Consider the following 125,604-nt stretch of genomic DNA (forward strand, 5'->3'; position numbering starts at 1 on the left):
CCAAGCAGGATGGTTCTTTGCTCGTTTGGCTGTACTTTCCACGCGACGGAAGGAGAAAAACGGCACACGAGCAGCTCGGTGTGTCACACGAGAGTAACACACCGCGGAGGCGCAGCACACTAGATCAAGAAGCTAAGCAGTGTGTAGTGGCCGGAGTACGTGGTACGCGGCACGGAACAAGAAAGACTATACGCGACTATACGTAAGAAAGAGAGAGAGGTAGAGAGAGAAAGAGAGCGGGCACAACACACCCAGAGTGGGACAGGAAAGAGAAAACTGTCCAGTACACACAAACACACACACACACGGAGGTTTGTATGTGTGCAGCGAGGAGATAATTAAAATAATCCGAACTACTTCCAGGAGGTCCTCAAGACTCATTTTCCGCCCGTTTTTATGCGATAGCCATCCACAGCGGAACGGTTTTTGACCAGAAGACAAAGAAGACGCTCTTAATAATAATAAAAACTGCCCTCCTCGCAATATAACCCTCACTACCACTTCCTCCACCAACACTTGGGTGGACGGAATTAGTATCTTCTTTCATTTTTTTGGATATTACGTTCCCAGTTTGTCCCAGTCCTTTCATTCAGCATCAAGCATGCACACACCAGTGTAGACACACTGCGTTGCGACACTACATTACAAACACACACACAAACAGGCATAGACACATACAAGCACTCGTATGTAAATACACGGAATTATGCGCGATACTAAAAAAACAACACACCAGCACGAAACTTCTGCATGAAGAAGACAAGAACGATCGACTGAGAGAGAGAGAGAGAGAGAGAGAGAGAGAGAGAGAGAGAGAGAGAGAGAGAGAGAGAGAAACAGAGCGCACGACGCAAGAGAGATAGAGTCCAAAACTTCGGTTCTGAAGCTGTGCAGAAGCTTCTGATTCTAGCTGGCAGCACTGCCCGCACGATGTACACTCACACACACTCACACACTCAGAGAGAGATATTTTCAACCACAAACACATGTAGGAAGAAAGCCGAACACGAGCACTGTCCTTTTTTTGCCGACGAAGCGCATCACGCTGCATTAACGAAGCGAGATGGCACCAGAGAGGAGTACCCAGTTCTGCAAACTCCAACAATGTATTCTCATGTCACATGGTTTCTTGAGGTTTCACCCCTGCCCCTCCTCTCTCTCTCACACACACACACGCGCACGACGATCAATCGCGTAAATCCTTGTGATTGTCTGAGGATTTCCATCCATTCCCCGTTAGCTTTATTACTTGTTTCGCAGGTACTTTCGGCAACCGGAATCTCGGGGGCTCTTGACGAGGCGCTTTTCAGGACGCGGCAACTTCGACACTCTGCGAACTGTAAACTGTGACTGTGTGCTTGCCTTCAATGGACGTCTCTGTCACAGCCTGCTGTTTGAAATGGTTGTGGGGCGCTCTGATGGGGCGCTTCGCACACGGCAGTACACACAGGTCGAGTTTACCCGTTCGAGAGAATCGAGAGTCGGGGGTTTGATGCGTTGCCAACAGTTTTACATACCGAAAGGCTGTCTCGCTTGCTTTTTTCCCTTTCTTTTTTAGTCAGAGGTGTTTTCCCCCCCACGACGCCGTCCCACTAAATCGTTTTGCTAGAATATATCACTCTGTCTGTAACGGGTAGAAAACTTGGCCAACCCTTGGTAGGTGTCTTGGCACCTCTTGGTATCTCTGCGTCGCTTGGACGGCCAAACACGTCTTCATCGTTCAAACACCCAGACGACCCCCATACACACACACACAAGGCGACTTGTTTGACCAACGTACACGAAACCCCCCCACCCAAACGATTTATAATGCTGCAGAGCATATCCTTCCCCATACACAGACACACACCCCCCCCCTCGCCGTCTCTTAGTTTATGACCTTACTGCACCACATGTAAAGCATGATTACAATATGTTGCTGTCGTTTTCCAACACACAGCGATCCCCTACCCCCCAGATTCATAACTAAAAACTAAACAAAACGATAAACCTTATGAACTCCACGTGTGTGTGTGTGGGTGGGAGCGAATTGGGGGGGAGTGGAGCAACAAAAAAGCCGCGCCGCGATAACGTAACCTGACACGCGTTCTGCGCTGTGCCGTGGGATGGAAGCGGCAACACACACACACACACACACACACACACACACACACACACACACACACACACAACATGTCGAGAATTATAATTATTGATCCCCGGCGTGGGGCAATTGCCGACGACGACAGCGACAACAGCGACAAGCAACTTAATCCACACACACAACAAAAAAACTGTCGTCATCGTCAATGTATCGTCCTCCCGTGTGTATGCGCTGCTGCTGACGAGCGATAATATTTTTGGAACCCGAAAGGTTTCCCTCCCATCCGCGCCCCCGCGGTGCAACTGACCCCAACCGGTTTTGGGCTGACGGTGTTTGCTGCTGCTGTCGTTGCCGCGTTGCACCATTTCCCAACCGGGCGGACGGTTGGACGGTGGGTTTTGCTTATTTTAGTACCACCATTTCCCCCTCTTGTGTGATTCCCGTTGCGTCCCCTGCAAAGAGGACGACCACAACGCAGCTAATAAACCAGTGGACACCTTATTCGTAGTAGTTTTTTTGCGTTTGTTTGTTTGCTGCCCTGCGATACCAGGCGCCTCCATCCATCCATCCGTGGACGGCGCCACAACAATGCCATCTTGAAGCCATGCATTGGCCACGTACGCGACCAGGCCAGAGAAGCGTTCCCTTCCTTTGTCGAGGGCTTGCCGAGCGGGGTCGGAGTAAACGGAAGCTATGGCCCCCAAACGATTGACGCCGATTTGGATTTCCTCACAAGTGTATTGGTTCATTGGTCCCCCCCCCAGTTTGGAGGGGTTGAGTTGTTTACCCTAGCCCAACGACTACCCCTTCGACTTACGCGTCACCTCTTTCCCTTGTAACTACCAGAAACAACAACAAAACAATAAATACAGCAGCGGATGTTGTTGAAAACGGCAGCAGCAGTAAGGTTGCCTAACGATCGTTGCATTCCCCCCGTCCCCATTCGCAGTTTGGGGTCCTTCGCGCTGAAGTAGTAGTACCAATTGCACCGGATGATGAATGTTTACACTGCACTTTCCCCCCTCCCCCTTCCGTCTTCCCTCTCCCCTCTCCTTCCTCCAAAGTAGTTTGGAATGTGTGAGACAGCCAGCTCACGGGTCAACACAGCTACTTCTGAGGCTGCTGCTGCTGCTGCTGCTGCGGTTAACTCGACGACTCTGCCGCACTGCACAAACTGTGGGGGGAAAAAGGGAACACCAGAGAGGTGGTGTGGTGTGTGTGTGTGGTGTTTAATAAAGTACTGCAGCTGCTGATTCGCGCCAAGTAAAAAAGGGGAACCAAGATTGTGATGTATATTTCCAACCGCGCGCGACACTGGTGTGGTCTGTGGCCCAGACATTGGTGCGGGGTGGGTTTGTTTGTGGTACAGTAATAGTGAGTGAGTGTGTCCTGTCGTCCGATTAGAGTAGGGATCACTACTCGCACGGTCTCAGTGGTACAACGCTACCACATATATAAAAATAATAACGCTAGCCTGCAACAGCAGCAGAAGAAGGAGCGAATCGTCGGGCGGTTGTGCCTCTGCATAATCGCTCGGTCCCCCCACCCCTGCCCCGCATCTTTTTTTTTTATTAGCGCATCTTGTATGTGTCGAACGGGGTATGTGGGTGTTTTTTTCATCCCACCCATTGCAAGCTGCAAGGCAGATGACCCGGGCAGCTCGGGCACCGTAGCACGACGCTGAGCGCTGTGCCCGAGTAGAGAGTACGGGTTTGGAATTAATATCATAATGCCATTGCACCAAAACTGTGCAACTGTGGGGAGGGGCGAAGAGGGGGTGTAAAGAGGCAGCCCGGTGGGAGACAAGTGAGGGGTTCGTGTCTCGGTGCGCTCTTCGCCAAAAGAATGAATTATCCGACGACATGGCTTCGCCAAAGTGCCCACGTTTTATGCACCGACAAACACACACATACACACACACACACGCACACAGTGACAACTGCACCGTATCCGGTACAACTAAGTCATACATACACACATACACACGAACAAGCATGACATCGTTCGCTCCTTCTCCTTCTGCCCAGTCTATAATGCTTTCTTTTTCAAACACACACAAGCACACAGAAAGACAGCAGAACCGGATCAGAGAAGAGTAGCAAGAGTATATCCTTTTTGCTGCTTTGCTTCATCCTGGGGAGGGGGGGGACAAATTCTGGCTACCCGCAGGACACACAACCGTCCCATCACAGTAGGCAGGGAGACACACGGCACGGTTTGAATTTGTTTGGTTATGTTGTCTTTGCGAGGAATAACACTCACTCACACACACGGACACACAGACACACATACACTGTTCGATTGGAATTGGACGTTCTATCGATGGCCTCCTGCAATTGGGAATGCTGGTGTGTGTGTGTTGATGATGTGCAATCGATCGAAGTACACGGTGGCACAGGAAGAGATAAAAATCCAATGCAGTGACCTCTATCACACACTCGCACACACTTTCAAGCAAGTTTCTTCAGCCTAGATTAATTAATTCATAGTCACAACAGTCACTTACTCACAGACAGACAACACACCGGAACGAAGGAAAGGAAGGAAAACGCAACCAGCCGAACAGAACAGAACAGAACAGAACAAAAAAATGGCACACGCAAAAACCCAACAAGTTAACGGTGATGCGCCCCGTTTCTTCTGCTTTCTTCCTGCCCTCCCCCTGTGACGGCACTTAGAGAGATTCCATTCGGAACTTGGTTCCGACTAGGACTGGGCCCGCTTACAGACTGTTTTGGCTGACGGCAGCGCAGCTCAACCCCAACCCAACCACGCAGACACGCAGGGGGAATGGTGAACGTGATACGACGACCTGTGCACACACACTGAAGAGATGCCCCGCAGCATCTTCTAATGCTGTGCGCTCTCGCTTTCGCTCTCTAAAGCGCGCGCTCTCTCCCTCTCTCTCTCTCTCACTCGTTTTCACACGCGCCCAAGCCAAAAAGGTGTACCACCAAAGAGGGGGAGCAGATGAGCAGTAAGCCGTGGTGAACGGTTTTGCCTCGGACATGTGGAGTAAATCCGCGGCGTTACGTGGTCCCTCCTAGACGTCCCCCTTCCCGTTTCCCTTCCAACGTAACACGCACCCGAAAAAAAAGTGTTTCCACTCAAATTCCACTTCAATCCGGGACCGTCGTGATTCCGACCACTTGCCTCCAAGCCCCTAGCAGCAGCAGCAGCAGCCGTAGCAGGCGTTGGAAAATTGTTTAGTCTTCCTTTGGACGTTGGCGGCGCGCTGTGCGTGTAAACTATTCCGCGGCCGTTTCTCAACGGAAAGAAGGAAGAAGAAGAAGAAGCAGGGCAGATCATCCCGACATCTCACGCACGGAACGCAGAAGGAAAACACATTGCGTTGGCGTCTGTGTGTGTGCTCCAAATTAAAACACAGCCCCGTCAGTTTAGATGCGCCACCCATCCTCCTACACACATAGAGATGGCCAATAAAATCATAAGCATGTTTTGAGATGTTTACATCTTCTCCGTGTGGAGGGGCAAGCAAGTTCCTTTGGAGCGAAGGCGGGCGAAGGTTCTGGTCACCTCGGACCCCCTCGCTGCCGCCCACGTCATGCATCGGGGTTCTTTGTCGGTTTCGGGTGCTAACTGAAGCTATCCAGAGCAACGCTGGACATGAAGCAGATGGTCCCCTACACTACTACTACTACTAGTACTACTACACACCGGCCCTGTCTATTACTATCCTCCCAAGCCGGGGCGTAGGTTATAGCCCTTAGCGTAACCTTTTTTGCCGGTAACGAGACTCCCGGGGGGTTGTATTTTGTTACAGGAGAAAACCCGTACCGTGTCTTTAACGTCTTTAAGGCGCGCACATTGTTAACACACATCCCCAGAGGGTCAGCGGAAATGCAGCTTCACAGGTTCGCTCACAAAACCAACAACAGCCTGAATGTTCTAACGATTACTTTTAATAGTTCTTGTTCGCGCTTTCCTTCTCTCTTTCTCTCTCTATCTCTCTCCCATCACAACGACCGGTTAGGCATAACGGAACGGAAAACAAACCGAAAAAAGGGAAAGATAAACAATAACAACAACACGCGATCGTCACAAACGGAGAAGAAACGGAGATTGGCTGGCTCGCTGGCTGGCTGACTGACTGACTGACTGACTGACTGACCGACCGACCGACCGCCTGATCCCAACCAACTGACTGACCGTCGCACGCCGACATCGATGGAAAATCCCTTCACCGTTCTCTTGCTGTCTGTCCCCTTCACCACTGCACGAGAATGAAATTATCGGCGCGGGTTCACGAGTTCCCCAGGCGCAATATCCGCGTAGTTCCGCACACCGAACCGCATCCGCATTGGACACACGAACGGCCTCGGTCCGCTCTCCTTTCCTGGTCCTCAGTACACCCACCTACACACACACACTAAGAGGAAGAGAGAGAAAGACAGGCTGGCCTTCCTCTTTCACGCCAAGGTTGTTGCGGTGTGAGGCTGCGACGAGTGAACGGCGAAACAGCGAAACACTCCGTCTCGTTCCTTCGTTCCATCTCTGCTCGAGCGGTGAGTGCAGCGTACGCGTCACTCCATAAGAGCGTAAGAGAGCAGGGTGGGAGAGAGGGAGAAGGGAATTTCCATCTTCCTCCTCATTAGCGCCGATGTTCGCCGAGAGCCGCAGCTTTGCCGCGCCGAATTTGAATCAAATGACCCTCGCCGCGAAACGAACGCCACCGCGGCCCAGCGCTACACAGCCATAGCAGCCAGGGATATTGGGTTGACGGCAAAGTGTTTGTGTTTTTGTAAGTGTAGTTTGGATCTTAATGACGTCATTGAAAGAGGCAAAAACATAAAAATAAAATCAGAATAAATTGATTTCACATCAAAAAGTGACTTTTTCTCGCCTTCACCCAACTTTTCGATCAACCTCATAGCCTCCCCACACACACAAGCACACTTTTGCAAGTGAAGCGACTCGACACGAACAGCAGCAAATGTCAATCCCTCTGACACTACACTCCCCCTTCCTGACCTTCCCCCGCGGCCAGCCCTTTCGACCATCGTCACACCACAAACGATTTTCCCGTTAAGTGCCCGCTTTACGACGGCTTTTCCACGGCTGGTTTTTCCGCTCCCAGGCACGTTTTGTACTGATGCGCTTCATCCCCTCCCTCCCCACCCCATCCCACCCACTTTCCACAGGAACGAGGAAGTGGGGGAGAGTGGGGTTTGTTCGCCACTAGCGTATCGATTTCCATCATTATACGGCATGCTGTTTTCCTTTTCTGGAGCGTGTCGTGTCGGTGTGGCAAAAAGCAGCGCGGATGGGCGAGAGAGGAGCTCGCACTCACTCTCTCTCTCTCTCTCGCTAGCGTCTGCCTTATCTCTCTCACATACACACACACAGCACGTCGTGTGCGCTGCTTCCCCGGCAGGTCCTTTTGCATGGGTAAATATTTTCCCACGTTTTATATTGCAAAAAAAGGCATAACAGACACACACACACACACACATGGCAAGGGGAGCTTTTTTGTGTGTGCCTAGCACACCGCACAAAATGGTTTTATTTCCCTATCCTTGCTTCTTCGTAATGGGACGGCGGGACGGCTCTTCGCCTACTATTTAGAGACACACAACTGATCGCATTTAATAGGCAGGCGCTGCTTGCCAGCACACTCTTCTTCTTCTCCTTCTTCCCTTTCTCTCCCCTGATGCACATTGTGTCATTCCCGTCCCTGCCCTGTCGCTATCGCTTCCCATCTAGTGTGCCGTGTCTTAAAGATGTAACGGCAACGGACGCCCTCTTTCAGACGAACTCGCAGGGCACACACACGGGCACTTTAAGTGATAAGACGCTTTTTGTACGTGTGTCAGCGTGTGTGTGTGTGTGTTTGGGTGGATGTGGGATGGAAACTTCATAAAAAGAGTCTCCATTTTCCCCCTCGCTCCACTTCCACTTTCCACTTCCCCGTCCCAGTGAGTTGAAAATGAAGTTCACATTGCAATAGGGAAGTTAGTAAGCTTCGTCCTTCTTGTTGTTTTTTTTTATCTTCCTTCCTTTCCTTTTTGCCCTCTGCCAATGCTCTGTCATTTCCGTCGGTTCGTTCGTCGCTTCATGTCCCTCTCTTTTCCCCTCACGACGTCTTTGAAACTCTTGGTACGCACTAGAAAGAGAAAAAAAGTGCAAAACTTCTTCTAAAAAGCCTCCAAAAGAAAAAAAACACTTCTTGTCGGCGGATTCTTCCCATTTCTACACGCGACCATCGACCGCCCGACTGTCGACCGTGATCTGCATCACGGGGTTTTTGCCATCATTTCACGGGATGGATGATTAATTTAGTCAAAAAAAGAGAGAGCGAGAGCAAGAAAATGAGTGAGTGAGAAGGAGAAAGAATAAAAACGATTGTTTGCGGAAGGATGCAGCGTCATCTTCCATCGCGAGCGCGCACGCCTGCTTTGTGCCGTTCCGTTCCGAAAGCTTTAATGCTGTTTGGCGGGTTTGGGGTGGATGTGGGGGGTGGGCTTTGGAATGGGTAGTAACTCATGTGTAATATCAACAGCACTTTACACATGCAGCCCGCAGTCCTATCATTTGCTGACGAAAGCGGAAAATTTTAAACGCCGCTTGGTGCTTGGCGCTCGCTGTTTTATGTTCGCTCTCTTTTTTGTGCATTATTTAAATCTCATTTTATTTGCCGCCTTTGAAGCTGTGTGGTAATCGGTGGTAAGCTAATAAAGCTGTTGTTAGACCAGCACTTCCATCAAACGGCAATAGCAACCAACGACACACATTCAACTGACTGCACGTGTGTACAACAGTAAGTAATTATTGCCTCCCGGGGATGGTTGACTTCAAAACGGTCCTCGGACTGTCGAATGGACCTCGCCAGGACTGGCGTGTTTTTTTTCTTCTTTTTTTTGCTTTCGTTCCCGTCCCAAAACTGTACTCATTTACCGTATGTAAAACAGCAGCACCGCGCGTAAAATGTGGTAAAAGAAGCCGGCGAGCGCATAACGGCGGTACGGAACGATTATTAAACGCTGTTTGATGTTGCTGTGCTCCGGTACGACAGGATTACGACCTGACCCCTTCCCCACTGCCCTCCCCCCCCCCCCTACTCCACCATATCGGATAACGTGAAACCTCGTACGATGAAGCATAGAAGAACAAAAAAACAACAACCACGAGAAAGAGTGCCGGGGAAGGAGTGTACCGAAATGGAGCACCGGGCCGGGACTGTCGTCGCTCGGTGTTGGTCGTTGTCGAAGCAAAAGCTAAACAATAACAACAACGAAAAAAAGAGGGAAAGTGGCATGAGGGAGCGACACCATTGCGCCACATGCACACACATCTTTTGCCAGCCCCTCGGAGGAAAACGTCAACGAACAAAAACGCACTTTTTTCGGGGAAAAACGAAATTTAAAACCTCCAAAATCCAAACCGGCCCATCAGTGAGGCCTGTGTGTGTGTGTGTGTCTGTCTTTGCCCGAATTCATCGATATGTTTGCCTTTCGTTTGACCTAAACAAAGCCCTCAACCCGGTTTTTGTCTCCCCCCCTTTTCGCTCAGCTCAGCCCAAGCAAATGATCTTTTCACCTTCACCGGGACAAACAAAACCGCTCGCCTCGGATGTTGCAAAACAAGAAACCATAGCCCTTATCCCAGGTCACCATACAGCCAACCCCACCTCCCTTCCCCCCCCCCTCCCCCCTTCCCTTGATCCGATTTGGAGCGATCTGGTGTATGCAAATGCCGCCCGAAATGAGCCCCGACAACACACTTCGCGGAGATGGGACAGATAGACGTACATGTGTGTGTCGGTCCATGTACATGTACACGCGGGCCATGCGGGTGGAAAGGCTCAAAAACCCGGACCTCGAGGCCAGAACGAATTTTCCCGTCGATGTTGTTTTTCCCATCACCTGCTGTACCTGTCTCTTTGTGTGTGTTTGTGTGTGTGTGTTGCATCGCTTTCCTTCTTCCACAAAGGCCCATGTGGTTGCTGGCTGCGGGTTTTAAAATCTCGTTTTATCTCGACACATGAACGGGCCCTACCACCTTACTCCCCCCCCCCCCACCCCCCTCTCCCACTCACCAGTAGAAGAAATTTACGCTCATACCTTGTTGTTTTGCCCGCGCGCGTCAGCGCGGATTTTCGGTGCTTTGTTTGCTTGCCCTTCTTTCTTTCTTTCTTTCGATTTTTTGGCTGCATACGGTCGGTTAATAACAATTTTTCTCAGCTACATGGGGCTGCCCGGCTGCAGTGTGTATGAGAGAGAGAGAGAGAGAGAGAGAGAGAGAGAGAGAGAGAGAGAAAGGGAGAAAACGGAAGCTCACAAATGATTGCCCGGCTCGCGTAATGCTACTTACCTTGCTTGCTTACCTTTCTTCGGCATGGCCTGCTGCTCGGTGCTGCTGCTCCATCACGTGAGATTGATATTTTCGCCCGCCGCTCACTCGCTCACTCACCACCGTGTGGCTGTGTTCACAAAATGCTCACATATGTGTGTGTGCGCTGTGTATCATAATTGTTAAACAATTACTAAAATTAAGGCCATCGACGCGCTGTGGGGCAGGCGGGGGTGAAGAAATTGTGCCATGCCATGCAGGTTGTGGATCAAAGCAGCAAAGCCGATTCGCAGAAGCGTGAGAAATTAGACTACGAACCAATACGTTCGACACAGCGCTCGAAGCGGTACGATTAAACCAGGTATTGCCACATTTTACTATTTAAATGTAGCTTTCCTGCACAAAAAGGGGGGTTTTCCCGCTATAGTTTCCAATATTAATGTCTGTTACGTGTTTGCAAATTGCAATTCCACGGCCTTTGTGGTACAGCTCTAGCGCCAGCAGCAGGAGAAAGCTTGCATTGCTCTTGACTTGGCTTTAACTAATTTGCATGACAATTGCATCTTCTTCGGGGGAAAGCAATTTTATTTCACTCTCAATTAATTTCAATATCGCAATTCGACTCCGGCGCTTTTCCTCTCGCACATTACCAACACACACACCGACGCATCTCACTGAGCGTCATTGTTGTTGACGTCATCAAGCACGTTTACAGTACATGACCCCCACGGCACCAAAAGTGCATTCGCAAATCCGAGGAAATTGCTGTTTTTATCCTCCTCCCGGTCTTTCCCATTACACAAAGGGGCGGGGGGGGGGGGGGAGAAATAGAAAAAGTGGCACAAAATGTACATTAACGATAGCGTTTTCCCGCTTCCGAAAAAAAAACACACACAACTCGGAGCTCGAGCTTTGCACATTTCCTGTTCTTTTGAAGGGTAAAGATGAAATAAAGCGAAAGCGGGGAATGATTTTTCGCTTACGCTTACTTATGTACACACAAGCGCCCGCACACACACACACACACACACACACACACACACACACACACACACACACACATACGCTTATTGTTGTTGTTGTTGCTGGTAGCCTTACAACACGGCCACAACCCGGCCTCGGTCGGCACACACTAGTCCCTGCAGTAGGCACCAGATGGCGCTTCATTACTTACGTTTCTCTTTCGCCGACTGAACTGCAATTCATGTGTGTGCCAGCCTACTACGGAAGCAGCATGGCAACCGAAAACAAAGCCACGTATGTGTGTGTGTGTGTTTGTGTAAAGAGCGAAAAGCACCCCTCCTCTTCCCATGTGGTTAAGTGCTTCTTTGCGTGGAACTTTGGCGAGATGGGTGAGCCAACAAAAAAAGCTCTTATTCATCCTTCCTTTTTTTCTCCCATCCCGGATGCAGTGTGGATTTCTTTTTCCCTTTAAGAAGGCAGAGCGGGAAGGAGGGGGTCATTGTGGCGGGATTTACTACGCATAACGTACGACGGAGCGTTAAACCTCTTCATCGGGGCTCGCGCAGACGGTCATAGAGAAAGGCGAACAGCAGCAAGACGAAAAGCGAAAGAAAAGGGCAGCAGAGTGCAGCGGTGGGAAGCTCATTAGACGCTACTTTTGCTGCTGCTGCTGCTGCTGGACCTCCACAACGACACAAACGCATCGGCATGCGCATTTTCCACAGGCATGCCGCCGCCGCCGGTTGCGAACTCAGCCAAAAAAAAGGGGGGAAAAGCGTCCCGTCCCCCGAAGGATTTGCTTGCGTCTGTTTATTTAAAACTTTCCCCCCTTTCTCCCCCTTGTTCCTCTTGCCTTATGTGTGTGTTATCACAAGCTGCTCGCTCGGGAAAGTTTTGTTTTCCGTGCTGCTGCAGGGGGCTCGATCCCCAAAAACCCTCAACCCAATGACGTGTGTGCGTGCGTGCGGATGAGTCCTCCCCCATTTCAATGCAAATGTGCGTACGCTACCCACCCAACTATGTGCTACGAAAACAAACGAAACGTGAAGAGAATCGACCTTAGCGAAATTACCGACAAAAAAGGGACACAAAAGGGACGGAAGTGTATTAAAACCGGGGAGGTGGGTGGGTGGGTTTGGATGGGTTGTGTGTAGGTGTGTGTGTGTGTGTGTAAAAGAGGGTGGATGTGCACCCGGAAGCGTACTGCAGGATATTAGCAAGACCACAGGACTGACTGTTCACAAGCAATTCCAAAGAGGTTGGGTGGGTGGTAGATAGGAAGGAAGGAGGAAGGGAAGAGGAAGGGATAAAAGCGGCTCAAATCCTCCCTCCTCCCAAAAAAAAAGGACAAAAACCCGACGTTGAGCGTTGGGGTTTATTTTAAAAATCAAAGCAAAAAAAGGGTCGCGACGCTTGCCTGTGGAAACGAGGCCAGAAGAAGGAAAACTTTACTTTCTTTTTAAGTGTGTGCGTGCGTGTGGGGGTTTTTTGTTGTTGTTGTTGTTGTTGGAAAGATAGTAACTTTAACGATTGAAATAATTTGCGTTTTCTTTAGCTCCCCCATTCTTTCTCCCTTCTTTCGCTTATCCTTTGCCGTTTTTTTTTTGTTGTGCTTTTAACGAAACATCAAACGAAAACGACACTCCTCGCCAAACTGTGTGCAAAGTAAGTATCGATTGGGATGGTGAAGGAGGAGCGAAAAGGAGGAAAAGAGATTCGTGGTCGTGACCATTCTCAAGACCACGTTAACTTTGTCGTTTCGCTTCTTCGCTTTTTTTTCTTTCTTCATTTCCCTTTTTGCTTTGTTTTCCCACACCCCCCACAGGAAGGGTGGTTTTATTTTGATTAATTTTATCACACTTTTTTGCGGTGCCGATGCTTTCTTTTACTTTTACGCCCCTTTGGAATGTACTTTAAGCTGTGCTTATATCCTGGGTACAATTTAGCGAAATTACAACTCCCACTTTCAGTTCCACTTTAAAGCCAGGGGAAAGAAAAAGAATCCACAGACAACAGGAAAGTGATTGTGGGAGAGTTGTTTTCTTTTTTTGGGTACGTTTTCTCGATTCTTGTGGCCTACAAAGAACACAGTTTCAAGTGTTTTTAGTTTGTTTTTGTTTTTTTTTTGCGTGAATGTGGCTCGCAAGCATCTGTTGTCGAGCGTTGAATGTGAAAGTGAAAACTAACTCCCTCTTACGCTTCCCACTGAGCCACCCTTCCCTCTTACGCTCAGCTCCAGCTACGATGATTCAGCTTCGTGGTGAAACTGTGCAACCCTGTGGAAAGACGATGATGCTACCTCGGTGCAATAATTCATTTCTGTTTTTCCCCAGCCCAGACCGCTTTTGGGGCCTCCCCCGGCAGCAAAATAATAGGCCAGCAGAAGAAAACAGATCGCCCACCTGTTTTTATTCCGAGATGGAGTTTTGCTGTTAAAGGTGGACCCCATATTTTGTCCCTGCTCGCACCATGCCTGATGACGTGTTAGGTGCCCGCCGGCCAGCGGCCAGGCCAGCGTGGAACACGCATTTATTAACGACCATTGTTTATGAATACCAGCTGCTTAAAGGTGTGTGTGTGTGAGAAAAGGAATGGAATGGAATGGAATGGGGGAGAATTTGTTTTTCTAATGTGCCAACGAGCTATTTCAAATTCAATTCGTCGTCGTCGTTGGCGTCTTCGTCGAGTGAAATAAATTGGACCCTCGAGAGGTCGCGCTCTTAATGTGTGCTCGGCTTGGGATGGGTCGTGTGTTTACATCTTTTCGCTCACTTTTGCCCCTTATTCCCTTATCCCCCCCCCCCCCTCAGAACCAGAAGCTCTTTAGCGTGGGAAATGATTTCTATCAAACTTTTTAACAACACACCGTGGGAGGGAAATTACTAAAAGATCAGCATCCAGCAGCAGGGGATGAGTTTCAACCATCCACCGTCAACAGGGCCGACCGTCTTTTTATCGTCACTCATCTCCCCACCCTCCCCTTCCCCCCTACTTTCAACTTCCAAAAAGACATCTAGAGGCAGCCCTTGACCCAGCTTCTTTCCCTTTAAAAACCACCGTTTGAGTTTGACTGGTTTGAGCTGAACCCCCCCACTCTTCTACGGCTAACCTTCCATCAATCTGTGCTACCATTATGTGTGTGTGTCCCTGATGGGAAAAAGGCCCCCCGTCCCCCAGGAGACCGCGCACACTGTCACCGCCACACGCGCAACAGAGCATTCTGCTCCCCATCTTGGCGTAAATCATTCCCTAATGCCCATGAACGCGCACAACAGCACCGAGAGCCGAGCGAGTTCGATCGTAAATAGAATCATTTCTAAAAATTGTTTCCATTTCAGCGCTCTCTTGATGTGCGCGGAGCGTGAGATGAATCGAACCATGGAGCGGGTCCGGGGGGGGGGGGGTCCGCTTACGCGATGACAGAAAGGCAGGCAGGCAGCCAGGCGAAGGTTAAATACATCGAGAAGATTAGATGAATTCAATACAACCTACCACTCCTTCCCCTCCCCCCCCCCCCACCCCTCCGGTGCCTAATGGCCGCGACCTTTTCCCCTTCGGCTCATACCGCCGCCCTCACGCACGTGCAACGTTGAGACAGACCATGCGTCTCCATCGCGCATACGAGCTGCCAGGCGCCTCCATTAGCTTTCCTTGGGCGCGCGAATTGAGATCGCTCTTTCATCGCCGCTCCCGTCACGTACGGGAATTGGGAGAGGGGGGAGGGGAAAGAGGGACATGAATGGATGATTTGTGGTTTACAAGGGAGTAAACGGGGGGAATAAGGGGGAGACTTTTGCGCTACTTTTGCGCTACTGCCGTTCCGTTATCTTCCCGAACGCCGCTCCCCCCCCCCCAAAGACACGGCATCATGATTGATGAAAATCGGGTGTCAAGAAAACATCACTGGCTGTAACTGTCTCATCACAGATTAAGATGCTGATTTTGTGTACCCACACACACACACACACACGCGGTTCGCCATGTCTCGGCAGATAATCCAATCGAAAAGCTGCCGCTGAAACATTTTCCAGCTCCGTATCGCTTTTAAAGGTGGGAAAGCGAGCAGGGTCACCAGCACTTAAAAATGATTTGATAAATAAATAATCTAATTCAATGCATTCTCTATTGCTCTCTCTTTCTCTCTCGCTCACTCATCTCCTCCCTTTATGATGTACGGAAGGTTTTATTTTTTATTGATCTTCATCAAAACTGATCGCCACGCACGGAGGGGCCGGATTGAATTTATCACCGTGTAATCAAATAAACATCTGTATAATGCATCCCCACCTTGCCTTGCCATTTGCCCCAAACCCTCTTCGTCTCGTGGAAGGGAAAGACACTCAAAGACAGAGCAAAAGTGTGAGTGAAAGATGGTTCAATAAATTTAAATTCAACATGAATATTAAACCTCGGCGAGTCGGTCCCAGCGCCCGAAATGAATGATTCGTTCGCGCGTGATTCTCCTTCAACTCCCCCCCCCCCCCCCCAGCGGGCGTCTGATTTATCTTTCTTACGGAAGGTGCGTTTGCAAACATTTACATGCAACTTGTCCTCTGACTCCCCAGCTTTATCCATAATTGTGCTGCTTTATTGCCATTGCCACAGTTTAGCAAAGCAGACCCAACGTGGAATGAGAATAACCTTCATAAACATTTTTATTTCACCTTGTACGCACACCTTTAAAAACCCTCCAGTGTGTGTGTTTTTTTCTTCTTCCCCAGCCATCACAATTGATATCATAAAACATAAAAATTCCAACGCACGGGATTTTATTCATTGGCCGGGATGACGGCTTTTGACCCACAAAACGGAGGAAAAAAAAACAGAGGAAAGAGATTTAAGTTATTATGCGCCTCATGAAAATTTATCTAAACAACCGGGCTTGGCGGGTGAAGGGGCAGGAGCAAGAAGAAGGGAAAAAAGGTCAAGTCCTCCACATTCGCATTAAGGCACACTTGAGGCACTGCTTGAGAGCGTGATTTATTCCTTCGGGATGGCTGGCTGGTCAGCCGCGGAAGGGCCCGGACGCAACGGAAATGTAAAATAAAAATCAAAACCATCTTTCTCGCATCTTAAAACCGACCGACACAATCCCAAGGAACAGGGAACAGCGGGCAGAGACTGTTGTTATCCGAGTCGGACAACAACGGCCGAAAGCGAAAAAAAGCGCGGACCACACACAAACAGAAATAAAACACGAGGCAACAACAGCTCGGTCGGTCGGTCGGGCCATTAAATGTCGAGAAGAAAAGAAAGGGGGGGGGGGAAACGTGCCCCTTCCCCCGGTGGCACCCGAACTGAACCGAAACTAAACAACAGTCAGATCAATAAACGTTTCTCGCTGCTCTGTTGGACAGGGAAACGGGGAAGCTCAGCAGCAGCAACAAAAAGGTAACAAGATGAAACCGGCCTGAGTATCATCACCGAGCACGACGAGCACTTAAACGGTCATCTGGTCCGCTCCCCTGGACCCCCTCCTCCCCCCAAACCACGTGTGTGTGTGTCGGTGTGGAAACGAGGCAAATCGAGTAAGAATTTCTACTTCTGCTTGTAACACACCGCGGCCGCCTTGTGTATGAGTGGCAGCCAAGTGGCAGCGTCCCCACCGGCAGGCAGCCAAACCAAAGAAAGAGAAGAGCAAAAAAAAAGGCACACCAGTGTTGGGGGGGTTTTGTGTGTAAACGCGTTTTTGCAGACCAAACAACCACCAAACGGCCACCGGTGATGGTAAAACTTAAAATGAAATAACGAAGCCCCTTTTGCGGGGTTTCTTCTCGCGCGGGTTTTGCGCCCCATTTCCCATTTCCGCGCGCAAGCAAAGCGCCAGAACAAAGGCACCAGAGTTCCACACACACACACACAGTGAGAGAAAACGGGGGCCAAGGGGAAAGCACACAAAAAAAGTTCCTCCACTGCCAGCAAGCACCAGCATATTGTCGTGTGTTGTCGCGCGAAAGAAAGCATGAAATTAGCTACGAAACACAATTGCCACTTGTCTCGGTGGTTTCGTGTTACCCACCAAGAGGTAGCACTGTGTGTGTGTGTGTGTGTTTCGGTTACCAGCCGTCCTTTTGTTGTACTGGGGCTCGGGGCATACCACCACCACCACCGTCACTTGATGTGCAAAGTGACGCAAAGAAACCGCGAAGCGCAGTGTTATTTCCACCTCCCCTTCTCCTCTCCCCTTCCTTTGCAGGCCGACTTCCGGTTTCACAGGACAGAGCAGCATCCCACAGCGTGAACCCACTTCACGCTAGACCGACGACACCCTGCATTTTTCTCCCCCTTTTTCCGGCCACACTGCCACGGGGGGCGGCAATCGACGCGCCAAGAAGAGGGCCATAATCGACACGAAGAAGTGGGCACCACTGATGTGATGTCGCCCAGCCCAGGCACTCTCCCATCCCCCTTCTACTGTTTTGTTCTTGGTAAATTCATTCCATCCTTCCGCCCATTCGGTGTGATAGCTTCCGGGTGGTGAAATGTGTCACACAAGCTGGAGGAGCGGGAACTTGACGCGGGAGAGCGAGCGAGTGAAAGCGCGTGACGTAAAGATGATATTCCTGTGTGGCCCTTCCCGCCGATCCCGACCCCGGACGAAAAGTGTGTGTGTGTGGGCATATTTTTCATCCCATCCATGTGCCCATTTTGTCAAGCACCGTGACGTACCTTTTGTACGTACAACGATTTCCACACGCAGTTGCTCAACCCGAAACACCTGAGGACAAAACCCGGCACAACAACAATGGACGGATTTTCAAACCGATGGGTTTTCGAGAGCAACACTAATATCCTTGCCCCCCTCCCGTTTCCTACACAATGACCCCGCGCGCTACCAGGAATCAGGAAAAAAGGCCGGACCGTTTTTCTCCGTACCGGTTGTTTCCTATTTTCCCTTTTTTTCCCTTTTCAACACTCAACCGGAAACACGCAATTTCATACCAGTGCGCTAAATTGACTCTTGACTGTGCTGTGTGTAACGAAAAGGGGGAGCCCGCCGCCAACGCCGGGAGTTTTCATCCACTCGACAGTACAATAATAAACAAACAATTGAGCATTAGCCGGGCTGAAGTACACACTAGTGATGGCGAAAAATGAAGTTTTCCTCGGAATTGATTCTGATTAGCTCCGAAGTTTTCTGGAATCGATTCCGGAGAGTAGGTTCAGCTTTGGAATCAGCTCCAGAATCTGATTCGGCTCCGGAATTAGTTCCAAAATTGCTTCCAGAATCGTGATCGGTTCCAGAATTGGAATTGATTCTAGAATCGGAATCGGCTCCAGAATCGGATTCGGCTCTAGAAGTAGTTCCGGAATCGATTCCATAATCGGATTGGTTCCTAAATCGGGTCCGAAATGGGAATCAGCTCCGGAATTGGCTCCGGAATCATAATAGGTTCCGAAATCGAAATCTGCTCTGGAATCGGAATTGGCAACGAAATCAGAATCAGCTTGGAAATCGAAGTCGGTTTCGACATCTCCATAAGAAGAGACGTTTGGATCCAATGATGCTACGTATTGATAGCTGCAAAGAATATAATTGTAAATGATCCATTCTCATGAAGATTCCCGGACTAATTTCCCTTCCGAAACTTCTTATTTCAATTCAAGAACTGATTCTCATTCCGGAGCTAATTCCAATTGTGGAGTCAATTCTGATTCTGTTACCGCAACAAATTGCGATTCTCAGGTCGATTCCGATTCCGAAGCCGATTCTGATTCCGGAACCTATTCCGATTCCAAACCAATTCCGATTTCGAATTCAACTCCGGAATCGGCTCCGGAGTCAATTCCGAAATCGGCCCAGAAATTGGTTCTAGAAACAGAATCGGGTAGGTCCGATTCCGAGCTCCCATCACTACCACACCCCCCCCCCCCTCCCCTCTCTCTCTCACGCTTTCTTTCGGTAAAAGCTTACTGGGAAGCCTTTCGCTGCCATCTTGCCAGTCTAAATGCGAAGCGATGAGAGTCGTTCATTTTAGGAATAAATGTTGTTGCGTTGCCTCAAAAGCTCTTTAAACTTTGTATCTAATTATAGTCGTATTGACCCCGTTTTTAAACTTTTGGTACTGCTGCGATCGATCGGTCGAGCTGAAGTTGTGTAATTGTTGTAGTGGGAAGAATCCAAAAATTAACTCCCTCCAATGGGGTTGGGGAGCCCTCGTCGTTGTACAAATCAAACTGGTAAAACTTCTTGGACATTTTCCTCGACATCTTTCCCCTCCCACACGCTGTGGGCGTGGAGGGGGGGGGGGGGGTACCACCATCCTGCTCGCCATTATTTTAAACAATTTATTACCAAATTTCAAATTTGGTGCTTCGTTTGGTAGATTTTGTCGCAATCATCTATCTTCCGGCGCGTTCCACGTTCGCCAATAAAACTGTCCATTTTATTAGCCCCCCTCCCGTCCCATCGGTGGAAAGGGGAAACGAACGCTTCGCTCGAACGTAGACTGCAGAGCACGGTGTTGTACACGAGATAGCGCGTTTCAACAGCTAAAACAATAAACAATCAGTTAGTAGTGGACCGACGATTAAAGCTACTTTCTCGATATATCTCTATCACCCACGACGACCGGTTCTTCGGAGTTCTTTTTGCAATAGCATACGTGAGAGTTTTATTTAAGCAAAAAAAACCACTATCTCCAAAATCCAAAGGCACTGATAGAGAAGAGTAGAACGAGCCTGTGTGTGTGTGTGTTGGCCCGCGTTGTTTTACCGTAATTTCACGCTTGTGCTGCACGCAACTACACAGCGACCGTCATCATCATCCCGTCGTCTCGTGCGTCTCCAACTTTGCGCTGTTTGTTTTGTTTTTGCCTTTATCTTACAATGATTGTCTTGTGTGTTCTGGCTGTCGTTTAAATATTACTATAAAATGCGTTCGTTTGTGCTCTCTGTGGGGCGGGTGTGTGTGTGTGTACATCGTGTGTGCACACAAGACTTCTACTACGTTTTAGTGTATAAAATGGTTCTCTCGTTCAAAATACAGTTTTTCAGTAAAATATGATTATCAAAAATAGCTAGACCTTTTGCGCTGTTTTGTAAAATATGTGTGCCTAGCATTTAAAAGCGCCCTACTAACACTACTCGCGAGATGAGGGGAGACAAGATGATGGCATCGTTCTGTGTATTACCATATATATTATGTGTGTATGTTGTCTTTCATCTAATCTTCTCTACAACACTCTGTACGCTCGGTGTGTATAAGGATATACGAGAGTTAATATCGTTGAATGTTTAAAAAAAATCAATGTTGTGCTTCTGTTCTACACGGTGCGTCCTCTCTCTCTCTCTCTATTTCTCTGAGAGTGCCTACTGGAATGATGAAAGCAGATTGCAGCGAACGGCACGATTGGGCCCTGGATCGTCCGTAATCAGCTGCACGCATGTAACTTCCCTTGGATAGACTCGGATAGTCGATTGACTGGAATTGGAAGGATTGTTTGCTGCGCCCGGGGGGGTGCAGCAATATTTTACCGATTACATTTGTCACACGTTTGCCGAAAATTGTTACAATATTATACTATATACGCTAATCGAGTTTTGTTTTCCCCGTTTGTAGCACACTACTAAACGATTTTGGACGCACCGCACTAGTATGATATGAAAGGAAAGCGCTTTCACATCGTCAATCCTTCCTTCGCTCGTTAAGAATAAGTGGAATAGCGTAGCGTGGTTTTCCAGAAAGAAGGGGAGAAAATTTTCAGCAGGAAGAAGGGGGAATTGGCAGGAAAACACTTCCTGCCCTATTACATTCTATAATTTATACGTTTATCACAAGAAACTCTCTATTATCTCGCACTTCTTTTTCTCGCTCTCTTTCTCGTCACGCGTTCTTATCAATTTAGCTCCTCGAAATAGCTTCTCTCTCTCTGTCCTTCTCTGTCGCACAAAAACTATGATCATACCAAAGAACGTTCTTGGCTTGTTACTGGTACTCAGAACGTAAAAATTTAGAATTCGATAGTGTAATAAATGCTGAATTTACGTTTTAGGATGTCTTTTTCTTTTGTTTCGTGGCAAGCACAACCATTTGGCAGTGCTTCCTCTCTCTCTCTTTCTCCTATCAAATATTTCGGGCCAAAATCGGGCACACTTTGCTCGTATACGCGTGTAGCAGTAGTAGTAGTTTAGTAGTAGTAGTACGCAGTGCATACAGCTCAACTCAAATACACGTGTACGACATATAAATAAAAGATCCACACTCAATGAATCAATCTCGCCAAACATCGATCGGTTGCGATCAATTCGAGTGTAGGATCGTGTTAAAAGTCACACTGTATTAAAAAAAAAGAGAAAAACACACCATACAATTCCATGACGATCATGCACGGTTAAAAGAACACGCGTTTTCATTATCCTACACACGCACCTTACAATATTATTCAATGCATTTTAAAATGGCGTTTAACACTGTCACAAAGGGACCCATCGTGATCGTCACTGTTGCCGCCGTCGTCGAGTCGGCGGATTTAAACGGAAATTTTGACATCCTGCTTCCCTATGGCATCACGACATCGTAGGAGCAAACCAAAAATTATGCCGGCTACATGCACACAAATAGACACACCTACACATTGTTTGCTTGCTTCTACACTTGCTTTTGTGTAAAGCCGAGTACGTACCAAAATCGGAAATCGAAAATCGCATCAATACGATTTCACGCATGGTGCTAGAGATTGCGTTTGTCTTGTGTTTGTGTTTTGCGTGCTAAAACCTACCACTAACGAGTGTGTCTCTATGCATATTGTGCCCCTATTGTATTGCCTCTTATTGTTTTGCTTTAAAAAAGAACTGCCGCTCTCTCTCTCTCTCTCGATTCGCTACCCTGTACTATTTATCATCATCGCGTTTTTACTTACACACTAAAAAGTAGACCTATCGGGAAAAGCCTAGAGCGTCAATCTAAATGTATGTATGCGGGGGGGTATTGTGTGTTGTAAAATTGTAGTAAAAAATCTATCAAAAAAAGAATCATCGAAATCGAATTATGAAGATCGTTCATTAGGCAAACAGAAGTTCTATCATCATCATCGTTACCAGCAGTCTATCTATATTGCGGTTTCTGTTTCTAGGAATGTGTTTCTTTTTTTTCTTCTTCTTTTCATACAGCGCACTGTAATCGTACTTGCGTAAAAAAATGGCTTTTACCTTGGGCGAGTTATCTGTTCTCACATAATTGGCTGCGGCACTCACTTATTGTCTTCGAAGCTTCGGAACCTTTCGTTATCTTGACTTTGCGTGTCTGTTACTACTTTGCTTCTTTTTAGGATTCGAGTTTTTTAACGATTGTCTTCGGACGCTTCTCTCTATCTCTTCTACTGCCCTGGGCTCATGCTTCTTCTGGTGTAAATCTATGCAAAAATTATCATCATTCGCTTGTGTTCGTATGCAGGATTAACAGCCCTCCTCTACTTTGTCTATTTCAGCGGCACACTAAAACAAGACAAAACAGAAAACCGTTACTATATCCTTTCCGCAGGCAAACATCGCTTCTTGCATTCAAAGACGGATGATGAACATCGAACGATTCCGGTTCCATCGAGACGACAGTCAAGCCATTAATCCTGCACTATCGGACGACGCTGAGTCTCTCGCTCTGGGTTGAAGTGCATTCCGGGAATAGGAAGCACCTGACTCTGTTTGTAGAGTTGCGTTTGAATGCGTTTCTGCGTCGGATAGATAATCTGCAAGAATGAATGAAGAAAAAAACAGATATGTAAATGGCAAAGAATTTATCAAACGGCAACACATAACACACGATAAGATAACATATTTTTGCTGAATTTTTGCACTGTCTATGCGGAAGTTTTGTTTATGGTGGTAGTGCTTATCATTCCATCCATGGGACGATCGTCTTGCGGGGTGGATTGATATATATATATACAAAAAAATGCCACCCGTCTGCCAACATGACTCATGCTGTGCACCTTTTTAATTAAATAACTTCTTGGAACGTGCTGGCGCAAGTCAAACGCTTCACACGTTAGTCATGGAGGAGGAAACATGAGGCAGCAACGCCAACCGGAAAGTGCTGATGGTACAACAAAGTCCAGCGCGAGCACTGCTGCGGGGGGCGGCTGGAGCGTTGTAGTTTCGCACGTAGAGCAATAAAACACTGACACGGGAAGCATTATCACAAAGCGGGGAAGGTTACCACAAATCTGCTATAGCTATAGATATACAGATTAGATAACCTATGGGGGGTTAGCGTTGCAACGCCGGCCCTGTCTGTCACCGCTGTTCCGATCGGAACGATGACGACAACGTGATTAAATGTCTACGATCACTTCTTACCGCAACGGTCCGACCGACTGATAAGGCGGTGGTGGATTGTGCGCGAGAGAAGAGTACGAAGAGCAATTCGATCCGATGCGCCTCTGCTAGCTAAGTCGAGGAAGTCGAAGTAAGCAAAACTGCTGATTACAAAGTACGTGCCACTTTGCGCGTCTCGTGATACGGATCAAGCCCGGTGGTGTTGGTGGTATGTTGGGTGGTACGGTACAAAAACATAAGCTGTGCAAATAAATAGAACGTTTATCAACAAACACGTGTCACTATTTCGCCGTTCACCGGTCGCAAGAAGTGGCAGTAGCACTAGCCACCGCGCCACAGCTCAAACGACGATGGCACGATCGTGTCTCCTAGACGCGCTCGCCTGGTGGAATTCCTTTTATGATAACGAACCATCTATTTGCTCAATATTTACAAACCGTTTCTGCCGCACATGATAAACAAAGCGTCACGGCGGTGGTTCGGGCCATTTTTTTTTATCGACACCCCGTACCCCGTACCCCGTCGCACCCAAAACCCATTATCTTGCCCCCATCACGGCTCTGTATCACGGCTGATTGATGTGCTGTGACATCTGATACTTGCTAATGTTTATTTAAAAACCCACTTCTCGAAGAAACAAACAAAGCATCACATGGAGAAGTGTTTATAGAGAGAGAGAGAGAGGAGAAAGGAGAGACAGAGAGAGAGGGAAATTAGAACAAAATAAAACAATACACGGTCACATTTCATAAGCAAGCATATGTTGGTGCAAGTAAAACAACCTTTTGCTTTTGTTGTTACCAGGGGGAAGAGTTGGGTGAGTTCCTCTCTCTCTCGTTTGCTGATGATAAAGAATTTTGCCCATGCTTCTTCTTCTCATCCATCTCGCAGATAGACCGAGGGCTTGACACCATCGTATATTTTTTCTCTGTTTGACACTTGTGGCGCATTAATTGCGATCGCTCGTGATTACAGATTAACCGTTTGGAGGCAATAATGATGCTGCCTGCTTGTGGCACGCGTTACTCTCTTCCCACAGCTGGCCGCCTAAGGCCAGTCCAAGGGTATTCCCTCCAGCAGGGGTCTCCTCACCACAGAACCGTTGTGTTGATGTGGTTGATGGATTGGAAAAAAGTAAATAATTGATAACTTCCCATATGACCTCCCTTCGGTCCGGGACGGAACGCACCAACCAGCAGCACATGCGCGCGCGCAAACGTTGGCATGAGAGATGCGACAACGGTGGGCGCAAACGGTAAGGTCTGTAGGCGTCAATTAAGACACGCTGGTGTGCTGGTTTGCTGACTGCTGGTACTGCCGAGCGAGTTCCGATGGAATTGGGTGGCAGGCAGGCAGAGTTTTGTCCACATCGTTATGCTGCTCTCAACTGGGTCACCAGCAAACGCACACAGAGACGCACGCCAGCACCACCCGATCAGTGTTTGTGTGTGCGTATTGGTGGAAGTTGTCCATATTCTCGAAACCGGGCACTCGAATGGGAACGATTCACACTCCATTCCCCTCTATCGTCGTTCCGCTCTCTCTCTCTCTTCCTCCTCACCACCATCATCCTTCGCTAAACGCAATCGAAGGTCTCTTTGTTTGCCCTTCGCCGTGCGGGGTTGAGGAGAAATCTTTTAATCGTAACAAATCATACCCAAGCGGCTGCGCTGCGACACAAAATGTTTGTAAACGCCACGCGGCCCGTGGTGGAGAATACATGCTAGTTGGGAATTGCTGGAACGTGAAGGCAGAGAACGAGAACGAATCGAACGTGTTGCGCAACTCGCAGTTTGGCCGATTTGCAAACAGCAAACGGTTTCGTTAATTACGCTTGATAAATCGTCCGGCTTTTGTACGAGAACGAATGAAGATATATGTAGGTACGCGACCTGGGCATGTTAATTAAAATGACATCTCGCTGGACTCGCAGTTGGCTCCATTTAAAGGTGATCACGTGTACGGTACATTGAAGAGGTGATCACTTGAAGGAGTTTTATGTATTTATTTAAATAAATTCCACCATCCGCTCGCGTCCACTATAACAGCAAATCATGCAAAATAATGGCAAGCATCTTTGCACTCAAAACCAGCGCTTAAAGGTAGCTACAAACGAGCCATGGACACGGACCACTCTTTGCCCTTTATCCTCTCCCCCTGACAGTGAGCTAACACCGCTACCCACATAAAAGAGATCAAGGGGCTACCACCACTTTCTCTTGCACATATTTCATTATCTCTCAGTACGAAGAGGAAGAAGAAGAAGAAGACGAATGACACGACACAGTGTCATAAAAGCTTGCGACACATGACGCAAAAACACACACACATACCGCGGCGATCGGCATATGCCATTTAAAAAACCAGTTTCAACCTAACCAACCATCGCTGGACCGCAAAATACAGCAAGGAAAAGGGAGACGGGAAAAGTGCAACCAAAACCCCAAAAAAGGCCACAAAATTGACCATTCGCGCATCGGATCGGAAGGAATTCTTCTCGCTGCAGCATCAAAACCAAAGATAGCGTACCAAAAAAAAACGATACTCAAGAAAATGGCGATCGGCGATCGATCAAACGATCGTAAAACATGTTCATCGCGGCTACCACGGACGTGAGGACGCCGCAGCCTCCGCACTCTCCGCCCAATCTCTGTATGCTGCCCCAGCCCAGCCCAGCCCAACCCAACGGAGGCTTAAACGGCCAGTAGCGGAGGCAAATTTATCGACTCTCTGTCGCTCCCCAAAAGCGGTAAAATAATCGACCCCCAGGGTTACACACCGAGCTGGTGGAGGTGGAGAAGAAAAAAGCAGGTCGTCGTTGCAGTACGTGTGTATGCAGATGGAGAAGCGAGTAGGGGGGAGGGGTCGCTTTGGACCACAAGAATCAGGTTTAAACTGGTCTCCCAGCCTCCACTGGACAACTGGTTGTGTGAGAGAGAGATAGAGCGATCTTGTAGCATCGACAGGGCTTCAGGAGCTTTATTCGCAAACCCCCTCTTGATTGACCATATTTTTTATGCAACGGTATGTGTGTGAGTACGTGAGAGACATGTATGCATATACACTTACACATGATCTTGTGCAAAGGTACGGGCGAACGCTTCAACCGAGCGATCGATTATTCAATTTGCCATCATGCATGCGATGCTGTGATGCCCTTCGGAATGGTCCCTACTTTTTTAAACGGCCGCTTAGCAACCGAGTTATTTGCTTTCCATATTAGCAGACGGACAGACAACGGCACACAGACACAGCGAACCAGATGCGAATTGGACGTATTAATTATATGTATCGAACAGCGGCAGCAGCAGATCGTAGCCGAACAACTTGAGCTACCCATCAAGTGACGAACCCAGCCACCCAGCTGTTATTGTTTAGAAGCCAATCTGGGGTGATTTATTTCGGAGATGAGAAACACAGGACAGGACAAAACACATGGTGGCAGCAGCAGTACGGTAGCGCATCGCCACAACAACGCCGCCGCCGCAGTAGCTTAGAGAAGAGCAAGTAATTGACTGGATCCGAATTTAAACCAATCCCAATTCTCTGCGTCTCGCTGCTGCTGCTGCTGCTGCTGCTGCTGCTACTGCCGGCCACAACAAGCGACCTCAGCCCGGACGGGAGCTGTGAAACAGAGAGTGGATACATAAATTCCTCCCAACAAACTGGGCAGCGCAAACGGAGTGGAGACCTAACAAGCGAACGACGAAACCCACGACGACGACGACTACGACCACGACGACGACGATGACCGAAGGGTCAATTCAATGTTAACCCATCTTCTCCATCTACCCGTGTGAGGGAGGGACGGGACCCTCCTACCCTATTATTTCATTCGATTGTTGCCGCTCAAACAGTGGTCTAGAACACCACCACACGGTCACACGGAGGGGGGGACATGGGGCAGAGAGGAAGCAGTCATTACGCGCGGTAAAACATAATAAGCCGCGACGGATTGGCACAATTGTGGACAGTTTAGAGCGAATGGCATCGACGTAACACACGCGGCCGCGTTTGCACGTGAGCCACGCGGCTCCGGCTCAAAATGAACGGGGGCTCAACATATAAGTGCACACACATACAGAGAGAGAGAGAGAGCGGGAGAGAAAAACGGCCACACCATGGGAAGTCACATTCCAAACCGATGACTTTCAAACTTCATGCCCAACAACACCCGTACACCATACACTTGACAGCGGCAGCCACGGACGACGACTCTCGTCCCCCTTTCCCTTCTCACACGCGCTTCAACAAAAATGCTCAAATGCTGGCCGTTCGAGGTAAGCCAATGCGGTTACTCTTGTCACGCCAGTCGGTACACACAGGTCGCGCCGGCAAGAGAAGCATAAAAACGGTGCGCGATCGCGCGCGCACTCACACACACACACACACACTGAAGCGCGTGTTTTAAAAAGCATGATCGATATGCGCTGCACAAATCTCACCAAAAAGAAGCAGGGAACCAAGCAAGCAGCAAGAAAATCGGAACACCAAGAAGCAGTGGAGTAGAAGAGAAAGACAACGATGACGGGAACTGGAGTTTGAGTCAACAAACGCACCAACACCGGCGGCGGCGGCACGAACACGATCGCGCGGGGGTACGAAGCGAACGAAGAAGCAACTGCGTCTAAATAAAAGAAAACGCATAAACCCCCACCAGCCCCGAAAAAGATTCCGGCCAGAGTTCTTTGCTCACCTCGCCAGTGGTAACGTACTCTTTCTCTTCGCCGCCTTCCTCCCCACATCTCATCCCGTCCCCGAAAAAACAACATACACATCATGTATCGATCGCTGTGTGATGCACACACACACACACCTCGCACCGTCCAAGATCCATGGGAACGAGCTGAGGTGGTTTTTCTTTTTTTTTTTTTTGTTCGTCGGTTCTCTCCACTCTTGCTTTTCTCTTCCCGGACTCGGGACCCGGTGCGGACGCGTTCGTGGCGATCGACAAGCCAGCGCCGATCGTTCGTGGCTCTTTTGTGATCCAGTTGCAGTGGCGGTCGTCTTCCTCTCTCTCTCTCTCTCTCTCTCTCTCTCTCTGTCCATACAGGTTCGCACCTTCCCAAACCCTTTCCCTGTTCCACCCCCCTCCGCAACACACAACCCCGCAACACACAACCCCGTGGAGTGTGCACGAGAAGGAAGGAAAAACGAACATAACAAGCTTGTATGGGCAATAATATGCCCCAGCCGTGAAGCGCACCAAACCAACGGCCACACTGCCCTCTGCTGCTGCTGCTGTTGCTGCCGGGCCCGGGGCCTATGCTCTCGGGAACGGGACGGGAAATGACGGCAACAGCGCATGCAAGATGAGCGCGCGTTCGTTGCGTCGTGAGCAGCGGCGGCGGTGGCGCAGACAGCCAGGCAGGGCATGAAGATCGTTTCGCTCTCCGAAAGGCTTTGGGCTGGCGGCTTTGGGGGGGTCGCACAGCAGGCACAAAAAAAAGCAGGCTGCCCCAGCGACATGAAATGCATCTTAACATCGGTCGTCGTCGTCGTCGTGGTCGTGGTTGTCGTTGTTGTCTCAGAAACAGGTTAAGGAGATGCGGCAAAACGGCGACAAACTCTGTCACTGTCTTTCGCTGTACTGTGGCAGGCGCAGCAGAGCAGTGTGTGTCCTCTGTTTTGCCCGTTCCCTTATCTTATCCCTTTTATTCGCTTCAAGTGATCGATTATCCACGTCCAGCGCTTCTTTCGCTATAGGGGTGTCTTCTCCAAATAGGTGCAAGGGATGCCATTATGCTTGCACTTCTCGGTCGATTGATTTGCTTTGCTTCTCTGTCCCCTCTTCCCCTCTTCTGTCGATATCTTATCGTTCCATTGAAGGATTACCTTCGATGCGATCGAGGCCCACTTGTACACGGCGATTAGACGATTTATTGCTGACAATTATCTACCTCCCACAGCACCAATCACCGCTTCGAGACGGTACCAAATGTCACGAGAAAGAATGTCGCCTCCGCTTCTCCTTGGCCAAATGGACACCAACAAAAAATGTGGACACGTTTGTATGATTCATTTCGTGCTTAAATTCCCCACGCCAAACATAATGAATCATGAATTCGGGACCTCACCATCGCCGTCGTCGTCGTCGTCGTCGCCGTGCTGCTTATGCATATTCAAAAACAAAACCGACTATCGAGCGGCGATCATCGTGCCGCGATGATCAACCGCGATCGAACGGACGGTGGCAGCAGTGTGGACCGGGGGGAAATGCGTTCAAAATTCGGCCCACCACTTCACCACCTGGGTCACGTCCGTGCCACCACGGAACACCGACCTGAGTTCGACGGATAGTGGGTGAAAAAGGAAATGCCAATAATTTAACCTCTCCATATCGTTTGCCGCACGGTGGGAAGCGCTTTCGGGAACTCGAAGTGCGCTTTCGCTTGCAGATATATACATAGGTATAAACGGTGCGGTTGCTTCACCCAGAACCATTTCCTGCATCTTGCCTTCCCGGCAAACAGCATCAGCAACAGCCTCAGATCAGAAGAGGCTTCAAAAAGGGGATGTGAGTGTGTGTGTGTGTGTGTTGTGTTAGTGGCTTTTGGTTCTTACCTGAATTCTGAGCTCTATCCTGGCACTGGCGGTAGCGTCGGGCAGCGGGGTCGAAGAGATCGAGAAAGACGATGGAACGGACAAAACGGCAGAAGATGTAGCGTGCGTGAGGTTCTTGTACGTGGTTCTTCCTTCTCCTTCTTCTCATGCTCTTCTCCGTCTCCGTCTTTCCGCTCCGTTGTGCTGGTGTTGAGGGATGCGGCGATGTGTTCGTTGCCGAGACGTCCGTTGCTGGTTACGAAGGAACCTGGGCGCGCGCGGGGGTGAATATCTTCGACACATCTTTTCATCCTCGCGAAATTGTACCCAGAGAGTGTGGTGCCTTCTTGTTGAGACTCTTGCGTTGTTGTTGTTGCTGTTGCTGTTGGTGGTGGTGCTTGATGATGTTCTCGGTTACCTTCCCGGATGGGGCTAGTATGACGATGATGCAGATATACGCTGCAGAGCAGGCTTAAGTTCAATGATTCATTCGGCATTTTTTCGCTCCTCTCCTTTATTCTACCTCACAAACCGTGGGTCGTTGCCGTGGTGGGGAGAGGCGCTAGCACGTGCAGCGTGGTGGTGGTGGAGAGGGAAAAGGGAAAAGGAAGTTTTAGCAAGGGGAGGAAAGGAAGCTTTGAATCTCTACCCAAAAGAAGCCTGGTTTTTTTTTGTGTAGATGATTCACGATCATCCAGTACCGGAGGCTTCTTCCGGAAGGTTTCGTCCGCCTGCGCTTAGACAATCTCCTTGCCCTCCACCTTTTGGGCGAGATCGCAGATAATCTCCTTGTAGATCAGCGGATCGATGTTCTTGCCGAGCTGGTACAGAATGAACCAATCGCCCATCTGGCACCGGGAAGCGATCAGCTCCACCTCGTCGTGCGCCGACAGCCGGGAGCGGGCGCGCAGCATCAGCAGCCGCAGTCTCGGCAGCATAATCACCGCAAAGCGGTACATCAGCGAGATGCCAGTCAGGATGGTGAGCAGGATGAACCAGAACCACAGGAACACGTAGATCTTCTCGTTCACGATGTTGAGCGGCAGCACGCACAGACCGTCGAACTTCTGCACACTGCCGGACGGACCGTACTTGTGGAAGGTGCACTTGGTCACCTTGGGGAAGACGCGCGCCATCGGGTCGCCGCGCTCCTCCGGCTCCATCTCGGTGAAGCGCACCACATCGCTACCGTACGTGGAGAACTCGCCGTCGAGGAAAAAGTCCATAAAGTAGATCTGGCCGAGCACGTTGACAAAGTTCAGCACCTCGCAGAAGAAGAACCGCATCGCGTAAAAGTTGTGCCCCTTGATGTTGTCCGCGAAGTAGTCGACCAGGATCTTCTTGCGCTCCTTCGCCTCCTCGTTCATGATCGGCATGTTGAGGTCGAGCACCAGCATCTTGATGCGGCCGCCCTCCCACGTCTTCCACAGGTAGCGGGGCACGTAGAACAGCATCGCCTGGAAGAACAGCACGAAGCAGACCCACTGGTAGTACTTGTGGTACTTCACCTCGTCGTGCCCGTCGACGTGGCTGGCCACACCCGGCTGCACGATGTCCTTCCCGGCGATGCCCGTCAGACGGTTCGGGATGGTGAACGTCGAGTAGATCCAGCAGTACGTGTCCATCACGTTCAGCGGGATCTCGTCCACGATGCAGTCGATCGGATCGCCGATGTACTGCCGCGAGGTGACCAGCAGCGAGAACGCGATCAGTATGATCACGGTCGCTTTGTAGTGCAGCCGGAAGATGTTGTTGTCGATGCACACCTGGTCTAGCTTCAGCAGACCCTTCACGGATCCGAACACATCAAACATGGTGCTGCTGTTTTACACACGCGTTTAGTTTACAAAATGTGAATCAAATCCGAAACACCACACAGCGCCCCAGCCAGCCACACTTTCTCGTCCGCAATCAGCAAATACGCGAAATCAGCGTAAACGACGACGACAACGACGCGACGCTTACGCTTTGCAAACACCACGCAGCACACACACAGACACACGCACACACACAGACACAGCCACGCGCACGCACTGGTGGAAAGTTCTTCGCGCTGGGCAAGCGAAGGGAATGGAATGGGGGTACGCTTTACGGCGAAGGTACGCTACCCTCTAACACACAATAGATCACAGCGTGCCCCTCGTGACACGCATCAAACAGCTATTTCCGCACACATACACACACATACACTCTCTCTCTTTCTCGTCCGTCGTTTGGTGCCGACGCTGAGCACTGTAAATAATCGCAGAGAAAAAAGAAAGAAAGAAACCAAAATCAACACACAAAGATGATGAAATAAATAACGCGTTGTTGCCAATGGTGACGACGACGACGCGTTAGACGGCTGATGGTGGTAGGTAGCAAGGCAACGAACTCTCTACGCCACTTTGCACTGTTACCACCGAACGAGGCAAATATCTTCGTTCAGCTACCTTCGAAGCACAAAAAGTGCTAAAACAAGCGAAAACGCAGAGTTCTTCACTGCAACAGTGTCCCCGTTTCTGTGAGGAGCACGCACAGCGACGCCTCTTACCTCTTCCGATGTCGTATAAAAAATGTCGTTAGGAATTCTCCAGCTGTCACTCCAGACCTGCTCTCGGGGCCCGTTGAACAAGGCGAGGGTTTTTGACGTTCGAATATTGCTGCATCTCGCTCATTTTCTCTACTGGTTCTTTGTAAGCCTCCCTTCCTGGCTTCATCTGATCAAACAACTAGTGGTGAGAACTCGGAATCGGACTTACCCGATTCCGATTCCATGTTTGGAATCAATTCCGAAGCCGATTCTGATGATCGAAACGATTCCGATTTCGGGGTCGATTCCGGAGTTGACGAAATCAGTCCGGGAATCTCAATGAGAAAGGATCTATTACAAGTAAATTTTGATTTTTTGCGGTTATCAATACTTAGCATCATTGGGCCCAAACGCCTATTATGGCGATGCCGAAACTGACTCCGTTTTGGTAGCCGATTCGATTTTTGGAGCCAATTCCGATCCGAGAGCCGATTTCGATTCCGGATCCGAGGCGAACGCACTTTTGAAGTCATCCCACAATTCACCCATCTTGGGTCAAAGGTCAGCAACGTCAATAGCATGGTAGCTGAGCTACGCGCAAGGATCCCTACCCGCAAATTTCCGTTAAATGCCTTCTAATCACCTTGTAATCGCCGGCGAATTGAAGGCGATCAGCAGTGCATTTAGCAGTAATTAAATGCCTTTGAAATATGTCAAAGAAAAATTTCGCTTTTAATTTGAAATTTGAAATTGCAACTGTCAAAAGAAAACCTTACAAGCGTCTTCAGCACTGCGCTGTTGTAGTGTTCCCAGATATGTGCGTGAGATTCGATAGCACGATTTACGTGTTATGTTCTCTTGCGTTAAGCTCTGAGCTATTTCACTTTATTAAATATGGTCTGCATTATTCGGTTGTTAAAGACCAACCCGTTGAAAGGTATTAATATATCAAACTTATTTCGATAACTCTTGTAAAAGGAGAATTGAGATACATATTTCTCCCATCCTGATTATGAAGGCATAGTCATTATTATGTTTTTAAAAAGGTGTTTTAAAAATTTCGCTTCACATAAATTTGGTTTGTTCTAATTATAGCAAGAAAATATTATTTTAAAAAGAAATAAACACAGAAAAAAGATAATAAAAATAAGGATTCGAACACACGCTTTCTCGGTTTGGAACCAAAAGCGTTGTCACTGCTCTATTTTATAAACAAGCTAAGATGGCACCAAGTTATCTGTTCTCGTTGAATCAAAAAGTTGAAAGATTTCGAAGAGATCCCGTTTCAGCCGTGAAAGTTTCGATTGAAATCTTTATTCGCCTTCTAAGGCGACTAAGGCCTTAAATGCCTTCTGAATGCCTTCAAAGCCGTTTAATGCTGGTAGGGATGCTGGCTGCCAACCGGTCATTCTACAGCCTGAAAAATCAGTTCACCTCAAAGAATCTGTAGCGACGGACGAAGCTGTGACTATATCGCACCTATATAGTACCGGTACTCATATACGCCACTGAGATATGGACACTGTCCAAATCTGACGAAACACTCTTAGCCGCGTTCGAAAGTTACCGTGGAGTTAACGAGGGGGATGGGGGAGCCGGATGTTTTTGGCCACCAATACACACGTACACCAGGCGAGCTTTTTCAGTCGCAAAACCGTCACAAGTATTTAAAAAAGATGTCGCCGGCGTTCGAAATTCGCAACGATTTGGAGGCGTTGGCGACGGTCATGAAACGTCAAACGCGATGCCATTCCAACCGTCAAAAAGGGGTGCGCTACTGTCAGATGGCTTTAAGCGGCAGTGCGTCAGGCGGCGATGAATGGCCCTACCTGCCCAACTGGCACATTTTGCCTTTGAATCGTCACTGTGGGATGACAACAAAAAAACTTCCTCCGGTACAAATCAGAATTCACGGAATTTGCAACGTACAGAACACAATTTACCGCAGCAATCATGGACGTTAGCCAGCTGGAACATTTGATGCGTAATTTAGCGATTAAGGAGACGCGCACCAACAGCCTGGATCTGCTGGAAAGCAAGCTATCCGATGTAAATCAGGACATCTACGAGACAATGCTCTGCTCGGAGAGCCTCTTCAAGTTCCTGGCCGAGGCAGATGCGTAAGTTTGATCACCGTGAAATAATTCCACAAAGAATAACACATTCTTTTCCTACCTCGGCAGTGACCAGCACACAACAGCATCCCGTATCATCTACGACAAAGCGCTCGAGTTCTTCCCCAACGGGTCGGCCTCGGTCATCGATCGGTTTTTTGAGCGCTGCCTGACCCATCCAAAGAACTCGGTGAAGCAGTTTGGGTTGCGCGGTGCGGCCGCCATGGTTTACCATTCGGCCACCATCACACCGAACACGGTGGAGCTCATCATTCAACACTGTCTCCCGATGAAGGAGGTGTACGTGGACACGCTGCTGAACGTGCTGGTGAAATGCTTGCCACCGATCTTCACGGAACCGACCGTGCAGAACAAGCTGGTGTCGGTGTTGCAGTTCGACGAAACGGTTCGATGCCGCGTGTACGAGGTCGTGTGCACAGTGCTTGAGCAGCATCCGGCTTACATGCAGATCGCCAGTCCGGTCCTCGAGAGTGCACTGGCCGATCTGGACAAGGATGACGTGCTGCTGCAGTCGAGCGTGCTGCAGATTCTGACGCAGCTGCTGACCACCAAGGAAGGGTTTGACTATATCGAGGGGATCGATCTGTTCCGGAAGGTGTACGTGAACTTCGTTTCGGTTAAGGTCACTCCGTTCGTGCGCTTCGTGCTGCCAAATGCGCTCAAGTTTTACGCCAGTGCGGCACTCATCCAGCCGTCACTGTTTCTGCAGCGCCACCCGGCCACGGTGGACTTTATTTTCGATCAAATCACGCCGGAAGATCCAATGCTGATGGCAATCGCGTACGACTGTTTGGGTAGGTTACGCTGGCTTGCTGCGATGCTTTTTGCAACATTTGTAACACTTCGCTTCGTTTCCAGGCATGGTTGGCTCTACAAACGAGGGGAAAATATTCCTCAGCGATAATCAGAAGCTAAAGATGGAGCAGTTCTTGAAAGAGTTCCCGGGCATACTGCACTCAACGACCGACGTGTACAAGGTTCGCTTCATCGAGTGCATCACGTGTCTAATGTCGGGTGGGGGCAGCGAATCGATCGACAATCGAGTCACGTAAATAGTCAACCTGACTGGAAGGTGCTTCCGCTCATGAATTTGACCTCCAATTTCCAATCCATTTGCAGTTGCATTACCCAGGAGTGGTACGAAACCATGACGGAGAGCAAAGATCTGGAAATGGTGCAGACGCTGTTCAAGAACCCTTTCCCGGACATAAAGATGGCGTCGCTGAAGCTACTGTCCGCCATAGTGGATCATCGTTGGGGTCAGCAGTTTTTCCAGAACACCGCTTGCTTCACGGAACAGCTGCTGAGCCGCCGGCTGGACACGCTGAACGTGAATGTGGCCCAGTTTAAGTATGATGTGATAAAGAAGCTCTCCCTCTGCCCGACCCTGGAGCCCTTCGTGACCGATGCGCTGAAGCAGTACGTAACGGCGGGCGCCTTCCACCGTGAAGCGCACGTGGAGGTCGTCATCGAAGGCGGTCAGTGATGGGGTGACTACTTCTTCTATATTTACATGTCTCATTAATTTTTGTTCTGCATTTTACACTTTTCCTATCGTTTCCTGCTGAAGAATATACGTATGAATTACATGGACTGGAATTGCCAGGGTTTGGGTAGTGTTTTCCTTCCCGAAAGCAACGCGTACACGATCTTTCGATGCTTTAAAACAGGGGTCTCCAAACTAAGGCCCGCGGGCCGCATGCGGCCCTCAAGAGCCTTTAATGCGGCCCGCGATGACTGGGTAAAGGTTAAAGTAAATAGTTTTTTTCTGACTAACCAATCAATATTTATTTTTTTAATTCTGAAAGACGAAAATCAAGATTCAATAAAAGAAAGCTCCAGAAATTTTATATATTTTGTTGGTATTTTCTTATTTAAACGAGATTTGAACTTCCACTCATTCTAAAGCTAGCGTCAAAATGGCCCTCGACAATGTTGATTGTGAAGCAATGCGGCCCGCGAACTGAAAAGTTTGGAGACCCCTGCTTTAAAACGTACAATTTATTTCAAAATATGCAAACGATAACAAAATATTGGTTTTAGTTCCGGCTATCCGCGCAGCACGCCAACCATGTCTTAGCGACTAAATAGATCTATCAACACAAGCGATGTGGTTGATACACGTACACAGCATTGTCGTTGCCTGCCTTTCGATAAAAAGATGCGTGATAGATGGGTGATAGAGGGTTTCGAATAAAGTTACATCCAAACACGTGTGCCACAGGGCCTGTAAACTGCCTCGCCAAATTGGGATTGAGTCTCCGGTGGGAGCGAAGGAATCGTCTAGGAAATCTTTTTCCTCGCCGCCGTGTACCGTTCCATGTACGCGTCGTATCCCTGCACCTCGGTGAACTGTTTCGAGTTGAACAGATTCCCATCCACGCACAGATTGCACACCTTCGACTCGATCAAAATCCTCGGATGTATGGCCGCTATCTGGAGACAGTTCTCCTCCAGCCGGAGCGTCTTCAGCTTCCCACAGTCGGCAATCTCTTCCGCGACGATGGTGATCTGGTTTTGGTTCAAGTTTAGCTCGGTAACCTGCAACGATTTCACCTCCGGCGGAACCTCCGTGATTTTGTTCCGCGATAGGTCCAGCAGGTCCAGCTGCTTCAGCTCACAGAACACTACCGGGAACGCGGTGATCTGGTTGTTGCTAAGTATCACCTGCTTGAGATGGGTGCAGCTGGCCAAACTGCGCGGCACGGACGTGAGCAGATTGTTCATCATGTTGAGCGTTTCCAGCTTGACCAGCACGCCGATACACTCGGGTACGGTGGCGATTTTGTTTCCACTCGCGTTCAGGTGCTTGAGGAGCGTAAATTTGGCTATGTCTTCGGGCAGCACCGTGAATCGATTTTCCGATATGTCCAGCGTTTTCAGTACGTTGGGGAATGTTTTCAGCGCGGAGGGAAATTCGTCCAGCCGGAGGAGGGAGATCTTCAGCACGCCCGTTTTCTTCGCAGTCTCAAAGTGTTGCTTCACCTGTTTGTTCCCCATGTTGTGGCGTGCCGTGTGGCGTACGCGTGTTGTAAAGTGGAAATTTTCTACGATTTTCCTACGACGTTCAGGATAAATAAAATTTTGTATGGAAAATGATTTGTTGTTATTTTCGTCGAACGTTTTCTGATTGTCACTTTGACAGCTAGTGCAATTAGTGGTGGGAGCTTGGAATCGGACCTACCCGATTCCGATTCCGTGTTTGGCATCAATTCCGGAGCCGATTCCGTTGCTGGAATCGATTCCAATTCCGGAGCCGATTCCGGAGTTGATTCCGGAGCCGATTTCGGAATCGATTCCGGAAACTGATTCCGGACCTACTATCCGCAATCAATTCCAGAAAACTGCGGAGTTAGCCGGAATCGATTCCGACAAAAACTTCATTTTTCCCATCACTAGTTACAATGCTCCGACAGCTCGTGGCCAAACATTTTCCATAAAAATGAATCAGTTTTTGAACTATTTTTGTAAAATTACAATTTAAATAAAAGAAACTGATCATCATCCACTTCTATCGAAATACATAACAACACTTTCGTTCGTTGTTGTAATTTCAGCAGAAAATCATGAGCACACACGCCACGCCCATAGTGATTGGAACGTAAACAAAGTCCGAGATTTGTTGTCAAAATCATACCGGGAGAGGCCAACGCACACACGCAAAAGAAAAGGCTTCATCCTAAGTTAATTACATTCCTCCCAATCGAAAATGTGTTGTGATAAGATGTAATTTGTTCGTTTCCTACTCCAGAGCATCGATTTGTGTATCCAACTGTAGCGCCGCCTCCCTTGTTAAAGAAAAGACGATACACGATGAAGCTAATGTCCATATCGTCGGTGTGCGGCATCATTTTCCTATGCTACATTCTACATTCCACGTACACACTTTACATGCTGTTCCGGGCACCGGAATGTACCGATACGCCCTGCTACCGGTCCCAGCTGACGAAAGGCAAGTTCCTGCAGCTTTCGTTGTACACCTCCCCGTTGGCCAACCCACCGAATGCGGCCAAGGTGGCAAAGCTCGGCACCATCAATCCGTTCGATCCGTTCATCGAGCTTGACCGGTAAGCATCAGGGAATTGAAATGATTGTAACCATCATCGCTTAAAACGACTTGATGTTTTTTTTTAGAACCTTCACCATCACTTTGCCGAAGGAGACACGTTCCAATGGTACGCTCTATCTGTTTGCCGTGCTGACGAAGGGTGCCAAATCGCTCGACTGGGACTCGGTCCGCAGCCAGAGCACTTCGGTGATCAAAAAGTTTGGCTTGACGCACTACATGGTACCCAGGACGGCCACGATCAATCTGCTGAACGATAAGGTAGGGGAACGCGATGAAATTACTCACAGAATCCCAAGCATCTTGACCTACAGGTCAATTAGATTCTATTTAGTAGAGAGAGAGATAAATAAGAGACCATCTCCATTTCCACAGGGCACAGCAAAAAAGCCGGCCAGATCCGTGAACCAAAAGCGCGTCGCACACATACGCCAAAACGTGTTCATCCACATCATCACCGAACAGTTTTCCGTCTCGCCAAGGGATGTACCGGCCGAGCTGGCCCGGGATATTCGCATCACACCCGACAAGCTGGTGATGCCCATCATACGGAATGATTTTTCAAAGGAAAAGCTGTCGGATCTGGTGGAAATCGAGCCGAAGGCAACGGAAGCGACCGTCACGATCCACTACGCGCCCAGCTCGGTCGGCAAGATCAAGATGTTGGCCCAGATCGAACGGGCCATGTCGGACCTAACGAAGCTAGGGTTCAGCGAGAAGGATATCGATGAGGTAGGGCATTTGCATTTTACATGAAGAATTGCCTCAATAGAGAACGCTCTCTTGTGCTTTACAGGTGAAATCGATCTTCTCCGATACGAATGTGTATCTGCTGTGTGGAACAATCATCATTAGCAGTGTTCATGTAAGCATATTTGCTGGGTAAATTCATAAATTATATTGTTCATAATAAAAACACACCATTCTTGTAGCTCCTGATCGACTTCCTTTCGTTCAAAAACGATATCCTGTTCTGGAAGCGCAAACGGCACTACGCTGGCCTGTCGCTGCGAAGCACCCTGTGGCGCACGTTCAGCCACATTATAATATTCTTCTACCTGATGGACGAAGAAACGTCCCTGCTGATCCTGATACCGACCGGCATTGGCACGCTGATTGAGATGTGGAAGGCGAAGAAAATCCTCAAGCTCGACATTAGCCTGCGTCACGGTGTGCGGTTCCGTGCGAACGATGCCGCCGGTATCGCGGATGTTTCCATTCAAACGCAGGAAAACAATACACTCGAGCTGGACAAGGAGGCGATGCAGTATCTAAGCTACGTGCTGTACCCACTGTGCGTTGGTGGAGCCATTTATTCACTGCTCTATCTTCCCCACAAGAGGTAGGACCCAAAGGGATGTTGGCGTGGAAGAACAGACATGCATTAACACTTCTTTTTATCTATTTTCACCCCACAGCTGGTACTCGTGGACAATCAGCTCACTGGCAAACGGGGTGTATGCGTTCGGGTTCCTGTTTATGCTGCCACAGCTGTTTATCAACTACAAGCTGAAATCGGTCGCCGCCCTACCGTGGCGTGTGTTCATGTACAAAGCGTTCAATACGTTCATCGACGATGTGTTTGCCTTCATCATTACGATGCCCACTGCCCACCGGTTCGCTTGCTTCCGGGACGATATCGTGTTTCTCGTGTACTTGTACCAACGCTGGTAAGTGTAAACGGGGAAATTGTTCCCATTTTTGTGAGTGGCTTACGAACCTTCAATTTACGTCCTCTCTCTCACTCTCTTTAGGTTGTATCCGGTCGATAAAACGCGCATTGACGAGGACGAGCGTGCACTGATGGGAAAAGATCAATCCGATACGACCGATACGACCAGCGACACTGAGCAGAAGTCAAAGAAGCTCGATGGGAAGGAAAATAAGAAAGACAATTAAAACGTGCTAATACAGTTAACAGGCAGCACAACTAGACTGTAAGAATACCTTTGCCGATTTCAAAATGCAATATGAGGCAAGCAAGCGCTAACGCACACCCACAAAAAAAGAACGTTTTATTGCATTTCAGATTCGAAAAGCATTATTGAAAAAGTTAAACAAATTATAGTAGTACAACCTGTTAGAACGTGCACCGTTGCGAGTCATTCAGTTCCATCCATTTTTATGTTTTAGAATTAGTAAATGAAATACCGTACTTTATACTTATTTTTTCACAGCATATAACGAAATGCTCTGTCGGAACCGTTTGTAGTGAATCGTATCGTATTACTCTTTGAATACAGCATGAAAATAAAAGCAAACAAAGTCGAATCAATCTTACACAGCGCTGTTGTAGCACAAGAAACGCTTTGATTGACGCGGAATAAGGAATAGGAATGGTGAATTGTGAGCGAATTTCTGCGCTGAATTTGATATTTCAAACAACACGCTTCGAATTGGCATCCAAACAGCACGTACGACGGTAGGAAACAAATATTCCAATCATTTCAGGCTGTGAAGATGAATGAAAGAAATGGAAACGGGCGCTTACAAATGACCACATGAATTGCAGTGAAGGCAACATCAGTATTCGTCCAAATAGTAGCTAACAAATTAAGCTGCCATATGCCGAATGATTGTTTTACATCTCCGTACGAGCAGCCAACTCATTCATGGTCGGAAACAATCTCATCTTCATCTCATTCCAAAGAGAAGCGATGCAAAAAAGCTACAGAATCTATTGTAAGAGAGACACCAAGAGACAAAAATAGCGAAGAAAAAGGCTTTCCCGATATGTGTTTGCCCAATTTGAGGCTTTCATTGGACGTATCCTTAGCCTAGCTTCCTTCTTATCTTACATCGAAAGGATGGGCTGCTGTGGCGTCCAAATTGGCCGGGCATTAATGGAAAGAAAAGAGCGCATCGGCCGAAAAGGGAGAGACCGCAGTAGAGCGACCATTTCAATTTGATTAAGACAATCTCCTCCCCGAAAAAGAAAAGCTCCCAATAAAACTATTTTTCCTTTAGCGAATCAATTTCAGCTCCAACCATGCGCTCCAACTGATTGTCTATGAATGGAAGGAAAAATTGGAAGCAAATCCCAGCTAACCCAAAAACCAAAACCACAAACGATGAAGATAGCACATGGCGCGAGACGCGTCTCGCAGAAGCGAAATAATAATGCATTCAATTCAAACGGAGAAATGTGATCGTGCTTCTCATGCTTAAGCAAAAAAAAGGGAGCAAAAAAAACAGTCAAATGCCATGCCCCAAAAGCAATAAAAAAGCCCTCTCATTTCAATAAAACGTTCACCCAACAAAAGCACAGTGAAAGAGCGAGAGAGAGAGAGAGCGAGAGAGAGAGAGAGAGAGAAAAAGAAAGAAAGAACAATTGGGGTAAAAATAGGACGAAAATCTGCACAGAATTATTAATGCTATTTCGGTAAATTTTCATTAAAACCATCTCTAAATCATCCTCAAGCTCTTTCTCTTTCTCTCTCTCTGCTCTCTCTGCTCTCTTTATTCGTAAGACATTTAATGTTGAAACGTCGCCAAATCGGAATGCAGCATTTGGGGAAGTTTTTCTTTCCCTGTCCTCCTACACAACCACCCACACCACCAGCCCACACCCACTTATACGTATACACATCAAAGATGTATGAAATCGAGAGATGAATAATGGGAGAGCTGGGGGGGGGGGGGGAGTGAGGGAAGAAAATTGCGTCGTTTTCGGGCGGGGATGGTTTTGGTTGGCAGACTTCCATCCCGCACGGGTGAGACGGTGGAAACACACAGCACGCCATGACTTTTCTTGCCGCAAAAAAACGGAGCGGAAAAAAACACGGAGCGCACCAACCAGCGCAAAACAAATGCGCATGATAAAGTAATGTGATGCGTTCGAATTAAAAAAAAACAATTCTGCGAACGATTTTTCATCACATTTTTAACTTACTATTGCTGCCGGTTTTTTTAAAAGAAGGAGAGAGAGAGAGAGGGGAAGAGAAGGCATGTCCGTGCTGAGACCGGAGGCCTAATCGAAGCTCACTTCCGGTAGTTGAAGATAGGCAATAAACTTTAATGGGCCTTATTTCTTTTTTTTTGTTTTGAAGGGAGCTCGCTGGCAAACGATGGTGTTGCCACAAATATGCCGAAATTATTCGCTAATTTGCTTTATCGCATCACTTATCATCGTTATTAAATTTTATACCACAACCAAACAGCGTTTGGTGGATTGTTTTAATAATCTCTTAGCTGACATTAAAGCGCAAATGGGTTGAATTGAATTTTATATGTACGTTTTAATGAATCTTCTTTTAAAAGTGTACTAAATTCAGCATTTTTTTGAGTAGAAGTATATATTATTGAAATTGAAATAGAGGTAATGCTTTGTGTAATACTAACCGAAAGCTCGCAAAACTGTAAATAACCGGATGAAACCACCAGCCAAGTCCAACTGGCGAATGAAAATCAGTTACAGCGTATCTTCCTCTCCTTTTTTTCTCTCTCTCTCATTCTCTCTCTCCTTCTGTCTTTCCATATGGGGGGAAATAAACTCGTGCAATAATCATCTCCAGCCATCGGAGTAGGCCGTGTTGTTTCCGGGGTTGCCGGGGGTTGTTGATCATGGTCCATTATGGCCACGTGCCTCGCACCCGCTCTTATCGATTTTATCATCACCATTCACCACCAGCTAGCAAATATTTGGCACACTTGATCGATCCTCGCACCATCCACGCACCCACGACCACTGGACGCACTGGACTGATGCCCACTCGCGCGCCGAGCTTTTGCATAAGTAATTTATGGGCCAAAACGGTAGTTGACCGTCGGTTGGTGGCCGCTACCTAGCTGCGACTCGTTAGACTGCGACGCGGACTCTATTAGGCTTAATAATTGCTCGCTAATTCGATTCCGTTCGCGACCACTTCGATTGCGTGCCGAAGGTGGGTGGGTTGAATTGATAAATTGTGCAATGGAGGAGAGAGTGTGTGTGTGGTGTGTGTGGAAAGTATACAACATTAAATCAAGTGATCAGAAAGAGAGAGAAAGAGGACCTATGTTTCACTGTTGAAATGCAATTTAGCATTCAATATTTGGCCTACTTTGGTGGTTGATGGTTAATTGCAGTTGACGAGTTCCTATTAGAAATAATGTCTTGATCTTTAATAACGATAGAATTAAAATTCCTATTGGATTTCATTGAAATGTTTCATACCGGAAATAGCTCCCTTACCCAACTTTCAAAAGTGCCTAATATTTGCTTACTCTATTGAACCATAAAGGCGTTGTTAACTTTATTACTTATCACATTATAAACGTGCACAGTGAAGCATTGAACAAGCCACCAGCTCCTTTTCCCATTTTTAATTTTACTGTTCATTCTATGGTGATTGAATATCGCATTTTTCGCTTATGGTAATTTAGCCGTTCCAACCGTTCGATAATTGAAACAACTCCTGTCGATTTCCCGTGTTCCCCTCCTCTTTCCGGACTTTATGATAATTTGTTCGGAACAAAACTTTGCCAGCCAAAAAGTTAACCATTTTTCGCGGGAACCGCTTGTTTTTGCTGAAGTTGCTGTTTTTATGGTGGGTAATACGTGAGCTATTTACGTTAGTTGATGATGTGAAATGGATTCTAGGTATTGGGGGGGGGGGGGGGGGGGGCGTTTGGCGATAGAATAATAAATAATAAAAGGGTTAAAAGGAGAAGATTTCTTTGTGGAAAATATAAATGCTATGTTTATATTGCCTTTTTTATATTTAGAATTGAAAAGAGTGATAAATGTTACATAATTCATAAACATTTCATTATTGATTTGAATCTAAATGTTGACTAAAATATTAAAAACAAATTAAAAAGAAACCATAGCATTGAGTTGAACTAATTTACACAAATTGAAGTACAAACACCATCAGAAGATCGACAAGATGAATTAGAAAAGAAACCATTTATTTGAAAGAAGAAAACACCTTCAAAGAAATAATGTATTTAATTTGACTTTATGTAGCTTCGGAACATCCTCTAACAAAACATCTCCAAACGCTTTATACAACAAGCACTTTATATTGAATGATAAATATAATAATTCCCTCTTGCATGAGCTCCTTACCACTTCTAACATCGCAAAAAAAAATTAATCAATCCTGATTAGTGGCCTTTTCTCCCGTACGTACACGTGGTAGAAGGAAAACCGAGCAGCAGCAGGAGGAGGAGGACGGTTTGTGCGATGATTTTATGATGGTGCTGCGTTTCAGTGATCTATTATGGCCGGAATCGTTCGCTAAAGTACCGTACGTGACATTTGTACCGCGTTTTTCCTCCCACTCTTCCCCATTTCCCATTTTCCCAGACATCCAGGGAAGCTAACCATTTCCAAAAAGGAAGGAAGCATATCGGCCCCTCTCGGATGCCACGATGTTGATGTAAAGAAATGGAAAAGACCAAGTGGAAGACCTTTGCTTCGTGCAGGGGGTAGGGGGGTAAGGGGGGGGGGAGGGCATTTTGTGCTGAACATACATAAATGCATACATATGCTTCCTCTTGTCCCGTGTCCTTCTTCCCACTCTTTCTCTCTCTCTATCTCTCTCTCGCTCTCCACTGCTACACCACTTGAATCGGGCGTGAGCCACAAATTGGGCAGCGAATTGTGAAATATGGTGCGAAAAAGTCAACCCAAAAGGGGAGGGAGGGGAAAGGAGGCAAGGGGGCAAAAAGAAAGCCAGAAACCAGCAGGCCAGGCACAAGGCGGGAGGAATAAAACAAGAAAAATGGCCCCTTGCTTGCTACACATAAAACGCAAACGCAAGCGCATGTCCGTCCGTCCGTTCGTCTCCGCGTAATGGGGATGGGAGAGAAAGAGAGAGAGAAAGAGAGAGGTTGTGTGCGTGTGTGTGTGTATTGACTCAAATCGGGACAAAGTACGTCCTATCATCCTTTTGCTGTGTTTTTGGTGGAGCCAGGAAGCAAGCTAGAAAGTACACACGGCCCCTTGACGAGGTGTATCGGAGGGTAAACGGGCCAGATTGTTTAGCGGCCCGACCCTGCGGTGAGGAGAAGGGCCAAGTGACCTCCGTTTCTCTGGCATATGGTGGACCGGACGGACAATGCTGCACTGAATTGAATTGAGATGAATCATTACCGGACGAAGCGGAAACGACGCGAACGAAGCACGAGGAGCGCATTACATCTCTCCTACCCGCTCACCGTTTAGTGGAAGCTTTGAAGCTTTGGCCGTTGTGTTACTTGGGGGGCTTTCCATTATATCGTACGTTATGTGTAATATCGCTCACACATATCGCCGACAGCATCCTGCCGTACACAGACGGGACGCGGGCTCGAAACATATGTGCGATAAATATGGACACAGGCTGGTTTTCCCCTTTATTTTCACCACCGAAACACACTTGGAAGAAAGGTGGGCAGGTGGGTGAAAAACTTATGTACAATCTACTTAAATTCAATACACAGACCAATTCCGGAGATGTCAAAACGCGAAATTTAATCAAAGCAACCATCTTTTTGTCCACCGTTGCCAGTCAGCGCGGGCACACACACACAGGCACGCATACAGTCGCAAAGTGAAATTGAACCTTTTAACCCCCCTTCTTGCTCTCTGTCTCGCTCTTCCACAGGCACTCGCACGGGGTTGAAGTGAGTGAGCTCGTCCCTATCAAAAACGCGTCGTTTTCCATGCGATGCATAATTCAACGGACAGAGAAAGAGATTCGCCCGCGGAAGCACTGGAGGTGGTGGTTGTGGGAGGGGGGAGGGGGGGGGGGGAATATTTATGTACCGACATTATTAGCCCGATAGATGATAACGGTGTTTGCTGGTGATGGTGGAGGTCCCCGACGGAAGAGACAGGACAGGCAATCATGCGCATCAACAACCGGAAGCTGTCGAGGACTTGCGCAGAGATCACGAGCCGAACCGAAGCCTTCTAAGGTTCAGGTTGACCAATACCAGTACGCACGGTGCGTGTTGTATCCTTCGGTGTGTGCTCCGGGGGGCTTGAGTTCGTGGACCGCCGCCGCCACCGCCATGGCCCCGAATCATGGCCCACTTGTTGAGATGGGAGCCTGAAGCGGGGAGGAAACCGAGGGACCGAGAGCGTCAATTATCAATGGAAGTTGCACTCAATTGAAAAGGATTGATTTGGAAAAGAAAAAGCCATTTATTTTTCAATTAGCGACGGGCGGGAAAGCGTTCGGAAAATGGATGAATATTTTTAAGCTGATTTGGAAGGAAATTGAATACTTTAAGAGAGTTCTTGGCTACTTGGGAAATAATGTGATATTTGTGTTTGTGGAAATTAAGCGCCTAAATGGATTCTTATCACTTAGTATTAGTTTAAAAGTTTGTTGTGTAGCTGTTTTCCTATCGTTTTCCCCCTTTTTTCAGTTAAACTATCATAAGTACGAGCTTCTCCACATGTTTGTTCATAATTTCCTCCGAAACCATCGAGATCTAATTGATTCTAAACTCGTTATAACGCTTTATACCATCGTTAATTTCCACATCGTTATCATTTTCCTTGCCGCTTGCCGCGCTCCACCGCACAGCGCACCACCGCACAAAAACATCGCACCGTGAAACGTTTCAGCGGCGAAATATTTCAACATGGCGCTGGCGGTTGCACTCTTTCCCGTTTTCCTCGCAGTACGCGCGCACAATGCGTTCCCCTCTTCTTGTTCACGAAAATGGCGTCAAAAAGGGGGCGTGGCTTAGGCGCACCATCATCAGAAAACATCGCACAATCAGGCGAGATTGTCGGGCCCGGAGCGTACGGAGGCCTTCCTGTAGCATAAAAATCACTTAGCGTCAGTTCAAAATCCAACTTTTATGGAGGACGGTCGGTCGAGCCCCGGTGTGTTGCGCTTGTGTGCTGTGTGCGGGAAGCTGATGCTTGAATTGTTTCTAAATTTTATCGTGCGATTAAGGTGGTGGTGTGGCGTGATGATAAATTATGAGTTGTGATTGATTTTTTTTGCAACCACGTTTGCTGATGTTGATTGAAATGCAATTGCATTAATTGCATTGATGCCTAGAGTAAAGATAATATTTGTGTATAAGATTGGCCACCTATGCGCTTGTGTGTGTGTGCGTGTATTTTGATGTGTGTCCTGGAATTCTTGCATTTTGTAAACAAACTGGTTGTGAAGGACGAACTATGATATAAATTTTATTGAATAGTATATAAGAGTAAGGATCCCCAGGAAGATTCACTTGGAGTCATTGAACGAAAATACCTTTTTTCCATGAAGTTTAATAAGGATAATATTTTCATATATTCTAGCTTTATCGTTATCTCCTCTATCATTCAATTTAAATCATTTTATGAGTCAAATTAGATGATGAGGTTCTCAAAAACTAGAATATATTGTTAAATATTAGTAACTTTTACAGCAAAATTTATCATTACATTTATTTAAAAGAACTTTTATTGAAATAAAGTATGCGTATCAGCTCATTCAAATGGCAATTTAGTTTCAAATTGTGAAAAAAAATCTGAATATACAAAAAAACATTAGTAAATTAAGTTAGTTTTTATTGTTTAATTAATGAATTAATTCAAAACATACACAACAAAACATTTATTATTATAAAAAAGGCAACAAAGACTTTTAAAAGTGAAACATCTGTATAAATGAGCAATTAAAATAAGGATATAAAAAACAAAACAAATGAAACAAATAAAAACTATTAAAAAACGATAAACGATGATTGAACATTTAAACAAAACATAAGAAAAAACAATATACAAAAAGACTACAAAACACTTCATACCACACTAAAAAGCCACCATTATCGAAAAATAACAAAACCAAAACAAGTGCAAATGACAAAGTGAGTTTCAAAGACTAGAAAAAAAACCTATTGCACACTTGCGGTCCGATTAGTGTAAAATTGCATCCCATGTGCAGTGAATGTTTGCGCGTTTGCCATAGTGTATGTGTGTAGTTTTGCCTGCTCGATACGCACGCAACCCCCCCCCCCCCCCCCCCTCTTTGACCGTGTGCCGTGCGAGTTGATTGCTGGCCGTGTGTGCACGCCGCTTTGCAGGGTTTGGTGGGAAAGCTCCGATACCGAAAGGTACGGACAGACGGTTTTCCGCGTGTTTTGGTGAGAGGAGGACACCCAAACTGGCGTTCCGTTGTTGTTGTAGCTGCTGTTTGTTGTCGGTGGTGGCTGTTTGTTGGTCGCAATCGTTTCTATAGCGGAGCAAACAGTGCCGCTCCAGTCGTCGAAACGGGGAACGATTAGAGCCCGTTCGTAGCCCGTGTTTTGTGGGTGCTGCCGTGTGCTGGCCGTGTTTTTTTTTTTGCGACGGGCTTTTTATTCCGTACAGGTTGGTCTTTTGGCTGCTCTGGTGTGTGTGTGTGTTCGTATGTTTGGATAAAAAAGAGGCATTCGCGAAGGAAAACTCAACCCCGCCAAGTGTCAAAGTGGAGGTCGATAGCGAACAAAAGACTGGTCGTAATCGAACTCAAAGAAAGAGGGAGCACGGAATCAGTGGTGGATTGAAATTTATTGGTGTTTATATTCATACAATTGGCGAATTGGGAAGCGATTTGTCGGCAGTGGAATGCTATTACTATTAGCGGTGATTGAGTGAAAAGAGTGCAATCAGTTAAAATCAATATACCAGAAAGAAAACTATATTAAATTAAGTTTTAAATGAGTTTTATGCACAAAAGTGGACAAACTCGGCAAAAGTGTATTAAATACTCGTGTTGTCAGTGATAGAGTCTTGTCTTTGTACATTTATCATGCGCTACTTGTAGAAAAAAAGTATTAAAATTCATATAAAATAAAAAAAAAGTTTATACAAAAACTAACACTAAAACAATGCAAAAATGTTGCAGAGATGTGTTGGGTGCAGTGTGAATGTTTTGGCAGTAGCGCACGATGCATCCGTCTGCAGTTGCGACTTCCCGACGGCAAATGGAAGTGTTCAGCAATACGTTTCACGACACAAAGGGGACGTGACATGTCGCTTATTTATGTGTTTAATTAATTTCTTTTATTTTCAATTCATCGAAACATCGAATGGTGCAATATATTTATAGTTTGATTAATTCTCTTCCATAGCTCCATAATTAACAGTAACAGTGCAATTAATGTGCAATTGAAGTAAAGTTTAACAATCAAAGGTGTATTTATGCTACAAACCATGATGGCAGCAGTGAACAAAAGCCGTAAAAGTGTGCAAATTGTGTGGCAAGCAAACAGCAATATGATTTCCTAAAACAAAAAAGCAAACATCATCCTCGTTTCCTGCTCGAAGGTCGGAAAAACGGTCCGAATCGACAAGGTGCAAAGTGTCAAACTGTAACCTAGTGACACGAGTGAGAAAAGGCCTACTACTGTGTTGATCCTTCCAATGGGACAGCCTGAAAGTGTCAAAACAGGATTTGTTTAGTGACCTCACAGTCGCTCATCCATTGTGTTGTCTGTGTCGGTGTTGCTTTGTGATATTCTGTCGTCTCGCGTTCTGTTTGGACCGCAGTGTCTGTTTGTGTGTGCGTGTGTCTGTGTGTGCAATCGCCCGTCCGCATGTGTGTTTGGTCGGGCCGGGTCGCGCCCATTCGGTTGAGTCGTTGACGACGCCCGCTCTCCGGTACTGCAAGCGATGGTCCTGGAGCACCAGGGAATGCTGCAGAATCTGCAAACGCTCGGCTCGCAGCCCGCCCTGCAGCTGTACGCGGCGGCCGCTGCGGCCCAGCTCGCTCCCCGCAACCGGTCGAGCGTACCGCCCCAATGGGCGCCCTTCCTGCAGTTCGGTGTGCCGAACGTGTTCGGTGGCCACTTTCTCGCCCGGCCCCGCTTCGGCCCGCCCGGTGTACCGCCCAACCTGCCCGGCCTCGGCGGAGGTGGTGGTGGTGGTGGCGGCGGTGGAGCCGGCACGGGTTTGGGCAGTGCCGGTGCCAACGGACTGTCCGGTGGGCTGCTGAACGGTGCTACCCATCCCAACATATCACCTCATCGCGCCATGCAGGGACCACCGAGCGAAGATTCCAACGATGATCGAGGTAGGTGGGACTGCGACTTTGATCGTGATAATTGATAAAGTAGGAATTAAAGTGTGTCTGTGCATGTGTGTGTGTGTGTGTGGGTCAAAACAAATCGCACATTAAGCACATAAGTGATCTGCCATACAGTGCAAAACAACGTACCAATTATTAGCGAAACGCCGCACATCGAGCAGGCCATGAGTAATTGTTTATTTTTCCAGCCCACTAACGAGAGCAACATCTCGGAAGCAGTGTGCTGTTGGGATGGGATGCGAGAGAGAGGCAGTTCTCTCGTGCACTGGCATCATCATTATTAGCGCCATTAGCATTTGCTCTGTGCGGTGCTCTTATTTCGCTCGGTGCCGATGCAATTATTCAGTCAAAACCGTCGTCTCAAGCAACAGCAGCTACAGCGACCTCGGCTCGTCGCCCGCTGCTCATCTCCTCCCTTCATCTGCTTCCTGTTCATTATCATTTTATTGTAATTCAATAATAGTCCACGCGACGCTAACGGGGTGACGGATTTATAATTCAATTATTTGTTAAAGTCACTCAAACACAAACGATCACGAAACGCGCTGTCAATACAACGGCGGCGGCGGCAGCGGCGCATTAGCATCATCATCGTCGTCGTCGTAGTTGGAGCGATAATGGTAGTAATTGGACACGAGGCCAATCGGCCGCTGCTGGACCTGGTGAAGGGCTTTCCTTTTCTTAATCTCTATCTTCTCTATCGTCGCGCCCTCGCTGCACGCTAATTAGAACGCATCGTGCAAAAGGAAGTGCGGAAAAAATAGACAACAATTTTCTCCTCCTCTCTCGGGGCATGAGTATAGGTGTATAGGGTCTGTGGCGGCTAGTATAAAACTGTTCATTGATTAAATACTAGCAGCATGAAATAAAACCCACTGCCCACCGCTGGGCAGTTTCATTTGTCCAGCGAGAATCAACCCAACACTGTGCCAGTGCCATGGAATCGTAAATAGTTGTGCCAGCATCACCAGCCAGGATGCACCATAAAACCCCAGAATACTGTATGAAAACACCAGAAGTTTAATCGTTTTACAGCTTAATTTGCTATCCATTGGTCGTTTCGTTTCCACCACCACCTGCTTGCTCCCAAAGCCATTGGTCAATCGATTTTACACCACGCGGGCAAGTTATTTATGTTGCCATCCCCGCCCCGAAACAGTGTCATTTAGTTCGCATCAAATATAATAAACTTTCCACGCAAACCACTCCACATCCCACACGGAGGCACTTTATGGAAAGAAAGGGGGGAAGCGAACGAATCCCTCCCGGTGTAAACCATCCAGTAGCGCAAAACCCCCCAAACGCTGATAGCACGATCCACAAGCTAAGCGTTTGGGGCTTTTTTTATTATTTTTACAGCGATCCCAAAATCGATCCCATTTTGCATTAAAGATGCGGCTGAAATCCGAAACCCATCCACGGGGCGGCGGTTTTGTTGTTTGTTGGGCTTGAGTTTTATTTGGCTTTAGTTTAGGTCACAGTTTCGTTTTATGGAGGTTTTTATTGCGATTGTTGAATTGGTTCTACATGGTTTCCTTTTTTTTTGTTCGGGGGAAGAAGGCACTGTGTGTGGTGGGTTTTAAATATATTTTTAAAAATACACTCACAAAAACTGAACGGCATAAGCCGAGTGTATCCCTTGTTTTTGTGAGGGAACGGACCCGGTTGGAGCGATTAAATTTGTGAGATTGGCACTAAAATACATGCTGATGGTGGAAATAGTAACGTAATAGGCCATGAAGTGGAGACGCAACTTTGGTTAGCTGAAATGTCAGATGAGCTTCCAAGCTCTTCACTTGCTGCGACAATGTAGCCGCTTGTTTAGAGAAGCTTCTTTGTGACATCATCTGACACTTTTGTGATAGGGTAAACGTACCTATAGTGGTGCTAGTACCAATAGTGGTGGTATTGCTCTAAAATGCGTCTCATACGATAAATTAACAGTAGTTAAGTTATTTATGATAATGTGAAATGTTCTCTAGCCTTTTACAAAGGATTTAAAAATGAAATGGGGCCATTCCGTTTCTTAGTGACCGAAAAATCCATTATTTTGTGAAAGGTATCAACATTTTTCCAAAATCCTTAGGATTTCATAACGATACTCATATTCTTGTTAACGTTCTAAATGACCACATAACAACGCAATTATTAGTTTTTTAGCATAATTGTTATCAAATGATATTGTTTTATTCAAATTCATAGGCTTTTGACCATATTTACGTATTTTTAAATGTTTTTTACGATAGTGCCATTATAGGTACACCAAACAGGCATGTTCCTATAGTGGTCCTAGTTCTAAAATCAATAAAAACAGCTAATTTTAGATTTTTTTCGACGACATTTTTGACATGTGGTACTCTTTTCATTAAAATAAGCAACAAAAATTAGTTTTCTGTAAGTAATTTGTGAAACAAAGGCCAAAATTCGCTTATCTGGCTGAGTGAAAAATCGACTTCAAATCGAGCAAACTCTTCTGAGTATGGGTTGACGACAGGTGTTATTCAGTACTTCAGTCAATATTTTCATCAACCAAATTCATACATTTTTTACGATCAAATTACGAAAGATATCATTATTATGGCAGTAATCCATGCTATTCATACGAAAACAGCCTCAAAACTAAGTTATATTGATATTATACACTGTTTTGAGGCATCTTTGTTTACCACCACTATAGGAACACAATATGACGACTATAGGAACCATACCACCATTATAGGTACAACGAAGCAATCGCAAAAATATGTATTTTTTCGTAGATTCGATGTGTTTTATGGTAAAAATGGTTTTGATTGCGAAGATAAAACATATTCCAACTGTTATGTGTTGAAATATTCAGAAATTGTCGTTTCTGACACTTTAAATCCATTAAAATACATCTGTACCACCACAAATTGCACCACTATTGGTACATTTACCCTAATGGATGACCATTTTTGTTTGCTAGTTTAATTGAAAGCAACTCTTCTAATGCTGAAAATCGATTAAATTAAGATATTCTTCTTGCCTTAAGACTGACAAATCCTACCATATCAATGCGTCAATATGGCATCACACTCTCTCACACACACACACACGCCCCAGTGGTTTGTGATTCGGGTCAGTCACGCCAATAAAATCATCAAAAACTCATCCCCGAATATCTTCATCAGCCATCGGGCGATCGGGCAAAACATTTGCATATCCGATTGCTTCGGATAATCAATCGACAAATTATTGAAATAATATTCTAAACAGCGAAGCGACAAAGCGACGAAATGAAGCTCAAAATCGAGGAAAACATAAAGCAACACACTGCACCTTGGAGGAGGACACAAACAGAAAGAAAACCGGAGCAGAAGCAGTGTGTAAAAATGGGGAGAGAAGAAAATGGGGATTGAGTTGCTGCTGCTGCTGCTGGAGCTGCTGCTGGTTTGAAATGTCGTCAACGGGTGTAATAATAATCGTAACTAATCGGATAATGGGAAAGCGGCTGCTGAGCTTTCGGCGACACCCCTGGTCCCGGGTATCGCCGCTCCTTTCGCTTCAACGGCTCAATAACCGTGTCATTGAGCTCCGTGTTGTGGAGCTTCATAAAGAATGTTGAAATTTTCATTTAGTGGCCACAGCCTTTTTGTCGTTTTATTTGGAGGATCTTCAGCCGATCTTTGGAATCTTTGGAGGATCTTCACATTCCACTGTACGGTGGTTTATTTATCGCTAGTTAACGGAGCTCCGGAGCTGCTGATGATCGTCCCTGTTGCGAGGTGTAATGTGATGTGTCTGCGTGTCTGGGGGCGGGTGTTGTAATAAAACGGTACAAAGCATCGAGCTGACACCTCCTGCTGCGCGTGTGTGTGTCTAGGTGTACCCTAGACTGCCGGCATTAGTATCTAATTCCATTCCATCTCACCCCAAGTCACCTCTCGCGCTCCACACTTGTCACACCTTTGCTGACCTTTGCAGTGGCTGGAAAGTGATGCGAGGCTCGAGTGTCTTTCCGCCTGATGTCTGTTTTGCGTGGTCTTAGTTAATCTTGCTTGCTCTAATTTGTTGATAACAGCATCCGTAGCACCTCACACTTTTTCCGAAACTGGGTAGAGGGAACCTTCTACTTCCTCACGGCGATATGGGCAATTTCTTTCATTTCCACGAATCCACGCAATCGTTTGTGCAATAAATCATGCTGGCCTCTCTGGCCGCCTCTTATCACACACACACATTCTGCTCAATGTCAACTGAGTTTCACGAATCAAGTGAAGTAATGGGCCACTTAGCCACTGGGCAGAGCAGAGCAGAGTTCGGACAGTCAGAGGTTGTTTTTTTTGCTTTAATTTAAACGCATCGCATAATTAGCAATCCACTCGCCCTGACACGCAAACAAACCGGTCACCCAGTGTGTGTGTGTGTGGAAGATCAGCCTCAACCAACGGTGAACGGTTTGTTGGACCGGCCCCAAACCGTATTAATATTCAAACATGCTCATAAGCAATGCTGTAATTTTTCACCTCTCAAAACGAGTCGGCGGAAGGAAGATCGCGGCGAATGGCGAAGATCGATTGGTGTTAATTGTGTTTTTATTTAATATTATCTTTCGATCTTCCGCATGCGCGTTGCGAAATTGGAAAATGGCCTTTAATGTATTGTATTAAAAAGCCATTTATCTTCGCTGCGATGGGCGATGGGGCTCATCCGAGTGTCCTTTAAATTGAATTGATTAGAAACGGGTCGGATCGGGCGGTCGGTACGGTATCAGAAACCCGCCCGGCGCCACTTGTCAGTTGATTGATAACACACTCATTCAACACACACACAAGTTTGACAGGTTTAAACTTTCCGGGAATTGTTTCGACATAAATCTCTGCTTAATTCCCACCAACCACGCCTAGAGACCACACGCTAGTGAGGAAATTAAAACTCTATCTTCACCCCCAAGCTGCTTCGCTGTGACTGACATCGTCGTCTCATTAATTCTTGTTTACATGAGCCTGCCCGTTTTTGGGCGGTGGTTGGTGCTGCTGCTGCAGTGATTGAGCTGATGTGGCTGATGAAACTAGTGTGTGATTTGGACGGCGCCGGAAGTTGATTGGATTGACCCCGCGTCCTAACCTTTTTTGAACGCTGCCCTGATCGGGCGCGCACGCACGCGTGTGTGTGTGTTTGTCTCGATGATGATCCCTTTCCATGGTCGCGATCGCGTATTTAATTTCGTTTGATTGCGCTCAGCGGTGCTGGTGGTTTCGTTCTTTTCGTTTCACTATCAGTGGGCACAACCTTGCAGTGGGGAAGCTGTCTCCCGGCCGGCACTGCTGCTTGCGACAACGTGCACGCTGCTGTCCAACCGGAGACAAGGAAGCTGAGACAGTGAAACCTAACGAATTGTGGTGCCAAACGAGCAGGAAGAACAGAGGAAAGACTTCCCGAGAGTTGGAAATAAATTTTAAACACACTACAATGAGTCAACAATAGCAATTAAGACAGTTTGCTTGCCCATTAAGACCACCCCGGAACGAACCCCGAATGATTACATGTGAGTGATTGTTTTTTGCAGCATTCGATTAAGCTCGGTTAATCGATTTAATCGGTTTTGTCGAGTGGTTTTTTCTCCCTTTCTTTCTTTCTTTGTTGCTCCCCTTTGCGAGTTATATGAGTTGTTTATAAATGGAATTGTTTTTAGCATTTAATTCAGCATTTTTTTTCTAATGAGCTTGATAGCAAGTGTTCCTGGAAATTGGGAAACACGGCTAATCGGTTCGTCCGTTTTTTTTGCGGTACCGAGAACCGAGAACTGTGAATTTTCGTAGAATTTGTGTGGTCGAAATTATTGTGTAAATGTCTTTGCTTTGATTGCTTTTGTGTTGTAATCATTCCGGGCTTGATTTAAAAGCATGATTCAACCAGTTCTACAAAGAACATCTTCGACAAACAGACAAAGTATCGTCTTACACGTGAAATCAATAAATGTATGCGATCGTCAGCTCTATTACAGCTGCAAATACAGCATTTACATCGCGTAAGTAGCTTCATACAGTGCGCATAAAATATGTATTCAGTTTGTTTCGCTCACTGTAATATCATTTCAGCCACAAAAAAGACATTCTCCCAAAGGGAAAATTTGAATATGGAAATGGTAGAAGCCAATCGGGATACATTTTTCGGGTAGGATTTTCAATATGAAATGTATTCAAATTGCATGCGTACTTTCTTATAGGAGAAACGATATATTTGAGGAGAAACCACAGTTTCTGGGCATTGAGATGGGCAATAACGCTTTTCATGCTAGATGCTTCTTATGTCTAAGCTACAATAAAAGTTTAAATTTAAAAAAAAACACCACAAACACCAGAATTTGCACAACTCTCAAGCCTCTATTTCCACACGCTTTTCAATAATCATCCCCGTGCGGCGTACTGGCGTAAGCATGATCATCATCACCATCATCATCGACAGCGCATAATAATCATAATCAGTAGCAGCAGCAGTAGCAGCAGCAGCAACCGTCGGAACCGTTCGCCGTCGCATTGGGATCAGATTTCATGGCGTGCTTGGATGCGTTTTGCATGTTTTGCGCCGCACCAGCAAGTCCGTGGAGACGCGTATTATAAGCAGCATCGTTTGGTGTTTGCGTTTATTTGGTCTACCACGTGGAGCGCGTTTTCGGGGGGCGGGTTCGACGAACAAATAAACATTGTAAATGGATTTCTGATTGTTTGGTGAAAAGTCAATATGTACTGTGTGTGCTTTGGGCATGCTGTGGCAGCTCACGAAACGCGTTTATGTAAAATAGAGGAGCTTAGGCGAAAATGTAGTCACGGTTTGAACGCTTCCCACCGCTTATCGTTTGCAGTGGGATAGTTTTTTTTGCGAATCCTCTCCGCAAAAGAATAGTGAGAAGTGAGACAAATGAAGCCATTACGAGTATCTTGATGAAGATTTATGGACCGAACGTGTGCTTTGCCGGGGAGCACAGTTTTACAGTTACGGGTTTCCAGTTCTTTAAATTGTCCGAATGCGAAGCGCAAGTTGAATTATGTGAGTAACGTGATGTACGCGTTTTTCTTCAAACTTTACTTTAGCGCCACAAGAAAGTTATTAACAAAAATCATTCCATCAATGTGACGGCCGCAACTGGCTTGAATAATTGCCCCCCTTCTATCTAACCCGTTTTTGGTCAGGGAGAGGGAGGGAGAAAACATCCTCCTTCCATATCTTCCCCCTTTAAATAGTTCTAATTCAAACACGGCATGGTTGCTTCGGTTCGGGCTGGTTTTATCATCCAACTTGTAACAGCAACCATAAACATTCACCATTCGGTGCTAATGAGTTGTAACGAATGTAATTTAATTCATTCCGGTTGACAATCCGAGCATCTTCTCCCGTTACCCGTTACCCAAATGCGAACAGATTGCGTACGCGCGCCCGCGTTGTTTTTGGCCCTCCGTCGTCAGGAGGTTTTTTTCCAATTATAACTCTTCCACCCCAAAAGATGAGCCCCGGTGATGATGAGTGGGTTAACATCCACCAAAAACCACCACCATCACCACCGCAAACCCGGAGCAAACCCGGTGCAAGGGAGGGAGATCAGATAAGGATACAGCGAGCAAAAGGGGCCATACCCGGCGCTGCCAGGCACGAGGGCAAATCGCAAATGGCAAATGGAACTGTCAGGCAGGGCGACAAACAGGATAGCTACGATAGCAAACTCTCGTGTGATGCGCTGGCTGGGTTTTGGGCTGTGCTGTGTGGCGCAACACACAAACAAAAGGCGGCCGCGCGGGCAAGTTATCGGTGGATGGAAATCTGGAAATTAAACACTTCCCAAAATAGAGACACTGTGCGTGTGCTGCTAGTGTGTTGGGCGTTTTGATCGGCGAAAAGGCGAGGAGGTCCTTTGGCCCAACAGCAGCATCTGCTTATCAATCCGTGAAATTATTTCAAACCCCTTAGTCGGGAAATGTGGGCTTTTTTTTGGGTTTGTTTTGCACAGACTGTTTTTTGATGATGTATTACAGCCGATTCACAACTGAACGAAAACGAACGGGGAACAACAAGGTAGTTATCATACTTGCCAACTCACCAGGTTTTAAGCACTTTCTCTTCCACACCTTCCTGCAAACGTTCCTTCAGTTAAATGTTAGGCCTGAACTTTTAATAGACTATTTTACAGTTTTACCTTTACACACACTCAGCACAATCCCTTCGAAAGGTCCCATTCTTTATTGGACGCAAACATGGCTTTTTCCCAAAACCTCCTGCCGATTTGAAAGTCAAAACATCCTTACCACTTTTATTGACCTCACTTTGTGTTGCCATCCCCCCCCTCCCCCCCCAAAAAGGATAAACACGCATCTTATCCGAACGGCAATGGGAACCGACCCCAAACTAACCACCATTCGGATGATTGTGCTGATTCAAATCCAATTCGATACACATTTGTCTAATAAGCCGTGTCTAAACCGGCGAAGCAGGAAACCATTGAAAGCCCCTTGCCATAAAACAAACACTCGGCCAAACCCACACACACACACACACATACCCAAAGAGAGGACGGTTTGTGCCATGCGTGAAAAAGGGCCACCTTGGGTGGGTGGGAATGAAGGGCAAATAAAAGAGGAAGAAGCAAAAAAACTACAAACACTCGAAAACACGAGAGGGGATTTGGGCAAGGCAAGCACGAAAACCACAAACGAAGACCGCCTCCTTCTTTCGCCTCCTTAGGCTGGCTGTTGGCTGGCTGCTGTTGGCTGGCTGGCTGGCCTGTTCCTCGTAAGACGAGTGCCGCCAACTGGAATACGAATTGGCTTATTTTGCGAACGGTTTTACGGGTGTTAGCAGGAAGTGGCTAAGCCCGGAACGACATCCCACACTGGTGGATTGGTGGCAATTGAAGTAGAAGAAACGGGGCAGAGGCAGACGACGACTTCAAACCTTTTGCCAAGCAATTTAGACTTTTGGGAAAATAAAATCTCAGTTTGATAGAGGTGAGGCAGGCAATGGAGCTTACATCCTCGCCCCCCTAGTGGGGTGGTAAAAAGGAGGTCCTTTTGGGTGGCGAAGCGGGCGCACCACATGTTCCGTGTGTTGTTCCGTGTCCCACCTTGACAAAAGACCAACTTTGTGTTACGTACACGGGGCAGTAAAACAAGGATTGGTGTAAATATATTCCAACCTGAACTCAATTTTATGTAAAACGAAGGGTTCTTTATGCTCTTCGGAAGCAGTGTGTGTGTTGGTTTGTGTCCAATAGAAATGGGAGACAATTTAAATAGAACCAAAAAAAAATCAAACCACCAACACCGTTTACGATTGAAATCAATTTTAATGCTCAAATAAGAATTGCAATTCCCTCTTCTTTTTTTTCCAAAGGTGAAAAGTAAAGGGAAACTCTCTACCAAACAAATGTGTAAATATTGGTGTGACAGCAAGGGGGTTAGGACCCTTGGTCAATCTGTGTTTCTGTGCAATCAAGGGTGACAAAAAACCTAAGGAACAATTCAAACAGACGGGCACTCGATCTGCCCATTTCGTCACGCACCGTATGTTGTTGCATAGCTCGATTGTTACCGTATTTTACATAAAAACCACACCCGGATTAGTATTGCGGGATTGCGGGCACGAGAAAAACGCCTTTAATTACATCCGATTTGCAATCATTTGATGTGTGTGCTTCTTTCTCGTCTGGTGCTAGTGCTGGTACTTGTAAGGAGGTTTATTTTATAAACATTGCCTCATTTTTCTCGCGCCACTTTACGCGCAGTGGCAGGTGCGCGCAACCGTTACTAAGCGCAAAAGTAAAGGGATACACAACACCCGGCGTACAAGATCTCATAAATAATCCCACCAGAAAACCAGATCGGTGGCGTGTCTCGGTGGCTCGTTCGTTCATTCAATTACAATTGGATTCGGATGCTTCGGTCCGTTCCTGCGTGCTCCTGAAAACCCTCGCTTGCTCGCCCCTTTGCTTTCGGGATGAAAAATCAACCGGCAAAGTGGCCAATTGAGTGGCGAAGAAGGGGAGGAAAAAGGGTTTGACTTTTCAAGGGTGTTTTGCTGGTTTGCTATTCATCATCTTTTTTTTGCCGTATGATCCCTTGTCCCTTTTCCTTGGGATGTTGTGGGATGGAAAATGTGGCTCTTTGTGGGTTTCTCCATGCCAAGTGGATAGTTCGAGACCAGTTCGAGGGATCAGATGCCGCTGTGTGAATTATTATTATTGAACGTTCAATCGAACCACACTACAAGTTCAATCCCCACGAGGCGCATATTGGTTTCAAATTGAAAGAAACAAGATAGACGATAGACAAGAGACAGAGCCGTGCCGTTGATTGAACTAGATTTGGAGAACATTTGGTGTACCGCAAAAGCCACATCGAACACATCCTAAAGCGACATTAAGTTTTATTAAAAAGAAACATTTCGAAACATTACCATACGGATCGTAGCAACCATGTTCGTAGCAACGCTCTGGCTCCTTCCACTGAAAAAGGCCATTTCTCGGTTCCACCAAACTCTCCAGGAACACCAGCAGGATCAAAGGCAAATAATACAAGGGATGCGATCGAAATTGCGGTAGCAGCAGCAGCAGCAGCAGTAGCATCAGTATCAGTATCACGCTCCACAGCCACAAGAGCAATGCTTCGAGAGCGAGAGATGAAAGAAATAGATTGTGTATGAAAATTTAGATTAATTGGATGCCAAATTGGATTGCCCGATGCTCTCCTCCTCCCCACTGTCACATTCGACGGCAAGGTATGATGCTGCTGCTGCTACTACAGCTAAGTATAACTTTGTGCCATGGAGTTTTGTGCCGTGACGTTATGCTCTGTGTGGGGGACAGAGTTTTATTTCCAGACTTCTGCTGCTACTGCTGCTACTCAAAAGACCAATCAAACTGTTTGTGGTTTTAAGTTTTGTTATTTGCTGTTGAGTGCTGCCGCTACCCTGGGGGGAATTTGTATGTTTGTCCCCACGATTTGGCTGCCAGTGTGTGTGTCTTTGTCCTTGTGCCTGTAGGCCTACGCAACGCAAACCAACTTCCACGGAAGCTGTGCTAAAAAAAGCAAACCATTTCGGCAACTGCGAACTGCGTGAAATTAAATTAGCTACAAAACACGAAAACCACCCCCTCAAACGTTACCCCAGTGGCAGTGGTTTGGATGGAGTGGAGTTTTTGGGGAAGTTGCTGCACAAAAGTTGTTTTATTACCTTTTTAACAAATGTAAAAACAAAAAAATCATGCTACACAGCATTACGGTGGGATTTTGGAATTTTCAACATTCAAAAGTTGATCCCTAAACCTACACACGCTTCAACCAAGTTTCCAAATCGTTTCCAGCAAATTGAGCTTTTCACGAACGTTTCCCATTCTGCCAGAACACGCGCTTGCTGGCACGCTTGCTCGCCGTACTTGCTCAACTGTCAATAGGAGCTCTCCTAGGTCTTTTCCTTTGCAGCCATTTGCTGACGTGGTCCTTCGACCTCTCCCAACTACTTTGTTGAGCTAGCAAGCACCACACCCTTTTTTGCCGGCACTGTACTGTACAGTACTGTACTGTCGGAGCTCCTATTAATGACACTGTAATTGGCAGCGACGGAGGCCAACGACGATGGGAAATACGAGTTGGTGTGCAAGTTTTTGGAATTATTGTTTAAAAAGTTTAATTTTACTTTAATTTCTGTTGGTAGATTGTTTGCACTCAAGCTTCAATATTAAACCGCTGAAAAACATAACTAACAATAGTTCTGTTTGTCAAACGCTGGTTCCAGGTGGAAAATATGTCAATTTATTCAATTGGCACTCCCATAATTATAGCCACGGGGACAAATATGGTATTTTCAATGAAGTCCAATTAATAATGCATAGCAAAAAAAAAAGCTCTCGCCATTGCGTGGCATGGGCCAGGGGCATGTACACACATACACACAGGCGCACATTATAGCCGCTTCAGTGCACGCAATTTTCATCACTCCGTGTGCGCCGTGGATGAAGGAGGAAAATTGAATGTAGATTAACATAATAACATATTAATTATGGGTCTAGCAGCAACGCCTATTTTTTTAATGCAGAATGAGTTTTCCGAGCCTCGAGCCACGAAAATGAGCAGGACATTTTTATATGATTTTATTCAAAAACTTTATTTAAAACGTTACTGTAGAGTTTCCACCAAATAAGACGTCCATATTGGTATTGGGGTGTAGTACCACCATCGCTAAACTCACAAACACGTTGTTCGACTGATAAAATCTTATCTTGTGCAGCCTTCCTGCTGCTGCTGCTGCTGTTGTTGCCCGGAAGTGACACATTAATTTCCACATTCGACCCGTAGTTCCCCCTTTGGGGAAGGACGCGCTTGCACATGCTGTTTGAAAACAAGACAGCAACAAAAACTGAAGGGGTTTTCCGCGCCCGCGTGTAGTTGGCCTTACTTTTTTTAATGTTAATTTCCCCCGACGGCTTTGGAGAAAAGTTGCCGTTTCTCGCTTCTCTCCGTACCGCAAGGATCGCAGCCATGTTGGGCGTAGTTGTGTAGAGCGTCAGTGACGGGAGAAACAGATCCTTCCCGTCTCTTTGTGTATGCGTTTTTTGTCTCTGCAGCCCAACACAGCTGATGGCACAGCAATTTGGCACACCTAATGAGCTTAAGCGCTTGTTGTTATTGTACGAGCACGGACAACACACGCCGTTGTTTGGGGCCGTTTAAGGACGCCGAAAGGAAGCGTTTAAGGTAAACCACTGCTGGGGCGAGCTTTGTGTAACAGATTTGGGCGACCCCCAGCCCATTCGCGACACTCGCAGTCACACTCGTTATGCCAGCAAAGAAAGAAGTCGCTCAAACCACTCCACCAGGAACCACCAACCCGCCCCCGAGGCCAGTCAGGCCGCCGGTCCGTCCGGTCGAGCGGTAAATTATCTTGAAATTATTTCTGCTGTTTTCAATTTTCGGTTTTACTATCCTTTTAACGTTCGTTCTTATTATCTCTTCACAATTTATTGCCCCCAGGGAAGGGAGGGAAGGAGGGTTGCGAGGGTTGCGAGGGTTTTGCGCATCTCGGGCCTGCGCATTCGCAACACCGTCCGCCGTGCGCTGCGTTTTGGGATGCGTTTGGAGTTTCCAGTCTGCCAGTCGGCGTGTCGGCGCGGTCGGCTTTTGCTGACTGAAACTGGTTCCTTCCAACTGTTTTGCGGCACACAGCCACATACACACACACACACAGGGCTCCATAATACATCGGCTGCGAGGGCTCTCGCGCTCATGTTTGGGCATCAATTATAAGCTTTCGTGCCGACTGTGACTCTGACAAGGGAGGTTTTTGCGTTTGGGGGGCCGAGAAGCCGGGTGAAGAGGAGACGCCCCCCTCCCTCCCCAAAGGGTTTCCACTGTACAGAAAGTACGAAGGCTGCTAAAGGCGATCAATTTGTCGGTAGGTGCGACAACACTACGGGGTGCAATAGGGCGGAGAGCCAGTGTCTGCAAAACTTAAAAAGGGCCTAATGAACAACGTGGTGTTTGAGTCGTTTTTTCGTCTCCTTACGTGTGTGTGTGTGTGTTGACTGTGCCCGCTGTTCAGATCACGCGACTAATTTCAATTACTGCTCATTTGTACAAATCGACCTCGGTGCTTGTGAAAATGAATGAGGTAAAATTGGTCGCCCCGGAATGGCGCCCCCGGGGCGAGTGCAGAAATTAATTAAACAAACTCCGCACAAAATAGCAAAAGGAAAAGCGCACCAAGAGTGAATAAACTTTTCATTAATTTTTGTTGAAATTTCGCTTCCGCTTTTCGCTGAGAGTTGAAACTTTTCCGCTTTACCGCTTTGCGCTGGCTGCATTCTTATCGCCCCGATCAAAGCGCAATCCTTGCCAGCGTGTGTCGGAAGGGGGCGTGCATGGTTAGCCCTTTGGCTGCTGCTGCTGCTTTGGCTTTTGCCTGGAACACCTTTCCATGCTGTGCCTTCTTGGATATCACCATCTTGCTTTCGGATTGCCCGCCTGCCTGCCTGCCTGCCAGTTCCCCATCCACATCCCTCGGGTGCGTATCCTGAAGCTCGTCAACGCTGGGGAGCTTCATTAATTTCAACCAAACGTCGGCCGAAAACGACTTCATTCCCGACGGCTTTTTCCCCCGCAAAGCAAAACCCAAACAAAAAAAAAACGCGGCCTGCCAAAGGAGCAGCAGCACCGGCAGCGGCAGCACTTGTTTCACGGCTGTTCGAAGGATCCAACGCGCGAAACAATCAGGGGAAAAACTTTCCGCGACTGTAGGCGAGAAAGAGGCAGGAAAGCAATACAGAGCGACTGCAGCACAGGAGTGGAGCAGAAAAGGAAAGCAAAGGTATAAAATTTAGTCGTTGTGTTTGTTGGCATTTTTACAAGCCTACCCTTCCTTCCCACCAATTTCCCCCTTTGGCGGACAACAGGCACCAACGCATACACACACAAGCGCGCAAAGGCATAACTACCCCATATTCCTTCGCCGAACGGGCGGACAAAATAAAAGAGGCAACCCAAAAGTCACTCCCCTCCGTGCTCCACCCCCTGCCAGTGCTCCGTGGTTGCTCCGTCACGCCGTTACGATTATTATTATGCCATCATGCGGCTCTCGGCTCTTTTGCGGCGCGCACCAACAAACAGCGCGCCGCTTTTGGCCGCGCGGCCCTGTGAGTTGCGTCAGTTTCCTTTTTTACTTGTTGTTGGGGGGGGGGGACTGGCACGAAGGGTAACTGCCGCGAGCTTTAAGAAGCGATCGCTTTCCCCCACCTTTACTGCCAACACACAAAGGGGAGGGAAGGGGAAGGTTGGGCTAACTTTCAAGCTTCCTTCCATTCCTTGGCCAGTCAGCCATCGACGTGGAGAAGGAGGAGGAGTAGGAGGAGGAAGACAACGACGACGATGGACACGTCGTTTATAATCGAATGCGAAAAGCGGAGTCGAGGAAGCGAGGAGTCAAAAGAAGGGAGGGGGGCGTTGGACACACGAAACACACGAAGCAACATTTCACGAAAGCTGCATAAAATTGGAAGTGAGAAAATGTCTTTATTTACACGTTTTGTAATTGAATAGTCGGCAAATGAATTATTTTCAACCTGAAGTTGTGGGATTCGCTGCGCTTCTTTCATTCTTTCGGCTTTGTTCGGGCGGTTTGTTTTGTTGCCCTTTTTTTTCTCTTATATTATTTTTTGTTGCTGCTCGGCCGCTTTTGTTTTGCTTGTTGTGTTGATGGGTTTGTGCTTTTTTGTTGCTGTTGCTGTTTAACTGTTGTTCCTCCTATACTATACATATATTTTACCTTTTAAATGTGTTTGCTTGTTTCGCCTCTTGCTTTCTCGATTGTTTTCTTGAGTTTTGTGTGTCTGTTTTATCTCTCTCTCTTCTTTTTCTCTTTTAGTCTGTTGGATTTAGTTGAATGAGATGAGCTTATAGGATTTCTGTTTTTTTTGTGCTTAATAAGTTTTTAAGTCCGTCCACTTTGAGTCGCTTGTTAGTCGGTGTGTTTTGTGTTTCCTTTTTCTCTGTTCCTTTCTCACCTCCCAGTTGGTTTATTCTAGTCCGTGATTTATGAAATGTTTTCTCGTTAATTTTATTACACTTTCCGAACACTTTTTAAACTGGTACATTTAAAACAATGAGCTTAGCCGAAGCGTAAATGATCGATTACCGAAACCCATAATAATGGACCGCACTAATTGATGATGGGAGGAGGAGGGGGGAGGCAGGATCGTGCAGAAAAACAATCAGTATTTCATAAAAATTAACCTCAATCAGCACTCAACAACGTACCCACGCCGACGACGACGATGATGATGATGATGATGAAACACACACGCCATAATAAAACGGCGATTCATAAGGCAGGCAGATTGATTGTTTGCCGTTGAAACGAGCGCTAGTTTGAAAATCGATCCAATCCACACGATCGAGCTTGTTGTTCCGCCGGCGAAAGAAGCGAAGCAAGAGGATGAAGTATCGTCACGGGATTAAGCACGACGAACGAACGAACGAATGAACGGACGAACGAACGAACGAGATCGGGGGAGGATTTAAAGGATAATATGGTGCTCGCGCTTTCATACCACGTCGTCACGTTTGATCTCCACCATCGCGTGCACTTTTCTGCTGAGCTCCATAATACACCCACCAGCACCAGCACCAGCACCATGAGCACGATCGCCCGTTTATTGGCCGCAGCTTATTGATCTGATGCATTCCATTTTGGCGGTGTTGCCACACGGCGCACCGGGTTACCGGGCAGATCATTGACAATCGCTTACCTCTTAATGTCTTAATCATCATTTTACCATATTCGTACACAGTGTGGGCATGCCGGGCATGGCGGGCAGAGGGTAGAAAAGGCGCGATAATAGCGATGCTTAAAATTAGATTATAAAAAATCCGTGCCTGTGCCTTGTGTGTATCCCGCGGCAATGCGGCTTATCTCCCTCACTCTCTTTCTCCCTCTCTCTCTCTCTCTCTCTCTCTCTCTCTCTTTCTCTCTCGCTCTCTCTTTTTGTGTCTTTTTTTGCGAACACAATCCTCCATAATAAGATGTAACAAATCCGTTTTCGATCGAGCGCCCTTCTTTGTTGCGTTTGGTTGCATTCCTTCTTGCTCTTTCTTCCGTTCTGCGGGTGTTTTCACTTTAACGCAGTCCCCCGTCGATGGTTCGGCAGGCAGGCAGAGAGTTAATTATTGGTGAGTTTCTCATAAATTCACATCTTTTCCCGTTTTCCCAACGCCCCGCAGCTCCCGTGAAGCGTCCACAGCATCGGACGCAGGCTGTCGAAGATATCGCAGCATTCGCCATTCACCACCCTCCTCCCTTTGGTTGGCCAGTAACGATCAATAAGATTAAAATACCGAAACATAATTTCGTTCAATCCGGATCATACACGCGCTCGCGAGAAAGAGTGTGGACCAGCGGGAGGGAGGCCTGTCTTCTCCCGCAATCGGCTGGGAGACCCCGGGGACCCTCACTCACCACAGTTCGGGTGTGATTATCATCCTTCTTCTCCTTAAAAGAGCATGAAGATGTTTATTAACTGCCTTACCGGGCACCACCAGTCATGGTCCTTCCTCTCCCGTGGCCATTTTCTCATAAAACGCGGCTCTCGTTCGTTCCCTGTCTGCTTCCTCATTTGTTTCGCTTATTGTTAACCTGTGTTAACCGATCCCCGTCTTGTCGAACCGGCGGCTCTCCAGCAGCAGCATCAGCGGCAACAATAGTGAAACATCAAAACACACTCACACACACGCACGCACCAGCATACATGGCAAGGAATACATCAACTCCTAAAACTATCATTTGGTGCTGTTATAAATGTCTACCTTCTGACAGTTAATCATAAAACAGGCAATATGTTAAGCAAAGAAGCGACAAGCAAAAGCGTCCTCAAGCGGCGTGGTCGTTGTTACCGGAGAGCCAACCGGAGGGCTGCCATCAACAATGGCACGTCGTGATCATGATCTTCCACCCATTCCCGAGGATGATCGTTTCCTCTCATCACGCAAAGCACGTCGTTTGCCTTTCGCGCGCGCGCGCGCGGGGGGTGACTATTTTGTGGACGGAAATTTTGTTTTCTCCACAAGTGGGGAGATTTTTTGACTTCTTTTCTGTAAGCCCATCGCAGACTAATAAGATGCGCAAGAGTGGAACAAGACACAATCCCCTCATCCCCGCTGGATGGGGGCTGCGAGGGGCTCTCTCCGCATCGCGTTTTGAAGCTGCGCCCCCGTTCGGTCCGTTCGTCTGTTCATGTTTACGCTTTTCCCGTCCATAATTCCGAGCTGAAATGATAATTATTATTAAGTTGTTCATTAGGTTTAAATCAATTATTTTATTTCTTCTTTTCTCGTGCCGCCGCCGCCGCCGCCGCCCTTCCTGCCGTAGCCACTGCCCTGCCTATCCCATGCGTATTTGAAAAGGCGCACCAACAGCGCTTTGTTGTTTCGTGCCGTGACCACACGATCACGAAAAGCATCGGCAGCGGTGGAAGATGGGTTTTTTTCGTTGTTCGTTGTTCGGTTTAATCTCTCATGCTCCCTCCTTGCTCGGGGCGAGAATCTCCCGCTGGGCAGTGCGCTGGGCCGTTACCGCGGATTGGGTCGGTTTCGTTTTTTCCGCTTTTCTTCGGAGGGAGTTAATTTAGTACCGCTAACGCTTACGACTTGATTAATTCTTACCGACACCTTGGAGTCTTCGCTTTTTTTTGTGTGTGTTTCGCTTCCCCTTCAATGCTGCAAACCACTTTTGGGAGATTTTGTTCGATGTTGTTCGATGTTGTTGCCATAAAAAAGGAAACCATTCCAATCGTGCCATACTAAACTCCCATTTATCATCAAACGTTTGGACACCGACAACGACAGCGTTTGTGAGTGGAATATTTCCCACCTGGTTCCGCGTTTGTTGACTGTGCACATTAGTAACATCTCATTATCAGGAACAATACCTTCAAAGGAGAATCGATTCATACCCACGGAAGCGTTGATCTTTCGCTCTGCAATGCCCGATCGGTATTTGCACATTGTCGGCAGTAACCAATTAGCAACAATGTTAGTGCCGTGTGCCGCCACAAAGGTAGAGCATAAAATAGAGCAGCTAAAGGGCTCTCTCCTTTCAGCATCAAAAGGTTGCAAAAGTCCATTTCCACCCTTACCGTCGCTTCGATCGGTACAATAATTACGCGACTGCCTAACCGACAACAACTTGAAGACCGATTACTTTATTCACGCACTGCCAACAAAACGCCTTTCAGTGTGAACCGCTGCGACAAAGTTGCCCACACACACACACACACACTCGCCGATCCAATATGGTCCAGGGACAACATTGGTCCAAAACTTTATGGACTTCTTAGGAGCAGCTCCGATCCATGTTCCGTTCAGCCAACGGACGGCAAACGATGTACATTCTCCTCGAACTTCTTATTGCGATGGATCTTTGCTCGTTTTGTTGGACCTCTTTGTAGTCACGCCTTAGTGCCGCGTACGGAGATGATTGTTTCGATGCGCAATCTCTCGTGGAGTGTACTTCTTTCCCCAGGTGGGAAAGGTTTTTGTTGGGCGATTTCTTCAGCATTCTCGAATATGTGTGTCTCTCTTTATGTTCCATACCTTTGGGGAGGAATGAGTCTTTGGCAGTCTGTTTAGTTTGTCTATAACTCGACTTGTGTGTGTGCGAGTACGTGACTGTACGTGTGCCGAGCATGGCGATACAGAGGAATAAACTGACAGGACAAGTTTGCGGCTTTCCGCTTGAAAAACTTTGCCACACACCGCTCTGAGAGTTGACAAAGTTCCGACGTGTGTATTCCCGCTCCCGGGGAAGTGCGATGAACAAACTTTTTAAAATACAATATAGTATCGTGTTTTGTGAGCTCCTGGTTGGAGTGTTTGAAATACATTTGGACAATATGTGTTGGTGCTATTAATTAAAACTGAAGCACACATTTCCACCACAAACGAACTCTATTCCTCAAGCTGTCCGTTTTCAATGAGTCGGAAAATAGGACAAGCTTGGAATGAGGCGTTATATTTACAATCCTTTCCCTTCATTATTAGCATAGCCGACCCCCGTTCTTATTTCTCTCCTTCTGTTTGTAAACCAAACCAAACCCACACACACACACAAGTATACACGTACGAGGAAAGCGACAAAAAGAAAAACAACAACACCCGAGCTCTTCAGTGCCTGAGGTTAAACATTTACATTTTAATTAACCAAAGCCCGAATCGCACCCGGAACTCGCCCGTACATCTTGTACACCACCCCTTTTGTTACCCTCCTGCCCTGGTAGACTCTTTTTGGCTCTTTTTGGCACGCATACACACAGCCAAGTCTTTCCCTATTCCGTGCTCCCTTTGCGAAGGGGTTTTTCCGCGCGGGGAGATGGCAGTAATAAATGGCAGCAATTATTAGCCAAGCTGTCCAGGCGAAGGGGCTGTAGGGACGTGACCCCAGTCCGTCCGTCCGTCCGTCCGGTCCGGTGCGATCGATCGAACGTGCGACACAGAAACGGCCCACGCACACGAACGGGCGCCAGGTCCAGGTCGGTCGAATCGGTGTTTGTGTTTTTATAGTAATTATTTTGTTCACATATTTCTTTTTTCAATCACCGCGTGACCGACGGCACGCAATCACGCAGACACACGGTAGCCGTGGCGCAAAGGCACCCGGTTGCTTCGCGGGGTTTTTTGTTGTTTCGCCTGGGCAAATAATTAACTACAAGCTCTGCATTCGATGGGAAAGTGAGAGAAAGAATGGTGTTAAAACCTGTGCACACTCTCTTTCTGCAAATAACTCTCAAGCATTTTCACCGTGAAGTTGTGGTATTAATTGAAAATTAATTGACTAAAATGGGAGAGTTGTTTATAAAACGAAGCACCAAAAAACAGTTAACATTAAATTATTTAATTTTTGTAGTTTATTAAAACACCACTTCCACCCTAGGAGCACCTGTACCGAGCCGAGTCCTTCCCTGCTTCACGCAGTCACGGAATCCCTTTCGCCCAAAAAACGACAATGAGACGCTTTGTTATGCTCATCCCTATGCTTCGGGGTTGACTTTTGCCTTGTCGTACGTGTACCGCTCCATTTGTAAGGGTTGGACGGGATTTTCCCCCTTCCTATCGTTGCATTCATGCAGCACCCGTTTTCCTCCGTTGATTTATGCGTCCCAGCAGAGTTCGTGACGGGCACCGGCGGGCATATCCTCGGAATGTCCTCGGAGTATCGCCATCCGCGCGCTATAATTCACACATCTGTTTTCATAAGAGACTTGTCGTACTGGTCTCTGGTTAAAGTTCCTGCCGCTTGGCGCACCGTATAGGCGTACATGCAAAGTTGCAAACAGGCTGCAGCATTGGTGGTGTTATTATAGTTTTCGCTTCTGATTAAATCAAACCGATTTGCACACAACGCGCTACCGTAAGCAGACTTCAAAGCACGCTACTCTGCGGACTACTTAACGAGAGGTCAGGCAACAAAACAAGAAATGAACCTTTTTTTGCCAATGCTCTATAAAAGTAACGTACGTAAGTGTATATCGTGTGCAGGTGTTTTCACTGCCGTGCAAATGCGTGTGCACTAAATGGGACGCTTCGCCCGCGCGTAAAACATGCGCGCACGAGGAGTTCGTGTTTTGGATCGTTTGTCATTGTCGTGACAAGTGTTTATCGATTAATCCTTCCCGCTAAACATCGAACGCTTTTGGGGAGGTTTTGGGAGATGCGTGAAGATTCAGCAAATTGCTCCAGTGGGACACTGCAGCGCGTTCCGTTTCGGTGGTGCTGATAAATCGTTCGCAATCGGTGCCATTTGTAGCTCGTTGTTCTTTTTTTTAGGGAAGTTTACTTGGAATCTCTTATAGATTGAGTGTTTATTTGAGGGAGGTGAACTGAAGTTTATTGACAGAAGTTTAATCAAACTTGTTAAAATGTTTAAAATTGGTTAAATATTGCAAAACAGACCCCCCCATGAGCGACAAGCTTGGTGTCGAAAATTTGACCTCGCAGACAATTTACAGATCTCTATTCTTCTCGCCTAAGCAATACATTTCCCAGCCAACTGTATCGGGGACCGTGGTTGTCGTAACTTTGCACCTGCACCTTGTGACAGCTGCGACATCCAATTTTCCTGTGGTGTCGTTTTTCATCGGTCACCGGCAATGGCCAGGGCACACGGGGTCGCACCATGGTCTACCATGAATTGTGAATGCGTTCACCACGACGGCACGACAATCGGGTGGGCCCGATTTGCTACACACAGTTTGCACAATTTATCGTATGCATGATAAACGCTGTTCTGCCACTACCCCGTTGTGCCACTGCCCCCCCCCACCCCGCTTGACCGCTCTTAACCGACCAAAATTTGGCCATCGATTGACCCAACCCGCTAATAAAGATTCCCTGCCCGAATGTTCATGAAGGTACGCTCATTGCAGGCACGCAAAAGCCGCATGCGAAAATGCGTCGTCGGCATCGTCGTCGTCGTAAATTGCTTAGAATAAATCACTCGAAGCTCCGCCGTTCGATACTCGCCGTGCCAGGGCAAGGATGCTCTCCCATCCCAGCCCGATTAGTGGTATAAATTTAGGCGCTAAGATTCGATCAACCGCTGACCGGGGCACAACCAATCGACAAGGCTGTGTCCTAATGCAGGCGAACCACAATTCACGCCGAGTGCGCATCGCATTGGAGGCATAAATTTATTAACTTCCGATTGACGATCGAGTCGGGCTCATAAATCCGAACGCCGAAAGGAAAACCGAACCCCCGCTCTGGAGCCGCACGCTCCTTCTACCGTAAATCTTTGCTAAATAATATATCCTCAAAATGATCGATGTCGACGAGGCTTGGCATTCCGAAGCCCTGGGTCCGGGTTTGAAGAAGAAAAAAACTACAACCGGCAAGGGCAACAAAAGCGAGCAGAGCGAGCATACTGCCCCCGAGAGGTGGCGGGGGCACACTATTTATTAGCAACATATTTGCGGCAGATCGACGGCCAATTACAACACTCTCGGTGCATAAAATGAGGTTGAGGTGGTACCGTCGCAAGCAAGCAAGCAAAAGAGCAAAACATTACACTGAAAAGTGTAAAAAAAAACAACGCAAAAACATCACACTCTCCTCGACGACGGTGCTTGCGTTGAAATTGTTTTTAAAGGCGTGATAATGCGACACGCCCCTCCCGAAGCGGGCCGAAGCAAAACAGCAGAGAGCATAAAACATAAGCAGCCCAACAGCATAAGCGCGACAGCGAACCGTTTGCCCCCGTTGTGGTGCTTGCATAGAGCGCGCGCGTGTGTTTGCTGAAGAGGGATGGGAAGACAGTCGCTCCCTTTCGGCGGGCTGGTCGCCATTGTGGGAAATTATTATTGCGCTATTTCATCGCTTGCTGTGCTGGGCGCTTGTGTGCGAGAGAGAGCGTGTGAGAGAGAGCGAGAGAGAATGGAGGAAAATTTGTGGAGAGGAAAAATAAGGGGTTGAGAAGTTGCGTTGGAAGAAAAGGCACATGCGTGAAGTGAACGGTTGCTTCTCCCTTCGCTGAGAGAAAGAGCGCGAGATACAGAAAGAGAAGGTAGAACATCGACATCAGCAACAACGGTGAGCAACTCCGTTTCTTCACAATCATATCCCCTCCAACCCCACACTAAACAAGGGGGTTAATCTTTATGTAGCCCGCATGCTGCGTTAGTGTTGGTGTGATCTCGTCGAACGGCGAACGGCTCTAACGAGATGAGCGTTTCGTTTGGGCGAGAGCGTTTTTGGGAGGGGTTGGGGATGGAATGTTGTGCAGCGTGGTAGCAATACATCGCACCGTTCCTGCACCGCGGTGTTGAAGAAACATGCCGCTTTCTTCTAGTGCGATGTTTTACACGCGCGATGAAATGGTGCGTTTGAGAAGAAAAGCGCCTGAAAATGGTTTTTTTGATGGTGGAAGAAAATAATGACAGACTTAGTTTAACAAAGCAAAAATAGAATATTTGAAGCAAATTTAAAGTAATTTAGAAGCTAAAAGGAAAGCATTTAAATATTGAAATCTGGCAAGAAGCATATTGCGAATCTTAAAGCCATTTCTTTATCGCAATGATCAATATCGATTTTTCCTCCAAACCTGCCAGACACTCTGTACTGTGGTGTATGCCTAGCCTGTCGATGTGTTTGTTTCATGTTTGGATCACATATCTCCGAAGAAAGTACACTAAAATCGAGCAAATCTTTTGATGCTGCGCATAAGATTCCTTTCTCATCTCTCTCTTTCTCTCTTCATCTCTCTGTCTCTTTTGAACATCTAACACACAGACCAATAAGAGCAAGAATTGGAGGTGGAGTTTGGATGCCCACAATCCACAAACCGAGAGACCCAGACCGATTATTTTATAAACACTCCAGAGAGTTCTCGTTGCGCAAAATGGTACTCTGCGTATGCTTTTTTGCTAAACAATTTCTCCAGATTGCGCTTCAGGCAAAGGGGAAGGATGTGTGGGGAATGCCAATATTGAATGAAATGGATACATTGAACTAGAAGGTTTCAGGTTTTGCTACTGCAAAGCGTCCAATATGGTACGCAGCACGCTCTCCAAGACGCAAGTGTTTGTGAGTGTTTTGTGCTGCTGACGTGTTCTCTTAATAGAAATAATCGATAAACGCCGAATAACCACAAATTGTTTTTCTCCGTAATAAACACACACACACACCCACACATACACTATGACTGTTCTAAGCGCCATTTTATGTTCTCTATTTAATTGCCTTTTTATGAAAATAATGCTGTTGGAAAATTTATGCCACCCCGTGCGTGTGCGTGCTTTTGGGCGTTTCGATTGCGTGCTCGGTGCGTGTTTTCGGAGCGAAATACAATTAACACATTCACTAATGATGAGGCTACAATCAATTATTCACCACATTATTCACCGAAAATATGAAGCTCTAATGTCTGCTTTTCGCTCCCCTTTCCCCATTGGTTGCTTCTAATCTTTCATCTGGCTGTAGTTTCTAGTGCATTTTCCGTGACGTGGGGAAATGTAGTGCTGTCCACTTGCGTTTCGACAAATGTTCATTTTAATCGATCACTTATGGAAACGAAATCCTCCATCCTGGTCCTCCCAGTGCGCCCTATTTCCTCGATGCCGTGGTGGTGGGAGTAAATTTGTGAACCTCAACCGCCCCCCGCTTCGTTTGCCGCCTGCGACATGTGGTCAATCGATTAGCGATCGATTTAGCTCACGGGAGCATTTACCACCATTTGGCTGCGGGGCAATAAAATGTCCCTAACCCCCCACCACCCCCGTTGGTGTTTGGTGCTCTGCCAGCTTGTTCCCATCCCAGCTTTTTTCCCCCGGGCGCTGGCCCATTTGGGGACAGCAGGGATAATGATCTCGAATAAATATGCCCGGACTGCAACGAAATTGGAATTTTATGGCATGCCACCTTTCACTGGCCGGCTCGGGTGTCGGGCACCTTCCCCCCCCCCCCCCCCTCGGAGTTCGGAAACTGGACCAAAGGTAGTGTTTTATTCAGTACAATTGGTCGGGCTCATTTTCCACGCTTGCCAGGGCAGTTGACGGTTGTCAAAAGTTCATTTATTTTCGGACTAATGCCGGTTGGGACGGTTGGGCCCGCGGTTGACGTTCCGCATTGTTTTGCAGGCGGCTGGGAAAATGTACGCTACACTTTTGGGACGCTTTAAAGCAGCGCGTTATCGACGATAAAGGGTGCGGATAAGCGAAAGAAAAAAGCACGGCAGCCTTTTCTAGTCATGAAATTGTACACTTGCTACATTTTCATCACTTTTATGAGGTGCGAATGGAAACGATCATATTATGGAAATCGAGAAAGATTGAAGATAGATGCACTGCGCAGGATTTACTATTAGCGTGGAAAACGACGTTCTCCATTTCGAGCAGAACAATGAACAATTCGGGAGTGTAATATTACAACTTTGAAGCAGTTTCCGCTCCATAAACGATCGTGGAAATAGTGATCTTAATGTTTACTACCACTGCGGGTGCTGCGTTAAATTAGGATAATTATTTCCACCAAACGTAATGTTTGCATATCGTGAGAGAAAATTGAATGCATACAATGATACTTTGATGGAAAACGAAGAAAATGCGTTCACTATTTTCCATGGCAGCCACGCTTAATAGTATGTTTTATATGAATTTTTACGATGAAATATTTCAAACAATCAACGGTTATTAAACAATCAATTGCACATTGTTTAAACACTTTTACCACTCCAAAAGTGTGTTGTTATTGGGTTTTTTTATCTCTTTCGAAAATATACATTCTACCCACTCCCTTAACCAAACAATAGAGAGGCAAAAAAAGGCCCCAAAAGATGTAGAGTAAAATATGAAAAATGAAGTACAAAACCAACTACAATTATGTACACCGTTTTCTCCACCTTCCACCATCATGAGTGAAGAGGTTATTTTTAATTTTTCCTCCACCTTTACGCTTTTCAACACAATTATAATGCATTCAGCACATTACCGGCGCAACCGAAGCGGTGGTGAAAAATTATAAAACAAAACGGATAAAACATGCTTGCAAAAAAGGCACCATACACACTCTCTCCCCCCTTCCTTTGAACATCGGACACACAAAAACACGGTGCGCAACATTAATAAACCGAGCGCCGAGCTCCTCTATTGTGTCCAGGGCAGCATAAGGGCATTATTGTTGCTAGTAGTATTATGATGCTGATGCTGATGATGTTCGGAAAGCTCGCCATTTCGCCAATGTTCCATCCACCGAATCCGCAGCAACAGCAGTTGGCAAGCGACGGCGGTGGCGGCGGTGGCGACTGCGTCGGCCCTACCGATAATAGAGCCCTGTTATTTATGAACGTTTCAGATAACAAATTGATTAAATTAATTAACTTATTCGGAAAATTAAATTAAAATGTGCACATGGGCACCGGTGTTGTGGCAACCAAGCTCCCTCGCTCTGCCGCACTTGCCTTCCTTTCCATTTTTATCTTATTTATTTGCAGTTGATGATGCTTTGCTTTGTTAGTTGGGCTGTTGTTGAATGTTGAAACCAGCACACACATAAAAAAAATAAAACTGAACCATAATGATGGCCGAAACAGCTTCATTTTCTCTTTAGCGCAGCCAGCTCTATCTGGTGTGTTTCATCGCATTAACAATGTGTGCTCGAAAATGGTTCCATAATTGTTGGGGATGTGGTCAGCCCGGTGAAGCAAGAGAGAAAGAGGACCGATCGCCGTTTGTTCAAGGTAGAAAGCGATGCTTAATACACGATATACACACATTGCTTCAACAACCGTTCAACAATCAAAGCAAGCGAAGGACAACAGCTCACTCCCTGTGTATCGTTGCTATTGGTTCCGAAAGCTCTGAAGTCGAGGTTTTTGTTAGTGTACTGTTTCGCTGGAGCATCATACGGTGTCTTAAGCCCCACGAATCCACGAATCTTCATTTCATTTTTTTACATGACACAGAACACACAAACCAGTCACCCAACTGATTGACCAGTGTAAAATTAATAATAACCTATTACTGTAGGGAAAATCAATCGGCCGAAATAATAACACAACCATTATTGCTGATAAGAAATCGCACCTTGTCGCACCAAGCTTTACCACCTTTGGTTTTAATAAAACAATCTCATCTCACTATAAATAACACTACCCATGTACTAAACCACACACTCACATACATTCGCCTCTAGCGCAGTGCAAAACGGAGGCTTCACTGCGTAGCACTGCTCAACCTCTATATGCACCCAGCAGAGAGCAGAGCTCTGCTGCCAGACGACACACATACATACACACTCGTAAAGCTATGAATATTTTGCAATTAATTAGCTTATCTTCCGGCTTGCTGCACACGCTGCCATGGGCAAGGCTGCCATCTTTGGCAATTTTCTTTTAATAACTTTAAACGTTAATTGGAAGGTGTGGAGAGTCGCCGGGTAGATCCGATCCGATCGATAAGGCGCGCCCCCCTTGAAACTCGGTGGTAGTGAAACAGGCGGATAGTGGTGCTTGCAGCTTTCTGCCCTTTTACAATGTGTGTGCATGTGTGTGTGTGTGTGCAAAATTGGTAAACTAGCGGACGACAAGGTGAAGAAAAGCGGCCTGTGCCGTTGGAACGAAGCGTTAGTGGAAGGATTTAATTAGGTTGGCCGCTCAATGCAACAGCAGTGCGCAGCTCTATTTTGTGGCAATGTACGTTACATTTGCGAGACGTCCAGGAAAAGCCCCCATCCTTTCCACCAGCGTTTTGTGTGCGTTTTATATTCGCTTTTATTATTTTACACAATCCTGTCTGCCCTGAAGGCTCGCTTGGAATAAGCGTAGAGGGTCGCGAGCAGGATGAGCTTTAAATAGCTTAAATAATTAGGTTCCTTTGTTTCCGACTTTCAATAATAATTTCCGGTATTTGTGTGTGTGTGTGTGTGTGTGTGTGTGGGAAGAAATTATGTTTCACTCTTCTACGTGCACCGTTTCATAAAGCAACATATGCGACTAATGAACAACGAAAAAGCACGACGCCATCTTTGTACCACGGCGAGAAAGAAACAATTCCGTTGAGGTTGAACATTCACCGAAAGCTTTCCACCTACACCAATGATGCTCATTGTGCCTGTGTGTTTCCATTTCATTCTTCCATGTTCCAGTGGGTTGAAGTTTAATTTAATTCACTTGGTTTTATCTGATTCGATTAGAACCGAGCTGTGTGTGTGTGTGAAGGTGCAGCGAAATGTAATCTAACGCTTGGTATCCCTCCCTATGGCCCTTGGGGAGTACGCGAATGGGCAAGGTAAATGGTTTTTACTTTAAGCTTCAAAACCATTCCCGCGTCCCTGTCTCTTAATTAGTCGTTTTACGATAATTGGTCTCTCCCGGGGTGGAAACGCGCACAAACGCGCACACACCGTGGTACCCGTGGCGGAGTTACCGTTTTATGTACCACCCCCTCACCACCGAGCGCACAATGAGAGCAGGCGAAACACATGTAATGTCGAATGTAATTCCACCCCTTTCACCCACCACAACAACCCACCAACCCTGGAAGGTGATTATTCTAATTTGAGTTTAAAGTAATCGCACGCCTTTAAAGGAAGACGCGCACCCCCGCACGCGAGTAAATGGCGGGTCTGGTTGAAGCAGAAGGTGGTCGTTAAACAAGCGATATGACATGCTTCAAGAAGAGGCAAATTTGAGAGAGCACAAACACACGCAATTAAACCCACCGGGTGAGCTCACACGCGAGCCTGATAGCATCGAAAGGTTACAGCCATTTGCTAGATAAAATAGTTACATTTTGATGTGAGCGTGATATGTCTCTTCCTTCGGTGGGGTGGTGAGGAGCAAACATGAGCGTGATGTTGGGGGTTGGAGAGTGTATTGGAAAGTTGGAGAACATGAACATCACAGGAAATAAAACTAGACAATAGGACAAGTTCAGCGCACAATTAGTTAATTTTCAAACGTATCACTTTATATGACAAAGTTGATGGAAGAGCATCTTCGAAAGCTTATCAAAATATTGTGTAATAAATTTGATGGGAAGTTCATTGAAAACAGCATGTTTATGCTCCCACGCTTCCCTCCACATACAAAACCTCAAAGGAGCCAATAATCCTGTCTAATATCCCAATGTAATCCTTTCAAGATATGACAACTTCTATCGCTCTGAAAGACCTCCTCCAATTCCCACCAGACACCAGGATGGAAGAGATTGCATTTGATGCTGGCACTTACAAGCGCTTCCGCACGGGACGAATGACAAGATAACACAAATCCCTGCCACGCTCAACAAGACTAATGTGCTGTCGGTGTGTCAGTATCTGTGTGTCCGTCTTTGATGATCAAACGATCGCGTGATCATGTTACGCCCTGAAACGCTCCGCACCGCAATCACAACCTGAATTCCCAAAAGCCATTGGCAAACGTTCCCCCCTCTCCTGCATGCGGCTTCTATCGCCGAGATCTTGACAGTTTCCCGCAACGAAGAAGTCAAACCTCGGATCCCGGTGACCAGGAGGGAAAACAAATTCGGTTTGTACTGATGTAATTACCTTCCCCGCAACAATCGCTACCGTAAGTAGGCGAAAAGGCATCGAGGGATTAGCTCACCACGGTCCCCTGAATCCAAGCATCATCAGCATCAGCCTCTAACCACAAGCGTAACGTTCTCAGGAAGCAGGCTGGTGGGTGTTACGCGTCATCCGTAACAACACACACACAATAACCAAAAAAACCAGAAATAAACCTTACACAACACAGCACAACAAACCCAAAACACACTCACGCACACGTTTCCCAAGCATGTCCCCTCATCCCTTGCGCATTTTCACGGTTGCGGAGTAAATTTATTTACTTTTAATGCCTTTATCCCGTAAAATTATCAAACGCATCACGCAGTCGGCAGTAAAATGAGACAAATCGCGAATTGCCCACCGCATACCGCATAAATAGGAAAAAAAGAGGCCAGAACGACCTTTCCTGGGAAGAGGGATTGTTGTTAATCGCTTATCGGAAATTGGCTCACATCGAACCACGGGGAAGGGGTGACACAGCGGATGCCGGAAGCACTCGCTTTTCTCAGGTCGCGTGCAGCGCACCTTCACTGCCACACCACTCACACACACCCCTCTCGGGAGAAGCTAATCCGATCCATACGGTACCGATCTTCGACTTCCCCTTTTTCCTCGTAACAACAACATCAGCGGAACAACAGCAAAAAAGGGCCATCGTCGACCTTTTATCACCCCGCGGGAATGAAGGGGAAGTGGACACGTGGCTTCTTCACAGCTCTCTGGCTGCTGCTGCTGCTGCTGCTAAAAGGCGCATAGGCGTGCATAGACAGCGCACACCGTATATCGGACACCCCCCCCCCCCCCCCCCCCCCATCGGCGGGTGCTGGCACGTGACCGAGGACTTAATTTTCCACTTTCTTTGTGCAAATATTTATATCAATTTGATACACTTACACTATAACACGGCCCCGGACGGTGACGGTGCAACTTGACGCTGGGAGGGTTTGAGCAGTTAGCACCAACAACTGGTTGTTTTTTGCTTGAAAATTTGTCAGCAAAAAGTGTAACAATCATCTGCATTATCGAAAGCGTTGTTGAACGAAAACGATGCGAAGGAAAGCAGTTTTGATAGCAAAAACAAACCTTCAAAACTTTTAAATTTGTCCGTTCCTCCGTCCATTGCACTGGGGCAAGGGCCATGATTTATGCACCATTCGAACGAGCGTCGCAAATTGGAAGGATTTACACCACGGTTCGCGGATTTACCCGAAGTACAAAGTCGTTTGTCGTAGCGTAGCGTAGATCCCGTAGACGGAAGCAACGATGGACACGTGCCCGGGACGTGGAAAATCTGTGGCCGCAATTCGCCTGTCGTCGATGCGTTCGAGCCGATAAGGCTGCCGTCGACCGGCACGGAGCTCGGGATAAATCAGCGCTTCTAATTTAATGCCACAGCAAATGGATGGCTGACTTCTAGGTGCACTTTCAAGCGTAACCTTGGACGAATCCACAGCCCCATTGCTGCAATTGCCAATTCATTTTTCGAACAATTATCGCTCACACATAATTATGCAAAGCGTTCTGTTTTCAGTTTCATACAAACGACGCAAGATTACGCGCAGTCCAGCCCGGTGACGGTGCTGGTAAATTAGATGCCTTATGATTGCCATCACCATCACCCCAAAACACCCTTCCCCGATTCCGTCCGGGAGTGGAGCTAATGGCATCTAAATAATTCCACAAATTAGCTGACGTGATAACCAAACCCCTTGTACATGCTGTAGCTCGCCTCGCCTCGGGCCGGGGGTTGATAAGACAAGGTCCAACAACAACAAAATGGGGGGGGGGAGCAAACAGTGACAACAACAACCACAAAAAATTCTAAACCAAAACGTCCACGGTGGTCGTCGGGCCGAGCGCGAGAAGTGAGGAGGTCATTTGTTCGTTTTCACTTTTGCCTCTTATTTGTGCTTGTTTCGTGTGGCTGTTTAGGCAAACTTTCCCGGGCAGGCACCAAACACAGGCGTCCCAGGGTTGCAAACCAAAGGGTGGGGGGGGCACACCAAAGGGCATCCAATGGGGGCAACCAACAAGTGCGAGCGTGTCGCACGGCCACTATCTATCTGCGCGTCGCGTTTTAGATTAGCCGGGCTGGGGCTGCCTTCCCTTCTCGTTCGAAAAAAAAAACGGTTCCGGAGCGGACTTTACGGGTTGCTTACACGAGCGGTGCGAGATGTCCTGGTTCAGTTGCCTGCAGAGCGCAGGCAAGGAGCCACGAGCGGGCAGCAGTGCATGGCAAGCAGTGGGTCGAAAAATAATTGATAATTTTTCAATTTACTCTGCGTGCAACGAAGCAGGCTGGAAATAGCGATTGCACACAGCAAAAAAAGAAAAGAACAAATACACACACACACACATTTGCTCTCTCTTTCTCTCGCTCACGCTCGCACGTCTTCGATGTCGCCGTTAGTTAGCATGGCAGCAGCACCATGGCTAGATGATTTATGGCGCATGTTGCCAATGGGCTCCACCCGCCCAAACCCACACACACACACACACAGATAATTCAAACAACAAAAAACAGAAACTTTTCAAATAAAAATCCGGATGCAGAAGCGTGGAGCCAAATTGGAAAGCATAATCAGCGTGCGCGCACTGTGTTATTGTGATTTTGATTTATTAACAAACGGTTTTTGGGACGGGAGCCTGGCACAGGGGTGGAAGAGAAGGGGAGGTTGAGAGTTCTATGTCCGTTCAACGACACAGTCTGCAAATCGTGCAAACAGCAAGCTTTTGCACCCAGCAAGTCGTGCAAAAGTAGCGAGCGGTCGAGAGCGATTTTCGCTATAAATTATCAGCCCTTGTACAGTAGTAGGTAATAGAGTTTGGGCGAATGCTAGCAAACGGACTGAGAGGAGAGTGCCTGAAGTTGTACAAAACCATTTCGGTTATGCTCGCCGTTCTTTTTTTGCCAAATACTGACATTCACAAAGCAGAGTGCATGATCTCTTTCCTGTGTTTTTTGTTATGTTTTGTCTTGCTTTTCCGGTTGGTAGCCATCGCCATCGTCCGGATGCGGTAATGCGATGGCTCTCGCGCAGTGCCAGGACTTGCCCTTCTTATCGCGTATTTTCAATTGCAATCAAAACTGAAACGCAAAACAAGCAGAGCCGAGCAGAAACGGGCAAACTTGTCAGGCCCGCACATTGGGACACGTGGTGTAATAATTCTTAATTTTTGCTGCACTGATAAGGGCGTGATTTAGTTTTGATTTGGTTTTTGCACCCCCACCCAACCACCCAAACAGTGGGAAGCGGAAATTGGGGAATGGAATTTCAATTACGGGAATGAATTACGGTGCAGATAGGGAAGGCATTTGGTGGTCGTTTTTGTGTTGTTTTTGTTTCTTCTTCGGGACAATTTCCACTGCGGGACGGATCGAGTTTGCGCGAAATGATAACCCCCAACTGCCCTCTCAAGTAGTGAATGATTTGATTGCAATGACTCTCCTCCCGGTACAATACCCGTTCGGAAATCGAACAAGGGCAGCTGCAGCATGAAGCACACCTTTCACTGTATCGCTCCTTTAACCGCGGTTCCGTTTTGGGACGCCTTCCCGTGAATGATTAAAAATCATTTCATGCACCTTAATGCCTGCAATTGATTGACCATAATGTAAGTGGATCGCTGACCTAAAAAGAAAAGGCTAAAAGGTGTGTGTGCATGTGTGAGGGGGGAACCACCAATTTGCCCAAGATATTTACAGCCGATCGGCAGGAGCTACTTTCTCGCCCTTTTGCCTCTTGGCGGCGTCGAAGCTTGACCGCACACAATCGATCTCAATTTCTGGTTCAATATCTCAATTTGTACCAGCACATTCTCTTTCGAACCGCTCTGTTTCCTACGCGGGAAGGTTAACAGCAAACCAACCGATAAATGCATGATGAATGATCAATTTTGCTTACTGACCGAGCGCGGCGTTGCTCCGCTTTGAGCCTTAACTGCTCCGCATTCGATTTTTAGTGGCAGTTGCTTTTTATTCGATTTCGATACCGAGCATGGGAAGGGATGTGTTTAAATTTAATTTGCCAAATAAAACTCACCCGACTTGTCGCAAGCTTGCCCATAAATGGGTGAAAGTGAGTAAGAAATCGCATACGCAATCACTTAGCCGTGTAAACATGTGTGCATGTGCTGTTGCTTTATTCGATTTTGATCAACAAAATGGTGCTGACATTAGCAGGGGCCAACGCACCGGGACCAATAATTAAATCCATCCCTGCCTGAGTCCGTCACGGAATGACAGCAATTTTCGCGGTTTTGGCTCGCGATCCGTCCGCTACCTCAAATGAAGTGTTGATCGTCAAAGTAGGCGCGCGATCTGTTGCTCTCTTTTACACACTTTGGGACAGAGTCAAGTCCACCTTTTGCGTGTTTCACCGTGGTTCTGTGATGTGTCCTTGTTTTTGTTTTTTGCTGGTGAAGTGTGTTATTTATTTACGCTTATTGTTTCACATCCCGCAAGCACTAACCCTATACTTAACCCGCCCAGGCAGTGGTTAACTTGTTGCATGCCGATCATCATCAAGAGAAAGGACCCTTGCGGTTCGGTCCCCCATACTTTCGAATCAATTGCAGCCTCTCGCCTCTCGCCTATCTGTATCTCATCTTCTGCGCAGCAATTGAGTCATTTTGCTATTACGATAAATGTGCTCGCCATCATCGAGTACATGATCATGATCGGGTACCGAGATGATCGTTTTGGTGTGGGCTTTTTGGCGGCGACGTTGTTTACGTAGCGAATCGGTTTTCGGCCGGGGTTCGATCCCTTTTTGGTCGGTTCGCAGTCTCGGTTGGCGATTGAATAACGTGCCGAGGCTCTTGGTTTGATGGTGATGGCCGGCCCATTCAAAAACAGTTAGCAGAACGGTCGAGCAGGCAGGCGGCAGCAGCACCGGAGAAAACCGGTCATCTCTTTCAATTATTTCATTCATCACTCGCGGTTTTTTAGAGGCACCACGGCACCGAGGGATCAATTTAACCCACCCAAAAACATCGTCCCGTTTGATCGGTGTACCTGTGGTAAGTGTAGCTTGTCGATTACTTTTGACCTGTGTGCATCGTGGAAAATCACGCTCCCTTTCTCCCTACCATTGATTGCCACAGCCTCCACTAGCTCGCCGGGTAATCAGCGCCGGGAACGCAAACTGTCCTGCGAAGGTGAAGGTAGCAAGGCGCAACCATTAACATTTATTAGTTTTCAGTTTGCGTCCAATTTGGATCGATAAAAATCGGCCCCATCTCTCGCGGCCCGCAGGTCGCGGTTTGGGGCGCATTATTTCAATAAGCAAGGAATAGGGGCGCGCAAGCGCGAAACACACCACACCATTAAGGCGCGCTCCGCCGTTGGTGGATTGGTGGCAAAAGGTGGATACGTGGTAAACGCGGACTCAAATTGCTCGCGAACGGATGGCCGGATGGCTCACAAAATGGAACCGATCGTTTCCGTGGCACTAAGTGGCTCAAACACACACACACACAAACAGACTTCAACAGTGTGGCTCAAGTGGTTTTGCTTGGCTGTCCTTGGTCGTTGTTAAATTGATTCCGGACTTGAATGAGGAAGCGGCCGAACAATGCCTTCAAATTGTGTTCGGTGTTTTGCCAGCGTGCGACAGGAACTGTTTTGCTCAACACTGTGTATACAAAAAAAAAGGCCGAACGTCCGAACATTGTAAAAATAATGCATAATAACTACAATTATGTGTAGGCAGCGATGTCGGGCGAAGGATGAGGGGCGAAAAAATATTAATAACATCCAACTGCACCCAACAACCCCCCTCATCGGGCCCATCATCGAGCCCTCCGTAAGAGCGCCAATCTTTAGAACACACAGTCGCTTAAGGTTGATTGTATTCATAATGATAATGGATGCTGCAAGGAAAGGTTCTGTGCGCAACAGTTGCGCAACGCTGTGCGTCTCCGATTAGCCCCCTCTCCGACAGCGGACAGCATTTCAATTCCGCCACAATTTTGCACCCGCAGACTGTGCTTTAAACATTGCAAGCTTTCGATTATTAAAAGTAAAAATTCCAAAATACTCAATCAAGAAGCGAACGAATCGATAAATAACAAAGATTCGTCCCTTGCGTTGCGATCGCGTCCTATGCACTGCGCTTATGCTAACAGCCCTCGGGGCAATCGATCGACATCACCGTTTTTTTTTCTTCTTCTTCGGACGACCCGGCAGGGTGATGAGAGAGGCAGATCGCTTCATCGCATCTTTATCATTATACCGATCATTTTCCCTTTGCCCAGGCTGGGAAGGAAGACATCGCTGACGTCCTTCAAACATCTTCAATCGCTTCAATCACCAGTACACGCCAGTGCAGATCGGGGCAGAAAAAGTTGGAATAAATGAAGTCATTATAAAAATTGAATTTAATTTGAGGCAGTTTAAATTTATGGCCTCGCGTTGGTGCACTTCCGCACTTCTGCGAGCCTTCCACCACCGTGCTGCAGTGCCACCGAAATTGCCTCAGCTCTGTTGTTTTAGTCGGCCCACTGTTGCTTCCACACACGTTTCCTTCGCTCTTCAACCGAACAATTTAGTCTTCAAGCATTGAGGAAAATTAATACCTTTTGCCGAGTGCCACGCCGACCCTTGGGTTTTTGGTGCCGTCCCCGTGTTAAACCAGCCAGCAGCTGGCTAGGGCATCAATTTGCGACGGCGACGAGCCTGGAATTATGATGCGCCTTTGCATGCGCATTCAGTGTGCCACTGTGTATGCCGTGCCAAGGTGTTGTGCCGTGCCTCTTGCACCTCCTTCGCCGAAAACCCGAGCACGAGATACCTTGACGAGGACTTTTTTTTGTTGTTGTTAGTCTGCGTGATCTTCCACTTCACCGAATGTGATGCAAATGAACCGGTTCGGTAGGGAAATTGATTTGCTGCCGCCTGCCTGACGAGCTTGGCAAGCACGGGGGGAAAAAATGGCAAATTGAATTCGCCTCCAAACAACGTTAGTCACGCACAGGGAACGCACAAACGCCCGAGAATCTGCCACTTTAAGTCATTAATGCTGATGTGTGGGGAGGCATGAGATTAAGACGTTGCAATGGATGTCAGCGAAGAAGAGCGATTGTTTCGTCAAAGTAAATAGTGCAAGGTCCCGTCGGTCGATCATACGAAAGCACGAAACAATTAAACCGCCAATGGATAAGTGTGTGTATGTGTGTGTGGATGTATTCCACCTTGCAAGGTTGCGTTTGCCTTTTCAACCTGCCTGATCCTGTCCAATTTAGCCGGAACGCCCCCCAGAAGACGTCAGCGGTGTTTGACAGGGATGAGAACTTCCGATCGGCAGGGATCGCAAAGGCATATCCTACCTATAAAGAGGATCGAACGATCGCAGAGGGTACCCAAGCGTTTCTGCTCTGTTCTGTCCCAAGCTTCCGGGCATTCCCGTCCCCGGGTCGAGATATTAAATCATCGATAGAGAAAATTTAATTTAAGCTAGACTGCTCGGTTGTATCGCTCGCTAATAACACCACCGGGTTTGGCTATCATTATGTGTTATTATGTTTTGTGTGGGTAACGCTTTTTTTTCCTTGTCCAAAAGGACGAAGGTTAGAAAATTTCGACCCGATCCGCAGCGAATCGATTTGGGTTTTTTTTTTTTGCCCAACCTGCTTTTGGAAAGGAACCAACGCAAGGATCAGCTGTGTGTGCGCGATCAGGTTTGCTAGCGATTGAAATGAAGCAATTTGCGGCAAAGGCTAATTAAATCATCAATCTTGCCATCGTCGACCGAACCTTGGAATTAATTTCTTCATCATCATTATTGGAGCTTTTTTCTCTTTGGTTCCTTTGGTTTTCAATCAACCCCGCGATGAAATAATTGGAACGTTGTTTAGTAGAAGGCACACATGTAAAAATGACTATTTACAAACAGCGTTTTTTTCTCTCTAATACGTCCATTTTTATACAGCTTCTAACAACCGTCGCCACACCACCGGCACGTTATCTATGCCTTAATGGTTCATAAATAAACAACAGCTCATACGCTTACGCGACCATGACACGAACCATGCTGCCGGGGAAAATTATCACTCCGACGCCACAAGCCACAACACCAACCCAGTACGACATTTGATTAACACCTGTAATTGTTTGATTTATGGTACGCTGCACAAGTGACAATTTGACATTAGGTGGCGCGGTTTTAGGGGGCCGTTTTTTGTATGTATTTTTTCGGGCCGTGCTTTCGTGTGTTACATCCGCCCGACCCCGTGTGTGCAACTGCCGCACGCAACTTTGTTTGCTTTCGTAATGGATGGGATGGCTTTAGTGAGGCTTTTGGGCGATGAGCGTTACCCTGTCCGTGATGGCGGGAAAAGCGGAAACCATTCTAAGCCTTCGGTGTGTTGGCACAAAACTGCACCAATTAATCACTCGCGCTCGATAGAACGTGAGCGTGAGCAACGCTTATCTTTCCTAATCCACCGATCGCTCATACCGAGCGTTACAATGTTGCTAAACAAGGGTGGGGGATGCAAAATTACAGGGCAATGTGGGGCAAAACCAACTGTCCCGCGTGATCTCGATAGTTGGTCCAATCGATCGCTAATGATGATCCATTTTGCCAACGATCGATCGGGTGGGATGACGATAATGATGAACGGCTCGCCCTGCACAGTGTCCGCGCACACGCCCCGGGAACGTAACATGTGGCGTGACGATAATAGTAATTAATAAATAAGTGATAATTTACTAACTAGTCGCTTCCAATTACACGATAAGTGTGCAATGCCGTGCGGGGCTTGGGCGATTTCGTGTTGTGCTTGTGTGCGCGCGTTTGCTCTGTACGATCCAATGATTCCGACTCGGCGCGCGCTCTACGGCTCAGCGATTCGGGCTCATTACGCGTTCTTTTTCGATGTACGTACATCTTTTCCACCACTTTTTCACTTCGGTTGGGAGCTACCAATTCCATTCCAGAGTTGTGTTGTGTCTATGGCCGAATTTATGCCATCGACTGATTTCATCCCCGGGCGACATTATCGCTACAGCCTTCGCTTGTTTGTCCGAATCGTCGAGCTGTCGATTTGAGGGATGTTGTGTAAAGTCTTTTTTCTTGTTGGTCACTATTTCTAAGTGCCTTCCAGTGTGTAGCTGTTTGTTTGTATTTTTTTAACCTCTCAAACACGCTACTCTGACAGTTGGTAATTTATTGGTACATTGGTTGCTCTCTCTGGTAAAAAATGGTTTTGCTTTATTTTGAGAACGAGCTTAAACTATCGACCCAACCCAAACGCCCTGAGACCAGACACCGTTCGCCCGGGCAAAAGGATGATTATCATTATCAAGCTTAGCTCATTACCGTGACAAGGCGCTCCGTGTGTGTGTTTGTGTGTGTGTGAGAGAGACAGAGCGAGACCATAAGTCAGTGCGATGATGATAAGCCCTCTCGGGGACACAGGGTGACAAGCGCATTAAGCAATCTCGTTGCGATTTCCTCTCCAGCCCAAAGATAAGAGCGCCGCTTTCCTTCGCCCTGTGAGTGAGAAAAAGATTAACGAAAACTGAATGAAAGTTGATTTTGTGACAAGTGTTGCGTGAAATGTTTTTCTTTCTTTTTTTCAAACGTCTTTTCAACGGGTTGATGAACCGAACAAGCTAGCGATAGAGAGTGTGAATGATAATTGTTTGTTTGCTTTGGTTCCCGGTTTTTCTCGCTGCAATAGCTCGTTACATTTCCATCGGCAAAGTAACAATTAATTTTCCACTCTTCGGAACGGAGATGCCGTGAGATCTTTAGGTGCTGTGAACGGGACAACGGCAGCAACCACACAAAAAACCGTCCCCTTCTCAACTAGATCGAGTTAAAGTTTACTATCACGTGAAAAAAGGCAACAACAACCATTCAATACAACAACATTGACTTGCCCCGTTCGCATTCTGTCCCTGTGCCGTGGCTAATTGGTCACCACCCGGGCTTGGCCAATTTTCTGTCGACTCATACACATTAGCGACAACAGTCGCTGTTTCAGGTGAAAAAACCCTCCCTTCCCGTTGAGGGAAAACCACTTTGATGGGAAAATTGTGCGACTGGGCCGGGGCAGCCGTGGCTGTAATCGTGTGTGTCCAATTGTGAGCAGCTTTATCGATTCGTCACATTGATTCAGGCAGGCTAACGGGCTGTTTGGACGGCCATGAAGAAGCTTCATTTTAAAAACGGCCTTCCCTCCTTAATTCCCTTATTAGAGATCGATAATTTGCTATAACAAATTTAAGTTTTTTTTCTTCCATATTTAACTCGTGGTTTTAGAAATTTAGTTGTACTAAGCATTATTCTCTCTCTCCCTTTCTCTTCGTTGCAGGATCAGCCGCCGACGGGGACGACGAAAGCAGCGCATCGAAGCGGCGACGGTCGCGAACCAACTTCAACTCGTGGCAGCTCGAGGAGCTCGAGCGAGCCTTCTCCGCCAGCCACTATCCGGACGTGTTTATGCGCGAGGCACTGGCCATGCGGTTGGATCTCAAGGAAAGCAGGGTAGCGGTAAGTGCAAGATGTGGAGAGCGCAAACTTAAATCATCTGCCAAACAATCTGCCGCTTCTCGTGTGCTGGAGAAATGTAGAGAAGAAATGGGGGTTTGACCTGCGAACGGAGCAAAGGGTTCAACCTATGAAGGGGAAGCAGGGACGCTAAGACATTTCGCTGATCTTGGCTGATTCTGGCACGGTCTCGCCGACTCGCCCGGCAAGCACCAGATCCGTATCGTGTGTGTCTGTGCGCGTGCAGCATGGAGCGAGAGCGAGCGGAGCAACGATGCGATTGCGATTTAGTAATAATTCATAGCCAACGGGCAATCCCGTGGAGAAAAACGATGACATTTTGTGACATAAATTATGCTTTATGGACGCTTGTATTAATATGGCAATCCCGTTCACACACACACGCACACACTGACTCATACCAATGCATGCAGGAACAATCTCATTCATGTATTCATTGTATTGTTACCCATTCAAACCGGAGTGTGGTGCGGGGATGGGGCTGAGCTGGGCAAATGCATTTAATTTCAATTTGGTGCCTCATAAATTTTGATCGGATGTGAAATGATAGGGAAATGTGTGCTGTACTTCAAAACGGTGCCTGCGCCCCAAAAAGGAATTAGTGCAGCATTGGCCAATATTTTGAGGTATTTTTGCTTTTTTTTTAAAATAGGTAAAGTGTGGTGTCTATGGAAAAATTGTCAATTTTTGGGTTTGATTTAAATTTATGAATTATTTTATTCGGAGCCTAGAGCGGATCCACACGCTCTCACGCAAATGAAGTGCTCTAATCTAACCAGCAAAGTGCACCGTTATGTGCCTTTTATACCACTTTAATTAACAGCTAAAACGAGATAAACGATTCCAAAGCCTACTGAACCCTCCTTCTCTTCCCGAAAGCGAAACGCCACTTCAAATGAACCCCGCCGAGCTGAGTTGCACCTAATCCTAATCTAATTAGAATGAAAAAATTAGCTTGCTTAAGGACGACCCTCGCGCCGAACAACACAATCGTGACAATAAAAATAATAATAGTCATTCCTACGTTTGTTACAATTATCCTCTCTCTCTCTCTCTTTATACATATCTCGACACAAGCGACAACAAATCCCCTTGTCCGTTTTGTTTGATGGTCTATTGCAGCTTTGCTGGAAGGATCCGCGCGAGGGTTTTGTTAATATTTTCAACAACAACATCCCATCGCCGGATCGGTCGTCGTCGTCGCACAGGTTCCCTTTCATACACTGCTGTTTCGATTTGCAAAAGATTTTCCAAATCACTTGCCATCGCATCTCGGGATGGTTGTTGTGTGCTGCCTGCACCAGTTGGCACAGAAATCTGCCCCGCAGGAATTCGGAGGGAAAACGCAATGCGTGCCTGTCACACCTTTCTTTTTCCCTACCGCCATGGGGTGTAAATCCCAAACAACAACCACATAAATCTGTGTGCCTTTTGTTGGTGGTTTGATTTTTGCGCGGATAAAAGGGCTCGCCCCGTGGTCCCTCTTCTAGCCCAATTCGGTCCCTGCGGCTCGCTCGCTCGCTTCGCTAGGATCATTTCAATTTGAGCAGATTCGTTCGTCCATGGCAGCGCGAGCGCTTGAGCGGTAACCTCAAATGTGCTATAAATTATTCAACATCTTTCCCGAAAATGCTGAAGAACGCATCATGCGAGATGGAGGGTGGTACAGTGTAGCCTGGCGGTTGAACGGCTCGCTGGAGGGTTGTTGAAGCTACACAGGGAAGGAAACATCATTTGTTACAACAATCACCGTCCCCAGCAGCAGCAGCAGCATCATCATCATCACCAGCAGCAGCCACTTGGGCGCGCATGCTCGGCGTTTGTGCAAAAGGGGCTGCTCGTACACTTGACGATTTTGACTTGTAATTATCCTGTTTTCTTATACGGCGTAAAAGGACGATGTCAGCGAAGCTGCTTGTCGCTTGCTCTCTTGGCAAAAAGGGAAAATGGCCAAGACGCTCAGGACTCTTTTTCTTTGTCTCAAAACACAACCATAAATACGATACAATTATATAGTAACAACAAATATGTTACAACATTGCGACAATACTCTTACCGAATCTCCGTGCACAAAGAGAAACCTTTTTCCTAATAAAAATGGTAATTACAAGGGCACTGCTTTATTACAAATTCTATTACCTTCCTGCTTGCTTCCTTTTCCAAAAAACACTTCACCATCACATATCCAAGCCCCCAAGTTGAAGCCTGAAGCTGCATTACAAATCCTTCAATTCAGGCAAAACCCCTTGGAGAAGGAAAAAGAGCATCAGCGTCCCCTATTCATACCGACCGTTGCAAGGGGAATGATGATGCTCGGGATCGCACAAAAAGATGAGGGAAACTTCATTACCCCTGTTTACTTTTCACTCAAACTCGGCGTGTAATAAAATCTGTTCCCATTTATTTTCACCCATCCACCCTCTTTCTTCCCTTACCCGAACTCAAACCCACGTACAAGAGGTACTTACTGGTGGTGCGGTACTGACCGGCCAAGAGTAAACAAGTGTCATCCTTACCGGAGTCGGCTCCGGGTGGCGGATGGTTGGAATTCAAACTGTTTCATTCTTTGCTTGTGCCACCTTTCTCCCCCTTGCTGATTCGTTCGTTCCGTCGTTTGTCTCCCGCTGATTTTTTCATCGACTTTCGCGTTAGCTTTGCGGTAGCGCAAATGTAATAATCTAGCATAACAACAATATTATTATTACTTAAATCCCTATTGACGGAACCGTGGGGAGGACGCTGCTATTTGTGCAGCGTTTGTACCGGGCGTTTTTTCCCTCGCTCTGTGGGCAGCTCCGTGTGCAGTGGAATTAATTCTACTCGACCACCTTCCCTGACGTGTACTTGAGGGAAATTGTCAGCCAGTTTGCTGCTGGGATGGGGCAGCCGGGAGAAGATCTTTGTTCGAAGGGCGTGTTACATGGCGATGATGAGATCCTTACAGCACACTGCTCCGTACTGACGTTACCTCGGCGTTACCGTATGCCGTAATTAACTGTTTCAAGGCGTCAAACAATAGGGATACAATTGATGGGATTTCGAGTCCGGGTTGAAGGATGAAGGACAATTTGTTACAAGTCAGCGTAAAAATGCCGCAAAAATTGAGCTTTTTAACAGCGTTCTTACTGGTTAGTGTCCTGCTGTTCCTCCAACCATTGGATGGCTTTTGAATGTGTATTTAAAGCTCACTTCTGCCCATCAAACCTTATCGAAATGTGTGTGTGTGTTGTTACGTGACTGGCCACCAAGACCTCATCACGATGAGGTACATTTGCCACCCCCATCCACCACCGTCACAGATGGGCCAACAACGAAAACGGTTTGATGACGTTGCTGATGATTGTTTTCCTTCTCGAAATCGATCTTCACACTGCCGACGTCGTGTTTCGTGCGCGCTGCTCCTCCATCATAGCACCCGTGGGACACCCTGGCTCTTATCAAAGCGAAGTAGCAGAAGGGAGCGAAAATGAAGCCCAGCCTCATTGACTTCATCCTGCCAGCACTTCATCCTGCCCGTACTCGCCTTCGAAGCACCTCGCCTGGTCTAACATTCGACAAATGACCCTTGGCAGCGAGGCAGCGAAACCGAACCCTGCTGGCTACGAGGGGAAGAACATTCCAGGGGTTGCATTTTGCGGGTGGCTTGTGGTTTTCCCTTCGACAACATCCCTCGTAACACTCCCATCGTGTCCACTCAATTGGATAACGAGAATTGAATGGAAAAGGCTCGAAGGAATCAAGCCCTCCATTCCCTCCTCGTACGACCGGCCCACGGGTGTACCAAAACGAATCAACTGGCCGTAATGTGCTAAAAATCTGTTCGAATTAAATTTAATATCTGGAACATTTACGTTCCCGGATTGCGGTGATTTATTAGAGCTTGTTGTCGTAATAAAGCAGAGGCGAAGGAGCTACGCCTATCGACGTATCGCCGCTTCTTCGTTTCCTTTTATGAAGGGTCATTGTAGTTGCTGTGTCCGTAGGGCCGGCTCCAGTGTCGGAAATGGATGATTGAATGGTTCATAAACTTTGCTGCTGGACTCTCCCTCTGCTGGGGAAGTATCGTTTGGGGAGCTTTTAGAGCTAAATCAGAAATTGTATTTCTGATTTGTGCACGGTTTTGCTTTTTGCGTAAAAACGGAAGCAAGCACGTACAGCAAACGGAATGAAATCGATCAATTCACGCTGCAAAACTCACGCTTTATTTGCAATATAATTTTATTTATATTTGTGATGATTCAACCTCTCATCTCTGGTTCACCGAATTGAATTTGAATCTGTGTAACACGAAGCCGCAACGACCTTATGATGCGAATATAAATGATGAGATGTTCGAAGGCGCACGTGTTACGATCAAAACACATTGAAACGTGATTTCGTACCATAATGTATCTGTTCATAGCTCGAAGGAAAAAGAGCAATTGGAATGGTAAAATTGAGTTTTTTTATTGTTGTGCTTTTTTGCACACTGTGCGTGGCATAATTATTGTTATTTAATTTGAAGTAAAACAAGGCATTTTTTCGTTATTATTTTAAACATTACCATACATGCAGGATTATTAAAAAGTAATTAAATTGTTTTACTTTTCCAATAAGACAACTGGAAGCTTGTTGGAAAACGAGCATTTTTAACAACGAGAAACATCATTAATTAAGCCTTCTTACACTTAATTCTTATGTGAATGGCAAACAACACAAGCACCGATACACTCCTTTTGCAAAGCTTCATACAATTATTTCCCGTCTGTCGGTCTTGTCTGGTCTGCCTGCCTGTTACTCTCGTTATTAATTGCTGCAAATGTTATTTCCATTGTACAACATCGTGTCTTTCGGTCGGGAAATTAACATCCTCACACACACACACACACACACACACACACACACACACACACACACACACAATAGATTCGATTCAAAAGCTGCTTCACAACTATTTAAAATCATGCTCAATGCCTCCTACAATCTCATCAAACTATTCAACGGCGTCCGCAACGGACAAAGATCCGCCCATCGGACGCAGCAGGCTGGCTCCTTTTCGCTTGTCAACAATTTACATGCAACACACGCGCGTTTGGTGGGGATGCGTTTTCCCATTTGTTGTTGTTGTTGTACATCCCACAACCACTCGCTGCCTATTTATCAAGATCAGTTGTCATCGCGTAAATAGTTAAGTTAATCATTTCTTTCGCGCGTTGCTTTGTGTGTGTGTGTCATGCCGTCTCGTACGGGTAGGGGGGTTTTTCCTGCCGCTCGCATCCGCTGCCGATGATTATATTAGTGACCGATGAGGCCGGCTAGCCTTCTTTGAAAAATGTAAATTAAAAATCGACCACCCTTCCCCCTCCCATCCCATCCCGGTCCGTCTGAGCCTTCATCGTTCGTAATATACACGTTTTTTTTTGCTTTTGCTCCGAACCATACACTCCTCGGTATCCCGGCTCGTTAAAATGTGCTGATGTGATCCGTTTTATAGCCACCGTCGTCGTCGTCGTCGTCGCCATCATCGGTTGCCGCTCGGATCGAACGTGCGCCTTTTGTGTGTCTGCACGAAATCAATAGACCGCGATCAGTACCAGCTCATAATTCATGTATATCATTCGCTCCGTTTTTATTATTTTGTTCGCTGCGGCAGGCACGGCCGATCTCGTGGGCAGTTGGAATTAAATTAAAAATCGATTTTTTTAATCGGCTTTCCACCATAATGTGTTAGCGGAGTAGGACCTAGGCCGACTGGATTGGGGAGGTTTGGCCGTTTGCTAAAGACATTAGGAAAGCATAATGCTCGTGCTGGAAGTCGTGTCAATTTAATTTTCTCACAAACCCTATAAATATGTATCTTAAAGATTATTCATTCCTGGGGCTTAAGGTGTCGGCGTGTGTGCGTGCCTATTCCATGGCACAAGAAACACAGCTACATTAGATTAGTTAACTGTACGCAACAACAGATCGCAAGCCACGGATTGGTTGATGGTTGAAACACAACCGCCCCCTTTCGTGAAACGGGGGGGGGGGGGGGGGCAGAACAATAGGAAACAATTTACACCCAACACCCAAAATACGCCAACACTCGAGCTGCGCAAAAGGGAAACGCTTACCATCATCGTCGGATAATTTCGGGCGTTACGTATCAAACACCTGGAACACGGGACCAGCGGGAGACGTCTCCAGCGGGGAAACGGAGGAGAGAGAGAGAGAAGAAAAAAAACCCGCCAAAGATTCTATTCCATTGATATCCCGACCCGAGTATGAGAACGAACCTCGATTCTCATATGAATAATGATAAACATAATAGCAATAATAACGGCAACATAAAGCCAATCCCAGGGAAACTCTAGGTGAGGAAGATGAACAAAAAAAACACAGAACCCCGAAACCATCTTGCTTCACACAATCGAATAATAACTGAACAGAGAGAGAGAGAGAGATATGGAGAGAGAGAGATATGGAGAGAGAGAGTCAGAACAACAAAAACGCACATTTAAACGACTCCATACTGACCGGAGCACCACCACCATCTCTAGCGGCATGGGTTAGAAATGTAAATGAGATTTTGTATTAACAGATATTTTGAACCATTAATCAAACTCTCAATTTACTTCTGGTGGTGCGGCCGCGGCTGCTGCTGTTGCCGTTGCTGCTGCCCGGTTTGGCCGTCATCATTTGCCAGAAGACATTTCATGTTTTTTATCCATTTTTGTGCACACCGACACACATTCGATCCTTCTATTTCTCAATTTACGCGCCCGTCGGTTCCAGCCCGGCTACGATTCCAAGTCGGAGGACGATTCCCGTCCGGCTTAAGGATCGTAAATTGTTTTTTATTGTGGTTCTTTTTTTCCGTTCCCTATTAATCGATGATCGTTCCAATCGATGCCAGGGTGTTTTGTTGGAATTTGAGGATCGAATGGTTTAAGGCAGGCAACATCTTTAGATATTTTATAGAAAATTATCCAAGAAACAAATAATATTGTAAAAATCAACACTTTGCTCACTCTGTGAGCAAAGAAGTGAATTGGCAACAAAATTCATTAACAGTTCGCCTTTTAATAACAAGCACAAGCCCTTTCTCCACCCTATTGAATGCATCGAATTCAATATAACTCAACCTGGGCCGGTCCAGGGGGTGGGGGGAAAAAAGGTGTAAAATATTCAATCTTCCCCTTTCTTGTGAAACCCAACCCCAAACGCAGCCCAAACGCAGCCACATCGTAGCCACAACAGTCGCGCCGAGACTCCCATTTCCGAAGGCACATGTATAACTTATGAAAGCCGTCAGGAAAAATTAGTTTCTCAATATTAATAGACTTGTTATACATTCACACCCTTCCCGCTGTGACTGAGAGCCGCCGCCGCCGCGGGGGCTGCCGGCTGACTGCGCGGTGTGCGAAGGAAAAACAGAATTATCGATCGATCGAAACAGCCCGAACCGAACGCAAACGAGTCGGGCCACCGAGGTCCCACCTCTCCCGAAACCACCGGAACGGATCGCTCGCGCCATTGTGTCTTGGAATAGGTAACTTCATCCTCATCATCATCATCATCATCGTCGTCGTTGCTGTTAGTTACAGGAAGGGATACGAGAAAGCGAGGTACGAACGGTGGCCATATAATATGATCTCATGATCTCATGCTGATCGTCCGAAGAAGCAGAAGGAGTAGGAGGTGGAAAGGCCCCGACCCTGGAGCGGATTGGGAATCTTGGAACCCCGGTTTGCGGCAAATGAAGATGTTTGTGAAGGTGTGAAGAAAACAAAACTCGGGAGAAAATTGATAAATCTCAAACCACCACCAACAGCAGGGAGCTGCTGGGAGAGACCCTGGCACAGCAGAGATAGAAGGGAAGGAATGGAAGAGAAGTGAGGGAAAAAAACATAAAGTCATCATCCTATCGTTTGGAATTAGCACCGTTAGGTAATGGATAGGAGCAATTGGAAAATAGGCTCTAACGCCTCGAACAAGTCACTCCACACCTCGTCGTTGCGGTCGTCTCGTAGGGCGGGTTCGAGCTGGCCGCACGAATTTTCACACGAATCTTTTCGAACGGGCGAATCACCGCATCACCTCGCGCCCGATGTCATAACATTGTGAAGAGGCGCGTTTTGGAGCTTCGGCACGCAACGGCAAAGCAGAAGGAGGAGGAGACTCACAATGCATCGTGGCCTCCCAATTGGAGATTAATTCTTCATTCAATCGTTACACACACACACCAGTCAGGGGAAAGGGGGACCAGGGTGGGGAAAGAAAGATGTAATTGAGCATAGCTGTGGGATTACACATTGTGTCGTTTCATTGTTGATATTAATAATCGCAAATCGACCATTGTTGAATGGGATGCACGGGGAGGGAAATATCCTGAGAAACTCAATCGACTGTCGACAGCTAACGGTGGAAGTTGACACAATGCGCTATGAAGTTAATGCGACAAATACACAGATAGTTGCTAGTTAATTCCACAATTTAAACGTCCAAGACTGAAGATTAGATTGAATTATTGATTGAGATGGAACACTAGCAGCAGCTTCAAGCTATCGACTCGTGGACTTATTGTATATGACCAACACAATTGATCTTCTATGTAGTTGAAGGGGTTATTTCTTAAAGAAGCAGTATCGAATGAATATTAGGACAAAAGTACTCTTCAACAGCAGCTTTTAATAACTCAACTACAACCTTATTCCCCAATTCAAAAATTTGAAGTTTATGCCTTAATTTTAAGTTCTAAAATGACAACCAAAACATCCGTATGTCCATCAAGATGTTGTAACATATGTAACAGTTGAAGGTCCTATATCTTGAGCTTAGTTAACTGTACATGTGTTCCTTGTTGGAAATCGGTTTGATTAGACCCTTAAAACCATAACAAGGCTATCTTTACTTCTCCACATTTCATAGTTTTGGGCTCATCACACTCACAAACTCGCCCGCCGAGCCTTCCGAGGGACTGAGTTTGATGAAAGTCGTGTAGAAAAAGCAAATAATTACCGTTTCCATTTCATCCTTGGGCAAAACCCTTCTGCCACTAAACACACACACCGGCGGAAGGTTGACCGAAAGTGCGAACCGGTACATCCTTCGCATGAGACTGTCCTAAATCAGACGTCAAGCTGCAAGATGGAAGCACCATCCTGCCAAGGGCTAACACAACCAAGGACTCCGCTGTGATGATCTCCAACTTCCTTAAGGCCATTTCACCGCTGAAAGAAGGATCATAAAAGCGTGCACATACGTCAATATCATCACACCTTGAGTGTTGAGCTTGGAAAGACCTTCAACTTATTCATCCCATTCTTGGACGTCCTTCCGAGGAGCAGCGCAACACAAAGAAGTGACCAGCTCGTAAAAACGTTCTCCAACCGCTATCACGTCTTGCCGATAAGAAAACATCATCCCCAAAAGGGCTCTCGTGTGTAATTTGCTCGCATTGCCCCTCTTTCTTTTTTCTTGCTCTCAGATCAAAACAACACTCACCAACAACCAACACCCAATCACCCTGCGCTGGGCTCCATAGCAACGTGCACCCTTTTGCATCCTCTTCTCCTCCGCGGAAGATGGCTGGCTGGCAGCGCGTACGTGTGACTAATGAGAACGTTTCTGTTCCACTCAGAACCCGGAGAACCTGCACAGAAGGGAAACCACCTGAGAACGGGGTGGGGTGGGGTTCGAAAAATCGAAAATTTTTTCGGCACATTCAGGAGGTTTCATTTGGGTATAGAAAATTGATTAAAATTAATTACCTTTACGGGTACCGTTCTCGGACATACACAGAGAGAGCGAGAGAGAGAGGGATCACACACAAAAAACACATCCAATCGCGAAGAACTTTGCCTCGTAGCCGCACACCGTGGCGTTCTCTCTCGGTCGGTCGGCCAGCCAGCACAGTTCCGTTCGCCCGTTGGGATTTTTTGAAATGAGCGTGAAGCTAATGATTTTTACCGTGCTTCCATTGCCTTTGGCTTCCAGTCCAGCCTCTAAAGGCGTGTGTTGGTATGGGTGTTTTTTGTTGCTGTTGTTGTTACTTCCATCTCACCCGTGCTAATCGAGACCGAAACCGAAGCCTTAACAACTTAATTTTGAAGAACGGCTTCAAACGAGCCAAATAAGGCATGGGTAAGGGCTTACCCCGTTTGCTGGGGCACTCCCTCCCAGTGCTGCTGCTAAATAGTTTCCAGAGTTATAATAATGTTGTGTGAAGGTTATTACTCTGCCCACTGTAACAGTCTCCCTCTCCCTTCCCCCTCCCGCAAAGGCTCGAAACGAGGCTAGTTTTTAATCACATCTTCCAGCTGGAAGGCATTTCTTTTGGAAGGAGCGGAGAGGAATTTCAAAACAGCACGCCGTTCGTGTTCACCTTTGCTGCCCTTTTCGGCACCCTTTTCGGTGAAGATGAAATCCGTGTGCCACGGCCTCGAGTTGGGGTTTCCTCATCCCCTTCCTCCCCTCCCCCCTCTCTACCCCCATCGGGATACCTGTACGATGGTCGCCGTATGACGCCTGGCACTGTAGCCACATACTTGTAGCCCTCGGTGGTGTTCGCTCGGTGTGTTCATTAATTAAAACACTTAATAAATCATTTTGCGAAGTCGATTTAAAGTTGTAACCGATTTCTGACACCGTCCAGCGGTCCGATCCCTTCCGGCGCTATTGGGTGCGCACGAGGGAGGGCAACGTGGCAGGCCACGCAACCGGTGTGCGTAATTTATCCTCATCTTTTGCGCATCCTTCATGTTCGCACTTGCTGTTTTGGAGTCTGGGTAGATAGTACGGTGCAGTTTGGAAAGTCGTACGGATTGAAGTTTGTCTCCGCTTTGCTGCTGCATGTATTTATGTATCCCCTCGAGATACAGGGGGGGGATGCTATGGGAATTGTATCGCCATAGTTTTGATGTGATTACCTCTCCGTTCCAGAAAAAGTGCAAAAATAAACGAACGAATCGTTGTTTTCATTTGTGTTTGGTAAGTTTTGGTAAGTTTTTTGATAAACGCTTCCCACAGGATTCCCGACAGGAACGGCACAGTGGTTGGAAGTTTAAACAACGCACCAGTGTGACTTTTGCCTCTCCTATGTGCAGTGAATTCACAGCTTCTCCAATAGTTTGCCTTTTTGCCTGGAGTGCCTTCATGCTTCTTCTCCCCCACACAAAACAAGGGATGCTGGAACAAAGAAGAAGCACACACACACACACATACTATCAGCACACAATGCTCCCTTCGGCGCAAAAGTATTACACCATTTCCATATTAATAAAGCCCGTTCCGCACCGAATGCTGTCGAGATAACGCTGTCCACCGGGTCCACACATCGGGCTACAATCGAGAATATCGCCCAGATGTGTGCGGTGACGAATCATCGAATACGAGATTCGAATCATTTTGCGGTTGTCACATATTTCGGACCTGCCCCTTTCAAATCTGTCGGCAGTTAACTTGAGGCAGGCCTGTGATTCTGTATCTTCGATCCCGCCTCGATGCCTATTGTTGGTCTGCAAACGTCATAGATAACGATTTATTCTGCGCCGGGGGTTTGCTGCACCAGAAAGATGACCCTTGACGCTTCCCTGGAAAGCGAAGGGTGCGATGTGACTGTGGTGCATAAAAATTACATCAAAAATAGGTGTGAAATAGGATGGTGTACATCTGCCACTTTGGTCGGGAACGATCGTTTGGTCTTAAGTCAATGTCTCACCTAAATTATTCCTTCTAATGGTGTTTTTTTTGTGTGAAAACGAGCGAAAAATGGAAATACAAGTGACTTTAGACATTTGGCTCCTATTCAGTTTCTACTCTACTCAACTATTAATGCCATTCCACTGTGAACGATTTCAATTGCCCTGAATTATCGATCAATTCTATTCATTTACTGTGCTATTTTCTTACGGGCCTAACTACCTTGTAAATTACACTCGCTGCCTGTAACCGTCGCCAGTTCCTTTCCAAATTGGAGACACTTTTCAGGACAACAAATTAGACCACCGGCAATGGAGCCCCACCACCTTCCTTTGGGCTCCATTGCCAGTGTCCCGACAAGTGTTTTATGGTGACAAACGAAACGCACGACGATAGTCCCATTCACCAGGATACTACAGCTCAACTTTTAAGCCTTGAAGCAGCCTTGGAACGTGGCACAGACACACACACACACATCAGAATTAGATGGGTGAACGGGGTGGGGAAGGCTGGAGCGGTGTAATAAATAATTCAACAAAAAACAATACGCATATCGGTGTGTTCAAATTTGAGCGTCAGTGTGTGTCTTGTTCGGGGACGGCCGGATGTAATCACCATCAATCATTCACCAGCCCATTTCGGTCCCCGTTGCTCGACCGTGCAGGATGATGCTTTGTCCAAGGCTGGCCCCGGACACATTTGGCGCCTGTTTGTGTGCTATACCTGAGCGCCAAGTGACAGGCATTAGGAGCGGAGAGAGAGAGAGGGAGAGCTAAAAAGGGAGCAACCAATGCTATTTCGTTTAGCACACTCTCCAAAGGACACACGTTCCAAAGGACGACAAACGGTTAAAGGGTCACAAAAGAGCACAAAACGAGACCAAAAGGGCTCGGATTGTGAATGCAACGTGATTTTCCTTCTTTCTTTCTTTTTTTGTACAGCAACGGCAGCAACCAATTTAGACGGACAATGGCAGGGTGAAGAAAATATTTACTTCAATTAAAGTGCCCGAAGGACGGGAAACGGGCAACTTACCGTCTTTTGCAAAAGACGGTGTCGCGCGGTGTAGCGTACCACTTTATCAAAGCCAAGAGGCGGAAGTATTAAATTTCCGCTTTTTCGCCTCTCCCCCGACTGTCTTTCAATGGCTCGGCTGCCCTGGTCGCCTTGCCTTAAGGATCTGGAAGATGGTCTGTCAAAATGTGCCATAAATCAAACTGCTTCTGCTGTCAGCATTTGCGTACGTGGCTTGCAATCAAGTCAATTCCTTTTGGGTGTTGGGCCCGGCATTGACAGGAAAATAGATTCACCCGTCTCGAAAGGGGATTGCCATTGGTGCATAGATTCACGTACAGTGACTGAACAAGTTGAAGGTAGTTGCTTGTCCGAAAGATTGTTTGCATGAAAGTAGCTCAAACACTGTCACTGGCGCGTGTCGTTGTGAGTTGGTCATTTAAAGTATTCTATTCGTTAGATGTACATCGTGCGAACGAAATCGTCCTGCTCGATCGTTTCAATCGTTGGTAAACAAAACCGGTAAAGAGCTTGTGGATTGAGTTACATCGTACACTTACACTCCGCCTCAACCAACGCTACAGCATCCAATTTAACCTCCGCAGGTTCAATGTATCTATTTAAGGTGAAAATTAAGCCGACCTGCTGTGTCGAATTTACGCAAGCTAGAGATGAAAGCCGCTTTAGTAACCTCAGCTGCTAATTTCCCCCCCCCCCCAGCTCGCCAGCAACCGTTAGGAAAATTGCACACAAAATCTTCTCCCCTCGCACACGATCGTACACGATCGTACGTGCGTCATAGCTGCGTCTGCGTTCTGATCGGCCGCAGAACCGCAGGTGTGACCTCCGGCTGGCTGGCACAAAAAAAAACAAGGGCCGACCATTTTCGCGCCGGAAGTTCAATGCCAACAGCCACAAATGCTTTCAAACGCTGCCGATGGTGGGTCGTTTTGTCTAGCCGGCACAACGGGATGGGGGTTTGTCTATTTTGCTCGGCGGCTCTCGGCTTAGCGGACGACTTCCAGCTTCCGACGGTGCTGTTCCGACACTAACAAGCTCACTCGTAATGGTGCAAACGCAATGCCAGCCGAACAATTGCAACAATTTGTTTGCCACTTTCCAGGCCCAGCAGGAGGCGATTTGCTGTGATTTTGAGAGAGTGAACAAGTGGTTGTTAGATTATTGTTGATTGATGGGCATTGAAAGAACAAAAAGGAAAACAGGGAAATTGACCCAACAAAACATGGGAAGCGCTTGTAGCTTTGTGACCTTTCTTGGGACGTTTTTGAAAGCCAAACTATTGCCACCAACCGTTCGCTCGATCGATCACCCTTTTCCCAGTTTACAAACAAAATCAAAGCAATGCGCGCTGGTTGTTTACGAACACAGCACAGTCAGATTTTTACTCATTTATGCTTTATCTTCGTTCAAACAGTTTTATCATCCTCTAAAGGGGGTGGCCCTTTTAACAGAAGCAACAGAAATGCATTTTAAAACACAAATAAACTCCTGCACTGCACATTTATTTGCATGCGATAGGAAATGGTTAAACAAACGCAACACATTTCGCACTGTTCAACGTTCCCCTCATCATGTTCGATATTCCTTGTCGATAATGCGGCGTGATGTCATCCGTCAAGCCTGCTGACCCTTTTTCAACACTCAATATGCACCCGGTTTCTTATCACAAGATCCTTGAAAAACTCATGTTCGATCAAATCGACCGTGAGGGAAAGGCCCACTCAACCCCACGACCCACTCGAATCGGACAAACGAGCCCTGTTCCCTTTTTGACACTAAAAAGCCACATCTTCGCAGTGGTCCGGGGAAAGAGCATCAAAAGATCGCCATAAATTTTACTGTCCCTTGACGGCTTGACTGTTCCTGTATTTTTTTGCTTTTTTTGCTTTCGAAATAATTCGTTTCATTTGCCGCACAGTAAGGTTCATTGTAATGAAATTTTAACCGCTTCCGGGTTTGGCTTTATCAGCCGTAAATTAAGTGTACTTTGTTAAACAGAAAAGAAGCCCCCAACTCGAAACTGCATGCTAGCAGATCGTTAGCTTGTACACCGGCAGTACACGCGGTAAAATGTATGCTCTTCAAGGTGTAACGTAGCGTGCTCAAGATCCGGCGCATGGGTCTTGTAAATGGGCTAGAAAATGGCGCAAACATGCACCAAACATCCCATTTGCCCGGCAGCTCTGCGTTGCGCTGTCGCTTACAACTTTAGCTTGTAATATTTATATTAAAATTCGATTCGGTAGGATTAAGAGCCTCGGCAAGGTGCAGCTTTCAGTCTGTGTGTGTGTGCGTTTCTTCTGTCCAACAACTGCTAATGGGCTTTGCATAATGAAACGTGGCCAAGCGACAATGGAAATTCGTGTACATAAATTCTTCCTTAAGTGAGGAACCGCAACCAACCAACACACACACACACACGCGCGTGATAACTGTGTAACGAAACTCTACGTTAAAAAGTAACTCCTTCGAAGGGTAAGACACAAGCAGAAACATGAGCATTTACCTTTTCTCCCTTTGTCGTGGTTCATTTTCTCGCCTCTTCAACTCAACTTCTACCGCGCAACCCGGAGTGTCGGATCGCGTTGTTGGCAAACGGTGCCAACAAATTGAGCCATCAGCGCACACAGCGCGAGGTGCTAGCCTGCCGTCCAATTGCGCTTGATGCTTGGTAAGCAGGCTTCGGCGGAATGGGAATGGGAACACATAAAAAACAAATCATAAGTCAAGTGTTACACACGTTAATCCCTTACCCTGTTTTTTTGCCTGTAGTTCGTTTGCCCGCCATTCCCTTGCGTATCCTTTTTCGTTCTGTTTGTCGGGAGGATCTCGTCCCTTTTTGGGCTCTTTTTTCAGGGCATCGACAAAAAAAAGAACCGAAAATCGTCCGATCCCGAACTGCCGCGCGCGGCAGGCGGCAGTTCCGGACCAAATAATTAATGGCCGATGGTTGAGCTAATACGTATATTTACTGTTCGTAAAGGCTCGACATGAAGCCCTCCGAGAGCCGGACAACTCCGAGCCGCCCTGGGGTTTTTTTTCCGTTTCACTGACATTCTTCACACCGTTTAGAAGTTTGGAATGGGAAGAATTTAAGGATGAATTCATTTATACAGTCACACACATAGACACACAGACAGTTGAAACACAGTTCTTTTCTGTTACAGATTTTTCATGTACTCTCGTCACACGATGAGCTTTTTATTATTCATTAGACTGTAATATTTCTACTCGAAATGGACCGTTCTTTTTTCTCAACCCTCTTTCCTCCCTCTCTCTTTCTCTCTCTCTCCACAGGTGTGGTTTCAGAACCGAAGGGCCAAGTGGAGGAAAAAGGAGCACACCAAAAAAGGCCCCGGCAGACCCGCACACAACGCCCATCCGCAGTCCTGTTCCGGTGAACCGATCCCGCCAAGTGAGCTGCGAGCGCGAGAAAAGTAAGTTTATGGTTGTAGAAAAACCTAGCACAAGAAAACAGAGGATCGGAGAGGATACTAGCAACAGTTTATTAAAAAAAAAAGCGAAACTTACCCGACACAAATAGAGAGCATTAAACACATCGCACACAAGCGCGCTTGCTCACAACACACAGATTAATGGCACCGTAACCACTTGCAAAACACAATTGCCTTTTTTTTTTGGTTGTTATTGTTCTGGCTTTATTCGTCTGGCTGCATATTTTGGGAAGTGCATATCGGCATATGCATATGCAACGCAAATGGCATAATAATTTGTCACTACAATCACGGGTGCTTTAGGGAGAGTGTGTTTCAAGTTCTTTATGGTAGTGGCACAAGCATTTCAGGGGATCCATTTGCTCGATTTTGCCCCCCGAAATTTCCCCCTCGCGATCACGTTCCGCGGTTGACTGTATTGACTGGTGGTAAATTTATTACACACCTCACAGGCTTACTAAATTGCTGCCCAAACGATTGAGCCACTGAGCGGGCATAAAACCCCGGGAATCGAGGGGGTACGCACAAGCTACTGAAGCGATGATACTGTGTGTGCCCGTTCGAATGGGATTAAGCTCCTGTTGCACATTGCTTTTTTGTTTTGTTTTTGCACGATGCACTTATCCTGCGTTTGTGTTGCTGTTTCACACGAAAATGCAAAAATATGTGATTGCAGCCGAATAAAAGTAATGCTTTTGCTCGCATTTCTATTAGCTTCGGGGTGTAGTTGATATAGTTTTGCCATTGGTAAGTGGTCCCTCGCTGCAAGCAATTAAATGAAAAGCTTCTGAAAGCTTCTGTAGATTCCATTTTATTTTGGTTGTGGTTTTTTACTGCGAGAACACATTTGAACACATGCAACAGCTTGGAAACGCACTTTTTTCGCCAAAGGACGACCTTCCAAACCACTAACAAGTCAGATAATAATGGTGGCTATCCCTTTACCTTCTTAATTTTTCACCAATGAGCATCCATTTAATGCACAACATTTAGCCAAAAAGCCCCGCCAGGCACATCAGGACATCCATTCGTTCCATCCATCCATCCCGTCAGCCATATGCGTGTGCAAATGAAGCACACACGGGCGGCTGAAAACCCCCTGGATCACACCGCGGGCCGGGAAACGATGACAGCAACTGGAGCCATTTTACACAAACCCCAACGCACGCGTTCAAAATGCGGGGAAAATCACTCGCCCTCGGGGGAGGGAAACAAAAACAATAACACAGACAACCCTCGCCCACAGGACGAGCACGGGCGCACACAAAATGGCGCAAGTGTTTTCCATTTTTGTTTACGCGCTTTTCTCGCCCTTCGACCCGGCGGCGGTGGCGACGGTGTTCACCCTCGCTTGAAAAACGGCCACCAGGTGACAGGTGGCAGCCGAAAACTGCTGAATCGAACCGAGAGGGACACGATTGGGGTGTTTTAATTAGTGTTTTGTAATCAAAAGCAAATTGCATCTCGTGCGGGGCGGCAACCGGGTGATCATAAATTGGTTGCTGGAAAATTTGCTCATTGGTTTGTTATTATTATCTACCAAATAGGAGCAAACACATGTTTCATGTTGCTTATGCTCGGTTTTGGATGAAGAAAACAAATATTACAAAAAAAGGAAAAAAGGAGATAAATTTTGAAATTGGAATTGAAAAATGGAAAGCAAACCTATTTACTGCACAATGTTGAAAAGTGTTGACCAAAAGCACCGCAAAATTGCAGCCAATGTGCTGCAGCAGGCTAGCTCCAAACCAGTACAGTAGCGCCATCTGTTGGTGCAGGGGTGAGCAACGCGTGTAAGCAACAAAAGCAAACTGCTTTCTCGCGCATTCTCTCGCATTCTTGATAAGAATAATTAATCATTTTACCTACAACAGCGGCGTGTGATTCATTAACAATAATTGTATTTACAACAATCACTTCACCACACTCCACATAACTAACCGGACAACAATCCTTTCTCTCTTTGCGCCTCTCTTCCCGTGCAGAGCCCGCCGTCGGAAGAAGATAGCGAAGGCACTCGAGCGACAAGCCCGGAAACTGCGCGCCAAGGGCATTACCGTCGATCTGGAAGCGCTGAAGGCCGAGTACCTATCCCAGCACCGGAACAACTCGGGCAGCGATTCGGAGGATGACGACGACAACGACAACGACGACGAGGATCCGATCGACGTGGTGGGCGGTGCGGAGTCGGGCGACGAACCGGAGGACTGCTCGATGCAGCGCCGGGACAGCGTCGACGGGGACGGGCTGCTGGACGATGGAGCCGGCAGTGACACACCGCGCAACAGCATCAGGCCCAACCCGTTTAGCATAGAATCGCTGCTGTACAACAATACGTGAAACCGGACGGCGGACAGTGTCTAAGCCGGTGCTCTATGATGGGGCGTTCTATGCAATTCCTTCTTACACTAACCGAGCGAGGGAGCGAGCGATGGGTGGAAAGTCGGAAGGTGTGTTCCTAAAATCTGTACATGTGCGGTCAGTGCGCCGGACGAAACAGTGCTCCCAGTTTGAAAATTGCAATTTTATCCTCATTCCTGAATTCCCAATCCCCCCTCCAAGAAGCAATCTTACCAGTAGGTAGAACCGAATGTTTGCACAACGAATCTCCTTGTCCCTGCTTTCCCCGCTCCCGCAGGACTGTGTGTACTTGTGTAAACCATTCACACAGCTGCATTATTTATTTTAATTAATATTTTAACTGTAATTATTGTTTAACGAAAACTAGTTCAAAGGCGTATTCTCACGCACACACACACGCTACAAACACAGCGCCGTTGGCTCTGGAACGCTCGTACATGCATGTACTTCGACAAGTCGCCACCGTATGCGGAGTGGCGCTAGTAGCAAGCAAAGAGAACTGACGAAGCAAACACGCGCGATAGTGAGAATGCGAAACTATACAAAAACCAAGGCTAGAAAAAAGCGATCCCAAAATGTTTAATGTCCCTTTTGAGCGGTCCCATTTCAAAAAGATGAAAAGATCAAAAGCTTTTATGTGTGCAAAAAAAACGAAACCACACATGTTGTGGTTTCAATAAAACACAGCTGATAGGAGTTTTATTAGGGCAATTAAACGATTGAACATTGGTTTCTGTTTCATCATTCCGCAACTGGACAAATGACTGTATAAGCGCGTGCGTGTCTGTGTGAGTGTGTGTGTGTGTATGCGTGTATATGTGTACATTAGAATAGTTTGAAGCTTTTTGTTTTCAAACGAAATGGATCCCCCCCCCCCCCCCTATTTAGAGTTCCCATCTTATCATGATATCAGGAAAATGGAACGATGTACATAGCACAAACAACAATAAGAGGCCTATAAGTATAAATACCGAGTAAAGTAAATTAAAACTAATAATTAAAAGACACACACCGACACAAAGTTCTGTGCGCCAGAATATATAAATATATCAGACCTACTGTAAAGTGTTGTGTGGGTGTCGTATGGGTCGAAAGAATGAATCTATATATATGTGAAAATGAAACAATATCATTCGTAACACATTAAAAACTAATAAGTGAGTGCGAAAAGGTAAAAGAATTGAAGAGAAGCACGAAAGTTTCAACAAAAACGAATCATCGAAGAGAAAGAATGGAAGAAAAACAACCTTATCCACAACAACAACATGCGAATCATTATTTTACCACAAAAGATCGAAGAAAAAAACATCGAACAAATAATAATCAGTCATCGTAATTCGTAATGCTCACTACACTACAGTATGAGTTCGAGGCAAACCGCAATATGAAGCTACGGTTGAAGTTGAAGAATGTTGGATCGCTTCGGCCGTCAGCAAATCTTCAATACAACACTGCAGCAATAGAGAGAAAAAGGTGCAAAATAGTCCCCTAATTAAGCTAATGTGCGATACGTAGCAAAAAGACATTTGTAAAGTAAAGAAGGGAGGAATACAACCGCCACCCCAAACCGATATGACTCCTAAGTATGTGAAACAATTGGCTACAGTGCATCTCGACAACATGCAAACAGAAGGAAATAGAATGAAAGAGACAGACCAGACAGGGACAGCAGCACACACACAGAGAGCTGCAAAACTATGCATTAAACGTAAATTTTAGACCTTTTTTCGGTGTATTTAAAAAAAATTCTTTAAATAATTTTGTTACCTTTTTCAAAAACACAAACATGTTTCTTATTTGTACTGCCAAGTGGATGTAAGTGAATTACTACGTACGCTTTTTTTTTATTTACACCATCAACAACTGGAAGCGTTGGAAAGTAGTTGATCAAGTACAGCAACAACACGTTACGTTACGTTTCGTTGTTTGAGGAGTATAGGGGGTTTTTGTTTTTTAATTATTATTTTGTGTCAGCAGCGTACTCCAAAAATGTGATTCCTTTTTAAAAATAAATCAATTCAAAATAATGTACATTGAAATGGGTTCAGATTTTTTTTTAATGCAAATGGTTCGAAAGAAATAAGTACATTGAGAATGGCAATTTGAATTGCAAAGTTTTCCAATTCTGCAGTGCTGGTTCTATTTTACGGTTAACAATGAGCTATCGAAAAGTTGTCCCAGTTCAATCAAAGGTGTCATAATTGAGCTGCACAACAATACGCCAAAACGACTCCGCGACATGCAACCAACCAAATACGTGGCATTTGCTTCCAAAAACTAACCATAAAGTCCTTTCCATACCGTACATCTTCCTCGTGTATGCTTTCCTTTACTCTGAAACCATCAATGAATTGCTTAACCCCAAATCGAAAAACATAGCATTAGGAAGATAATCCACAAAAACCGCATTAAACCGATACCTGCCACTTAGTGCAACACACACACACACGCCCAGCTGGCACTCTTCAAACAGCCGTGGCCAAAGCCACGAACCAAACCATCGGGCAAAATAAAAGGTTAAACCTCAAACAACCGTTACGCTCCGGCCTCTCAATCAACACCAATCAAATTACGACGGACCCGTTCGTTCGTTCGTTCGTTCGGGGCAAACGGGATTGTGGTTAGCTTAATTCATTAACAAAATTCATATAAAACTGACTCAAAAAAAACCCTCACACACTCACCAAAATCTAACCGGAAGAGATGCTCTCTCTCTTTACCCAAGTTTCGTCATGTTTGATCGCTTCGAATGATTGGTTTTTGTTTACCTAATTTTGCTACTTTTTCATACACTTCATATGCATCATAAAAAGAAGACTTTTGAAGGGACCGAAAGAAAAAAAAGGAAGATGGTATGCGATGCGAAGCCAAAAAAAAGGTGATATTTTCGACATAAAATTAACCACAAAGTTGATCCTCTGTGCTGACTTCCACAAAAAAACCAGTCCCGCTGCGCCAAAGGATCACACACGCAACACAAACACACACAAACACGGTGTTACCGAAAATTACCCCGCCAAAAAACATACCCTTACATGGCTAACGATCATGCTGCGTTGCGTTGTTGCTGCTGCAACAGAGAGTATTTTGAGGCTTTTTCACTTTGGTTAGTTCCAAATTAAGCCGTTGTAGTACGTTGGCAGTGTTCCGTTTCATTCAACTCTCATCACAATTATCACCCCGGTCCCAGACACTTCCACGGATCCACGGGCCTCAATTCTGGCTTGGTACCGGGATCACTACGAAGCTTTACAAGCTTCTCTGTGGATTGTTTTCGGTTGGGCTAATGGTTTTATAATGAACCACTTGCCCTGTGTGTGTGTGTGTGTGTGCTTGTGTTACACACCAATGGATGATGTTGTAACCCATTCACATAAGGCAGAATAGTTGTAATGAGGTATATAATGTGTTCAACTATTTCTTTTTGTTGGATAAAAGTGTGTGCGTGTGTGCGTCATAATTGAGATGGGATTAATTAATAGCTTGAAGCTGAAGAAGCTTTTTATAGAGAATATTCTCTCGAAAGAATCGACTATTTTAGGGAGCTTTCCTCCGTGTCCTAAGCCCTAAAACAAACGCGCCTAACAGCGAAGGAAACAAACAAGCAACACATTCCTTCGGCACCGCTTAAATGAAGACATCCACAAATCAAAGGCACACCAGTGGTTTTACAGAGGAGAGGAGAGCACACAAAAAAGCAGCACTACCCCTTGCGGCTAATGCTTCTCAAAGGAGCGAACAACCGGCCAGACAGCAGCAACATTGCCCCGAAACATAACTTATTGTTCGCGTGAAGAAAATTGGAAACCATGAAAGATGGGGCACCGTTGGCAAAGGCAACCAGCCCCCGGAGCGAATTAGCGCTCCGTCCCGTCCCGAAGGAAGGAACGACTGGCCCGGATAGCTGGCCCTGCCCCAGCCCGCTGCTGCTGCTGCCGGACATCAAATCGTCTCAAATCACCTGATCTTTGATGATTTATTATATTTAATAACAGAGCGCACGGTTCGGTGAAAATAATAAACAAGTGTAAATGAGATTGATGCCGAACGCCGGGGCTTTGGGTAGATGGGGCGAAGAAGGCGGGGAGGGGCGAGGTTCTTGCGGTTTTTTGTCCCCCTCTCCATCCATCCCTTCCCCGCACTCCGCGGTTGCCTCCGGTGCTTCCACTTCAATTGACACCAACGACACCACACCACAGCCGTTCTGCTGAATCTTTCCACTTTTCTTTTAAGAGTTCAACGACGATCTTCTTCTCCGCCGATCGTATCCCGCCTCTTTCATTGATGTGTTGCGGGGCTCGCGTTTCGGGATAAATTAAATTAAACTGCACGGCTATGAATCTCCGCTCATTGATTATCCGCCGTGCCGTGTATATCGCCGGAAGGGCCGGCAACCGAAACCTTCCCCCCCCCCCCCCCGCGGATGACCCGCGGATGATGATCGTGTGGCACAACACGAACACTATCGTGGGAGCAGCACTCGGTCCCTGTAACCTTTCGCATGCTGCTTCAAATGATTTTCTAATGTCTTAATCATTGGGCTGTTTAAAAAAACGAATGCAAGACCCGGACGGGGTGTGCTGTGGGTTTCCTGCCGTTTGGAGCGACGGTTCACCATGAAAAAGGGAACTGAAACTTTCATCGTGCTTCGGTTGGATGGAGGAACATTCGGTTTGACAACACTATTAATTAAGCCGCGGGAGTGTCAAACCTGTATTTTTTCTGGGTAATTAATTATTTTTTAAGGTTTGCGATTGCGTTTTTTTGGTGTTTGACTCCCCTGACAAATGTGCCGACAAAGTGATCAAAAATCAATCATTAATTATTACTGATCGTAGTACACGCTCGCGCTCACTCACAGCATCCTGGTCGCGACGCAAACTGCTCGAATCGAGCAAGATCTCATCAACCCCCCCCCCCTCCCCCCCGGAGCAAATGTTTTCAATCATCTCAACTAAGCACAACAGTTCGTCTCCTCCACAATCAACCTCCGCCGGTTGCACTTTTCAGCAAAGGTCAGCTCGTTTTACGATCCCTCCACACAGTGTACAGTGTGTTACAGTGGAACGCGGACAGAATTTAACGCGATTTTTTATTAAATTAAATTTGTGAATATTTTATCATTCCTTTCCGATTGCATTGTTCAAACAGTCACAATGCATCACGCCCTCCACTCATTGTCAACTCTTTACATTTTCCAAAGCCTCTCCACGTGTACCCGGTTGCGTGCAACCGACTGTACCGCGCAATCTAACGCTAATGCTGCGTCGGCACGAAACGGTTTTGCACCAAGCGTACATCCCCCGAGCCAGATACGCGCTTATGCTTCCAATACTGCGCCACACCACCCCTATTTCCTTCCGCTTTTCTCCTCCTCCTCCTCCTCCTCCACCGACCCATCATCGTCGCACACATGTGCGCAAGAAATGCGCGTAATCAAGCGCACTGGGCAGGGGCAGATCTCCGCGGAGTGTTTTCGCTGTGCTAGGTGGCACTGCCATGTGCATATATGTACAGCCACACACTCTCACATGCGATGAGCATGTAACTATGCACATCGCGACTTGTTGTGTGCAGAGAGTAAAATAGCGTTGCGCTCAAACTGCGCTCTAGCGGTGGCGGCATCGCCAGGGCCTTGTGGTCGGGCGCATTCTCGCGTTCTCGCGCACACGGAGACTGTATGTGCCAGTACATCTAGTACACTCCCCCTCCCCGTCCTGCACGGGTGACACGGGGACTCATGGAAAAAAGCGCTGCCGATACCGAGCTGCATTAGAATAGTCTGGCGCACTGTTACCGCCCAGCCCAGCGCAGAAGTGTTGTGTACGCGAGAGTGCGCGTTGTATAACTGCGTAAAACAGAACGAACGACGGGGTGGGACGATCTTCACTGTCTGAACACTACCCCGAACCCCCGAAAAGAGAGATGATCGACGTGATCGAGTGTGTTTTGTCTGTGTCTGCATCTCTTCAAACTGTCTGCAGCCTAGAATTCTGAGTGCTGAGTTCGGTGCGCCATACTTAGACCGATTTGATTGTGCAAAAGACCGTTCGTTCTAACGCGAAGCGTATTAGTTAGTGGAGCTATTTTTAGCAACAAAACGATCCCCACAAACCAAACCCCACAAACTGCCGCCAGTCGCAAACATCTGCAAACGTCGTGGTCGTAGTGACACAAAACTGTGTTGCTGCTGTAGATGCTGCTGCTGCTGTCACTGCCAACCGAAGCAGTAGGCTGTGGAGCTTAAGAGTGTGTTCTCCTTGCACCAGTGAAGAAAAACGGCTCCCCGTGGTTGCCTGTGCGTGTCTCTGCTCGGCTCTTATCAGTGTTGAACAGTGGTGTGTGTGGTCAACCCTCCCTTCCTCTCTCTCGCATGATGAGTGACGTGTGCTGTTGTGCAATGGAAAATCGGGACACACTATAATAGAGCTGTTTCTTCTGTTGGATGGCGTTTCCAGAGATTAGAATTAGACGGATCCAGCAGCTCAACAGTCTCAAGCAGTAACGGCGGCATACACATGGTGGGTACTCGGGAAAGAGCTGGCTTGCCTGCTTTGCACGGCCCACCAACGCAAGCGAGAAGGCGCAGCAGCGAAGCAACAACGACTCATCTGTTTAAATATCTTCCCCCGTAGTCGGTGCGATCTACTACTAACTCGTCTAGCGCATGCAGATCTTGCAGCGGCGGGTGACGCGGGGTTTGCTTTTTTAAACTGTGTCCGTGTGCCTGTGAAGGGCAGCAGAGGAGAACGGCAGAGGCGGCAGAGGGCGACACGTGACTGCCGCTCAATTGAATGTCTCTGGTTAGCCTTCGCGCGCGTTAGTTGGCGTTCTGACGACCGCTCGTACTGATCATGTGTACCCCGCTTAGCTAGACGTTCTTTGCGGCCCTGTTCGCCTAAGTAGCGCGGCAATCGAGAACGGATGTGTGTGTGTGCGCGCGCGTGTGTGGATGTGTATTAAATTGGTAATTGTTTATGCCTTGAAGAGCACGGGGCAGCAGCACGGGAGTAATTTTGTCCTCCCCGGACGACCGCCCTCGGAAAAGGGGACATCCGTGAGAGGCTTAAATGAATAAATTGTAAGGTAACAACAAACCGCTCTATTGATTGCTGGAACGCAGTTTAAAGCAACGGTTTTTTTTTCTCAAACTGTCAACCGTTCAAGCGTTTAGCGCTGAAATTGAAATACAAACTTCCTTATCGCTCGCGCGTACGGCGGCTGTCACCCTCCCATCAGCTGTTGATGCAGGGTGTCCGTCCGCTTCTCCGGAACTTCTATTGCGCATGCGCCAAACACAAATGTCAGCCACGTACAGCACGACACCACGGAGAGCTACACACATACACATGAGAACAGCCAGTGATAGCGAACTAGGGGGGGGGACAAAAACTGTGTAAATAAGATTGTGTTTTCTTCGGTCAATTGTGCCGAACGGTTTGGATGTTTTTACCATTATTTTGCTACACAAAAACAGTAACGCCAACCACAATGGTACGAACGAGTCGCTCTGTGGCCTCTCCTAAGTGGAACGTGCTCCCGATATCCGCCTTCTCCACTAGCACTCCATTATCTAACACACCATACGGTTTCTTTTTCTCCTTCCAGGACAACCTGCCCGATTTTCCACCAGCATCGCAATGCCCTCGATGGTGCGACGCACCAGAGGCAAACTAGCAGCGCAACGGCAACTGGCCAGCAGCACTACTACTACCGCTGCTGCTGAACGACGCGTCAAACGCGAACCACAGACCAAACTTATCGATGCTGCTGCTGCTGCTGCTGCTGCTGCTGATAGCCTTGGTTCCGATAACGCACCACACCACCATCACGGCGAGCAGAAACGGCTGCCACAGTGTAAGGTGAAGCGCAACTACGCGTGTGGCAGCTGCAGCTACTTTACGCAAAACCCCCGCAGCTATCTGACGCATCTACGTGACACCCACGGGGAGAAGATTAGTGTGTACGAGTGCAAACGATGTGTGTACGCTTCGCGCCACTACCAGAAGCTGGTACGCCACTTGCGAATGGTGCACGGCGGTGCGGACGTACCGGTGGTGGAGTCGGGCAGTAAAGGTGCGACACCGTTGGACAATAGTGAAGAGCGACGGGAGGTGATTGAAAAGAACAGTTCCGAGAAGGATTCAGCGAGCAAAGTTTTGGATGCGCTGGGTGTGAGTGGTGCGTATACGCAGCAACTTGTTGCATCTCTGCTGCCATCGCTGTTGCTGAGGAACGTCGAACAAACGTGGACTTCGTCTATTTTGGGTAAATTGATTATTTTGTGGAGCTATATCAATCGAAGTAGGCACGGGATGGAGGTCACGACACCTGGTACATTCTGGGTCAAACGCGGGGGCAATATCGCAGTATGCTTAGAGTCTATTGGATAATTAGGTCAAACCAAAACAAACCTTTTCTTGACATAGAATTGTATTCGCGTGATAGCGGTCCAGAAACGAAATAGATGACGAACAAAGTGTATTATTACTACTGTACTTCCAATATTGAATTTTTCCTCTACTTCACTTCATTTTTCCCCCGTGCAGCACTCAAGGCCCCAATCAAGCCCGAGATGGATGGCATGCAGAGTGTTGTGACATCACCGGAACGGGTAAGATTCCCCAATTTTCACCACTTCAGATCATATCCTTTAATAGCTTCTCCCTTCACTCCTAGGACTCTTCCCACAAAACCGGCCGCAAGTCCTCCGAAGACAATGAAACGGTGCCGAAAAAGCGCTCCAGACCAATCCCCAACCTAATTCCCCTAGCACCCGCCAAACCGGAAAAGGAGCTGCTAAAGCCAGTACCGATGTCGGTGCTAATGCCACCGGAGGTGGCAGTGGGGCACAGCCACCCACCATCCCCAATGAGCTTACCGTCGTCGTCGCCCCAGACCAAGTGCACATTCTGCGAGCTTAGCTTCGAGTCCACGCTGGATCTAGCGAACCACATTGCAGCGTCCCACAAGGAGGACCTGATCACCTCGCTGCTGCAGAAATCGATGGACGAATCGAACCAGAATCTTTTCCCCCAGACGGGCGACCCCGGCGACAGTGCCTCGAACGAGATGTGGAAAAGTTTGCTCGAAGCGAACCTGTTCGGTGCGGATTCAGCCACACCAGCAGCACGCCCGAACGCTTCAACCTCCGCCAGCTCCAAGGTGGACGACGATGAGGTAGAAATCCTGGAGAGCAAATCGGAAACGTACTGCGGCATAGAGACGGCGCCCGGGTACGGCGAGGTGACGAGCAAACTGGCCTCCAACGATCCGAACGCGACCGGGCTGATGAAGCGGGTGTTCAAGTGTCCGCACTGCTCGTTCTGGGCGTCGACGGCGTCCCGGTTTCACGTGCACATCGTGGGCCACCTGAACAAGAAACCGTTCGAGTGTTCGCTCTGCTCGTACCGCTCCAACTGGCGCTGGGACATTACGAAGCACATCCGGCTGAAGACGATCCGCGACCCGAGCCACAAGAATGCGGGCGTGCTGATGAACGACGAAACGGGCCGGCGGAACTACACCAAGTACAACAAGTACATCACGCTGATGCACATAACGGACAATACTAGTGGTGGTGGAGGAGCAGGAGGTGGTAGTGCTGCTGCTGCTGCTGCTGTTGCCGGTGGTAGTGGCAGTGCGAAGGAGTCGACCAACTTCCCGAACAAATCGTTCAACGAGAGCAGCATGTCGGATCTGGTGGCGGCGTGCAGTGCGTTCAACATTGATTTGAATGCGTTGGCCAACATGCCCGGGTTCAGCTTGCTGCTGGACGATAAGCCAGCGCACGATGAGACGTCAGCAAAAGCGGACGACAGCGACCATTTTAAATGTCAATTTTGTGAGTTTAGGTAAGTCGATACAACGATTCTCGGATCCTGCTTTCAGTGTGGAGTAACAATCTGGTCTCTTTTTTGCAGTACACCGACCAAGGAGGAGCTGTTGCTGCATACGACAAACAGTCATGCTGGCATGGTGGCGGCCACCTCTCCCTTTCAACTGCAGCTAGAGGAAGCAATGGAACAGGAAGCGTACGGGAAGGCCGGCGGCGGCGGTGGCAACAGTACGACAAACAATAACATTACACCACCCTCCTCCAGTAGTACGCCGACGCCACCGACGGGTTCGGCGGCCCACTGTAGCCTTAGTAAAAGTGCAGCTAACACTAGCAACAACGATATGCCTAGTACTACTACTAATGGAACACCCCTACTACCACTACTACTAACGCCTGGCGGTGCTGGAGATAAAACGAACCACCACCCGCCACCGCCGCCGCTGGAACTGGGCGCCGGAGAGGGTGGTGACGGTAGCTCACACACACGCGGGCTGGCGGTGCCTTCCACCGGTACCTGGCGCCACAGTGCACCGTATCGCTGTGGCCATTGTCATCAGGTTTCTAACTGGAAACATGTGATTCAGGTACACACGCGCGCACACACACACACAGGGAGTTGGGTTACGGTGACTAATCCGTGGTGATTGTGACGTATTTGCATGCTTACTCCTGTCATCCAGTGCTTGTGCTCTCGCTTTAACCCATTCTCGATATGCTTCTCTCTTGCTCCACAGAGACACTGTCGCCTGAAGCACAATGGACACGTTTTCATTGAGCACGTGAACGCGGAAAGGGAGGATCCCGCGGCGCTCGCCGACGGTGCCGACGGTCAGCAGCTGCCACGGAATAGCAAACAGAACCAACCACATTCCGTGTACGTGATCGAGGACGTGGTGCATCCGCCGACCGTCTCCACCGGCAACGGCACCGGCACATCGATCGATGCCCTCGTCAGCTCGTCCATTCCACCGCCCCTGGCACCGTTCAGCCTGGACGAGGTAAACACCCTGGAGCCGATCGTGGAAATCCTCGACAAGGACCCGGCGGCCACGGAGCTGATTCACTTCAACGGTGCCCTCATGCCTTCGACCGTCCTGGTGGACAGTGGGACGGTGGCGCCGGCCGTCCCAAGCGAGCAGCTGGAATGCATTTCCTGCCAGTTTCGGGCCGCAACGGTCGAGCAGCTGACCGAGCATCTGGAGCAGCACATGAGCAACAGTCCGGCGGCGGGGACGGGCACAGCGTTCGACACGGCCGGACTGCTCGACCCCGGGCCCACCACCATGTACTACTGTGCCCGCTGTCCGGCCCGCTTCCTGCAGCACGCTCACATGCTGGAGCACGAGTCGAAGCATGGGGCGCCCGTGGGCCGTTCGTGCTCGTTCTGCACGTACCGCACCGCGGACGACGATGAGCGCAGCCGGCACGAGGAGGTCCACTCGGCCGCGTACAACATCAACACGGACAATTTGCAAATCTTTCTCGCGGAAAGCAAAGAGTACCCGAAGCCACCGCTCACGCTCAAGGAGACTGGTGGCAGGCAGCTGTTTTACGTCGAGCCGGTGGAAGTCCATGACTCCCCGGAAGGTGAGGTCTCGGCGACGCGCAAGATGCCGAGGAAATCGAAGCATCGCGTCCGTTCGCCCGACACAGCAGCTACTGGGACCGAATCCGACCGACCACTGGCTCCTGGGGGCTCCTCCATCTTTCTGTGCGAATACTGTGATCAAACGTTCGACGCGGAGGCCGACCTGAACGCGCACGTACGGAACCACTTTTCGTCGATCCTGGCGCCGCAGGAGGTGCCCTACTACACGTCGCTCAGCAGCACGCTGGACAAGGAGCGCAAGTTGGAGCTGATTGTGTCCGGGGCGGCACCCGGGTCGGCCGCGATGGCCCTGCGCTACGTGTACGATAATGCGCGCCGCAAGGATTGGAGCGTGTACTCCAAGACGGAGAGCGTTTTGTTGAAGTTTTGAGGACGCGGGAGAACTTTCGTTGCATGTGGGGATACATGGAGGTGTATAAGCTTTTTTGTTAGATTAGTTGTTTAGTTGTCAGCGTCAGATCATTTCACGCTTACACGTTCCAAGAACCAACCACCCCAAAGGTTTGTGTTGTTTTGCCATTCAATTCAAAGTGACCATAGGTTATGAAATAGAAAGCGGAAAGCATTAGCTTTTAGAGTGTACTGTGCGATACTGTGCGAAATAAAATGTAATCAATTGTTATGACACCAGTGGCGTACCATGGCGACCTTTCTCCCCTTCGATCGACACCACCAGGATATCCTGCGCCGTAGTAAAAACCAACTCCGCGCCTCAACGAAACCCAAGGACCATTTTTTACTGTGTCTTTCTTATTCTACACCAAAAAAGGGTCAAAAGACAACAGTGTCATAAAATAACAAGAGCATTTTCTCTCCGTGTACCAGCAATGGCACACGCTTTTTCAACCCCCACTCGTTGGAGAAAAAACGGGGTATAAAACCGGCGCTACACCACAAACCACAGTGGTGTGGACGTGGATTCGTCACCTGGAGCCAGCTGGCCAGTCCCTCTACCTGCCCACAGGTGACCAAACGAGGGGCAATAAATTCTCCGGCACTCCGGTACGGGATTGTTGTTTATGTTTTGAAAAGCGCTAATGCGACCACAGGAAAAACGAACAGGACGTCGAAGGCGTACCGTGGCAGCTTGCCCGTACCCGACGTGAAAGTCGTTGAATGAGATGGGGAGGGGGGCAGAATTTATCAATGAACGGGAAATACCCTGCCCGTGTTCATTGATTCGTTTGCACGTTGGCTGTTTTTTAATGGGTTTCTACCCCCGGGGTGTACCCTCGGCGCCGTCTTCCCCATTGCTTGGGAAGGTATTCGCACTACCCGCGACTACGAGATGTGGTCATCATGGTAACGAACGCTTCGGAACAACTCACGCTGCCAGACAGTGGTCAGTAGACGTTCATCTCTGCTCCTGTTGCCTTGGATACGACCGGTGCTTGCTTCGCGATCGCGTCTCCCTTTGGGTATGTTGTGTGTTTTGTTTTCCATCCATTTGAGTTGCTCCGTTTGCTGCACACAAACACTCCACACCAACACCAAACCGGTCCGCGACGGCTCGAAACATTAATTGCTGTTTGCCAGCACTACACTGCACTACACTTCCTGCCACTTCTCTTCAAAAGTTCCGAGTGCGTTGGGTTTTCCCCCTTACAAAGGTTGGGACAATTTCCGGCCATTTCGCGGCTGTTTCCGCTGTCGATTGTTTCTGTTTTGGCCGCGACAAATTCCGTTCCGCTTGTTATTCGGGATGTCTGCAAGGATAGCAACATTTTCCGAAATGAAGTGGGAGATGCTGCATTTCTTCAATGGTCGATCGGTTTACCCTCACACACACATACGCACACACTTACCCCCGGGTCACCTATTCCCTACCTGTTTGCACCCGTGTGTGAAATATGCCCTCGCAACAAGGATGGCCAGATGTTTCCGGTTATTTTTCTTGCACGTGCACTCGCTACTACCCCGCCCTAGCGCTGCCCATGCCGGGCCAGTTTTTATGAATGAATCGAAGCAACCCTTTCGCCTCGCGTTGTAAAAACCCCTTCCACGTGTGTGTTGTACTCCTTTCACCCGCTCGGTGTGTGGCTATTCCACTCACACTGATTCTACCCTTTGAGGTAGGGATGCGTCCAAATAGAAAGGATCTCCTCATCGGGGCTGGTGGCTCATTACCATTCTGACCGTCAAGCTGTGACGAACACATTCCCCAAGTAGATCTACAACGAACCGAGAGTGATGTACGGCTGGCTGGTTGTAAAACAAAGTGACTCGTAACTATATTCCGAAAAAACAAAAATCGTGATAGCAATACGACCCTCGCGCCTAGTGAAACCACGGTAAACATCGTGATCGTGAACATGAAGTGCAACAACAATAGCGCCGCACGAACGATCGTGTTGCTTCTGTGCTGCTGTGTTGCGTTAAGCGCGGGCAGAATAATTCACCGAATCAGTGACTATAACGCACCGATGGCGGAACCGGTGCGCCAGTGCCGTGCGATCTGTTTGACCAATCATCTGCACGAGGAGATCAACAGCATCGTCGTGACGGACGAGTGTACCGATCGGCCCAACTGCTTCATGTGCTGGGACTACTGCAAGATACTGCACGAGGAGAAGCGCATCGTGCGCGATTTAATGTGCAGTGATGTGATTTGTGTAAGTATCTTACTAACCCCGTACCCGCGATCTTCACTACTCAGTTCGTGAAACCAAGCTATAGTGCCCATTATATCTAACACGCGCGACTTCTTTTTGGACCCTTTTCTTTTACAGTACTCTGGATGCAAGACGGCCTGCAAGTACTACGGAGGTTTCTATCGAACGGCGAAACAGAAGATCACGTTAAAATCGCTCGCTGTGCCCGTGATCGGACAGCAGGTGGTGAACCATGATCCTGCCAACTCGAGTGCAAGCTAAACAGAAGGACGCGGAGAGCTCACACCACGAAGAGCACCACAGCCTACTAGCTTATTCTAACCGTTTTTTAAACCGCTCCATTGTAAATACTATCGCACTTATTTAAAAAAAAACCCCATTGTTGAATATTATGTAGGAAAAGGATCTATTGTAAATATCGAATAACCACGACCAGGCGTATCGAAGTAATAATAATAAAAAAAACCGTGTTTTTACTGCGTAAGAAACATTTGTATCGATCGTATCAACCGTTTTGGTTTTGGTGTTGAATAAAAGTGACTCGAGTCAGCGATTTGACGACGATCGAATTAAGGATGAGCATTTCCTTTAAAAAAAATCCATTCCCAAAACTTCCTCCCAACCGGAAACGATGGTTCGCGACAGCTCAAAGAATGCGCTTTAAAACGGCAACAAACAACACAAACACACCAATGAAATTCAAGACTTTTGGCACACGGTTGTTGTTTTTTTTTTTTGGTTTGTTAGAAAGTTGTGTTTGTTAGGCTTTTTTGTAGGTTTTTTTTACATATTTTTGTGTTGTTCTTTGTTGTTTCTTCTCTTGTTTTTGTTGCTGTTGTTGTTGTTGTTGTGTGTGTTTCCGTTTTTTATTATATAAATAAGATTTCCAAATAACTCGATCGATCGCCCGCTCATCTTTCCCCCATTTTTTCATGATTCTATGCCGACGATCACTAGTATTATTATCATCATCATCATTATCATCATCTTGTCAAAGAAAAGAGAAAATAATAATCATAATCGTAGCGTAATAATCGTAATCGTAATCATAATAAATATGCAATAAAATAAAATGGTTTGCTCAACACGATTATCATCATCAGCAGCAGCAGCAGCAGCAGCGACGGCGGCAGCACTTTGCTCGTAGTATTGTGTTGATCCTCCTTCCTTTTTTTCTGTTCTCTACCAGTTAGTACACACTTTTTTCCAGACACTTTTTTCCTGTACGAACGAACGAATAACACTTTTCCTGTTCTGTGTCAATCTAGCTTTACACATCCTGATGGCTAGAGCACGCGCAATGCATGCTCCTCTTACTAGTTCACCTGTGCCGCTGTGTTCACCGCGAGATGCTGTCGGATCGGATTGTTGCGCACCAGAATCGGTTTCTAACGTCTTAAGCACACACAACTACTCGGAGGATCGTACGCAAGCTGCTGCTCCGTGCTGGGTTTGTTTCCTCCAACGTCCGAGACCGTGTTCGCTCCTCCAAAGGCGGCACATTACGCTTCCATAGTGATAATAAACATAAAAATAAAAACCAGCAATAGAGACGGGAGTCGAAATAACTGTTGATGGCGGCGCGGTAAGGGCATGCGCGATGCGCTTCGTTGCGCAGGCACACTACTTTTGTTGGCATTTTGTTTGCGTGATCGTGTGTGTGTGAGTGTGTAGGTGTACATTTCGCCAGCACGAGATCAACGATCAGGGCTTCCGCTGGCTTCGGCTGCGGCGGGCACCCCTTAAAGGTCGCTCTCGCCGTACAGCGCCGTACTGAAGGACATGTAGTCCAGCGCCCCGGGGATGGCATTCGGGCCCTTGTACGGTGGCATTCTTTGGATGCAGTATTCTGCCTGATCCGGTGGCAACTCGCGGCGCAGCTCATCGGGAAGAATGTAAGGCTAGAGAGAGAGGGGAAGGGCACATTCGTAAGTGAACATTCGTGCGACTTCAGAAGGATCCCCAGATTAACTTACCCTGTCGGATGCCAAAATTCTGAACGAGTCGATAACCTGTTCCGCCGTGTCGGTGTCGGTGCTTTCTCGCGTCATGAAGTCGAGGAAGGCATCGAACTGCA

At 47.2% G+C, this 125,604-nt stretch overlaps 9 protein-coding genes across 49 annotated transcripts in view; 5 read left to right on the forward strand and 4 right to left on the reverse strand.

Moving 5' to 3' along the window:
* The window catches only part of LOC4577242 (innexin shaking-B), a 61,191-nt gene extending 54,973 nt beyond the window's left edge, over window positions 1-6,218 (reverse strand). For 2 of the 5 annotated variants that reach the window (XM_061641901.1, XM_061641902.1), the window contains exon 1: window positions 4,594-4,803. The gene's annotated coding sequence lies outside the window, so the exon portion shown is untranslated. Of the gene's footprint in view, window positions 1-4,589; window positions 4,804-6,100 lie in introns of those variants that run through there. The other 3 variants (XM_061641900.1, XM_061641899.1, XM_061641903.1) reach the window with 2 other exon arrangements.
* Window positions 6,219-19,942: 13,724 nt separating this feature from the next.
* On the reverse strand, window positions 19,943-32,782 carry LOC4577244 (innexin inx2). Of its 3 annotated transcripts, none has more exons than XM_001238516.3 (3): window positions 32,709-32,782; window positions 30,197-32,407; window positions 19,943-23,043 (listed from the first exon to the last, which is right to left on the reverse strand). In XM_001238516.3, exon 2 carries the CDS (start codon window positions 31,987-31,989, stop codon window positions 30,913-30,915), a length of 1,077 nt encoding a protein of 358 aa, XP_001238517.2. In that variant the 5' UTR covers window positions 31,990-32,407; window positions 32,709-32,782; the 3' UTR covers window positions 19,943-23,043; window positions 30,197-30,912. The 3 variants fall into 3 exon arrangements, with proteins under 3 accessions (XP_001238517.2, XP_003435851.1, XP_061502861.1); XM_003435803.2 differs by having other exon boundaries at window positions 32,608-32,741; XM_061646877.1 differs by having other exon boundaries at window positions 30,197-32,730.
* Window positions 32,783-34,523: 1,741 nt separating this feature from the next.
* On the forward strand, window positions 34,524-36,421 carry LOC1281681 (26S proteasome non-ATPase regulatory subunit 5). The gene is made up of 4 exons (XM_321631.6): window positions 34,524-34,807; window positions 34,871-35,616; window positions 35,681-35,870; window positions 35,942-36,421. Exons 1-4 carry the CDS (start codon window positions 34,641-34,643, stop codon window positions 36,306-36,308), a joined length of 1,470 nt encoding a protein of 489 aa, XP_321631.5. The 5' UTR covers window positions 34,524-34,640; the 3' UTR covers window positions 36,309-36,421.
* Window positions 36,422-36,637: 216 nt separating this feature from the next.
* Window positions 36,638-37,979, reverse strand: LOC1281680 (leucine-rich repeat-containing protein 57). Its single transcript, XM_321630.4, has one exon. It carries the CDS (start codon window positions 37,820-37,822, stop codon window positions 37,106-37,108), a length of 717 nt encoding a protein of 238 aa, XP_321630.3. The 5' UTR covers window positions 37,823-37,979; the 3' UTR covers window positions 36,638-37,105.
* A 276-nt stretch (window positions 37,980-38,255) lies between these two features.
* Window positions 38,256-41,168, forward strand: LOC1281679 (lipid scramblase CLPTM1L). The gene is made up of 7 exons (XM_061642937.1): window positions 38,256-38,889; window positions 38,957-39,149; window positions 39,264-39,620; window positions 39,685-39,753; window positions 39,821-40,230; window positions 40,307-40,558; window positions 40,643-41,168. Exons 1-7 carry the CDS (start codon window positions 38,636-38,638, stop codon window positions 40,785-40,787), a joined length of 1,680 nt encoding a protein of 559 aa, XP_061498921.1. The 5' UTR covers window positions 38,256-38,635; the 3' UTR covers window positions 40,788-41,168.
* A 6,467-nt stretch (window positions 41,169-47,635) lies between these two features.
* LOC4577217 (homeobox protein unc-4) lies at window positions 47,636-111,496 on the forward strand. 5 transcript variants are annotated; one of them, XM_061646908.1, is made up of 5 exons: window positions 47,636-47,770; window positions 49,923-50,863; window positions 90,754-90,932; window positions 106,947-107,086; window positions 109,090-111,496. In XM_061646908.1, the coding sequence occupies exons 2-5, from the start codon at window positions 50,464-50,466 to the stop codon at window positions 109,442-109,444; spliced, it is 1,074 nt and encodes a 357-aa protein (XP_061502892.1). In that variant the 5' UTR covers window positions 47,636-47,770; window positions 49,923-50,463; the 3' UTR covers window positions 109,445-111,496. The 5 variants fall into 5 exon arrangements, with proteins under 5 accessions (XP_061502892.1, XP_061502894.1, XP_061502893.1 ...); XM_061646910.1 differs by having other exon boundaries at window positions 47,638-47,697; XM_061646909.1 differs by having other exon boundaries at window positions 47,647-47,879.
* A 3,444-nt stretch (window positions 111,497-114,940) lies between these two features.
* LOC4577218 (uncharacterized) lies at window positions 114,941-121,542 on the forward strand. 4 transcript variants are annotated; one of them, XM_061646878.1, is made up of 6 exons: window positions 114,941-115,986; window positions 117,074-117,733; window positions 118,015-118,079; window positions 118,145-119,319; window positions 119,389-119,890; window positions 120,041-121,542. In XM_061646878.1, the coding sequence occupies exons 2-6, from the start codon at window positions 117,106-117,108 to the stop codon at window positions 121,283-121,285; spliced, it is 3,615 nt and encodes a 1,204-aa protein (XP_061502862.1). In that variant the 5' UTR covers window positions 114,941-115,986; window positions 117,074-117,105; the 3' UTR covers window positions 121,286-121,542. The 4 variants fall into 4 exon arrangements, with proteins under 4 accessions (XP_061502862.1, XP_061502863.1, XP_061502864.1 ...); XM_061646879.1 differs by lacking the exon at window positions 114,941-115,986 and adding an exon at window positions 116,030-116,551; XM_061646880.1 differs by lacking the exon at window positions 114,941-115,986 and adding an exon at window positions 116,030-116,432.
* Window positions 121,543-122,856: 1,314 nt separating this feature from the next.
* LOC133391622 (uncharacterized) lies at window positions 122,857-124,652 on the forward strand. Its single transcript, XM_061646914.1, has 2 exons — window positions 122,857-123,527; window positions 123,645-124,652. The coding sequence occupies exons 1-2, from the start codon at window positions 123,228-123,230 to the stop codon at window positions 123,786-123,788; spliced, it is 444 nt and encodes a 147-aa protein (XP_061502898.1). The 5' UTR covers window positions 122,857-123,227; the 3' UTR covers window positions 123,789-124,652.
* Window positions 124,551-125,604, reverse strand: part of LOC1281675 (alpha-actinin, sarcomeric) — a 22,092-nt gene continuing 21,038 nt past the window's right edge. For all 28 annotated transcript variants that reach the window (XM_061646907.1, XM_061646889.1, XM_061646898.1 and 25 more), the window contains exons 10-11: window positions 125,504-125,604; window positions 124,551-125,428 (exon numbers count right to left, since the gene is read on the reverse strand). The exon at window positions 125,504-125,604 is cut by the window's right edge and continues 229 nt beyond it. In XM_061646907.1, the coding sequence (XP_061502891.1) occupies window positions 125,270-125,428; window positions 125,504-125,604 (260 nt within the window). In that variant the 3' untranslated portion in view covers window positions 124,551-125,269. The remainder of the gene's footprint in view (window positions 125,429-125,503) is intronic.

This window comes from Anopheles gambiae, chromosome 2 (genome assembly GCF_943734735.2).
Source record: "Anopheles gambiae chromosome 2, idAnoGambNW_F1_1, whole genome shotgun sequence".
Taxonomy (NCBI): Eukaryota; Metazoa; Arthropoda; class Insecta; order Diptera; family Culicidae; genus Anopheles; species Anopheles gambiae.

Coding starts and splice junctions, on each gene's coding strand:
- LOC4577217 (XM_061646908.1), top strand. CDS start 50,464: ATGGTCCTGGAGCACCAGGGAATGCTGCAGAATCTGCAAACGCTCGGC. Junction 90,933..106,946: donor TCAAGGAAAGCAGGGTAGCG/GTAAGTGCAAGA, acceptor CTCTCTCCACAG/GTGTGGTTTCAGAACCGAAG. Junction 107,087..109,089: donor GAGCTGCGAGCGCGAGAAAA/GTAAGTTTATGG, acceptor CTTCCCGTGCAG/AGCCCGCCGTCGGAAGAAGA.
- LOC1281681 (XM_321631.6), top strand. CDS start 34,641: ATGGACGTTAGCCAGCTGGAACATTTGATGCGTAATTTAGCGATTAAG. Junction 34,808..34,870: donor TTCCTGGCCGAGGCAGATGC/GTAAGTTTGATC, acceptor CTACCTCGGCAG/TGACCAGCACACAACAGCAT. Junction 35,871..35,941: donor TCGATCGACAATCGAGTCAC/GTAAATAGTCAA, acceptor ATCCATTTGCAG/TTGCATTACCCAGGAGTGGT.
- LOC4577218 (XM_061646878.1), top strand. CDS start 117,106: ATGCCCTCGATGGTGCGACGCACCAGAGGCAAACTAGCAGCGCAACGG. Junction 117,734..118,014: donor GTGGACTTCGTCTATTTTGG/GTAAATTGATTA, acceptor TCCCCCGTGCAG/CACTCAAGGCCCCAATCAAG. Junction 118,080..118,144: donor TTGTGACATCACCGGAACGG/GTAAGATTCCCC, acceptor CTTCACTCCTAG/GACTCTTCCCACAAAACCGG.
- LOC4577244 (XM_001238516.3), bottom strand. CDS start 31,989: ATGTTTGATGTGTTCGGATCCGTGAAGGGTCTGCTGAAGCTAGACCAG.
- LOC133391622 (XM_061646914.1), top strand. CDS start 123,228: ATGAAGTGCAACAACAATAGCGCCGCACGAACGATCGTGTTGCTTCTG. Junction 123,528..123,644: donor TGTGCAGTGATGTGATTTGT/GTAAGTATCTTA, acceptor TTTCTTTTACAG/TACTCTGGATGCAAGACGGC.
- LOC1281679 (XM_061642937.1), top strand. CDS start 38,636: ATGAAGCTAATGTCCATATCGTCGGTGTGCGGCATCATTTTCCTATGC. Junction 39,150..39,263: donor TCAATCTGCTGAACGATAAG/GTAGGGGAACGC, acceptor CCATTTCCACAG/GGCACAGCAAAAAAGCCGGC. Junction 39,621..39,684: donor GCGAGAAGGATATCGATGAG/GTAGGGCATTTG, acceptor TGTGCTTTACAG/GTGAAATCGATCTTCTCCGA.
- LOC1281680 (XM_321630.4), bottom strand. CDS start 37,822: ATGGGGAACAAACAGGTGAAGCAACACTTTGAGACTGCGAAGAAAACG.